A 144,179-nucleotide genomic window follows, 5' to 3' on the forward strand; every position below is an offset into this window, starting at 1 on the left:
CTAAAGCTTCTTGATGCTAACTGTATCTATCAGCTGTCAGTGACTCATATCTATGAGTAGTATTACAAATCCCGCTTCAATCACATTAGTATGCATACAAAGTGACAGGTCACACCTTCTAAGTCCCGCCCCCTAATTATGCTAATGAGCCCCTTTGATATGCTAATGAGCCCCTTTGTTCGAGGTGTTATCACATGTAGGTGTGATATTCCCCATTGTAGTAGATCCTTTGTTGTGTAATCTAATTAGCCTTTGATGTCTGATCCCTTTGTTGTCTATCCTTTGATGTGAGGGGTGAGGTGTTTGTGACATGTAGGTGTGATATTCCCTGTTGTAGTAGATCCTTTGTTGTATAATCTAATTAGCCTTTGATGTCTGCCCCCTTTGTTGTCTAATCTAATTACCCTTTGATGTCTATCCTTTGCTGTGAGGGGTGGGGTGTTTGTGACATGTAGGTGTGATATTCCCCCATTGCAGTAGATCCTTTGTTGTATAATCTAATTAGCCTTTGATGTCTGACCCCTTGTTGTCTAATCTAATTAGACCCTTTGATGTCTGTCCTTTGATGTAAGGTGGGAGGTGTTATAACATGTAGGTGTGTGTGTGCACCGGTGTGTTATAAGCCTTTGATGTCAATCGAATTAGCCCTTTGATGTATGTCCTTTGATCAGTGTTTGTAACTATTGTCAAGGTAGTCTCTTTGAAGTTGTGTGAGACTGTCTCGCACCCCATCCTCCTCTCACCTCTTCCCCCTCTCACCCCTTCCTGTCACCCCATCCCCCTCGCACCCCGTCCCCCTCTCACCCCGTCCCCCTCCCACGCCTTCCCCCCTTCCTTTTGCTGTGATGTCAGAAGATAGAGGTGGAGGGTGGAGTTAGATGAAAAAGAAATCCGTGCAAACTAGATAAAAAGCCAGTCATTTCCACTCACCAAGTCACCTAAACTTTCAAAAACGAAAATGGCAAAGAGACGCATCGATAGGGGTTTAATCAGCGAGACGCCTGTGACAACTTACCGCCATCCGTCGGGAGCTCCAGTCAAGAAACGGATGCAGTATCTGTGCCGGGTTCAGACCCTCCGTCGGAGGCTCTTCATGAAAAATGGAGTCTGGATGTGTGAGACTGTCTCCCCTCACACCCCCTCCCCTCCCCCCTGCCCGTCACCTCCTGATTTGGCTATCAGCCAGTAATTTTCACTCACCAAGTCACCTAAAACTTTTATTGTCCTCTCTAAATTAGATTAGTTTTAATATGATTTGTGTTAACTATGGATGTGCTCTTAAGTTGTAGGGCTTGTGAACTAATGTTTAATTATTTTACTAACTACAACAAAGTCTCTTTGAGAGGAAAATAATAATTTAAAGATCTTAATGACCCCTTGATCTTGTCTTTATTATTGTTTAATTACTTCACACAACTATTAATGAATCCCTATATGAAGTTACATGAGGCTACATTTACTGGTGTTGAGCCCTGGATGATGAAAATAATCTAAGTGTCATGTTAGGGGGGCATTACGGAACTCAGGAGTCCGCCCTTGGAGGCCTGGAGAGCGGATAAAGAGAGGTGTATTTACTGGTGTTGAGCCCTGGATGATGTAAATAGTCCAAGTGCCATGGTAGGGGGGCATTACGGAACTCAGGAGTCCGCCCTTTGAGGCGTTGTTAACATTAATGCTTTTGTTTTTGTTACTAAGATACTTTTTAGATACACTTTTGAAGTGAGCAACACTTTACAACTGGTAGAAAGTTAAGTACTTTGTATGGAATGGGGTTTTCTTTAGAGCTGTTTTCAGTGAGACAATGCAGTTTCTGATCATTTTAAGTTTTCAAGTTTCAAGGCTTTATGGCATATGCCCATTAGCTACAGTGTAGATATGTCAATGAAAAACATAGGTCACAGGCTCCTCCAACAGTGCACATAAAACAGATAAAATACTGCAATAGAATGTTTTGATATGACAGATTTGTGCATAATTCTCTCACAAAGGAACTGTAAGATACACGTTTATGTATGGAAAACTTCATAACTTGGTAAAATATTCATTCATTTGTAACGAATTGAGTTTTCTTCAAGAATCAAACTCTAATGGAGAGTTTATGATTTTTAACACTGTTTCGATGAAACAATGCAGTTTTTGATAACTTGACTTGACTAACATTACTTTTTTTAAATATATGTTTTTAGATGCTTTACTTTTGATTTCTTTCATGTTATTTTAACACATTACTTTTTTCATATTTTTCAACATACTGTGATATTTTTTTTCTCTCTCCTTTTTCCATTATATTTTTGAATATACAGACATTCAACGCAATAAGTCCCACCCCAATTAGCAAATCATCCAAAACTAAGGACCCCCACTAAAACGAACAGATTTTCTTTAAGACTGTGACTCTTAAAGGCACTTTGGGATTTTAGTAAAACAATCCAGTTTTCTGGAAATAACTTAAATGATTTTCGTTTTTTCTCCTACAAAGATACTTATAGTTACACTTTAATGGATGCAAAACTTTATAACTTGGTAAAATATTCATTAATTTGTAATGAATTGAGATTCTTAAAGAATCAAACTCTAAATGGAGAGTTTGTGATTTTAACACTGTTCCGATGAAACAATACCGTTTTGATAACTTGACTCGACTAACATTACTTTTTTAAATATATGTTTTGTTAGATGACTTTAATGATTTTTTCTTTTTTCTTCCTTGCTTTTGTTTGTGTTACTAGGATACTTTTAGATACACTTTGAAGTGTGCAACACTTTACAACTGATAGAATAGTACTTTGTAAGGAATTCGTTTTCTTGGTAGAATATAAAGTACTTTTGTAAGGAATTGGGTTTCTTAACAATCCTGCTCCACCATTAAATCACTTAATCTGCTACTTCCAGGCAAAAGCTTTTAAAACTTGCATCGTGTATTAAGTCATGTCTTGGCAAAAATGAGAGTCCTGGGTGCTTTAAAACATTTCTTAGAACATTTTGATATATTCAAACACATAATGAACTGCAATGACTCACTGCTGCATCAAATTTATTTTACACTGTTGGGAGGACAAAACTGTGAGACTCTCAGACCCTTTTGTTGTCAATCTAATTAGCCTGTCCTCATCTTAACTAAAGTAATTTAACCTAAGTGGAGCCAACCTAAGGAGTGGGCCCTACAGTCTGGGACTAGCTTACTTTTTAACATTCTACTCAAAGGGCCCGTAAATATTATCTCCGCCATTATGCTATATTAAAATATCATTTAAAAAATTAAATAAAACTAATTTCATGTTGAAATGATCAAGGAAAAGCCAGTCAATGTTATGTTAACACAAACAAAAGTTCTGTTTTATATGTTGAAGTATAATTTAAAAAACAATGACATAGTATTTTCAAGTCTTACTTTAGTATGGTAAAATTAAGAATAAGTCACATTAAAGTTTGTCATGATTTTCCGTAAAAAAGTCAAGTATAGTTTGTCAAAAGAATATGAAAAAATCATTTTGTAGAGTAGTATGTTGAAAATCTCAGTGTTTAACTGAACACACCTACATGTGATAACACCTCGAACAAAGGGGTAATTAGCATACAAAGGGGGGTCACTAGTATCAGGGGGGGGGGGGAAGGTGCTACGGAAATGAACTTTGAGGAGGGGGAACTTGTAAGAATTTCCAAGGCGAGAGGGTCTTTGATAAAAAAAAAAATATGAACAGAGTTATACCGACTAATTATTTACGGCGTCCGAACGCATACCTCGTCAACCATCTGTTTACAAACTCAAAGATTATGATGGAGAAGAGATCAAGGGGACTTTTTTATGAGAAAGAGTTAAAAAAGTGAAGGTAGTACTTTTTTCTGAACAGATTTTCTTTAAGACTGTGACTCTTAAAGGCATTTTCTAGTAAGACAATCCAGTTTTCTGGAAATAACTTGAATGATTTTTGTTTTTTCTCCTACAAAGATACTTATAGTTACACTTTAATGGATGCAAAACTTTATAACTTGGTAAAATATTCATTAATTTGTAATGAAATTAGTTTCTTAAAGAATCAAACTCTAAATGGAGAATTTGTGATTGTAACACTGTTTCGATGAAACAATGCGGTTTTGATAACTTGACTTGACTAACATAACTTTTTTTTTTTTTAAATATATGTTTTTAGATGCTTTACTTTGATTTCTTTCATGTTATTTTAACACAACATTACTTTTTTCATATTTTTCAACATACTGTGATATTTGTTTTTTTCTCTCCTTTTTTCCATTATATTTTTGAAAAAACTACACAGTGATTTTTATCAAAATACAACATGCAACTAATACATTATACAATATTACGACTTTTTGCGATATTTTCAACACAATATACTTGTACCTTTTTCTGTAGGGCTTCAGGATATTTGGCATGTCATGCATAAAACCGGTGTCATCTTTCCTGAAACTGACGTGCTGTCCGTTTTACAAACAAGTTATCTTTCTGCTTCTTCACCCTCTGAATTTTCCTCCCCCGTCCCTATTCCTTCAGCCATCACAACAACAATCAAGTCAGATCTGTGAAATTAAACACCTCTCCCCAAAGCGTGACTTCCCTATTGAGGGAGTGGGGCAGTAGGGCCTAACCCGATTGGCCTAATATACTAACATGCAGAACGTATGGTATGTTTGAAAAAAGACTAACCATCTATCCAGTTCAAGCTGTCTTTAAGATGCGACATCGGGCTCTGACTTTTTCCGTAAAATCGTGACAAACTATTACTTATTCTTACATTTGACCTCTTGCTGCTTGGTTGAAAATGATAGATGAAAAAGCTACAACGCTTAAAGAACTTTCTAAAAACTCTCAATTCTACAGATGAATCCCCACACTCAACGCAATAAGTCCGCCCCCCACTCAGCAAATCATCTAAAACGAAGGACCCCACTAAGACGACCGTTGAAAACTAGCCAGGGATCTGAGAAAAACCAAGTCTCACCCGCGAGTTGCAGCCAGGAACAAACTCCTGTCTCCTATCATCACCACCATTGTGGACACCCACATATTGCAGTACTACTGCTGCTGATGTTACTCCTGGGGCCAAGACGTCTCTGTTTATGAACATAGTGAAATCGGAGTTGGTTGATATTCTGGAGAGGGTGCTGCATCGGTACAGAGAAAAAATCTGCAATGGATGCCGAGTCAGTCACCCCCGGCCAGAGGCAACACGATTGGCTGAATGACATTCCAGAATATTTCTTCAGAAACAATTACAACGCCTTAATGAAAAGTCTTTGGCTCGCCGACTTCATTACAGTGAATGACCAGAGTCTTAATGATAAAAAAACAAAACATTTACACGGCTGAATGGAGGATCCAAGGCGCTTCGGAGGCTTTTCTGTACAATCTCAAAAACTGCAGACGCCTCAAGGAGAGACTTGAAAAGATCCATGCCGAGCTGGATGGATAGGAAGAAGACTAATAACCAGCGGTTGATTGAAGCCGGGGATTTTTTTTTTTTTTTTTTTTTCGATACTTTGACTTTTCTTTAAAGTAAAATAAAAATGGGTAACTACTATGGAAAACAATCTGTATATATCTATCAGAATGCAGTCAATACCTGTTTAATAAGTGTGTTGTTGATGACGATTGAAAACAGAATGAATAGTGATCCCCGTGTAAACAGAACGGCTGAAGTTTGTAAACTAGAAGACATTTTGGATATCGTTCATTCTGGCAGTACTATTCCGGGTCATTGGGAAACAATTGTAAACGAAACTTTTAAAGTGGTACTGGAATCTTCATTTTCCGAAACATTCTGTAACATTACCGAAGAAATGAAACAAACACCAAAAGTGTATCATGTGCTCGCATTGTATGCTCTGTTTGTAGATGTAATGCATCTTTGTGTCAAAAACAGCATACACATGAATACTTGGGCCGAAGTGCAAAAACTCCATTATAATATTTCCCTTCATCTAGGGGATTCTGTGCTGGAGAAGATCATGGGGATGTTGCAATCAGTATAAATGTATTACTGCTTCCTATGGGGTGAAAACAATAAATTGTAAATATGGAATTCTGCAAATAATAAAAAGTGTTTTTACATTTTTAAAAAACTGTTGTCTTCAAATCATAGTATAGTATTTCCTACATATCATTTTTTAAAAAGAGTCACAGTATAGAATGTCTGAACATTTATTTTTAAAAGTACTAGTATAGTATGTTAAAAGTATCGTGAAAAAAGTCCAAGTATAGTATGTAGTTAAGAATTATATTATATATTTTGTCTGCAATGTCAGTATAGGAACTCTAAAAAAAAAAAAAAATTAGAGAAAGTCATAGTATAGTTTGACAAAAAGATCTTGAAAAAGTCATGACATTGTGTGTTGAAATGGTTTTGAATAAACACATCAGTATTTTTAAAAAGTAAAATGGTATCAAGTGCATCAGACAACTCAAATTACTCAATTTGAACTATATTATAAATAAGTAAAGAATGGTCATAGTATATAACAGGGCTGTTTAATAGTTTTCGGCGTTTCAGTGTTTCAGTGTTTCAGTGTTTTGTATGTCAGTGTGTCAGTGTGTCAGTGTTGCAGTGTTTCAGTGTTTGTGTGTCAGTGTGTCAGTGTTTCAGTGGTTCAGTGTTTTGTGTTTTTGTGTTTCAGTGTTTTGTGCTTCTGTGTTTTTGTGTGTCAATGTTTTCAGTGTTTCAGTATTTCAGTGTTTCAGTGTTTCAGTGTGTCAGTGTTTTGTGTGTCAGTGTTTCAATGTTTCAGTGTTTCAGTGTTTTGTGCTTCTGTGTTTTTTGTGTGTCAGTGTTTTCAGTGTTTTCAGTATTTCAGTGTTGCAGTGTTTCAGTGTTTTGTGTGTCAGTGTGTCAGTGTGTCAGTGGTTCAGTGGTTCAGTGTTTCAGTATTTCAGTGTTTCAGTGTTTCAGTGTTTCAGTGTGTCAGTGTTTTGTGTGTCAGTGTTTCAATGTTTCAGTGTTTCAGTGTTTTGTGCTTCTGTGTTTTTTGTGTGTCAGTGTTTTCAGTGTTTTCAGTATTTCAGTGTTTCAGTGTTTCGTGTGTCAATGTGTCAGTGTGGCAGTGTTTCAGTTTTCAGTGTTTCAGTGTTTCAGTGTTTTGTGTGTCAGTGTTTCAGTGTTTCAGTGTTTTGTGTGTCAGTGTTTTCAGTGTTTCAGTATTTCAGTGTTTCAGTGTTTCAGTGTTTCAGTGTTTTGTGTGTCAATGTGTCAGTGTGTCAGTGTTCTGTGTTTTTGTGTGTCAGTGTTTTCAGTGTTTCAGTATTTCAGTGTTTTGTGTTTCAGTGTTTCAGTGTTTCAGTGTTTTGTGTGTCAGTGTTTCAGTGTTTCAGTGTTTTGTGTGTCAGTGTGTCAGTGTTTACAGCCTTGCTTTGCTCTGATCAATCCCCAGGGATCCTCCCATGGAAGGAATATAGCAGGACGAGAGAAAAACATTTAAAAAAAACGTATCTTAGAGGTGGCTATAGCATCTGATGCAATTCTAAAAGATAGTCAGATTCCTAAAAAGTTACAAACGGATGCTGGAAACATTTGTTTCTTCATCATCCGTTTGTAACTTTTTTGGAATCAGAGATTTTTTCTCTGTACCGATGCAGCACCCTCTCCAGAATATCAACCAACTCCGATTTCACTATGTTCATAAACAGAGACGTCTTGGCCCCAGGAGTAACATCAGCAGCAGTAGTACTGCAATATGTGGGTGTCCACAATGGTGGTGATGATAGGAGACAGGAGTTTGTTCCTGGCTGCAACTCGCGGGTGAGACTTGGTTTATCTCAGATCCCTGGCTAGTTTTCAACGGTCGTCTTAGTGGGGTCCTTCGTTTTAGATGATTTGCTGAGTGGGGGGCGGACTTATTGCGTTGAGTGTGGGGATTCATCTGTAGAATTGAGAGTTTTTAGAAAGTTCTTTAAGCGTTGTAGCTTTTTCATCTATCATTTTCAACCAAGCAGCAAGAGGTCAAATGTAAGAATAAGTAATAGTTTGTCACGATTTTACGGAAAAAGTCAGAGCCCGATGTCGCATCTTAAAGACAGCTTGAACTGGATAGATGGTTAGTCTTTTTTCAAACATACCATACGTTCTGCATGTTAGTATATTAGGCCAATCGGGTTAGGCCCTACTGCCCCACTCCTTCAATAGGGAAGTCACGCTTTGGGGAGAGGTGTTTAATTTCACAGATCTGACTTGATTGTTGTTGTGATGGCTGAAGGAATAGGGACGGGGGAGGAAAATTCAGAGGGTGAAGAAGCAGAAAGATAACTTGTTTGTAAAACGGACAGCACGTCAGTTTCAGGAAAGATGACACCGGTTTTATGCATGACATGCCAAATATCCTGAAGCCCTACAGAAAAAGGTACAAGTATATTGTGTTGAAAATATCGCAAAAAGTCGTAATATTGTATAATGTATTAGTTGCATGTTGTATTTTGATAAAAATCACTGTGTAGTTTTTTCAAAAATATAATGGAAAAAAGGAGAGAAAAAAACAAATATCACAGTATGTTGAAAAATATGAAAAAAGTAATGTTGTGTTAAAATAACATGAAAGAAATCAAAGTAAAGCATCTAAAAACATATATTTAAAAAAAGTAATGTTAGTCAAGTCAAGTTATCAAAACCACATTGTTTCATCGAAACAGTGTTAAAATCACAAATTCTCCATTTAGAGTTTGATTCTTTAAGAAACTAATTTCATTACAAATTAATGAATATTTTACCAAGTTATAAAGTTTTGCATCCATTAAAGTGTAACTATAAGTATCTTTGTAGGAGAAAAAACAAAAATCATTCAAGTTATTTCCAGAAAACTGGATTGTCTTACTAGAAAATGCCTTTAAGAGTCACAGTCTTAAAGAAAATCTGTTCAGAAAAAAGTACTACCTTCACTTTTTTAACTCTTTCTCATAAAAAAGTCCCCTTGATCTCTTCTCCATCATAATCTTTGAGTTTGTAAACAGATGGTTGACGAGGTATGCGTTCGGACGCCGTAAATAATTAGTCGGTATAACTCTGTTCATATTATTTTTTTTTATCAAAGACCCTCTCGCCTTGGAAATTCTTACAAGTTCCCCCTCCTCAAAGTTCATTTCTGTAGCACCTTTCCCCCCCCCCCCCCCTGATGCTAGTGACCCCCCTTTGTATGCTAATTACCCCTTTGTTCGAGGTGTTATCACATGTAGGTGTGTTCAGTTAAACACTGAGATTTTCAACATACTACTCTACAAAATGATTTTTTCATATTCTTTTGACAAACTATACTTGACTTTTTTACGGAAAATCATGACAAACTTTAATGTGACTTATTCTTAATTTTACCATACTAAAGTAAGACTTGAAAATACTATATCGTTGTTTTTTAAATTATACTTCAACATATAAAACAGAACTTTTGTTTGTGTTAACATAATATTGACTGGCTTTTCCTTGATCATTTCAACATGAAATGAGTTTTATTTAATTTTTTAAATGATATTTTAATATAGCATAATGGCGGAGATAATATTTATGGGCCCTTTGAGTAGAATGTTAAAAAGTAAGCTAGTCCCAGACTGTAGGGCCCACTCCTTAGGTTGGCTCCACTTAGGTTAAATTACTTTAGTTAAGATGAGGACAGGCTAATTAGATTGACAACAAAAGGGTCTGAGAGTCTCACAGTTTTGTCCTCCCAACAGTGTAAAATAAACGTGATGCAGCAGTGAGTCATTGCAGTTCATTATGTGTTTGAATATATCAAAATGTTCTAAGAAATGTTTTAAAGCACCCAGGACTCTCATTTTTGCCAAGACATGACTTAATACACGATGCAAGTTTTAAAAGCTTTTGCCTGGAAGTAGCAGATTAAGTGATTTAATGGTGGAGCAGGATTGTTAAGAAACCCAATTCCTTACAAAAGTACTTTATATTCTACCAAGAAAACGAATTCCTTACAAAGTACTATTCTATCAGTTGTAAAGTGTTGCACACTTCAAAGTGTATCTAAAAGTATCCTAGTAACACAAACAAAAGCAAGGAAGAAAAAAGAAAAAATCATTAAAGTCATCTAACAAAACATATATTTAAAAAAGTAATGTTAGTCAAGTCAAGTTATCAAAACGGTATTGTTTCATCGGAACAGTGTTAAAATCACAAACTCTCCATTTAGAGTTTGATTCTTTAAGAATCTCAATTCATTACAAATTAATGAATATTTTACCAAGTTATAAAGTTTTGCATCCATTAAAGTGTAACTATAAGTATCTTTGTAGGAGAAAAAACGAAAATCATTTAAATTATTTCCAGAAAACTGGATTGTTTTACTAAAATCCCAAAGTGCCTTTAAGAGTCACAGTCTTAAAGAAAATCTGTTCGTCTTAGTGGGGGTCCTTAGTTTTGGATGATTTGCTAATTGGGGTGGGACTTATTGCGTTGAATGTCTGTATATTCAAAAATATAATGGAAAAAGGAGAGAGAAAAAAAATATCACAGTATGTTGAAAAATATGAAAAAGGTAATGTGTTAAAATAACATGAAAGAAATCAAAAGTAAAGCATCTAAAAACATATATTTAAAAAAAGTAATGTTAGTCAAGTCAAGTTATCAAAAACTGCATTGTTTCATCGAAACAGTGTTAAAAATCATAAACTCTCCATTAGCGTTTGATTCTTGAAGAAAACTCAATTCGTTACAAATGAATGAATATTTTACCAAGTTATGAAGTTTTCCATACATAAACGTGTATCTTACAGTTCCTTTGTGAGAGAATTACGCACAAATCTGTCATATCAAAACATTCTATTGCAGTATTTTATCTGTTTTATGTGCACTGTTGGAGGAGCCTGTGACCTATGTTTTTCATTGACATATCTACACTGTAGCTAATGGGCATATGCCATAAAGCCTTGAAACTTGAAAACTTAAAATGATCAGAAACTGCATTGTCTCACTGAAAACAGCTCTAAAGAAAACCCCATTCCATACAAAGTACTTAACTTTCTACCAGTTGTAAAGTGTTGCTCACTTCAAAAGTGTATCTAAAAAGTATCTTAGTAACAAAAACAAAAGCATTAATGTTAACAACGCCTCAAAGGGCGGACTCCTGAGTTCCGTAATGCCCCCCTACCATGGCACTTGGACTATTTACATCATCCAGGGATCAACACCAGTAAATACACCTCTCTTTATCCGCTCTCCAGGCCTCCAAGGGCGGACTCCTGAGTTCCGTAATGCCCCCCTAACATGACACTTAGATTATTTTCATCATCCAGGGCTCAACACCAGTAAATGTAGCCTCATGTAACTTCATATAGGGATTCATTAATAGTTGTGTGAAGTAATTAAACAATAAAAAAGACAAGATCAAGGGGTCATTAAGATCTTTAAATTATTATTTTCCTCTCAAAGAGACTTTGTTGTAGTTAGTAAAATAATTAAACATTAGTTCACAAGCCCTACAACTTAAGAGCACATCCATAGTTAACACAAATCATATTAAAACTAATCTAATTTAGAGAGGATAATAAAAGTTTTAGGTGACTTGGTGAGTGAAAATTACTGGCTGATAGCCAAATCAGGAGGTGACGGGCAGGGGGGAGGGGAGGGGTGGGAGGGGGTGTGAGGGGAGACAGTCTCACACATCCAGACTCCATTTTTCATGAAGAGCCTCCGACGGAGGGTCTGAACCCGGCACAGATACTGCATCCGTTTCTTGACTGGAGCTCCCGACGGATGGCGGTAAATTGTCACAGGCGTCTCGCTGATTAACACCTACATGTTATAACACCTCCCACCTTACATCAAAGGACAGACATCAAAGGGTCTAATTAGATTAGACAACAAGGGGTCAGACATCAAAGGCTAATTAGATTATACAACAAAGGATCTACTACAACAGGGAATATCACACCTACATGTCACAAACACCTCACCCCTCACATCAAAGGATAGACAACAAAGGGATCAGACATCAAAGGCTAATTAGATTACACAACAAAGGATCTACTACAATGGGGAATATCACACCTACATGTGATAACACCTCGAACAAAGGGGCTCATTAGCACATCAAAGGGGCTCATTAGCATAAGTAGGGGGCGGGACTTAGAAGGTGTGACCTGTCACTTTTTATGCATACTAATGTGATTGAAGCGGGATTTGTAATACTACTTCTATGGAATTTATTGTATCTTTTTGGTATTGGTTTGAAGATTCTGTAAAGACATTATGATGACTGAATTGTCAGAGTTATTAGACCTATCCAATATGAATATTTTGATTTTTACAGAAGATGCATTCAAAAGTGTTGCTGCCTTTTGAGAGAAGACCCTGATCACCACATTTTACAAACAATGACAGCTCAAAAACATGCCTCAGGTGGTGTTAAGTTAAGAGAAAATGGGAAGAAATTAAATGAGCTGCTGCTGGGTCAATCACCAATAACATGTAAGGTGGAAAAGGGAATTAGACTTTTCAATGACCTGGAAAACTAGCGTTTAATCGTCTATTATGTGGCTGGGAAATCAGTAAAACTGATATAACAGCCACCTGACCTGCTGCTGATGTTTGATCAAAGGTCTTGTTGATGTCATCAAGAAGGATTTAAATAACACTAGTCCTGAGGCCTGTACTACGAAGCTGGTTCAACCTAACCTGGATATGTTTGAGTTAGCCGGTTGGCCCAATCCAAAACATACGCGCTCTGGCTAAACTGTACTACGACGCTGGTTATCAAGTGGATCGCTCAAGCCAGCCGTGTCCTATCTAGTTAGGTGCGCGTTCACATGAAAGGGGTGGTATTTGGAGCATTCGACCAATCTCAAACACGGACAAGCGTACTGACAGCGCAGCGTCATACTTCCTGAATGAAAAGTGAACTTTAATATTAGTAAAATATGAAGAAGTTAAACTTTAAACATCCATGACTTAAACACTTTATCCAGGATAAAAGCCACATAGCTGCACCTGCAAGGTGAATACAGCTGGTAAAAGAAAAAGCGTTTGAATGCGTACATTAACAGGTTTATGAAATCACTGCCCCGTCCAAGACACGAGTGGATCTGACTTTAATTAGGAGAATTTGACTCGAGTGTTTCATCAACTTAATGTGTTGCTTAAAATAATACTTCTGCATACAGTATGTGACACTGTGAGTGTTGCACGGCCAGATACGGCTCAAGAAGCTGACTCAAATAAGGAAATATATGATACATTATGATGTGATATGATATGAATGATAATGGGACACATCGACGTCTGCACTCACAGTGCCGCGGACTGTACTTAATGTTACTCTGATCCGGTTACTTATGTCGTGGCAGATATTTAAGTAAGCTTTCTTAACGCTAATATTATAATAGTCAGATTGCTCTGAAGATGGGAGGGGATATTCTATTAATTTTCACGTTCACACAGTCAGTTGATTTTGGCTGGTTCTTTCCTGCAACTGCAGTTTTTCTGTATTTCCTCTATCCTGTAATATGACTTGATCGCTTTAAACTCCGCACACGGAGCTCTGATTGGTCAGCAGGCGGTGCTTTCACTGAGTTGATCTCTTAGCCTGCCACCTAACCTGCTCCGGAGCAGGGGGGTATACTACGAATCTAGTTCAACATATCCTGGATATGTTTTGAGTTATCCGGCTGACTAAATCCAAAAAAAAAAAACGCTCTCGCTAAACTGTCCTACGACGCTGGCTATCACCTCGACCGCAAGCCAGCCGTGTCCTATCTAGTTAGGTGCGCGTTCACATGAAAGGGGTTGTATTTGGAGTGTTCGACCAATCACAAACATGGACAAGCCGTGTACTGACAGCGCAGCGCGCCATATATTTCCTGAATGAAAAGTCAACTAATATTAGACAAATATGAAGACGTTAAACTTTAAACATCCATGACTTAAACACTTTATCCAGGATAAAAGCCACATAGTTGCAGCTGCAAGGTGAATACTGCTGGTAAAAAAAAAAGTGTTTGAATACGTTCATTAACAGTTTTATGATATCACTGCTGCCCCGACACGAGTGGATCTGACTTTAATTACATTTGACTCGAGTGTTTCGTCAACTTAATGTGTTGCTTAAAATAATACTTCTGCGTATGTGACACTGTGAGTGTTGCATGCCAGATACGGCTCAAGAAGCTGACTCAGATAAGGAAATATATGATACATTATGATGTGATATGATATGAATGATAATGAGACACATCGACGTCTGCACTCACAGTGCCGCGGACTGTACTTAATGTTACTTTGATCCGGTTACTTATGTTGTGGCAGATATTTAAGTAAGCTTTCTTAACGCTAATGTTATAATAGTCAGATTGCTCTGAAGATGGGAGGGGATATTCTATTAATTTTCACGTTCACACAGTCGGTGATTTTGGCCGGTCGTCTTTCCTGCAACGGCAGTTTAAACTGTATTTCCTTTCTCCTCCTGTCATATGAATTGATCGCTTTAAACTCCGCACACTGAGCTCTGATTGGTCAGCAGGCAGTGCTTTTATCCTGGAACCTATCCTGCTCCGGAGGATAGCCGTTCAGAATAAGTTATCTAGCCCGCTAAAAAGTGAACCAGCTTCGTAGGACCGGAAACCCCTGAAGTTAGCTTGCTAAATGAAAATCTTGATTCGTAGTATAGCCCCCAGGTTTGCCGCTCAGCATAAGTTACCATGGAAATCTAGCCTGCTAAAAAGAGAACCAGCGTCGTAGGACCGGAAAGCCCGAGATTTCCCTGAAGTTAGCCGGCTAAGCGAAAATCCAGCTTCGTAGTACAGGCCTCTGGTATGAGGGGGCATGAGCCAAAAGCAATAACTAAAGTATCAAATCAGACAGAAAAGAAGAAGAAGGGTTAAGGAATATCCCTTCAGATCAAAGAAGGTATGATTGGATATTGATCCTGTGGGGAGTTACATCAAGAAATAGAAATGAAATAGGAACATAATTCCTCTCTTGAGAAGATACAAGGGTCAACAGAAAGATCAAAAGAAGAATAGACAAAGTAAAAGGGAGTGAACAGACCAAGCAGATTATTTCTCAGTAAATGTTTATACTATATCAATCTCTACAACTCCCTCCAGAGAACAAACTGATATTACAACAATTATGATATTGTAAATACTCCAGGGAAGATAACAACATATTTAAGCTAGTTTTTTGTCGAGCAAAATAAAAAAATATGTAATTTGAGTGTGACATTTTTCCAGCCTAAAATGTCAAGTTATCAGCAGTCTGAGCATTATTGAGTATGACTATAGAATATAGGCCAATACAAGTACAGAAATTAAAAAATAAATCACTCTATAATCTTATGGTATGGTTGATATGAAATGGGTGTCAATTATGTAAAGTACGTGTGAGTAGTTTTGGGATAAAACCATCGAACTGGACATAGTCACAGTAACATTGGTTTTTAGAATACTATTGAATGTCATTTTGGCTGTCACTATCTTTGTTTTGACCTTTGCCTTGCTGTTTTTATTTTGACCAGAAGGGCCACGAGAGGATGAAGTTAGTAAATACAACTAAATGCTGATTAAGTAATTTTTTGGCCCCCAAAAGGTTAAGTTTCCTAAAGAGAAAAACACCCTGTTAAAGTTTTAAGACAAACAGACAGGCAACACCCATATCAGATGGAAAACATAGCCCTTTTCTTGAGTATAGTTTGATTTTGTGTCTATCCTTCTCTAAAAGGGACCATCATTAACATAATTAACAGTATACATTATTAACGTAGACTTGAAACCAGCAGTGGATCACATTAACTCTTTAGAAAAAAAAACGTGATGTAATGAATGAATATGAGCTGGTTAGCAGAGAGTCAGAACCAAGTAGTTCAGACATAGAGCTGGAATGTGAGGCATGTCTTCAGGGTTAGCAGGGTCAGACTGTATTGCAAAAAAAAAAACAGGGTACCTGCATTCTTACCCAAAAGGGAATCTTAAAAATTGGACTATTCAAATAGGTAATTTTCAGTCTATCTGCAACCTGTGTTGGCAACACATCATTAACATTTGACATTTTACACTGTATGGTTTCCAATGGCAGTGTATTAAATAAAACTGAAGCAAATACCAAAATAATTAATAAACAACATTTAGAATACATTTGATTACGTTTTGATAGGAAAAATGTAGAATGTAATAAATATTACACATTACATCGTACAATATCTGCACTCCCACCCTCTCTGCCTTCAGGCAAACAATCACAATAAAGAAACACACCCAGGCTTTAACCTTTCCTACAAACACTCAGCATGTTACTCTCACTGGTGTCAGGCAGTGGGTGAGAGTGGGGTTAATGCTATACAAATGAAGGGAGGCTGTTGAATATGTATGGATGTAGGGTACTGTGTGAGCAATTGGGTGCGTCAGCAATAGAGCCTGTCAGGCAGTCTTCCTCATTAGCAGTGACTGAAACAGACGTGCTCGCTCTGTGCGGCATGCAGCCAGCCTCAGTCTGTCCACCTCCAGCCATGCATTCTGATAGAACCTTTTTGTTTCCTAAAATCTCAACTTCTGACTGGTGTTGACTCTTGTTAACTTTTATTCTCCTGTGGGAAAGTTTGTGCAGAAGTGAATTATGCGCCTGTATTCGACACAACAGAGACAGAAAAAAAACTTTGCAGTTGGGGCTCATGTGGGAGGATGCGCGGCAAGCTTTTAGTCATCCTCTGTCAGCAGTTTCTGCTTGAAACTAAGCAGTGTGCGTGGGTTCAATAAGATATCCACACACAGGAATATGGAATCTCAATGACACAAATATCAGAGCTTTCTACTGAAGGAACTGTGCATGCTGTGCAGAGGGAGGAAAGTTTTTAACTTTCTACAGTTTTCGTGCACTGGTAGTTTCGAAACACACACTGACAATTGTGTGATTTGGTTTGTGGATTTGTGACGAAGCAAACTAAACATAACACACTAGGAAAACAGATTTGTGGTGCTGAATTGTTGCACTGCATCTAATTTCTGAGAGTGCAGCATGACCCTTTGTATAATTTCCATCAGAAATGATCATGGTACAGATACAGTATGTTCTCAAGAAAGAAGAAAGAAGAAAATAAGGGTAATTTACTGTTGTTAGGAACAAGAAAATATAGATTTGATCTTATAATATGAATTATTGAATATGACAGTTATGAATATAAATGTATGGTAACACTTTATATTAAGGTACACAAATTAACCATCAACAAGTTGTCAATTAACATGCATATTAGCAGTAAATTGGCTCTTTATTAGTCATTATAAAACAATTATGAATGCCTTATACAACAGGACCATATTCTACAAGTAATAAGCCATTAGTAGAGAGTTTTTCCTCAATAACCCTCTAATTAGTGCTTATTTGTTGCAAGCAAGGAAGTTGTTGTACATGAGTTTTGGTCTTAATATGCGCTGCTCAATATGGGCCTAATAAGGCAGTAGTACCACAAGAATAGTAGTTCTCCCATAATAACACTTAACAAATATGATCTACTCTTATGTAACAAGACATGAAATTAGTGATAATTGTGTCTAAATAACTCAAAATTAGGTATTTATATCTAAGAACATGTTCCCTATTTTAAAGTGAAGTCTTGTTCATAACCAATAAGCTAGTAGTTTGACTCTAATTGGGTATTTCTATCTAAGAATATGTTCCCTATTTTAAAGTGAAGTCTTGTTCATAACCAATAAGCTAGTAGTTTGACTCGAATTGACCTGCACAGGTTCCCTATTCTAAAGTTGCCTCCTCTTCACACTTTGTAAATACATTAATTAATACACAAATGAACCTCAACAGTACATGAACAAAGTAGGCACACTTTGAAATATCTGTTTTATTAATGAACCACTAAAGAGAGGTTCAGACACATACCAAAACATGTCAAGTTTCTCCAAGGCTGAGAACACATATGCAGCCTGTACTTTTTAATAAAAACAGATTTTTAACAGATCTTATGTATTTGTGATCATACTGTGTGACCTGCTTGTATGTACTTACACAATAGGTGTACTGTTCTCTCTATGTGTTGTACTGTCTCAGTGTGACCATAGATTAAACAGCCAGCCAAACTCTTTTGAGAGCCAGGGAATGAGCAGCCATGCTCCTTTATTGACTTATTTGCAGTCCACTGATATTCAAACGGAGTGAAACAATACAAAAATGAATTACAAGGCACTTAATAATCTCATAAGCAAGTGCAACATACACAGATTAACACATAGGACCGCTATGTGTAAACAAGGTAAATATAGCTAATGCTAGCAGTGCAATAAGCATGTATACAGGCTAGTATGGCTAACGCTAGCATGTATGCTAACACTAGCGTGAATGCTAATGCATTTTCTCATTGTGTTTAAACATCTCCGAATGTCATCACATAAACACAATACATGTTACTAATCCTTACAATGTAAGTGTAAGGCTTACACTTACAGGCATTGCTTTCTGACGGACGTGACCCTTTTACTATTCAGGTTGCATAGGGAAAATTAGTACTGCCAGGCTATTCAGTTCACTTTCTCCTACTTCCTGTACCCAGTTTCCTGTCTAATATGCAAATATGAAACATACAGGTCAATATCATCTTGTTATTGGTAGCTGAACTGTCAATACCCCAAAACATATTCTTAGATATAAATACCTAATTTTGAGTTATTTAGACACAATTAACACTTATAGTTTCATGTCTTGTTACATAAGAATAGATCATATTTGTTAAGTGTTATTATGGGAGAATTACTATTCTTGTGGTACTACTGCCTTATTAGGCCCATATTGAGCAGAGCATATTAAGACCAAAACTCATGTACAACAACTTCCTTACTTGCAATAAATAAGCACTAATTAGAGGGTTATTGAGGAAAAACTCTCAACTAATGGCTTATTACTTGTAGAATATCGTCATGTAGAATAAGGCATTAATAAGTGTTTTATAATGGCTAATAAATAACCAATATACTGCTAATATGCATGTTAATTAACAACTAGTTGATGTACCTTAATATAAAGTGTTACCAAATGTATTAATTAAGAATTTAATATGTTGGTTATTCTGTTAGTACTGTCTTATTTGATTTAAGTAGGAGTTTTAATCATGACTCTTTTTTTTCTTTTTTCCTGACTGTTGTCTGAATGCAGGGGATTCAACATGGCACTGTACTGGGACATTTATTATTTATTTTAACATTTAAGGAAGAAATATGGTGGTCTTCTCGCCTCCACTCAAACTCTGGATTATCTTTAAATATAAGAGTTGTATTCTCCTCATCTGCTTGATGTGAAACTTTCTTAATGCTTGTCGACACCTTGCCCCAAAATAATGCCATCAACAATGCAAAACCCTTAAGATAACCGGGGAAACTTTTTCCCCGGTTATCTTTAGGGTTTTGCATTGTTGATAGCATTATTGCTGTATTTGTGTAAAAAAAAGGGGATGTTTGGAACACACAAAATTAAGAACCATCTTTCACATGCAGCACACTCTTGTCTGGCTGCAAAAACATTTGTCAGCTGCTCATGGTACAGCAATCTGGTAATTTGGTACTCGATCAAGATTTGAGGCGAGACTGGTGCAGTGGTGGCAAACGTCCTCCTTCATGCATGTATGCTGCATGAGTAATAGAGACAAATATTGTTGTGGTCTCAGTCCTGCTGTAATGCTTTCCGTACAAATATGAGCTGACACTAAATTGTGACAAGGAAACCAATGATATTTTGTACTAGGTGCGCGTTTTTTTTATTACTTATAATGTGAACCTACAGCAATGAGGCCATATTATTTATGGTAATTTACTTTAGCAGCGGGGGAGGAAAAGCGTACAGGTGTACTGAATCTAAATCAGATTGGCTTCTCTGTGATTTCTGACCTTTCGTCTGTCTGTATGTCTGATTGCTTGTCTCTCTGCCTGAGTCTCTATTTTTATTTTGGAAACATCTTTTAATATCCTGGCTTACTTTTCCACTCAATACCGCAACTGTTGTTCATATCCTCTCTCCTTTATGTCATGTAGGAAGTCACTGGAACTGGTTCCAGATAAAGTGGACATGAGTTTTCAGTGGCATCTTAAAACAACATATTGAGCCCTATCTTATCCCAGCACTCAATAACACACAGCGCAGACAAATTGTCATAACTATTTTCAGAGCGACACAGTTGTCATCTTCGGCCATAGCAACTCTGTTAGTGTACTCGTTTCTGTGTCCTTGTGTGTGTGCCCTAAAATGAGGTATAGTGAGTCATTAAAACAATCCCCTTGTGCCTTATATTTCACGTTGTTTAACTATAAATTTAGTTTTACACACCATGATTGCAGATGCAAGATACATGTACACTTTCATGCACTTTAGTTAATTAAAATAGAGACCATTTGAATTGTGACATAAGGAGATGCTGTTAAGGTTTTGGAAAAAGCTTAAAAGTACACCTGTGTAAAGATTCAAGAGTTCATATTCAAAATAGATTATGTGTGGTTTTTTCTGTCATGAATCTTTAATGCTACAATCATTGCTGTTAACAACAATTGAATCTCATGGGTGAATCACTAATAAACATTCTTTAAAAAGACAAAGAGCCACTCAAGTTTTCTGTCTGAACTTTTCTAGCATGGTCTAATTAGAAATTCAATTCAATTCAAGTCATTTGTCTTCATCTATTTGGTTCATTAACACATATATCTTCTTTACATCTTTTGAAAATATACTGACAAATATATACTTTTTGAGCCTTAAAGGGACAAAAAGGAAACTAAGAAATATGTGTGCAAGTGAAACACAAGGGTAATACTAATAGTAACTTGTAAAGAGTTTATAAGGAATCCTCAGTCAATCAGTAGAGTGTGCTTTTTTGTATTGACTTAATTGTTTTCTTATTTTCTTATAAGGTGTTTGGAGAGATTTGCAAATAAAAGTGGAAACATTGAAAGCTTAAATCAAAAATAATTTACGTAGCTGTCATTCCCTATCTCAGGGACTGCAGGTTAGCTGCAGGGTCTCACTTGGCTTGTTGTTGGGCACGTAGACTGCTGCCGTCCTCTGGCTGTCTTTTCTAATGAGTTGAATTTGAAATGATTCCTTAAGTGATGCTGACTGTTGAACCTCGCTCATATCTTATCCATGCAAACAGATGTTGTTAGCCACAAGCAGATTTATTTCCGACAAAATAACATGAGAAGGTGCAATATGAGGTGTGAGCTGGAAGTATCATACGGCCTTCAAAAGCCATGTGGAAACATGCCTACAATTGGACACAACATCCATAAGAAACCCTCTTTGGTTGAGGCCCCAAGTGCTTAACATCAGTGTCATTACACTGTATGCATTTCTAACATTGATCGAAACATTGGGCATGGACGCAACTCTCATACTAGACGAAAAGGCCTTTTGAATTTTTCCACACAGCCCCCTGATGTGTCACATGAAGCATGTAGGAACGAGACAGAGTAGGATATTTAGATTCCAGAGAATTTTGCAATGCCTTTTCTCTCTTAAGCACTGTGTAATGCAGAGATTTTCACATTTTTAGGCAGAGTGCGTCTCAGCGAACACGAGAACCGTCTGGCAATCCATGATGCATAATCCCTTTATCAACATTCACAGGTAAAATTAGAATGTTTGCTCTTGGCACATCCTCTGTGAATTTTCATAAAATTAACAATAAAACACAGTGTGTTTAAATTAGAAGCATCTAGAACCCTTCAAAAGAAGGGTATCATTCTACAAAGGGAAACTGGGAATATAAACAAATATGTTAACCCTGATTTGACCACAATGTCTGATTTTAAATGCTGGCATGTTTGATGAAAATCATGAGGGGCTTAGCGCTCTCAAGTATTTAAATTATAACAATTTTAATCTTAAATGATTTACTTCCATAAATGATCTTCAAATATCACAACCATAGGTTGACTGCATGTAATATCAGTGAGATTCTGTTAATGTAAATACACTGGATTCATGGTTCTGTTCAGGTATAGATATAAAACAAATTACCCAAGTCTGTCTTTTGTCTGTGACAGCAATTAAACAATGGACACCCTGCAAAGGAATCAAACTGCCAAATGGATTTTTGTGGCTGGACCCCCACAGAGAGGAAAACAAAGGATGAAGCTGCTCAGTTTTGTACCTCACTTACTCTTGTGTCTGTGTCGGGAGTTAACCAGATAATGTAGTATCTGTTTATTGATCAGTGATTCATGCTGCTAACAGCACCGTATGCTCCCAGGCCCTGAACAATCTGCAAAACACCTTGCCACATAAATCCAATTAAAATATTAGCAACACTAATACTTTCCACTTTGATTCAGGTTATAGATTTACATTACATCAAAACCATTTCTGATTCTATGTATAGCTGGTATTTTATTTGCTAAAGTCGCTGAATTAACACTCATTAGTTTTCTCTAAATATAGAAGACTGCATTGTGTCTGTAATGGGGCTGAAACTCAGGCTGGGACTTCGAGATTAGAGGTTGTTTATGTAAGAGGCCAAAGGCACAGTTTAAAAACATTTTGGCAGTAATTACCCACCAATAAAGTTTGTTGTGTGAGTGATAATGTTGAAGACCTCCAAGACACCTCAGGATGTCTTTTTTGACAACCGCCTTCTCAGTCTATCAAAGTATGTTATATCTGCACTGAATCAAAACAAGACCAACACATTGCTAAAATAGTTACAAATGCTCACAATACATACAGACTGAATGTATTTCATTACATGACAACCTATAACGATGTCAATTGGAAACAACTGAGCTAATCAGGTTTAAACAAAAATAAGGATCAGTCCAAATTGGGAGGGGACACAGAGAGTAGAGGTATTGGAATCAGTGTCAGGGGGATAAATCCCTTGACAACATTGGGTATCCCAACTTCATAATTTGGCCTTGAACCCCCATTTGCTCAGATAGAGATGGATGTTTCTGACCTGAAGGAGACTTTGGCCTAACTAAGCAAGTTCCATGTAAAGCAATTAAGCAGGCCGTTGCTGAAAAGAATCCTGGGTTGATAAAGGTTAAAAGAGCTGTGAGGCTACCACATGCCGGCCAATGAAATCTAACCATGTCCAATGTGTCCCGGGCTAATAGAACAAGCTTTCAGAAATCCCCAGACTGTGAAATTACCATCAGTGAATGTGGATTCTCCGTCATCTCCACTCATTCAAATATTATTTTCTTTTTTGCAACATTACCAGCTCTCTTTACCCCCCAGTTTGGAAGCTTGTGTTCCTTCATCTCAACCTTTTATGGAGTCAAAATATTTTCAATGCTTTGGTGTAGCGGAAGTTTCGGTGCATGTTGAAGTCACATGCTTGTCATACTTTATTGAATACATATTTATTGGACATAGAGGACAAATAAACACCAGCCTTGAGTTTCGCAAAAGGCGACAAAATCCCATCCAATCAGAGGTATTCACCAAAACACTGATCCAGCTGAAACAGATGGGGAAATTAGCATCTGTGTTTTTTCACTGATGGCATGAATGATGTCACGAGTGGGTTGGCAGGATGCAGGTTGTCATTTAATTTGATAAAGCATTTAGAAAATGTCATTAATTAGATTGTTGCTCTCTGGAAAAAGTTGTACTAATCAGTGAGAGCAATGGTTTGTCTTTGTAAAAGCTGCATATTTGAGATAGCACATTTCATTAAAGGTCCCATGTCATGGCCATTTCTACTGATTATATTTCCATTGTTGAGGTCTACTAGAATATATTTAAATTGTGCAATTTTCCAAAATCACATTGGTTTCTCATACAGCATCTCTGTATAGTATGTGTATTCCCAGGTATTCACTCTCTGTCCTAAACGGCTCCTGCCCCCCCCCCCCCCCCCCTCCCTGTGAGCCCAGTGTGCTCTGATTGGTCGGGACGTTGCGAGGCTCGTTGCTGCTCGCCGCTGCTGCGAGCTGCTGCGAGCTGCTGCGAGCTGCTGCGAGGAGCGGACAGGTTTCCGGGTCTGCGATACAGCGAGAACAAGCTAAACTCATCCTGAGCACACACAAACACTCACAGCCGAAGTAAAAACAATAAGTGTGGCTTGATATTGAGTAAGAAAAAGGTTTATAACGCTGTGAGAATGGGTCTGCGGAGAGCATTTCTCCGCGATCCCAACTCGTCTATTACCAGCATTCAGGGAGCTCTATGCAAGTCAATGGGGACTCCCTGTTAGTTAGCCAAGGTATCCTGGTGTGTGAGGTGCTCCGTGGATTGGTCCATTTGGGCCAATCCGGTCATTTGTTGTTGATTTGGGTATTCACACGTCACAGAACCCAGGAAGCAAACAATGGAAAATGAGAAATCTCCAACGAGGCGTTTTGGGGCAGCACAGACAGGTCTTTTCTGTGTTAGAGTTTTACTCGCTACAGGGTGTACTTTGAGGGTTTTTGACTCTGCAGACCGTTTACATGCATAAAAACCTTCATAACACACAAGGGGACAGGTAATAACCGGAAAAGCATGACATAGGCCCTTTAAGTTAGCCTTAGGTTAGTATTCAAATTGTGGATTCTACTTTAAATGCAAAATGTATTTACTGCAAATGACAGTGCACCTTCAGTTAAATCACGGCTCAGCAGCAGGTGAGATTCACTTTCTCCTCTTCTTTAATCACAGTTTAATAGAAAAGACACCGCAGGGTCCTGACCTGCAGGGAATCCCTTTAGTTATAATGAGGCATTTTTGTGAGCTAGCCAAAGGTGCCTGTGTGAGGCCTGACCTCTGGCTCCATGGGATGATACATCAGTTTGCCACGCTGCACTATGCCTGATATCTCTAGAACAACCCGGTATCACGGCAAGACGTGAATATGTGACGATCTACCATGCTGGGAGACGTGAATATGTCACGTTCGTCCCTTCAAACGTGACAGTTACACGGTATTGTTAACATGGCCTAACCAGTGGAGAAATACCCGGAAGTGCCAAGCAAATGGTCTACCGCGCCTATTGGTCGGTTTTTATTGTCAAAATGAGATGTTTTTAATTTATTTTTTAATCGTCACACTTGATTTCGCCGATTTTCTTGTTGCCCTAGCTGGTCGACACCTCTTTTAGCAGAAACAAAGGCTACATTAATGTATTAAATCGATGTTAATCCATGTGTGTGGATCATAGACTGGTGTGGATGTGGAATTAACGGATGTGACGTTGTGCGATTGCGTTGCCAGGCAACGCAATTTACAAACTCTTCAACTACAACCCTAATTATATTTAAAAACATTTTAGAAGGCCTCACGAAATACTTTAATGTAAATTAAAATGTAAATGTGAAGGGATGTGTGTAATGTGATGATTGACATTATTCACCCACGGATCTATGGGTTGGGGGTATTGTTCCGCACGGACATTTTAGTTAACCGGACTTACTGTTGATGTGAAATCCGAATTTTTTTTTTAAAATACAATAATACTTTATTCCGAGTTTGCTTGCTTTTCTCTTTGAAAGTTATCACATAACGGCATTGTAATACACGGTTCGGCTGCATTAAATATTACATATCTGCCGTAGTTCTGTATTTATAGAGCGCTGATGAGAAGACTTCTGGACAAACAGGAAGCACTGCTGCCAAAACTGAAAACGTGACGTGGATCATAAATATATCAGCAATTAAACAACATCTTACATTTCTTTTCACACAATACGTCTCCTTGCAGTATCAATACTAATTCGGCTGACTTTTATATTTGATCCAATTGGTAGATAGGCTGTATTTACACCATAACGGTGCACAGCTGATAGAAAGTCACATCTAGTGGTTAAAGCACGTTATTGAATTTGATTATTTTATTATTTTTCACAAAAATGAAACCATCAATAGCAGAAACAGAATTAACTGTCATTAGTAAACCACCCAAAAAAAAAGATCATAAGTGGTTTTGTTTTATATATATTTTAAGGATAATAATAGCAATGTAACACTGTCCATGACACTTACTGTATAACACTGATTTGAAAAACATACAGAAAAAACGAATTCACTGCCCTTAATAAAGTATTTAAATATACATTTCAGGTGTCACTGTTTTGTTTAGATCATTGACATCTGGAGCTCTTTTAATGTCCTTTTTGATTATTGTTACACCAGGTCTTTATTCCATATTCAATAACCATTACTAAACAAAACAGCAATTCTACTCCACTACAATTCAGAGGTTAACCTGGTATTTTTACTCCACTACATTTATTTTAGTTACTTTGCAGATTCTGATTAATGATGTGAAATATAAACAACCCTTAAATCAGGCTTTAGTTACACCTGAGTAAAATTCAGGGAAAGGTGATTGTCAAGTGCCAACAATCAGGAGAGATATTTGATAGTTGCTGCTTGAGAAGACTAAACATTTATCTGCAGATCCCTATAAAGTATATTCATTACTCGTTATTCTCTACTAATAGTTAATTAAAGACTGTATATAATGGCTATTTTGCATATCCCTTTCAAGATTTTCTAAGGTTCATTGACATATCATATACACAACTAATTCAATAACGTGCTTTAACCACTAGGCGGTGCACACAAGGTACACACAGCCATAATAACTTTGTATTATTAGTGTAGGACACTTGTGTATGTATAACATCTGAAGATGTGTAGTTTTATTCATGTTTTCACATAATTGTACAGGATATTGCTATATTATTTCACATGTTTTACTTATAATATCTGATTTGTAAAACATCACAGACAGAAAGGTATATCCGTCATTTAACAGTAAGCTATTGAAATTCTGAATCCATAGATGTGTCTCCCATCACCCAAATCCCCTGACTATTCTCTTAACTCAGTATTTACATTCTTATATTCAAAGAAAATCAGTAATATCTTTAAAAACGACAAGTCCTTTTATATCAGCTGTGCACGTATTTCTTTTCGGATTTCACATCAACAGTAAGTCCGGTTAACTAAAATGTCCATGCGGAACAATACCCCCAACCCATAGATCCGTGGGTGAATAATGTCAATCATCACATTACACACATCCCTTCACATTTACATTTAATTTACATTAAAGTATTTCGTGCGGCCTTCTAAAATGTTTTTAAATATAATTAGGGTTGTAGTTGAAGAGTTTGTAAATTGCGTTGCCTGGCAACGCAATCGCACAACGTCACGTCCGTTAATTCCACATCCACACCAGTCTATGATCCACACACATGGATTAACATCGATTTAATACATTAATGTAGCCTTTGTTTCTGCTAAAAGAGGTGTCGACCAGCTAGGGCAACAAGAAAATCGGCGAAATCAAGTTTGACGATTAAAAAATAAATTAAAAACATCTCATTTTGACAATAAAAACCGACCAATAGGCGCGGTAGACCATTTGCTTGGCACTTCCGGGTATTTCTCCACTGGTTGGGCCATGTTAACAATACCGTGTAACTGTCACGTTTGAAGGGACGAAACCGTGACATATTCACGTCTCCCAGCATGGTAGATCGTCACATGTTCACGTCTTGCCGTGATACCGGGTTGCTCTAGAATACATGTCTGTAGCTTCAAGCCTTGAATAAAATTAACTCAAACCAGAGACCTAGAGGAAGAGTGTCACCTCAACTCACCCACAGCCTGGAAAGAATTTAGAGAGATGTGTGCTGCAGCTTATTGTATTTATACAACACAGTCTCACGGCATTTCGTGTTATAGTCTCAAAATTAATCTATTGATTCATTTTCACCAACAAATTTGAGGGAAAAAGAGATAAAAAAAAATACAGATCTCAGTATTCTGACACAGAACGATTTTAGAGGCAATGTATTTCTATTGGTAGTATGTTTCGTGCCTGCACCAAATAATAACAAATTAGAAAAAAAAAAATAAAAAAAAATACAGATTTCAGTATTCTGAGGCTCTGAGCCACATTTATTTTCCTTGCGGACGGCAAAAAAGCTCCGACATTATACAATTTCAAATAAAACGTTTAGGGTTAGGCTTAGGGTAAGATATTGAGTCAGAAAATGTTTTTATGAATCACACAGCTTCTTCAAGACCCGACCGGACAAAAAGACGTGGTGCAGGTACGAAATATACTACCAATAGAGATACATCGCTGTATACCGTATACTGTATAAATGTACCCACTATTGATTTTCAGGTAGCCTACAATGTTCTTTTATTTATCATGTAGAACAGTGAGTTTTGATCGCACATGGATTAAACAATACCAATAGAATCTGTGGACTCTCAGCTTTTCATATGATATAGTTTGTGCAGATAGCATAAAATATCGCTAACACACTGCTGATTTAAACGCTTGGTGTTAGACTTGTGTTTTGTTTCGGAATAAATCTCTCTGCTCTCTCTCTATAACTATCTATCGATCTATCTATCTATCTCTCTCTCAATCTATATCTCTATCTATAGAGAGGCGAAGTCCCTCCCCTTCCGGTGGGACTCATGGGACCTTATTTCGGAAAAAGTTTGTATTGCAGTCAATGGAGAGAGAAAGATTATCTTTCGATCCCGTTTGAATTGTGCCACGAATTACACATATGATGTTTGTCAATCTTAAATAATAATTTCCATGTCAAAAAAGTCACAGTTTGTCGTAAAACTGTTGAAATAAGACTATGAAAAATACGCAACTAGAAAGACTACAAATCCCAGAATCCCGGTCCCGCATGCTGGCTCTTACGGAACCGACTAACTCCCCTTGTGTGTATGTACAGCTCTCAACATGCCCAGAGTAGTGATTTTCACCTCTTTTAATACTTTTCGCCTCATTCTGAAAGAAAAAAGTGAAATGTGCCAACGTGACGGCCGTCTTGGTGTGTGGTGCGAGACGGGAGATGTAGTTCATCGAGCGGTTTCACACAAAAAAAGTGTTACTTGTGTTTTACGACACATTTTTATTTTTTTGACTTGTAAAATTATCTTTTAAGTTGACAAACATCATATGTGTAATTCGTGGCACAATTCAAACAGGATCGAAAGATAATCTTTCTCTCCCCATTGACTTCAATGCATAACTTTTCCGAAATAAGGTCCCATGGAGCTCAACCGGAAGGGGAGGGACTTCGCCTCTCTCTATGGAACCGCAGTAGACAAAAGACGTTGCTATAGCAACACGTCATGTTTACGCTGCATTTTCTATGAGGTAAATATTACCCGCTGGCAGATATAAATGGCTTTTTTTTTGGCGATTTTTTCAATCTGACTTCATATTGACAATTATTAACAACAGAGGGTGCTATATAACACACTTTCAGGAAAAATCACGGACTGGGAAACTTGAATATCTTATTGAAAAAAAGTTACATACAATCAAAAAACAGCTGCGGGTAAAATTGACCCGTTGGCGGTTCTAGTGTTAAAATCGTTCTGTGTGACACGAAAAAAATGCAAAAATCGTGTTGGTGAACACAAATCAATAGATTAAATTAATTTCGTGACTATAACACCAAATGCCGTGAGACTGGGTTGATTTATGACTACCAAGAGCTGCCAGGCTGCAACTAATCATTGTTGACATTATCTGTTTTTCAGTCAATCTACTACTGGTATGATCCATATCTTGGAATATCAGAGAGCTTGTGACTGCTTGACAATGCTTTGTTATTGTTTGACTACTACAAAATCCACAATAAAAAAATGACATTGATTAGAAGCAACTAATCCTCACAGATCATGCTCTAATGCACTTTGATTTGATAACATATTAGCTGATTGAAGCCAAGGTTAAACTCAGGGGGCTATAGTGCTTACATTAAAGTATTTCTATTTTTGACTGACATCAAAATTGTCATCCAACAGCTTCTAGTCGAGGTAAGATCCATAGAAACAAGATACAAGTTTTTCCCCTGGAAAACATTTTCAGATTGCGGATTAAATGGCTCCCTAAAATAGATTCCCCAGTACTGTGCTGCATCAGAACAGAAACATTTTCACCTTTTTTCGAGTAAAATGTAAAATTCCAGTCAGAAAGAAACATCTGTTCACTTCTGTGCACGACTAGTGTTCCGCACACAGACGCACTAGGTCTTTCATTTCTTATTAGGTACTACGTAATAATCTCAAAGGATATGAGTGACACTGTGCTCAGAGTCGGATGTTACAACGGTTTTCTAGGGATTTCCTTTTTTTCTGAGGTATTGGAAAAGTACAAAGAAGCACACAATGCAGAAGGAATTTAATTTGATCAATCAGAGCCTGAAGCTGCAGCAATATGATGGAGTTCCCTACGGGGCAGCAGCCTTGTCCTATAACTGGAATATGAAATTATATTCCTCAACACATTGGGTTCCATTGGGTCCTAATATACATACACTGTGTATGTGTGAGATGTTGGAGATGAGCAGGTTCATCTGGAGTGAGCTCAGGTGGAGATCCTCCGGAGACGTTCACAAGGCCTTTGAAGATACTTCCGCTCATTCACTTTGCATTGCTTATGGGAATGTGTGTGCACTCAATATGCATGAATCAATAGACGAGAAAGCTAGCAATGAAGTGTAACGCTGATGTGCATGTTTTTACAGCCTGCTTTGAAACCAGGGTGTTGTGCTTGAGGATTGCACTTTAAAAGCACTGTAAAGTATCCTAAGATGTTTTTTAATGAAGCATGCTTACATTGCAGATGATCATTATAGGAGTTTGAACTAATTTTCACAAAAAAATGCACATGTGTATAAAAGCTGTATACACTACTGTATAACTTTACAGTAAGAGCAGTACTGTGATGAAGAGTCGTTGTTGCTGATCTTCCAAGTCTACCTGAAGTCACTGACAAACTTCCATCCCAGACCTTCTGCAGGAACAAATAATGTGTGGAGCTCAAAGGTTTCAGGTGTTTGGATCTGATTGTCGTATTGGTGTTGTTAATTGCCTGAAAATAGCTGTTGTTGACTGATAGCTGTGTTCAGTTGCCTAGCAACAACAAGATCAGTGCTTAAGCGTAAGATCATAGTGAGCCTACTTTTATATCCTGCATGACCGCCAGCAAAAGGGTTAAACTACTGCACATTTGTCCTGCATATAGTACTTTTAAAATGTAATTTTGTCATTGTTTTTTGTGTTAATTGTTTGTTCACCAGTTTTCACACATTATTAAATATTTGTTTGTGTTTTGGAAAATTGTCAACAAAGAGAAACATATATTTAAACTCATCCTCTTGCTCTCTCTGCTCTCCGCTTTAAGATAAAGAGCAGCAAAATACTGGTCTCTGAAGGTTTGAGATTCACTTGTTTCAGTGTAGTTAAAACGCAGTTAATAAGCGCCACAGGGTGCTTCTGGAGGGAGGAATCGATAATCTGATAGAGGGCTTTCAGGACAAAACAAGGCCCTCCAGCTGAGGTGCAGCTGAACCGATTGAATCCGACATGTTTTATTACAAGTCCTGGCATGCTAGTCTGTAGTTTACCACCAAATTAGGCCATGGCCCTCTTACCCTCTCACCTCTACGAGATGAAAACTATGTACAGTATCTGTAAACACTGATTAATGGTGTGACCTGCATCTGAAAGTAGGTGTTGGTCTATGCAGGCCTCAAAACGGCAGTGATCATCAGCTTGTTATCTTTCTTCCTCTGTTATTATATCAAACCTAATAGCAATCCACATTAACAGCATTTTGAAAGCATTTTAGGATTGTTTCACACATCAGCCATCAGTCATGCTTCTACTTTTAAAACAGTATCAATCCGTAATGCCTCTGAAAGACATAATTAATAAATAAATGGATCTGTTCTTATTCTGTTTCATCTGCTTATTTTCCAGGTTGGTAAACAAATGAACTGTCAATGTTTGGAACCCAATATAACTTTTACTGTAACATACGTATTTTCTTCTTCTGCTTTCTGAAGGGAGCTCAGAGCTGAAATGTCCCTTTATTGCCTGGAAAATAACAGCACTGATGGGGTCTCACAGTGCTGCACTCTGTATCTGTATCTCTCGCTGCCTCAAATTCCAGCTGTGATGCTCTCAGTCACCAAGAAATCCATCACAGAGTTTTGCAGCCAGCTGGGGAAGAAGAGCCCATTCAGAGAAAGTTTGCTGAGCATGCTGTTCTCTCTTTGTGCAGTCCTCGTCTTCAAATCGATCCATTCCCAGCATGCTGCAGTCCAGTGTCAGTAAAACTACATGCCACTGGCGTTTCCTGTGAACAAGGGAATTTTCCTTGGGCAAACCTATCTTTGTGTCAATATGCAATAATTTATTCTTTTATCTCCTTATTTGGATTGTCCTCTTGCTTCTACACATGGGCACCCTCCAAGGATCACAGATACAATGAAGTGTTATATTGCCGATGGCTTTTGTACAACGGTGAAGTAATGTATTTTTTCACACTAACGGCCCGTCCACACAGCGGCGTGCGTTGAAGCTTCAACGCTTCTGCCCATTCACTTTGAATGGAGTGACGTCACGCTTCGCCGAACTGCATTGTGGGAGCGAAGCGTAGCTTTGCTCGCGTTGCTCGCTGCAAAAGTTGAGCAATGTTCAACTTTTGAAGCTTCGGTGGAAGCGTCAGGCAATCGAATCATATGCCAGTACAAGCTCTAGCCAATCAAACCGCGTGCTTGTGTGTCCGGGGCGGGAGATTCATGTGATTGGTTGGTGGTCGAGTTTCAGCCCCCCCCGCCGGCAAGCTTCAACGCACGCCGCTGTGTGGACGGGCCGTAATAAAGTGTGTTTTGCTTGGAATTTCTGGTTTGGCCATATTGGAAAAATATTAAGTGGCTGGGTGGTGATTATTCTGCCTTTGGTATTTGTCAGGTCCTACATGTATTCAAAGACAGCAGAACTAAACAAAAACAATCTGTTCTCATCAATTATTATATCTTGTAAATCACATTTTTGAGTAATTCACAGATTATCTTATAGTAGGTTTCTTAAGATCCTTCCATAGTCGTCTTTATAGAAAATGTACTGTATTAAATAGCGCTTGATCCAGGCTTCATGAACCTTAGTCATCATTAACCCATTCATACAGAGCAATGTGCCATTTTGATCAAGAAAGCTAACATTCATACAACACATATACACACCTTTGGCCACGTCATTGGGAGCACCTCGGGTTAAGTATCTTGCCAGAGGATAGCTCGATCATGTTAACTCTACAGAGCGCGGATAGAACCCACAACCTTCCGATTGAAAGACGACCGCACCCACAGCTACAGTCCCCCGTGCAATGTTTATTGAGGGCCAAATTCAACAATAAAGCAGCTTTACAGTTAACAAAGTGAACTTGTTCAATGGTTGTGGCTAGGTTAGATTTAGAAGACAGCTGAATTGGCAGCAAATGCAAAAAATGTGCAGTGCCAGAAACATTCCTGGCAGGCCTCTGTTGCTATATGAGCCACATTCTTTGCCATGTGGTCTATAGATTATTACAGCTAATTTCATACCAATAATTCCCCCACTTCTAAATGATAGTGGACAGATGGACTCACAGATGTATAGACTCAGAGCCAGACAGTGATTTTGTGTGTGTATATGAATGTTTGTGTGTGTGTTTGAGTGAAAGACACTGAGTAATGTGGATGACAAACTGGTACTGAAGCATTTATTGACAGACGACAATCTTCCTGACAGTTCCATCCACGTGACACTAAACAAATCCAAGAGCAAAACTGTGTGTTGGCTGTCTGTCCATCTGCTTGTATCCTTGCAACTCACACCAATCTGCAAACTCCATCACAGTTTTTCAATATAATACTTTTTAAGAGACAGAGAAGACAGAGAAAGCTTCGTACACTTAATTCACAAATCAAAATATGGTGTCCTCACAAAGGGATGATTACTTTGTCTAATCAGTTGTGTGGAGATTAGTTTGAATGCAGCTCTGCAGACTCTAAAGCTCTCCATGGGCCTTTCTTAATAGGTGCGTTCACACCGGAGTACTTTGGTGTACTTTTCCCACAATAGTTCATCAGAACTACGATATATTTGCGTTCACACCAAAAAGCCCCAGGAACTAAAGTAGCTCCAATTAGTTCGTCAGACCCGCTTTTCAGTCCCTGCTAGAGAGCAGGGACTGTTGTGGGAGAAAGTAGTTCGTACGTCTGATTGGCTGTGCAGAATGCAAACCACGCCCCGTACAACTCCCGAAAAGTTTTAAAAAGCAGCCATTTTACTTGCACGCATTAAAATATCAGCGTAGCAACTCCATAGCTTGTCTGACTGAGGTCGGAAGGTAAACAGAAGCATACAGCGGAAGCGGAAGTTTTTTTTCTTCTTCTCTCGGTTTTTTGGCGGATTGCAACTTTAAGGTGCATACCGCCACCTACTGTACTCGCCGTGAAGTTGTTTGCGGCCTGCCAGTAAAACCAAAGCAGAAGAAGAAGAAGTGACGTCAGCGGCTCATTTGCCTAATCCACCCCCAGGAACTCATTTTGGTGTGAACGCGATCTGCTTTAGTTCATCAGAACTAAAAGAACTCTCATGAACTAAAGTTCTCATGAACTACTGTGGGAAAAGTACTTGGTGTGAACGCGCCTAATGAGATCATTGGAAACAAAACTAAAGTGCTTGGATCAGTTTGTTAAGTTTATGCAGTTTATACCAAACTAAGTAAAACTGTCAGGGATTATAATGTCCGAAAGAAAATGTGTTATTTATTCTGTATACACATATAGGATTGGAGTGAAATAATTAGTGTGTTTAAATGGACATGATTTAAATGTTGGCTTTTCTTGGTAAATGCCAAATAACATGGAGTGACTATAGTAACTGACTAAGTGTCAGAAAACAAAACCCTCTCTCTTTTCCTCCGTACCCACATCTCTAAAAACGGGGCTACAACGGAGCTGATCCAGATTTGCGTCCGATATGACGTAATATCGGAAATGTGGGCTGCCTTTACACCCACGGCCCTATCAGAAACGTTGCTATCAGAAACAATGCGCAACATGTTTTGGAAGTAATATGGTCTTTGTTTACATTAGCAAGCATCGCTAACACTCAGAGCTAATGCTGTACTGGAAAGAGTATGTGTAAAAAAGCCGGATATAAAAAGGTACTCAGAAATAATCCTTGATGTGGCTTTTGGCGTTTAATCACGGCAGCATTCAGCTGAGTATTTGCCGGTAGAATTCTCATCTCATAAGCTCCCCTTCCTTTTTTTTTTTTTTAAACCTACGGACCCAGAATCAGTAGTTCTCTACAGGTCTGAAATAGAGAGGTATGAGGCATGGCTAGAATGGGTGATCTGTTTTGTATTTTAAGCAAAACACTTCATAGACATGTTTTTTATATATCTGAGACCTATAATATATGCCTAAAAATAGTATCACAGCAGACCTTTAACAAAGGGATACAGAGATATACATAATCAGTTTTCTGTGTTTAATGGAAACGTCATAATCTATAAACAATCAGAACCGGGATCAGCCTAATAACGCATACACTTGTCCAGGTAAAAAACAACACTAAATTAGTATTTGTTCTTTTTAGCTTAATTGGGAAAGGTTTCAATTCCCCATTCATTTGTTGGACAAATTACTTCAAAATGTAAATGGTATTTATTGGCTTATGTTTGAAGATGCAATGATTGGAATATGACACGTCATTGCCGATTAGGATATATAATCGAAAAACGTATGAATATTTCCAACCAGAACCGTAATATTTACAGATTCCCCAAGGGGAAGCTACAGTTTGGGAAGGGGCAGCTTTACTAATCAACAAAGGGGCACCTCTTTAATTATAAGTAATTATTTTTTGTGTGCTCTGTTGAACTGGTCAGTTGGAATGTCAGGTTCACAAATGTCACACTCCTTGCCCAGATTCATGCTGATAGGGAGGCTGAATGAGGAGGATTTGTGTGGAGGTATGAAAGGGGTGGAGGGCTTCATACATCTCATTTGGGTTCTGCTACTTGATTAATGTGGCCAATATTCAGAAAGTGAGAACTCACCAAGAATTCTGATGAGACAATCATATTTCCACTGTAACATTATTCCTACAGCACAATGAATGAATGCACTTTTCATAGGGCCCATTGTTTTAATGATGGATTGCACGCTGAATCTTGAGAAAATTGAATACATTAGAGAGAGAATTTTAAATCATCCAAGTTTTGCAAGCTCTATTGTTTTACAATATGATGAAGGTTGAAGACATAAACCTAATTTTCTTATATTTTTTAGGTTATTAAAAGTTGAGTAATATGTAAGGTAACACAGGAAACAGTGCCGATGTAATGTCAAAATGGTCACTTGTTGTGCCAACACAGTCTCACTCCCTGATAGTCCAATAGCGACGCTTGGTCAGGGTCCTTTGGCGTGCAGTTGTGACGCACCGAGTCTCCTTCAGCTTCATAAACGGACGCAAAGAGCTTTCAACTGATTGCAATGTATTCCCATCGGCGGTGGTATTTGCGTCTGTAAACTTGACAGTAAACTTGACAGTAAACTTGACAGCTTTTTAACCCGAACCACCTACTGGTTAAAGCACGTTATTACATGTTTAGAGTTATTGCAATACAGGTAGATTGTGTTGCTTTTTAATGACTGTCTTTAAAATGCCTTTTTCTTAATGTCTTTCATTTTTTTAAAGCACTTTGAATTGCCTTGTGTTGAAAGGTGCTATATAAATAAACCTTGCCTTGCTGCATGTTTTGTTGAATGTGTTATATTTGATGAAAACATTTAAATATTAAGAGTACATACAAATTAGGGGGAAAGTAGAAGGTCAATGATAGAAATATAGAATAGAAAATATCAAGAATGTATTTAAAAGAAGACCTTAACCTAAAGTATTATTTAATGTTTTAATAAAGCCTAATTAGTGTGTCTGTTTTGCACATCCTCCTATTAATATCTTTGTACATCCGGCACTAAATTGTTTTATTGTAGATATCATTTACAGTATCTTCTTGATATTTTCTATTCTATATTTCTATCATTGACCTTCTACTTTCCCCCTAATTTGTATGTACTCTTAATATTTAAATGTTTTCATCAAATATAACACATTCAACAAAACATGCAGCAGACCTTAGGCAAGGCAAGGCAAGGAAAGGAAAGTTTATTTATATAGCACCTTTCAACACAAGGCAATTCAAAGTGCTTTAAAAAAATGAAAGACATTAAGAAAAAGGCATTTAAAAACAGTAATTCAAAAGCAAAACAATCTACCTGCATTGCAATTACTCTAAACATGTAATAACGTGCTTTAACCAGTAGGTGATTCGGGTTAAAAAGCTGTCAAGTTTACAGTGTTAACACAATAAAATATACTGCTGTTTCCGGTTTAGTTTACTACGGATATATTTTGTTATCCACAGACGACCACACATATATTGTTTTGATATTTGTAACACAAAAGCGATGGGAAAAACCCACAGCAACACAGAAAAGATGGTCTTAACATGACCCAGCTGTCTAGTTAATAAAAAATAATAATATCAAACTAAATATTACTATTAACTTTATTGTGAAATTAAAACAGAACGGTAAAAGAATAGTTTCCGGTCTATTCTGAGGCCCAATCTCTGTAGATAAATAAAGAACTAAGCGAGATGTGTAATATTTAATGCAACCGAACCATTTATTACAATGCATTCATGTGATGACTTTCAAAGAGTAAAGCAAGCACTGCTGAATAAAGTATGATTTTATCTTTTACGGAACGTTTTTTTTCATATGGAATACAGTCGGAGGTCAACCAATCACAGAGCTTGAGGACTAATCACCCGGTTTGTCGAGCAAAGCGCATGGTGTAGTCTCAAACGATAGCTGAGGATTATGGGTAGTGTAGTGTCTTCGGCCATCCTAAACTCTGATACAACTATTTGTTTCTCAGAGTCGAAGGGGAAAAACACAAAACCATTGTACACAATTTAAACCAATCAATGTTGTGTAATCAAGGATAATCTGATGTTTTTGAGTTGATGAGTAGTGCAGATATCACTGTAAAATCAATCGACAGTAAGGAGAATACTTATTTCCGGATGTAAAATTCTCCGTTATCCAATTGGAATGGACGCTCACATTGCCTTTAACTGCCGCCGACATGGACCGATGCGGTGCTTCCCTGAGCGTCAAATACCGCCGCCGATGGGAATACATTGCAATCAGTTGAAAGCTCTATGCGTCCGTTAATGAAGCTGAAGGAGACTCGGTGCGTCACGCCTGCACGCCAAAGGACCCTGACCAAGCGTCGCTATTGGACTATCAGGGAGTGAGACTGTGTTGGTTGTGCTGAACCCAGTAAGAATTACCAGCTTTCTTTGACTATTGGCAGGGAGAGTAAAGTTTACTTGTCTGGAATCTCTGTATGTAGAGTCAGAAGCTTGTCAAATATTTAGTTAACAAATACAATACATTGCAACAGATTCTGGACGAATGCAGTAGTATGGTTTGCTAGGGACATGACAAGTCTACCATTCTGTAAACTCTGGTATTTAACAAATAACATATCTTTACCTATACTGAGTTGATTTTTTACATCAAGACATCTTTTGCCTTCATCATTATGCACAATAACTGCTGCATGCAGGACAGTAACACACATTCTCTTTTAGTTTGATAGTGACTCCAAATAACATCCCATGAATGTTAAGGAAAGGTTTATCATCAAGCACAATTATTGCAGTATTTGTGTTTGTTAAGACAAACAAAAAATAATAATGTCCTAGTACTATGGAATGACAACTAATAGCATCAAATGCAACACATTTGTTTGATTATGATGCAGTCATTTACAAGAGAAAATGAAATCCTTAACCCTAACCCTAACCCTTGATAACACACACCTTGAATCAGAGTGAGGGCTGATTAGTAAAATCCCCTTTGCGGAAATTGGTTTAAATGCTAACTCCAAGATCTCCATTGGCTTTAAAACAAGAGATCTCTTTGACAGAATACAAGTAGCTTGAGAATATACTTTGTTCACATTAAAGTTTAAAGCAAACTGAGTCACATTTACAAACGCATGATCCACAATGTTCAGGCATTTAGTAACTGTACCATAAAAGCGTTTGGTTTTATTTTGAACTCACTCCTTGGATTTTAATTGAAACACTGACTGTGTTTGAATATAAATGTTTTTTATTGCATTACTGTACATTTCCGTTGTAAACATCACAGGTGCCAAATAGCATGCATCAATCAATACATTGGAAACCAGCATTAATCATATATACAGGGATATGAAAAACCAGATTTTCCCTCGTCTCCTCTTAAATTATAACATCAAATCCATAAAATGATCAAAGCCGGTTTTAGTCATATGACTGGAATACTCATGTTACACAAGCACACTCAATGACTAGGAGGGAGGATTAAAGAGCATGGATTTGTGCTGTTCACTTCAAGGTTTTTACCCACTTTGAGCTTGTAGATCCATATACCTAATAAGACTTAATGGAATGAAAGCTGTTTATTCGCAGACATCACACCTATGCTTAAGTATCTTGTTCTTGAGTTGAACCTTGCAACGTTCTCAGCTGCAGCTAAACCACTTAAACTTTTTTGCTTTGATGCATAACATTCACATTTAGCTGGGATATCAAAAGGATGTACTGTCATTTCTTCAAGTCAGGAATTGGCTAATATAGTATTGCCAACATGATCGTTTGCCCACAACTACTTTGCATTTTCTTTACTTTCCCTTCATCTATAACTGTCATGTTAAACTTTGGTGCCAGAAAATGGCTTTATTAAACATGCCTCATTGTGAGGCGTTAGCTCTGTGTTACTTTTGTGAACCTGTAAACCCCAGCAGCTTTAGAAGAGAGTGACTATAGTTAATCAATCAGCAGAAGAGCTTCCGACTTAATGTTGAGTTGACAATTTGATTAATTATAAGCTCATTTCACTTACTTTATGAAAGTGTACTTTTCAGCCACTGCTGACTACAACTTTTGATGCATGGATAGCCAACTTTTGTGTGTGTGTTGCGTTAACAACATCAGTATTAATTTAGGTACTGTGTGTGTGTTAATAGATTCTCTCCCGATTTCATTCCCCATACATAATTTGTTTTTTTCCTTTATGACGCAAATTAATTGATCAGAGTTTAATAAAAATTCCCTGTGCACCTGGCTGTACATGTCTTCTAGTTTCAGGATCAGAGCAATAGATGTTGAGAGTGGGGACTAGTTTCAATTTCCCATGCACTCAATCAAAGCTTATGAATAAGACAGGCTTATGGAAAAGTGAAATGCTATGACAGGCTGCCTCCTGCTCTACAAAGGAATATCTCATAATGCTCACAAACATTCTCCCTTACATATCTGTTATTTGTAGCAGGCATAATACATTCACGGATGGTTTGTACTGAAGTAAGAAATGTTTTTAGTTTGAATTAAACAAAACCACATTTTATTGCCATTGTTTGTAATTTATATGTATACCCTGGAAATCTATTTACTGTGCTGCTCTCTATTGCTACAGCAATGACTAAAATGTGCAACTTCTAAAGCATAGGAAGGCCTACTCGTCAAACTATGCTCCACCTACCATGCAGTAAACATGTGGTTAACTTTGTGAATTCATCAATTCGTGTTTGGCATCCATCTGTCAGACAGCCTGTGAGCTGTGATGATGTGTGGGTGGAGCGCTGGGTTGATGTAATGAGCCAGAACAGCAGAGACAGCCATGTGGAGGATTCAAGCATCCATCTCAATCTACTACAGGTCTCCGGACCTGACGTTTAAAAAAAATAAACTTGTACATTTATTTTATAAAACACTTTCTTAGAAAAACCTGGAATTAATTCATGACTACACATTTTCCTCTAAACTGGTTTGTCAGGGTGCAGTCTTAAATAAATTCAGTGTTTTCAAGTGTGCTTCCAGCCTACAGTAACAGAACAAAGATCCTAGTAGTGCAAGAGTAAGTGATACCCTGATCAGCTCTGACCTATCATACACCACCCTAAGGACAAGAGACACTGATATCAGTACAAGAAACAAAGCTCTAATGGTTTAATATAAACTGAAGAAAGTTATTTTTAATAAATATAAATGTTTTCTTAATGAGCCAACCTGTTCTAGATTACCTTTGACTCCAGGATAGGTTGGATCAGGAAATCCCAAATTGTGCTACAGCAACACTAACAAATTGTATCTACACATGTGAATAGAGAATTCAATCTAATATGTAAAAGTAACATTAACAAATATTTTCACTATAACTAATGACCATAGAGTACTTGGTAATGCAATCCAATTATATTTGTATAGAAGAATTTTAACTGGTTCAGAAACTTACCCAACATTGGTTATCATATAGGATGGCACCAAATACTTGATAAGTCATTGACTTAAGGGTGTCTGTAAAAGTATCATAGTGTTCAAATGTTGTTGTATTATTAATGTATAATAGACAAACAAAACACAGCGGTAGCCTTAGTCACACCCACAATCACATATGACAGGAGGCAGGCGCACACAACCAACCAACTTCACACACACACACACACACACACACACACACACACACACACACACACACACACACACACACACACACACACACACACACACACACACACACACACACACACACCCTATAGTCGCTTATACAGAGCACAATGATATAGGACTACATAATCATCCCTCAAGGCTTTTTCTGCTGCAATCTTTGGGGTTCATAATGTGCTGCTGTTACATTTCTTTACTGCTATTTAAAAGAAACAGAGTAACTACGTATTCATCTCCTTTACTCAAGAAAGCAAAGCACCAACCTTTGGGTCTCAAACTAATTAGAAATAATTGCATTTTATATTTCATCATACCACTTCTGTTGTCGCTGTGGCTATTGTTGAACTAACAGCATTCAGGCAGACAGACGATCAATGGTCTTTAGTGCAGGAGTGCATCAAAGCGTTTTTCGACATTGTATTGCTTTCTTTATGAATAAATGTTAATTGCTGAATATCCAAGCTACGAACAGAGCCACCTTTTCTTTTTTTCTTAGTCAATGTATTGAACATGTCAGAAACAAAACATACAACAATAATATATATATATATATATTTTTTTTTACTTAGAATAATAATTATAACAAAGTACAAAAAAATAAAAAAATAAATTCTCAAATAGTCTCTGTCATGTTCAACCTTCAGACAGGAAGTGAGTGATTGACATTCAGCATTGGGTTCTGGGTGGAGTCAATATTCCTTATTTAATCAAGGGAGTGTGAGCTTCACTGACAGGAGTGTCAGACTATAGTGCTCGGCCATCTTGTGTGCTCAACTTGTCTAGTTGCGCACAGTAAAGAGAATAGGTCAGTTTGTTGCACATTTCTTCACGATAGCACAAACAATAATGCTTCAACATGTAATATTCCCTCAATAATTTAACCTGCGTGATACAGAACATCAAGCCTGCATCAAGCCCTATTATCATAATTCCGGATCCAGAGACACTGGAATGTGTGGCATCCACATAAATCAACTGAAAAACAAGAAGTCTTCCCTCATTCATTATTTAGTCACTCTCTCCATGTTCGCAGTTTCTTTTCAAGTTTAGCAAAACTGGCAGGCAGTGTTTACGTTAAGCTCCAGTCTATTATTTATGCAAGATAATCGTCAGAGAATATGAGTGAGTGTGTGGGTGGGTACTGTTGACACAATACAAAATGCATGTACTGTGCGTGTGTGTGTGTGTATGTGTGTGTGTGCGCGTGTGAGATTACATTTTATTGGTTAACAGACAAGAACGACTGAACATTTGTGATGGCTGTCCAATGATACAATAAAACTGGAACTGAGAGTTTGCATAAAGGAGAATGCATTGTCGCACAACAGGGTAAACACGCATAATATAGTGCATGTGGGGTCGGATATTTATTAAGGCAGTCAACAGCCAGCAATACGTTATGTGTAATTAAACAACATAAACCTGATGTGAAAAACTAAGCCATGTATGACGTTTTTTCTTTACATTACATCTGTTACGGCCACAGCATTAAAACATTTGTGGCTCACGTTGTGACCTGAAACATAGATTTCAAACGCCGAGCCGATAGAGATGGTTTATCTAACATTTAAATTCAAACTAACTTAAACGATAGAAGTCTGGAGGACTGGCCAAAAAGAACAAAAGGATGGAGGAAGCCTGGGCCAGCCACACGATGGGCCGTCGGACCCAGAACTCCCCCATAAACTAAAAGGCAAATTAACAAGTTAAACTAATAAATAAAGCGGCGAAAATTGGACTACCAGAGGCCTGTACTACGAGGCCGGATTTTCGCTTAGCGAGCTAATTTCAGGGAAAACTCTGGGTTTCCGGTCCTACGACGCTGGTTCACTTCTTAGTGGGGTAGATCTCCATGGTAACTTATGCTGAACCTGCTCCTGGTCCGGAGCAGGTTTGGTTCCAGGATAAGAGATCAGTTTATAAAAGCTCCGCCTATCGACCAATGAAATCTCTGTGAAAATGACATCGCCATTTGTCGATGACATTGTGGAGCTCGAAGCGAGAATTTTGAGAGGCGCTCTCAGGCGGGTGAGGATCTTTAGGGACAGACTAAACCCTTTGGCTTTCTCTGAAGAGTATTTGTATGAAAGATACAGGTTCTCGTCAGAAGGGCTGACTTATCTGTGTCAGCACCTCGAGCCATATTGCTAATGCCATACATCGGAGTTGTGCACTTACAGTTGCAAAGTAGCGCAAAGCAATACATACAGCACTGCTGTATGTATTGCTTTGCAACCGGTAGTTTTCTCTATGCTGTGGGTGATGCAGAGAACCTCAGCAAGAATACAGTCTGCAGTGCTATTCATAAGGTAGCACATGCTCTGACAGGGCTCGCAGAGTCCTTTGTTGTGTTTCCTGGAACATGTCCCACGCAGACGATCAAAGAGGGATTTTACAACATGGCAGGTATTGATATGTGATTATATCTTTACAGTGAATGTTGTTCCTATGACGTACACTGTTGTATAATAAATGCAGCCTACTATTTCATAGGGTTTCCCAGGGTGCTTGGCTGTATCGACTGTACATACCGATCTCTGCGTGTCTGGGAGAAAATGAAGGCGACTATGTAAATCGCAAATTATTCCACAGCCTCAACATTCAGGTAAATCTTGCACATTCACTTATAGAACACACATTGAAGTCTGGGTGATTAAAAGAAATCACACATTTAAATATTCACACAGTACATGTTTCACACTTGGACTATCTTTCTCTATAACATGGACTCATTTCAAATGAACTTTGATGCTACACTGACTATGATGCTCTTATTGTGGAAGTAGGCTTGTTAACCCCAAATGCTTTAGCAGTGTGACCACAGGTGTCTAATCACGAGCCTTGAGGCAAAGTGGCCTGGGTCAGTCTATGACTCAAGGATCTTTTCTGAGTCTTCACTGTGTCAAAACTCGAGCAGGGTATGGAAACTGTACATTCTTATTGTTTTGTGCTTCTTAAGCTGCCTTTTGTGGTACTTATGGAAATGTTCCTTTATCTTCAGGGCTCTTCAGTGGAGTGCTGCTCGGGGACAGGGGTTATGCCTGCCAGCCTTTTCTGATGACCCCGTATCCTGGCCCATGCCAAAACCAGGGTCAGGATTGAAATGACCTTTGGGATACTGAAGGCCCCTGAAAGAGCTTGCCGCATCATAACGGCCTGTGTTGTGCTGGATAACATTGCCACAATGAGGAAGGAGAGGGCCCTTCCTGCAAACCCCAAACCTCCTGATATGGTAGACCCCATCACCCTGGACTACCCTACTGGCAGGGCTGCCAGAGAAGCTATCGTGTTATTATTTGCTTAATAAAAAAATAACACAGAGAGAGAGGCCTTGGATGATTTTTGTTGGAGTCTTTATTTATTCAGCCATTCCTGAAGGAAAAAGAGAAAAAAAAACTTTTTGGTTGACTTTCTGTAAAGAAAAAAGGGATTTGTCTTTTAGGTATCCTAAAAGATTTAAAGGTCACCTTATGCATCTTTCATTTGACTTGAAAATAAATTACTGAATGTTACAAAATTACCTGTCTTTCTCTTTCCAATTTTTCCAACTCCAGCTTGGTTTTTTTTAAATCAAAAGCTTTCGGTGCTCCATAGGCCCTTTAATTGGATGTCCTGTACTAGGGTCCTTTTGTAAAGGGCCCTCGCAGTGTCTGCTTCAGCCTGAAACGCATATATGTTGCTTTAACATTCAAGCATGGCTCGCAGCAAGAAAGCTGACAATTTTAAACCTGACTATACCTTTGAATGTAGTTTAATTAATGACTTGTCGTGATGAGGGCCTAGACGTCGAGGGCCCAGGCTGCGGGGGAGGAAGAGTTCCTTCTTCCTGCAAATTGAGCAAAGCAAATATCTTTTCAATAGAGAGTAGTTATTTGTCCCATGTGCAGACCACCACCATTTGCAAGTAATACATTAAAACAACGTGTCCACACCCTCTCTATCTGTGTTAGAGGCAAATTGAAAACTTCATATCATTGGTAACAAAATACTAAAGTGTACCGCCAGAGCGCTCTCTGAGCAGACAGACATCGTCTCATCATCTAGGCCCTCCTGAAAAAAGAAATGTAAATGGTCCATTTTCTCCATATTCAGCGACCATATAGGTGACATACCAAAGGTTACGTTACCTCTGTATGAGGTAGTTGGTGATTTGGGGGGGGGGGGGGGGGGGCAGCAACACCAGGTTATCCCCATCATCTGCAGAACAATAAAATACATGTTACTTACTCCCACAAAAATAGATATATTATATAATTGTGTTTTATAGCATCCCAGCTGTTTAAAGCTCCCTGACTCATGCCCTGTATAAAAATGTGGTGGGAGCGGCTGCCACCAGGGTCAGTAGAGACCCCCCCTTCCACCCCTACCATCAAGGGCCGACCCAGCTCCTCGGCAGGGGTGAAATCTGCTGGAGGAGGGCCCCCTCCTGTCTTCCTCTCGTCTTTTGTTTTCCTATTGGCTGCAAGAATTGGGAACAAATGTGACCGCTTTCCTATACAGTTATGAAACACAGACTAATTGAAGCAATACAAAACGTGTAGCTGTAATTTTAAGATCTCAAAAGAGGGAAACTTACCAGATTAAATGATGTTCTTATATTTGATTTTTTTGTTTGTTCCCAGGTCCGTTAGACCCGCCGGGGTTACATCTGAAAAACGAAACAAAAAATGTACAGCTTGAATAAAAAAAAAATAAATGCTATAAATTAAAAGGATTACAAAAATATTAGGCTTAAAGTCCACTTGTGACCCTCGGGCGATGATATTATAAAGAAAAAAAGGCTGCCACTCAATGATCAATTTGGTATTTTAATGACTATTTATCCGATAAATTAGAAAATTAATCTGGAAGCGCCGGATTTATTTTTGTACATGACTGCCGTGCGTCCAATACACTTTTTAAAGATGTGCAGCTGTGCACGCTGTTACATAGGACGTATATATATTTTTTTATACTTTTGGCAGCCGCAAGCGTATTGCTTTTGGCCTTAATTATATATATATATATATATCCTTGTATCGGCTCATTATTACCGTCTGTTCCTCCGCCGTGAAATAAGTTGCTCTAGGCTTCTCCATTATTCGGATTGGTCGAATACTCCAAATACCACCCCATTTATGTGAATGTGTACATAACTAGATAGGGCAAAGCTGGCTTGAGTTAACGAGTTGATAACCAGCGTCGTAGGACCGCTTAGCGAGAGCGCGTTTGTTTTGGATTAGGTAAACCGGGTAACTCAAACATATCCAGGTTATGTTGAACCGGCTTCGTAGTACAGGCCTCAGGTCCTCCAGAGAAAGAATAAACAAAAAGACATCAACAAAAGACAAAATAGAGAGCAAAATAGAGAAATCCTAACAACAGATAACTGACTGCTGCAGTGTCAGGTGTCAGAGTGAGAGAGAGACTCCTTCTCCTCCAGCCTTCCTTTTATACGGTGATTAGCTGAGATCAGGGACACCTGGGCAGAGGCGGAGCCAGGAGCCGATCAGGTGCACCTTTGCAGTAAGGAGTGAGAAAACAAAAGGGGGGAGCGCGTAACACATAAACAAATGAATTGTGGGTGGAGCCAGGCTATTTAGACATTAAGAAAATTAAGTGTTTCTGGTTCAAACACACACATTCATCCTGGATGCTATGTATGTGCCAAGCACCATCATGCAAGTGATGAAGGATGATGAGAGTTAATGATGCATCTTAGCAGGCATTCATTACACACAATGGCATGCCTAAAAGTCATGGCTCCGTAACACAATTTCATATCAGTTATCTTATTAGTTTAGCAAACCTATTTACATACTGTATATTTTAACCCGTGTGAAAGGGCTCACACAAGTCTGTATTTTACTTATCTTGTTACTAAGCTTGACCTTTCAACTGTTAATACAGGCTTCAACTACTGAGGACACACGTTGTTCAGACATCATTAATTTTATTTTATGACCGTCATAAAACCGTGATGTAATCCTTTCATAAACAGACCCTCTCCTCACTAAGAGGGCATGTTGGACATGTCATACTCTTGAGATCAGCATACTTTAAGGGCTTTGACTTTCGAATTTTTAAGATGTATGCGAGTGATTCTAAGATGCTTGGCCAATCCCCATCACAGAAATTAGGTTATATGACAATATATTTATTTTAAGAAACACTACACTTTTATTTGCATAGTGACAATATCATTCGTTAAAGTACACTTGAACAGGACACACATGGGCTGCTTAGTCCCCTTCCTCATTTAACATGCTGACAGCCTTTAGAAAAGCAACACTGATGTGAGAGCCTATCTTAAATTCATGAGGACTAGTGCTAATATTTAATATTTCAGAGTGTAAAGACAGAAGACAGCTTGTGCTCCGAGCTGTTTCTATATTTGTAAACACTGCAGTTTATGGAAAGAAAAGCCTGGATGACAGATTTTCAAAAAAAACTGTCAGGCAGTCATGAGATACATCCACTTGCACCTATTCGGCATCTATTTTTCATCCCAGCAGATCACCAAACACACCATAATGCACTGTTTTCTCTACTTGTGCTTTGGATGCATCCCCATACAAGTTCATGTGTTGTTGTGGTTTCTCCTGGGAAATCTTACTTTCATCAGTCACAGTTTCTCTCTTTCCTGAAATAGATTTTAAGCCATTACTGGATCAGCTGGAACAGAGGAAATTGCACCAAGTTTTTGCTGAAACACTGTGTTACTATAGTTATTGTATTTCACAGGTCCCTATGAGTATTATCAAATGGAGCAACCTCTTCGTCCTTCAGAAAACTCATTCAGACAAATTAGACTGCTGTCAATGTGTGGAAATGAATAGTCATATTCCAATCCTCGCTTGGATTATGTCATGTCAATGAACAGAACCAATTCTCACCAAATTAAAATTCATTTGCATGAGGCTTAAGTGCATCTTGCGGATACATTTCCATAAGCCAGACAGGGCTTAGGGGTAGTTCTTGAGGCGTTACTGTGCTTGTAATAACTGAATTACATTTTTATTAGACGCTGCTAATTTCAAGTGAGGAAAATTGCTCTGACAAGTCGCAGGGTTTTGGGGACACTGAATGGAGGCGAGGCAGCCACATTAGAGAGGCTCTTCATGCTTCTTTAAGTGACAGATTCATGCTTCCGAACTTGGATCAAGTTTTTGAAGGCTGCTCTATGTGTGTAAGTGTTTGATTTAATGTCTGCAATGAAAATTGCTCCATGAAAGATTGATGAATATTTTTGGCTGGATGAAACTTAACTAAGTAGGTCATGTTTACAGTATAATAGATATTGTAGGTCTGTAGAGAAACTCATAGCCAATATTTCCATTACAGGCTGCACGTTCAAATCAATGAAATAATGAATTCAGCATTCATCATTATTTCCAATATGGTTTTAATGTATGAAACACATACAGTTAACAAACCCACAATAAACAAAGTTTTAGTATACAGACACTAGCTCTTCCAAAGAAATGTCCCTTGGATACGATCCCAGAAGATGAGTTTCAGAAAATCCTCTACTTAGCCCCTGCTGTGATTGGTTTTCCGAATAAAGCAACTTAGTGAATGTGTGGTTTTTCCTGCAACTGTGGTTAACTTAAAACAATATAACAAAGCTGTTATGACAGATGAAACTGTCAGTTAATTATTTGCAAACCCACGTTGGTATGATTGTTTCTCTACCCAATGTATTATTCTTCTGCAGTAACTTGTGCTATGAGGTGTTCATATATATAATTAACTATTCATTCTGCACAATAATAACTTTTTGTGTGAACCTGGCTGTTTTATTTCATCAGAAGTTATCTTAGCTATTTTAGTTAAAGGTAGGGTAGGTAAGTTTGAGAAACCGGCTCGAGATACACTTTTTGTTATATTCCATGGAATGCTCTTAACATCCCGATAGCAATGAATATCTTAAGTGCTTTGACAAAAAATCCATAAAAAAATGTCATCTGTGGAAGCCGTAGTACTGTAAAAAGCACGACCAATCATTTTAGCCGGCCCGGCTAAAATAACTGGATGGCCTACCTGCCTGTCAGCCTTCCATCTGTGCACAAACTTATCTCGTGCCCTCATTGGTCATGCGCGCGTTCGTGTGTGTTGGAGGAGGAAGGAAGTGGCAGATTTTCTCCGGTTGTGTATTTTCAAATTCTAGCGATCTCGAGCCGGTTTCTCCAAAATTACCTACCCCACCTTTAAATCATCATTTGTACATTTTAAGGTCACCAGAAAATTACTCAAAATATTTGTGGAAACCCCCTACACTGTCATCGAGTGCCAATGTTGAACAACATTTCCCTTTGACTCAAACGTTGGTCTATGCAGAGGTTACTACACATATAATGGATGCATTTGCATTACATATGCCATTACAATTCATAACCCCCTGGCGCTAGCTGGCGCAGGACCGTCTGCTCAAGCTCCAATCTATCATCCAATCATGATACTCGCTGTCCATTGTGAGATTGGACCTAAACCAATCACGACGCGAGTTCACAATGGACGGAGCCAAACACGTCACGGCATCACAATGGACAGAGCCACTCACGGCACGGCTTCTCCCCGAACCCGCCCCCCTCACGCTTTTGGTTGACAGTGGACAAGTCGCGAGGCGCATCAGAGGTATTCAGAGTAAGTAACAACACTACATGTTTCTATTTTCCCGTTTACAGTCATAAAACCTATTTTTATAACCGTCGTTTTGGCGTCAACTTTTACATTACGGTATACAGTCGGCAACTTCAGTCTGCATAAAGTTAGCAAGCCAGCATTGCTAATGCTATCGTGTCTAGGTTAAATACACGTTATTATATTAATCAATGTCAACAGCCATGTGTTATACATCCGATTGACAACAGTAATTTAAATAAGTTGTTAAACGACTCTTGTATGAATGGGCATGTTGTAATTAGTAACTACACTTCTGTGAGCAGTGGTACATTAGTCATACAGCATACTGTATACACAGAGGTGGGAAGTAACTAAGAACATTTACTCAAGTACTGTACTTAAGTAGAATTTTGAGATACTTGTACTTCACTTGAGTGTTTCCATATTTTTCTACTGTGTACTTCTACTCCACTACAATTCAGAGGTAAATGGTGTACTTTTACTCCACTATGTGTTTAATAGCTTACCTTTAGTTACTTTACAGATTTGGTTAAGATGCCTATTGGTTACTGGTGGCGTTTTATGAGTTTATGTTTATCAGTTTATTTGTTCATATAGACACCTAAAGTATATCATATATTATATGACATAAATATCTTTATGTGAGATAAGGGATCGTTGCTCAGTATGATATGATACAGTGTGTTATATGCTCCAGGAAGGATACAGTATATTGTTGAATATATATTAAAGATAGCTATATACTGTATATAACATTACATTAATTGTAATTCAATATACATACATCAATCATTTATGGATAAAAGGATAACTTCACCGTTTATGAACATGATGTGTTTATACATGATTATATGTGTAGATAACCTGTATAAATAATGGTTAACATGGTATCAGTGTTGTTCGCTTTGCAGTGTAGTTCTCTCTAACACTTGCATTGTTATCTTACTTAAAGTTTAGATGATCACTAAACCTATAAGCCATAAAGAAATGGGAGATGCAGAATGGACAGGCTTTGGCCTTCAGGAGGGATAAACCCGCTCCAAGGAAACGGAAGTGACGTGACCTCTGTCAGAAGGTAAAGTATAGAAACATATGTACCTATTACTTATTATTCACAAATGATAAGTATATTACTGAACATTTACAATTTACTGGTGCAAACATTATCAATCAAATGATTTACACTGAGTGACTCACTCCAGACTAAAACATAATGATGATAGTTTCAGATTAAGAAATGCCTCATGCATACATTTTATATCACACCCCCAGTAGTTACCCCCAGAGCCCAGCCTCCTCCCTGTGGTCTGCCAGGAGCCCCCAGAGCCCATCCTCCTCCCAAGCAGTCTCTGGGTGCTGTCCATGTACGGCAGGGATATCCTCTCCCACATGGACCATATCAAGGCCAGCACCGCCTCCATATTTGGTTCCATCTTAAAGATTGACTCAACCAAAAAGGTCAAATATAACGTGACTGTGTATTTGATTTCCATGTTTGTTAAACTCTCTTATAAACAATAACATTAAAAACTAGTTTTTATTATAAATGTGTTCGGTTATAAATCTGGAAACATTAACTGCTATAGATCATTTCTAATAAATGCCTCAACTTCGCTGTTGTCACATTCCAGATCACAAAGCATCAAAGCAAGGTGATGCAGCTCTTCCCTGCTCCACCCTCTGGCCCTCAGATGGAGATGTAGCTGTTCCCTGCTCCACCCTCTGGCCCTCAGGTGGTGATGTAGCTGTTCCCTGCTCCACCCTCTGGCCCTCAGGTGGTGATGTAGCTGTTCCCTGCTCCACCCTCTGGCCCTCAGGTGGTGATGTAGCTGTTCCCTGCTCCACCCTCTGGCCCTCAGGTGGTGATGTAGCTCTTCCCTGCTCCACCCTCTGGCCCTCAGGTGGAGATGTAGCTCTTCCCTGCTCCACCCTCTGGCCCTCAGGTGGAGATGTAGCTGTTCCCTGCTCCACCCTCTGGCCCTCAGGTGGAGATGTAGCTCTTCCCTGCTCCACCCTCTGGCCCTCAGGTGGTGATGTAGCTGTTCCCTGCTCCACCCTCTGGCCCTCAGGTGGAGATGTAGCTCTTCCCTGCTCCACCCTCTGGCCCTCAGGTGGAGATGTAGCTCTTCCCTGCTCCACCCTCTGGCCCTCAGGTGGTGATGTAGCTCTTCCCTGCTCCACCCTCTGGCCCTCAGGTGGAGATGTAGCTCTTCCCTGCTCCACCCTCTGGCCCTCAGGTGGTGATGTAGCTGTTCCCTGCTCCACCCTCTGGCCCTCAGGTGGAGATGTAGCTCTTCCCTGCTCCACCCTCTGGCCCTCAGGTGGTGATGTAGCTGTTCCCTCCTCCACCCTCTGGCCCTCAGGTGGAGATGTAGCTGTTCCCTGCTCCACCCTCTGGCCCTCAGGTGGTGATGTAGCTGTTCCCTGCTCCACCCTCTGGCCCTCAGATGGAGATGTAGCTCTTCCCTGCTCCACCCTCAAGTCCACAGGTGGTGTTGCAGCTCTTCCCTGCTCCACCTTTGGGCTCCATGATATTTACACCAGTGAGCTCACAGGTTCCTGTCCTGGTCGCTGCTCCACAGGCTCTGAATGCCAGCCTCTCTCTGCTGTTCCTGCTCCTAGTCCTGCTCCTGCTCCATACAGCCACAAACTGACCCGCAAAGTACTGCCCAACACGTGTGAAGGTGTGGGAGGTTTGGGACAGCGGACACTGGACACAGCCAGTACAGGGAGTAGTGAACTACATTGTACCAAAGGAGCAGTGGTTGGAGGACATAACAAAATGTATATCCCCCCCACCAGAGGCATGGACACTGGACACTTATTTATGTATATAGTTCGGTGTATAGTTTGATATTTATTTATATATATGATATGTATATATTTTATTAAGTTTATGATAATGTTTATTTGATGTTAAAACTCATTTAGAGTGTTATTTTGTTATACTGCACCTTACATACTTTTAAGGGTTGTTTTACATTTTATTAAGTTGAACTACTTTAAAATAAAGGTTTGGTTCTATCAAGTACGTGACTGTCCAATAATTGTGTGGAGTGCTATGTTTAGAATTTCTATAGGTTTTCTCTTTGTTTGTTAAAAGACATACATTATAACACCAATACCTTCTTAGTTCATATTACATGTAATGGTTACATTTCATTATTTATCCACAGCACACAAACCATGAGCTTCAATACAGGTCCATATTGGTTACTTCAAAACTATCCCTGATAAAGAAAATAATAATAATTGTATGTAATAAACTTGAAAGAAGTAGATACGTTTTACTTAATATTTATTAGAAATATATAATATTTAATAGAAATGTGTTAATAGTTAACTGCATAACACAAGTGTATTAGTCAACAAACGCATACTTTGTTGGTCTTTATTAAAGTACTTCTGTATATAAATACTTTTACATGCTACAGAAGGGAAACAGGGAGCAAGAGAATCGGTTTTTTCTCCTCTCTTTCTCTTTTTCCCTCTTTTTTCCTCCTTTTTCTTCTTCCCCCTTCTTCCCCCTTCTTCCCCCTTCTTCTCCTTTCTCCCCCCCCTTGCAAGACTATTGTTCCCCAGCTTTGGCGCAGTGGATAGAGCCTTGGTATGGGGTTCAGATGGTCACAGGTTCAAACCCCACTGCAGTCAGCATGTTGTTGTGTCCCTGGGCAAGACACTTCACCCCAAATTGCTCCTGTGGGGATTGCCCATAGTATTGAGTATGTAAGTTGCTTTGGATAAAAGCGTCTAACAATTGACATGTAATACAGAAAATACAACCCTCTCTCTTTTCCTCCGTACCCACATCTCTAAAAACGTGGGTACAACAGAGCTGATTCAGATTTGCTGCGGTCATGACGACATTACTAAAATGTGGGCTGGCCTTACGTTGAACTCCTGGCAATGTTCCGCCCACGGCCCGACCTATCGACCCCTATCAGAAACGTCGCTGTATCAGAAACAATGCGCAACGTGTTTTGGAAGTAATATGGTCTTTGTTTACATTAGCAAGCATCGCTAACACTCAGAGCTAACGCTTTACTGGAGAGAATATGTGTAAAGAAGCCGGATATAAAAGGTACTGTCCTTGTGGTAAACCCGCGATAGAGAAAGCGTTTGAGCTCCATATTGTTTCAATGCTTGATGTGGTTTGGAACATAATATGGCGTTTTCACGGCAGCGTTTAGCTGAGTTTCTGCTGGTAGACAGCCTTCTCTTCACAGAGGAGAGCTCATGCTAGACGCTCCAAAGGGGCGTGGCCAGCAGCAGCTCGGTTACATTAAAAGGGCCAGACGCAGAATCAGCACTTTTGTAACAGGGCTGAAATAGAGGGGTATGAGGCATGGCTACAATGGGTGATCTGTTTGGTATTTTGAGAAAAACACTTCAGAGACATGTTTTGTATAGATATGTTCAAATGACCATGTGTTCACCATGTGTTCAAATGTAGCATAACAGGTGAGCTTTAATTTGTGTACACTAAGAAAAAAACTTGCAGAGACTTCAAACTTACTTGAGATCAGTAATACATCAAAGGGGACATCATGTCAGGTTTTATTTTTGTGGTTATGCAGTGCAGCCAATCTGCACTTTACGACTGCATCAGCATGATACCAAATGTTTTATTTAAAAAAGAAAAAGGACATTGTCCTGGCAACATCTGCTCATACTAACTTCTGTGTTTTGTATGCAGCAAATGTTTAGCTGTTTAAAGGTGTCCTATCATGCAAAATGCACTTTTTGATGTAATACAAATATGTGTCCCCGGTGTGCCAGGGAACTTACAAAGTGTTGGAAAACAAAACCCTCTCTCTTTTCCTCCGTACCCACATCGCTAAAAACGGGGGTAAAAGGGAGCTGATCCAGATTTGCGTCCGATATGACGTAGGCCTAATATCGGAAATGTGGGCTGGCTTTACACTGACGGCCCTATAAGTAACGACGCTATCAGAAACAATGCCGACGTGTTTTGGACGTAATGGTCTTTGTTTACATTATCAAGCATCGCTAACACTCAGAGGAGCTAACCTGTACTGGAGAGAGTATGTGTAAAAAAGCAGGAAATAAAAAAAGGAACTCACCTTGTAGTAAACCCGAAAGAAAATAAGCATTTCAGCTCCATATTGTTTCAGAAATAATCCTTGAAGTGGTTTGGAACATGATATGGTGTTTAATCACTGCATAATTTAGCTGCATCTGAGCAGACAGCCTGCTCGTCACAGAACTCACAGTGTGCCTGCGCTCAAAAGGGGGCGGGGCCAGCAGAGGATCAGCCATTCTCTAACATGGCTGAAATAGAGGGGTATGAGGGATGTCTAAAATGCATGATCTGTTTGGTATTTTGAGCAAAACACATCATAGATATGTTTTTTATATATTTCTATATATCTGGTACCCATAATATATGCCTAAAAATAGCATGATAGAGATCTTTAACATCAGACACAGAACCAGACAAAAAACTACAATTTTAATTTGACAGTAAAGGTGATCACAGAGAGCAGATGGGGACAGAAAAATGTCCAAATCGGTTGAGACTCAACAAAGTAACAGGCTTTTGTATGCTTCACTCCTTCTGTTTGCTCTGGTACACACTTGTAGTGTCTCAAAACAGAGAAGGAAAAATAAGATTAGAACTACGTTCTTAAGGAAAAAATCACAGATACAAAAAAGTGGCTGCACTTAAAGTCCACACCTTAACTGTTTAAGATGTAGCTGAGTTGTGTGGACATATTTAAAAGCCTGCATGGCCTATATAGTATATGGGATTTTCTTGACGAAACTGCTCCTTGGCTCAGGCTATGGTTGTTGTTTATTTAGACATGATGTTCATTGTAATGGAATTCTAAACTCAAGCAAGTTTAGTGTTTTTGTGAGTTTATTATTACAATGTAATGAAATGAGTTTGATAGTTAAGAATGGCTGCCTGGAGTATGTAAATTAAAACAACTAAACCCCAGTATGGAACTTGCAAAATTATTTGAACTCTAAACTTTTATTTCATGTTGTTTTTATCTCATCTAAAGAGTCAGTAAAGAGCAGTTAAGCTCCCGTATTTGAGCTGCTTTCTGAAATGTGCCCTGGTGGAGGTTACTAGAACAGAATATATAGCACACTGTATAAATCTGCACAAAGACAGAGGTGACAACAGCATGTGTGTGTCGCCAAGTCAGTGTTTAGCCAAGCCAGCGAGTCAGTGACTGCACTACAATGAGTTGCCGTCTCGTTGCTGTCAAAACGCAGTTTTTGTTCTGCAGCCCCAGTCTGTGAATTACTCACCCAGGTTGAATGGGTTTATGCAAATATAACATCAGGTATTTAACTATGTCAGTGAGCTTCAGACATGCTGGGGAGAGGAAAAGAAAATGGGGAGAGGAAAAGAAAATGGGGAGAGGAAAAGAAAATGTTCACTTCCCAGCCAAAAAATATATATAAAGTGAAGTCAAGCAGTGATGTTAAAGCAAAATTTGAATATGATTTTGACAACCGTGACACATCAAATATCAGGAGGGCACGATGAATCAGAAATCAGTACAAGTACCTCTTTGTTCATGCATAGAAATTGTTGAAACATAAGAAAATAGCTTTTAATTAGACGTATATGAGTCTGAGACTCTCCCCTGAGTGTGAAAATTACTACAATAATAGCTGAGGTCCTTGAATATGTAGGTACTAGTTTATTTTTTATATTTGACTGTTAAAAAATTATTCTAATGAGAAACAAATTATTGTCCATGCTAATAATGTTATTTTGTAAATGAATAGAAGAGGAAAAATTGGTTTTGCGAGAGAAATATCACTCCTTTGGCCTCAAGCCTATAATGTGGGCTGGTTGGTATTTTTGTGTTTGATAGCTTAACATGCAGGGGCACAGAGATTGAATGGAAAGCAATTAGGATGGTAAATATAGCTTAGGTGAGGACCCAGATTGTTTTGAAAGCGGTTGTGAAAATGAATTAATATCACATCTGCATACACATTTTTGCTGTTTTTCTCATAAGAGAGAAGGTTAGAAATCCAATGTGAGCTGCTGCGTGTTGTGCTGTGTCTCAGCCTGCTGTTTTTCTGTAAGTGTCACCTCTTTTTTTTTTTAAATAAATCATTTGATGTGCATATTCGTTTTTTTGGCAATGTAGAGACGAAATACAATGACTTTAAATACAAAAAAGTATTACCCTAATAAAAATACCCTCGTAGACACAGCTCCAATCTGCCTTTTTAAACACTGAGGCCTCTTAAAGGACTTGACCCGAATATGTCCTCCCAGGTCCCCGGTGACTCCAGCCTGCCACTTCCACACTGCCATGACCGTGATTTACCATTAGTGTTTGACAGCGGGCCGTTTATAGCATTGAAGCCCTGTGGAGAGGGAGGTTAGCTGTAATTATTCAACTGATGTTATGAGCAGAGCAGGCCTGTCACCATTCTCCAGACTGAGCTAATCCAAAACCAGGACGAGCGTTTGGTTATAGTCAGACTAGCACCAATTCCTTTCCCAAAGAGAGAAACTGCACTTTCACTCGTAGTCATTTCATATTTAATTTAAGGACTCTTTCAGTCCTATCTACTGTACTGCATATGACTAATACTTCCTGGTTACACCTGCTTAATATTTGCTTTTCATCTTGACCTATTTCTGCAAAGGTACTTTCCTTTTATGAAAGATAAAAGTTTCATCAGAAGGAGTGGGTGCATTTGTAGGGTCATCATATCATCGAGGCGAATGGGGTGCTGGATGTGTTAGTAATTGTATTTTCGTGACAGTGGGTGTCTCCCTCTTTGTAAAATTGACTCGACACAGTGCATTACACACACAGCTCCAGAGCCAGTTATTGTGGAAATTACCATACATTCCCTTCTGATTGTCTCTGCATTTGTTTAGAGCTTGAGATGTCAATGTTTCAGTCACAGATTTGTTCAATAGCACTCACAGTGATGAGCAAAAAAGTGAATGGCAATATTATATTCAATCAAAACTTCTCTTCCAAATCATTTTATTTTAGTTGTTTGTATTGTCTGCCTTTCCTTTCTTGTTTTATTTTGTTGTGTTGAATATATAAGACCACTGTCGTGTTTTCATCTTTAGTGATTTTTAACATGTGCAATTTCATTCATCCAATATAATCAATCATTAAAGGTAGGGTAGGTAAGTTTGAGAAACCGGCTCGAGATCGCTAGAATTTGAAAATACACAACCGGAGAAAATCTGCCACTTCCTTATAGAGCCCCTCCTCCAACACACACGAACGCACACATGACCAATGAGGGCACGAGATACGTTTATGCACAGATGGAAGGCTGACAGGCAGGTGGCCATCCAGTTATTTTAGCCGGGCCGGCTAAAATAATTGGTCGTGCTTTTTACAGTACTACGCCTTCCACAGATGACATTTTTTTATGGATTTTTTGTCAAAGCACTTAAGATATTCATTGCTATCGGGATGTTAAGAGCATTCCATGGAATATAACAAAAAGTGTATCTCGAGCCGGTTTCTCAAACTTACCTACCCCACCTTTAAGTCTGACATCAAATATTTAACCTTGACATCTTTCTGTAGAAAAAACAACTGTAGTAGATTTCAGTGATCTTGGATTATACTGCAAGATTTGTATAAAGATACATTTTGATATTGTTTTTGGTAAACCTGGCCCTTTACTTTAATTAATTAAGAGTTTTCTCCATTTTTGGTTTGGCGAGAAGATATGCAAGAAAAAGGTTTCCTTTAAGAATAAATGGCATCATGCCATGATTCATTGATGTACTGATGGCCTTTTTTACCCTAACCCTAACAAATGATGTGACTGTCAAGATAATTAGTGTAGGGTTACAGTTAGTCCTCTGCAATGAACAGCCCTTCCCTTTACCTCAACATTTCTAATCAAATGTTGAATTTAAGTCTGCTGTATGTTGTAGCTAAAATGACTCAGTACATGTATAAAGGGTATGAAGTGGATTTTCAATATGCTTAATTCTGGGATGTCATTATGTGCCACTGTGATCGATGTTTACAATGTTGTTCTCTTAAAGGTAGGGTAGGTAAGTTTGAGAAACCGGCTCGAGATACACTTTTTGTTATATTCCCTGGAATGCTCTTAACATCCCGATAGCAATGAATATCTTAAGTGCTTTGACAAAAAATCCATAAAAAAATGTCATCTGTGGAAGCCGTAGTACTGTAAAAAGGACGACCAATCATTTTAGCCGGCCCCGCTAAAATAACTGGATGGCCTACCTGCCTGTCAGCCTTCCATCTGTGCACAAACCTATCTCGTGCCCTCATTGGTCATGTGCGCGTTTGTGTGTGTTGGAGGAGGGGCTCTATAAGGAAGTGGCAGATTTTCTCCGGTTGTGAATTTTCAAATTCTCGCGATCTCGAGCCGGTTTCTCAAACTTACCTACCCTACCTTTAATATAATCACAGTTGTTAGCATGTTTTTCTATGTGTGAAACTCTGAAGATGCACATGTATATTCATAAATTAAGGCCAGTGGACTAAAATATAATATCTGGTAATTAGAGAGCGTGCAAAACGATCATGGTTCGAGCCATTTCTGCAGTGGCTGCAGTGTTTGTTTGGTAGACTTTGAAGGCATTAGACGCCAATAAGATCCACAGACTTGAATACCACACAGGGTGATGACTCACTCTGTCAATAAAATGTTGAAAGTGGCAAATAATCTTTGGGCCTCTGCAGCTGCTGTCCTTTGAAGGGAAATATTAGCTTGCAGTACAGGTTTCCTCTGCAGACTGAGCAGAGATGATGAGTTTGTGTGACCTCCGTTTTATCAGATTTCCAATAAGATATCCTTGTTCATAAGTGTATATTTGAAGGACCTGAATTGTCAACTGCGTGTATGTTAAAAAAGTAAATTAGTAATCCTTATTTGATCATTCTGTAAACGTTTTTTATTTGGACTAACCCTAACCCTTCAGCTCTGATGACCTAGGTTTTCAGTTAATGTCTGAAATGTCGGAACTATGACTCTAGTTATTGTATTAAACATAATACCCGCAAGAGGATATTCGGTGTGCTGATAGAAAGTACAACAACTGGAGCTGAATACATCTCTCTTAGGAATCTGAACAGGTTAACTATAAAATACCAGACAGAACAAAATAAAACTAGTATAATCATCTTGAGATACAGTAAATAGGGACATACCTGTTTCATTTTGTTGCTTTATTGTTCAGTAAAAAAATGCACTTTAAAGACGAGTCTGTACAAGATTGTGTTCATTTTATAAAAGCAATTAATCTTCACACTGTGCAGGAATACTTGCATTAAAGACGTTTGGCAGTTTTTTCCAGGTTCCATAGAGTTTTGGCTTGCACAAAGAATGTCGCCATATGTCTTTTACGAACCTTGGATGAAAGAGTAGGAGCAGGTATTTCCCATTGTTGGAATAGTTAAGGCAACAATTGAAGATCACAAGGTGAAAAAAAGGCCAAAGAAAAAGGCAATCCATTAAATCCAGCACAGTTTGAGTTTTTCACTCTTGGAAATGCTTAAGGTCCAACCTTCAGTCTGTAAGAGCTCTGTGTTTTCTGTGTTTCCAGAGGCAATCAGGCTTCACCATGGTTATCCCAGCCTAGGGGGGAACAAAATACACACAATCAATGAAATATTTTTCAGTGTTTTTTTCAGTGTTTTTAAATTAGTGATTGGCTGACTCTGTGGTGGCATTGGTGCTCAGGTAAGTGTGTCTTTCTTTTACCTTCGCCCTCATCAAAATCTCATGCTGAATGATTGTTTTCTGAGTGTTGCTGTGTGTGGTCCGACCAGCTCTACTGCTTCTTGGCCGGCACACTGGATTTCTGCTGGACCACAGAGAATACTACTGAAGCAGCACAGTATTCACTTGTAGCTCCCATTCTTATCTGAAAAAACAAACAAACAGTGAACCAGGTTGAATTTAAAGGCAGCAAAGAGAAACGTAGACAATGTCTTTAAAATGATTGACAGCACCATTTGGTTCCCGAGAAAGCCGGGTCAAATACATGTATTATTTACCTGATCAAGGTGATCATCATGTTGTGTATTTTTTCTTTGGAAGACATTTCATCTCAACGTCCATCGGCCTCAGTTGGCACCCCGGTTGAAGTGCTCCAGCACGGTGGCGTTGGTTTTCTCAAACAGCCACTGCTGGCTGAGAGAGGACGGGTCGCACGTGTTCATGAAGACCCGTCGCTCACTCGGGCTGCTGTCCATACAGCTGTTACTGACGGGGTGGTACAGACTTTTATCCTGGAGGAAGGAGAGTAAAGAAAGAACAGCCCTATTCATACAGAGGATGTACATTGTTGTTCTTGATGTAACTTGAAGCATTATCTTCTCACAAATGTTAACAATTTGTTCCACTGTGATTATTAAACCATTTAATCCCACTCAACCCATACTTCTTTCAAAAACATTATCCATTTTTTTCCATAATAGTGGTTGTTGTTTTATTTTATAATTTATTTTCTGTTCCTGGACCATGGTCTTATATTTGATATTTGTTTTGATTTGTTATTAAACCAAAACAAAGAAAAAGGCGATCAAATGGTGAAGAAACAAACTAAAAAAGATTACTTTACAGAACTTTAGGTAATATTTTCAGTTTGACAAGAATACCTCTGGAGCTAATGAAAGGACATGAGGTCAGGATTTAGCTCAAATGTTTAATTCTGTGCGAAAAAAAAAACTATAAAAAGAACAACTGGCATTCCTCATACCTTAAGTCTGGTTTGATCTACACCAACTTCTAAGGAAAATATTTCCCTCTCGCTGCTGAATGTACAGAAATATATTCCCCACAATTGTTCCGTTATACACAACAACAAAAGCAGCCAAAAGGATAAGCTGAACGATGGTAGAATCACATCACATACTGGCTTTAAAGAAACAGGAACAGGGGTAGGGTAACGTCTGCTGTTTATGCATCCTGGAATTTGTTTGCACATTCATTCATTACAGTAAATGTTTACCAGATGGCCAACATTATGATGAAATTAGTAATTGACTGACTCAAATTATGCTTAGGTGACCACAGAAATCACAACAGCAGCACCGTTAGAAGGCAGACAAGAAGAGGCAACCTGTAAATAAAACAAATATTTTTCACTTTCCTCTTCATACCTCTCTGTAGCGCCACAGCTGGTTGCCCTTCATGCCGTGACAGTCGTACAGGGTGACAAGGCTGTTGTGAGAGACGGCATCGAAGCAGACCTTCCTTGTGTGCATGGGGTCACCCACCCGAATATCCTCCCTCCAACCAAATGTTAACACCTGCAGGGAACACATCTCAACTGTAAAAAAAACATCACACTGTTTCCTTCCTCTGTTGCTCTTTCCACATTTTCCATTTGCCCTATCACAGTGTTTCTATGTGGAATGTTCCTTATTTGAATTGAGGATATGAGGCTAGTGTGGGACATGTGGTACAGATTGTAAAGCATGCTGAATGAAATCAAAGTGATTAGGGTCAAGCAATCTGCCAATCACCTGTCCATGGCTCCAGGCCACCTCGCCCCGCCCTTTCACACAGCTCTCCAGGCGGATGGGGCTTCCTGACACAAAGTGCTTGATCTCCATGCACATCCCACTGGCCATATTCCGTATCTACAAAACACATACACAAAATCACGTGGAGCCTCAAAAAAACACAGTATAGGTCCCATTAAATATGTTAATCATTCCAGCCACTACTTCGGCATTTACTTTAATCTGTCCCAACCTGACGCATGGATCAAAGTAACCAAGCAAACTCAATTAATTTGTAATTTGTCTGTCCAATGACCTTGCTCCCTTTCATGTCATGTGATACCTTGCGTGACGAGCGAACCGTTTAATCAACCTGTACTGTACTGTAGATAGCTGCAGCAAGTTCGGCAGCATTATAAAAAATGTAATAGCTTCCATTTATAATGTACAGCAAACCAAAGAGCGGCGCTCAAAAGAGAAAGGACAAGAGAGAACAAGGCGATGTAACAGCTAAACAGACAAAATTAGACTGTTTTTTTTGTCATACATCGTCCTCGAAATCGAGCGCTAACGTTAGCAATGTTGACGTGCAGCGGCAGCCGGAGCCGGAGGCTAACGATAGCTCACCTGCCTCACCACCATCATTGCCATCTAGCTCCACAAGTGAAGCTGTATCCGTGGCTGTGCAACCTTCTTCTCCAGCCAGCCAGAAGGAGAGGCTGGATTTGGCTGTGCCCGGCGGTGGTCCAACAGTTCCCCCAAGGGCCCCAACCGATAGGGGACTCTATGGCGCTATTGAGACCCCCGACGCCAAGATCAAAAGCTATATTATAGCAACCGGTCCATGTAGGCCTACCGGCCCATTCCCCAGAGACAAACATCAAGGAAACAGGTGTAATCCTCTTCTTAGTTCGCTGTGCCGTTGTCAGGCTGTGGTGGTTTGAGGCCAGGGCAGGCTGTTGTTGATAGCTTACATGTATGTGGCGCTTCTGAGTGGTTGTGTATGTCCGCGCGTGTGTGAGCTTATCAGTGTGCGCTTATGTTTGGGGCGATGGGGGGGGGGGGGCCCCAAAACAATATTTGCACCGGGGCCAATCACAACCTTGTTACGCCACTGGTTCACAGTATGGTCATGGTGAGTATATTCACTTTAAACTGTTTGGTCTTCCGAGAAACAGAGTTGGGGAAGTAGCCTTTAGGCCTTTAAAAATGTTTTCCATATTATTTAAGGGGCGGTAGAAACTGCTGACATTTTCCAACAGAGGATAAAAATACAGTTTAAACTTTTCTCTAAGCTAATGAGCAGTTAACATTAATTTCCTCCTTTTTCAGACATTATTTTGTATTTCTCAACTATTGCAAAGTTGAACTAACTTTTAAAAACCCTGTTAGTGCTGAGAGTGGATGGGAGTACTGTACATTGCCTTATTATAAGATGACTTCATTCTCCCAGGCACCTGTCAGTCAGGTGTGCATTAGATCACTAACATGTGCTCTGCTGATAAAGTTTAATTTACTGTTGTGTTCAGAAACTAGAGATGTGGTACTTTCTAATATCTTATCCATCCTAGTTTCGTAAACTAATCCTTACCTCTCCCCATGCAGCTGCTGGAGGCTCCACCATTGGGTAGTGTTTGGGCAGATCCCAGGCCACATTGCTCATAAACCATTTGAAGCTCTTGCAGTTGAGGCGGTTCCTCAGCTCCTTCTGGGCCGTCATGTCTCCTGCTGACAGGTGACGGTATTCAGGCCGACGCTGGAAGACATATTCGGCGTATTCATCCATCCACACCTCTGCCACACGTTTCAGGTTCTGAAATAAAAGAGTCATCCAGACATATTCTTTCACTACAGCAGAGTTTTCTTAGCAGGCATTTACATTCTGCCAGACTCTCTATGAGCCTACCACACATAAGCACACAATCCCACAGTCCCTGGCAACAAAGAAAATGTTTTGGAACATCTTTGGACTGTTTTGTGCACATAAATGTTTAGATGGTCTGCTGTTAGCAGTGTAGATGTTCCTCGGAGAGCCTGAGCTTACAATGGCATCCATTTTCTGACCCTGCTTTGAAATAACCCTACATATCAGTATTTATTTTATGACTTTGCTGCAACTGTAAAAAGTGTTTTCCATTGAAATCCATTTTGAGCCAACTGAATTAGAGCCGACCTTGTTGATACTAAACATGCACTTCTAAGTGGAGTGCTTTAGCACTTTGATAAAAAAGAAAACATTTGTAGAATGATAACAAATAAAAACATCTAACTCTTTAACAGCAGTTTCAAATATATGCAGGGAGCAAGACTTCCTTCATTGGTAGTATATTTATATAAATGTTCTCTTTCATCCCTTATAATCAGGTTGATTTAGGACCATTAGCATTCTACTGAGGTCAAGGTATTCAGAATAAAAAGTCAAAACAAATTCCGGCTTCCTTCAGTTGAATACTGAGGTGAGTACCAGGTATACAGAGGCATACAGAATGAATGTTAGGATACACCCTAGAGGATTTAGCACTTATAGACCATTTCCTATTCCGTGTAGCTACTTTGAAGCATACAGGGAACAAAGAAACTTAAGCTCATTCTTCACAGTAACACCTGCAACGCATATACTGTACGTTGTAAATAGTGAACACACTGCATACTGCTGCCTTTATCGTCTGGTGGTCTTTTGTTTGTAGAGTTGACTTGACTGTAAAGTGTTCTTCAGACTGGAGGAGAGTACTTAGAAAAACTACACCATTTTATTATACTGCCCCACTGTAAGACTAGCTCACAGTAGAACAACGTGTGTACCTGTGTGTGAGTGTATAATATATGTGATGGCGAGTGTACATTCCTTATGTATGTTTATCTACCCTTTCATTTGTGTACTTTAGCTTAATGAGATCATTCACTTCGTCTCATTATTTAATGTATTCAGTTTATTTCGGTTCAGTTTCATTGCAGTGCTGTTCAAGGACACAACAGTTGTTTTTATATTGTGCTCTGTGCTCTGTGTGTGTGTGTGTGTGTGTGTGTGTGTGTGTGTGTGTGTGTGTGTGTGTGTGTGTGTGTGTGTGTGTGTGTGTGTGTGTGTGTGTGTGTGTGTGTGTGTGTGTGTGTGTGTGTGTGTGTGTGTGTGTGCTTGCATAGAAATGACTTTTCCAAATCCCTGTACTCCAATATCTAAAAATGTCCTGAGCTGAAGTATATTTGGTTTCACACAAAGCCAACAATGCTATATTTATTCTGGTTCGTAGACTAAATAAAACCCTAATTTAAATGCTGAACAGCCCTGTGTGTGAATACTGCAGGAAACTAATACTGTATACATCTATTTGGCTGATAAGATGGTATTTTTAATTTTGCAAGAGCATAATTGGATTTTGCTTCATGTATTTTCCAATCAAGAAACCTTACCGATAATAACTTTTTCAAAAGACACAAATAGGAACTGTTAATAAAATAGGACTATTGTGTTGTTGCTGTTAATGAGCCAGGGAGTCTCTGCCATACATACACTTCATAATACCTGATAAAGAACTTGTAATATGCAGACCAGATAGATGGAAAATATAATAATGAAGCAGTCCTCCAGTAAGAAATAGCAGTAATATTATCACTTCCTTTGCCAATCAGCATGTGCAACTGTGATGTTGTATGTGGTTCTATAGGAGCATTTTAAAGTCTCACAAAACAACCCCTGAAGATGTTATCAGGGTTAAGCCTTGGATTGGGTATGACATTTTTTAATTGTATTAACAGACCGGATTATAGACTTGGAACATTGCAATTTAACAATGTGGATTTTATACGGTTGGCCCTGTCCAATAAAAAAGACTATATTGAGCTGCATCATAGGTAGCCTAAGATCACATTTTTTGTGAAGCTTGGTCAATAAAATGCACTGAATGTCAGGATATCTCTGCAGCATTCAATTTTTACCAATATTATATTATATTATATATTTTTGAGATCACTTTAAGCCCTAAAACTGTATTAATGTGTAACAAAAATTAGACGGGTTACTCAAGTGTCAGACTGCAAGTGTGCCATGCTATATGATTATCAAACATATAGGCCCTGAATGTATCAGCAAATATGGATCCATTATGCTTTGATTTGAGCTGCTAACATTATAATAGATGTGTCCTACTTACAATATAATGTAATCCAATGTTGTGTGGTGAATAATATATAATAGACAGCATTACTGACACTGCACCCCTGTTGTAGACTGTTAAAGTACACATACAATCTGTGACTGATCTGCTGTATTGTATTGTGTCATGATCCGTGAAGGCATACAGTACAGTGTGAAGAATTACCTTCGCCAAGCTGATCCCACCAGGGACTTTGTATGGGACGTACTTCCTATAGATGTGTCCTACCCTCGAGCAAGGAATGTCCTCCATCCGACCACCACACATCCAAACCTACAGGGACATGCAGAAAGAGAGGAAGATCTTTTTAATCAGACTGATTTATATGCATATAGAATCTTTTTCCATCTAAACATTCAAAGTTGTGGAAAGGTAGAAGAAAGGTGAGGTTAGGAGACGATCAAGGAGACGAGCAGGAGATTGATGGCTAAGAAGAAAGAGGCATGAAGTACAGTGGTTCTAACAGGCTTATAAATCCTGGGAGACTTAAAGGAGAGAAGAGTGTATGTTGAAGGGAGAGGCAATCAAGATAAAATGAAAGGATAATGGAAGTAGAAAAGAAGACACCACAAACATATTAAGATATGATGGTGACCTCACTTCACCTGAGCAGCAGAGTCAGATTACCCTCCTGTTGTCTTCGAGTCAAATCTGACCGATTTACTACTTTCATAAATCATAACTTTTTTGTTTTACATTCAATTGCATTAAGGCTTTATGATATCCTTCACAGTAGACAATTGAACATATAAAATTGCTGACCACCACTTTCATTGCATTGTGGATGATTTAGTCAACTTTGTAACACCCATGGTGGTCCCATAAAGAAAAGGAATTAGTAACCATCCGGATCAGATAAAACACACACACACACACACACACACACACACACACACACACACACACACACACACACACACTCACACACACACAGAACAATTTGATACATATGCCGCTCTTATGTGCCCATCCCCCCACATGGATCTATCTGGCACACGCAATACATGTTCGGTGTCTATTCTTTGTATATTTACTGCAGTTGTTCATGTATACCAGTAGTCTGATACAATATATACAGTTTGAAAGGGTGTTAAATGAAATTTGGTGATGAAGAATGTTTTTTGTGTTAATGTAATAGCAGTTAAAACAGGACCGGTCAAATTTGACCGCAAACACCAAAGTAAGGGGGGGAAACAAAGACAATAGGAGGGTTAAAGAAAGCACAAGTCACTTCTTTGGCTAGCGCTCAAACACATTGGACGTGATAGGCTAAGGGGCGGGACATCTCTAAGCGGTTGACTAATCATAACAGAGCCGGCCAGCTAACCAATCAGAGCAGACTGGGCTCTGGTTTCAGACAGAGGGTGAAAAGAGGTGGTGCAGCACAGGCAGTATGAGAAAAATAGAGCACTTTTTAACATTAAAATGTAAACATGTCACAGTAGAGGCACAAACATCTGAAAATGAGCATAATAGGGCCCCTTTTAGTCCTTTATGACATTGTATACATGTTGCTGATATTTGAAAAAATGGCAACTGCAACACACATTTTACTGGAAAACAAGGCATGGTGTCTTGTTGAAATATTTAAATTACATTAGGATATATGTTTTAAGCACAGTAATGTGCTTGTATTTAGTTTTTAAAAATCCTATTTAACAGTAATTGTATTTTGTTTATTTCCCTTTACCTTTTCAATTTTGCATAAAGGAGACATCTAGCACTGGCTTATCTTTTTAAACCTCCAATAATGACAAAAGTGGTAATTCTCTTTCTTGGCTTTCTTGGTTGAAAATAAACCTTTGGAAAGAAAGGGTGGCAATGAAGGGGAAGACAATGAGAGGAAGACTTAGAGACAGCAGGCAAGATGGAAAAAAGGTTTTGTTTTAAAGACAATAGCAAAATAAAAAATGGAGGGAAATGAAAAGGTGGATTTAAACATGAAAACAAACAAGCTTAGTAACGGAAGAAAGAGGTGTCGGGTTGTTCTCTATGCACAGTAAAGCCCTTATAATGTAAATACGATTTAAGCCATTTGAAGGTTAGAGGCATGCTGAAGATAGTGCAAGTTCATGAACATGGGGGGAGTCTATTTAAACATAAAATATACATATTTTACATATGATTTCGAGGAGAGTTCAAAGGGGCTGCAAAGAAAGTGATCAACCTCATGTCCACTTGCCATGACCTGACTTAAGTTTGAGTTCAACTCATTTACATGTGTGAACAGATGGCGCTACACACTATTTTTAATAAACATAACACTATGTAACCTTATCAAGAGAGGTTACAGTATGTAGCATTATGTCTGACCTAACAGGAAGGCCGCCTTGGAACTTTATAGAAAAGGTGATTGTACTGGCTGGGTAGGGTGTTTTGAATGAAGGACGATCGCATCCCAAAATGATTCACTATACAGGCCAAAGCAAAGGCTCAATCCGTTGCAACAACAAAGTCAGACAAATACAGGACTTTCACAAAGTAAGTCTCCGTAGGCAGGCGTCACATTCTATGGCAGACTCTGCTTCCGTAAGTGTGTGGAAATATGGGAATTACATGTATGTTTAAAAGTGCTTTGAGGGGTCGGGAAGACTGGTAATGTGCTAATGTTAATGCGGTCCAATTTAAACGATGACCGCAATTCATGTAATTCTTAACAAGTCAATCTTAACATATTTTACACATTGTTTAACCAAATGCAAAAGTCGTATTAGCCAAAACATTTGTTGCTCATGTAAACATTAAAATCAAGAAAATAAATGCATGGAAACAGCAGTAACTGTTGTTCTTGTTAACTATTGCGTTTATCTTTAAAAAAAATCATGTTTCAAACATAAAGTAACATCCGTTCGTGTTACTTGATGAACTGAGGGTAGGATTCAAAGCCACTATTATTTGAAGTGTTCGGCCTCTAACAAAGCCATCGGTATTTGACGAGTTGTGAGGGAGATTCCGTCAGTTGCCATGGTTAAGGAATCAAAGAGGAAATATGAGGTCTATTATCTGGGGATGTAGGGGATTAAACAAGTATTGTAATTAAGTAGTATTGTCCCGAGAGGATGTTCCCAAAGGTTTAAGTGACCTTCTAACCTTTCTCACGACAAACTTATTTATTCCTTAGCTAAAAACTAGAGTCCAGCAGGAATAGGCTATTGTGGCCTTTTTATGAAGCCTTGTTTAAAAACTCCTTGCTTCCATATCATTTGAAATGTTTCTAACTTTTGGCACCACAACCAGAACTTACTCAGATCACTCAAGTGGAGCTACTCAGCTCACCCAATAGAGAGAAACTACAGAACAACAGAATTCACTTCGACTGCATGAATAAAACATATTGCTGCAACACAAAATCCATCATTGACTTAAAATGCAACTTGAGCTATGTCTATTGATGTTTTTTGAATAAATAAAACACAAGCACATACAGTGTAATGTTTTCAGTGGCTCTGGTAATATGGTTGCTTCAGCTACTTGAATAATAATGACCTAACCAAAGTCAGGAAGAAACAGGAGTGTAATGTAGGTTTAATTGTTGGCTTGGTTTCATTCTAACTTGATAATAACAGAATGTAAAATAGTCCACTTGTAATTAACCATTAACTTCATTTTTATCCCATTTGGACTGTTTGAAAGTGTATTAATAGAAACAAGGATTGGAAAACCAGTGCATTTTCATGGTAGCAACAATCTATTTTCAAGCATATCACTGGCTAATACTGTAAGGTTGATCTAAGTAGCCTACTATCTATCCAAACCTTTGAATGCTACAGAAATGAATACCAACATAAAATGTGTTCTTGTATGCTGTAAGAAAAGTTTTCTTCTTCCAACAGTAGCTTACTTTTACTCTTTTTTAGCTCCATCCATAGAGGTTTAATTATTTCTGCCCCCAGAGCAGCTCTGTGTCTGATGATGGACAGAACTGAAACTCCTATCTGCCATGACGATATAGAAAATCCACCATCAGTTGTATGCCTCGCTCTGCATGTGAGGTCATATTGCCACTGGGCTCTGTATGCCTGAATTTCTGACATGAATTCACTGTGTGAGCTGGAAAGGCTTGATGTTCCCATACCAGTGTGACCAGGATGGAGCTTTAGATTAGCTGTACCAATGAGGCGATTGTGTTTCATATGCCAGCAGAGGTAGGCTGTCCGTGGGAGCAGGAGTTTGGTTGTAAGGATTAGTATGAAAGCCTGTTAATCTCTTCACCTCAGGAGACTGGGTGTCTGTGATGTATCATCTAATGGGGATCTTAATAAAAAAGGACACCAAATTGAATATCTGTGGGCAGTAAGTAGGGTTAAGAGGCACAGCTAGACATGTGCTGATAGCAAAATTGTATAACGTAAAAATCATGGCCAAAAGTAATAACCTTGGTATGGAATATTATCTCAGTAATTACTTTTTACAAGATAAAAAGCTTCAATACATATATTAATTATATGATCCACCACAGCTATGACTACGTTTTGGTTAGGCTTAGGCACACAAACGAATTGGTAAAGGTCAGGGAAAGATTGTGGTCATGGTTAATAAAACCAATAGGAAACAGCCAACCCATTAGAAATTCATTATTTTGTTAAAAAGAATACAAGTATAAAATAAGAGTGTGTTTTTGGTGTACATTTGGAAACATTCTTCTGTAATGAGACCCCAAAAAGTAATTGTAAGACCTCAGCTATGCAACAATGCATGCTCTTAATATAATGAATGCGTCTACAAAAAACTTTGATTTTATTTTATCAGGGACAAATAAGGGACCTTCAGTGTATTTGAATCAGTCATCATATTTTAGTCTTCTTTGAGCTGTGTCATTGATTTTGGGTCATGTTTTATGAGCTACTTAAAATGTCAAAGAAAAAGTGACCAGAGGGATGAGCAAATACATTTATAGTAGAACATCAGAAATAGACCCTCAAAAACAAAACAAAGAGTGTCCTTGTTTTGCAAGTACAACAAACGGCCCGAGCGAAGAGAAACATGAAGCTTTCATTACCTCTGCCAAGGTGATGTTTTTGTTCCGGTTTGATAGTTTATTCGTCAACAAAGAACCCATTAAATGGTGGAGTGGATCTCAAACACTCGGCGGATATACACACAATATTTTACACTCAAGGAGACGGCCTTCGTAATGGTCTGCACACTATGAGTATCGTTGTAGTTATAGATGTGACAGAAACCAAAAGAAAGGAGCATGATGTTATTGGTTCGAGAAACTTTCTAAGGAGACATATTTTATTATAATTAAGTGTATGATCCTGATGAAATGACAGAGAGCTAAAAAAACAGGTACAAAGATGTTGTATTTGTAGAAAACATTCATTTGTAAATCAAAACATTTGATAACGTGTTTACCTTGAAGGAGATCTCGTACTGTTCTCCTCCCCAGATCTCCAGACCAGTGTCGTATCCTCCCAGCTCCCAGAACCACTTCCTGTCCACAGAAAACAGTCCACCTGCCATCACTGGTGACCTGCAGGAAAATCACAACAGATTTGTAAAACTGATCTGCAGAGCGGCAACATTACCTTCCACTTTTGACTTGCCATATACATTTATAAATGTAAGATTTCCTCACAATCTACTGCAAGACTACTTTGAAGCTCAGCACTTTATCAGAGTCATAGGAACAGAGATGGATCAAACAAAGCAAGAAGACAATCCAAAATCAACCTTAAAAACGTCCTTTGTGTTATCACAACTGAAAAAGCTGTGAAAATAAAAATACGACGATAGGTGCTCAATGTCTCAATGATTGTATAGTCTAATGTTACCTATTGTGATTTTCTTTCACTGAAAAGAATGGTCTTGACAATAAGTGAAAGCAAAAAGTCAAGAAAATGATTTCAGTTTCAAAATATTACTGTTCATATTGATAAACCTAAAAGCTCCAGACAAACCAAATGATTGTGTCCGTTAGTGTTGCTCTAAATAGTTCCTCCTGAATATCATTTTCTCAGATTTCCATTGCAATATGTTCCCAATTTTGCTTACATGGTTTTATATGCTTCACAATGAATGAATCTTAGGTGGAATATTGTATTGTGCTTCATGAGTGTTTGTTATGCATGTATGTATTCTCTTTGCTGTGACTATGTTAGAATCCATTGTAGCTGTTGTAAAGCCAAGTCTCCTGCAGAATACAACACAGACACGAGACGTTGAAAGCAAGTCAGAGTTCATGTATTTATGGTGGCCCAATTTCTAACCAGATAATGAAGATGCACTGAACAAAGCAGAACCAATTAACCCACTATGGAGCGCTGTGGCTTCTGTCTGACAAGCTCTGTGCCGCTGAGTGCACGGCTTGTTAGCTGTTGTATCGCTGCTGTACTTCATTGCACCTGCTGCTCCATTTATTCTGCCTCAGGTGTGCTGTAGCTGCACACACACAGATGTACTCTTATTTCTTGTAAGGAAACCACCTATACTTCCAGTTATAGTTCCACGAGAAACAATCATAAATCTGCAAGTTGTGGTTTTAGTTGGTTCCAAACCTCTGAATTTTCTATAAATCTACAATGAAAGACAATGTCAGTTATACATTATGAAAAGGTTTCTATCAAGTACATGTATGTTTTTTGTTGTAGAAACATTACTGTCAGGCAATTGTAATCATTATTTTCCATGCATACAGTATATCGTATGGTTGCAAATCCGAAATGATTTTTAAGTCATTTTGGTGTCATGATATTCATAGCTTGTTAATTTCCCTTATTTTGATTATTTAAGAGAACTAAGTTAAGTTTACTGCGAGAACAACATGCCTTACTTTGACTCAATGAATGCAACACTGATCTTAGCAACCAATAAACAAAAGAAATTCCCACGAAAATGCATTCCTCTACAGTCCAGAAATATCACACTAGGTTATTTTCTTTTATCCGTTTATAGTACATTTCCCAGTCAAACGCCCCTCGCATAGCATCCCCTGCCTGTGTGTCATAGCCGAAGTTGTCGTGGTCGATCACATCGATCATCGGACACACGATGATCTTCCTGTTCTGGGCGATTCGGTCTAAAAAAACACAGTTTCTTCAGCTAATGTGCAGGGCTTAGAGTTGAGTTTGTAGTCTGGTTAGAAAAACATTGTTTGTAAATAGAAATTCCCCACGAAAATGCACAGTCCAGAAATATCATAATAGGTTATTTTCTTGTAGGTACACAAGGTTGGCATAGTAACGGGCCTTTCATCAGGCAGAAGTCAGAGGCAGGCGGTCAGCAGGAAGTCTGCTGCCGCCAAAGTCATCCCCGAGGAGGATGAATTAAAGGCAAGCAGGGCAGCTTCTGTACTGTCAGGAGTGAGAAACGAATCCGGGGTCTTCCCATGCCTCATGAGCACTGAGCACAGACACTGTTCCCGTGGTGATAATAGCCAGGTATATGCAGTTTTCCTTCTCCAAGGGTGAAGATGATTAAATGAATCCAACAGGGATTACAAACACCTCTTCCCTCTGGCATTTGTTCAGTTTTATTTCTACAACATATCCGTGTCACACGCACAATAATGTTGTATATTCAATATCAGCATATTTACAGATAGGGTTTACAGGGTTTGGTCTTAGTTAGAAACAGCAGCTACAATTTTCCAATATGTTATGCCGGTCAAAAACCGTGAAGCCGATAAAAAGGGTTTGAGTGAGTAAAACATTAATATGATAAAAATAAACATTTGATTTGATCATGTCTGTTTTAGAGTGCTGGATTCTCACTGGCTGAAATACAGTTCTGCGTGGCAGCTGCAGTCAAATAGCACAGAGGTTATTGACTTTGCCTGAAATAACAACTCATTGCATTCCAAATTGGTCTAAATCCAAATTGGAATACATTTAAGCACAAAGGATCAGTTTGAAACATTGCAGGGGAATGGACTTAACTACCGCTGAGACATCGTGAAGCAGAGTAAATTAAGCTAACAGCTTTAGAAACGTTTTGGGTTGTGTTAATTAGAAAAGCTCACATTGCATTTACAAAAGCAACACACTGTGTAGCCCTAATTACCCTCAGAATGATTTTATTGTCGAATATCCCTGAAGTAAATCAAATTTCACTCTTTAAATGTAGGTATATTGTTTTCCATAGTAAGCATAGGACACAAACAATGCATTTCTTCAATCCTCCCTTCCCCCACTGCAACACTACACAAGGGGCAACAAGGGGGAACAAGGGGGTGAAGGCCATGTTGGGACATTTCATTATCTGTTAGTAAATCAAAGTGATTTGCTGTTACCAATAACCAAGTACACACGATGCAAATGTTACATATTAATAAAGGAACAAAAAAAGAATCACAAATGGGCATTTGCCACCTGTTTGTAGTTGCTCCACATGGAACATGTTATGGCTGTAAGTAGGACCATCACTAAGCTAAATGTTTAATTCATGTGTTGACACAGTGTCTACAGTAAGAAGAGCACTGCAGTGCAGCAGTGAAGTGGTTGCTCAGGGGGTGTTTGACTTCCACTGAACTGAGTGTTGGTTAGAGCATAATGGATTACCCCCCCTGCTGGGTTCTCAGATAAAAGGTCAAAAGTAATCAAACAATGGCTTTCAAACTGTCCGCACCAACTACACACATCTGTGACATCAAGGTAAGGGAGGTAGGGGTGCATTAGTTGACAACTTCTTCTGTACAGCACATCTATTAAGTGCTACAGATGTCACATACATTAAATGACTCAACGATATATGACAAAGAGTACAGTGTGTTAACTCAAGAAAAAGTTATCCTGGCATGATAAAGATAACAACAGCAGAAACAAGAAAAAGAAGGGATCCTCAAGTATAACCTTTAGGTGGACAATAAAATAAATTATCCTATAACTGATAGACAAAACACACTCTTGTTACTCACTCGAACGGTTCACTGGGGTCGTCCCCTTGCAGCTCCGGAGGGATGGGTATCCGTTTGTAGTACATTTCCCAGTCAAACGCCCCTCGCATGGCATCCCCTGCCTGTGTGTCATAGCCAAAGTTGTCGTGGTCGATCACATCGATCATCGGACACACGATGATCTTCCTGTTCTGGGCGATTCGGTCTAAAAAAAAACACAGTTTGTTCAGCTAATGTGCAGGGCTTGGAGTTGAGTTTGTAGTCTGGTTAAAAAATTATTGTTTGTTATTTTTTAATAAAAGGAAATTCCTGAAGAAAAGCAGCCAGGGACTTTATGAAAATATCATGGTCAAGGGATTTGGCCACATAGTAGTCATTATCTATGACTACACAAAATATGGCCTTTTCTTGACCTTGTGTCCAGCATAAGGCCTTGAGTGATATTTTTTTTTTCAACTTTACTGTGAATATAGAGATTGAAGGAAAACTATGAGAGGCCGTCTAGCTCACAACTCATACTTGGTCTTACAAACAATATCAGAATCTCACATGTACACCACCAGACTCTTTCACACACAGTATCATACCGTCTTTAACATACTGTCATTTCCTCCTTGGAAGTGAGTTTCATTGAAAAGGCTCTACGTTTTTAGCTTGACGGACACCGCCCACAATGGCAGTAGACTGCTACTATTTTCCCCTATGCAACCTGAAGAGTAAAAGGGTCAAGTCCGTCAGAAAGCAATGACTGTAAGTAAGTTTGATTTATGGCCCAGACAAAAGTGTGTGAAAGAGAGTATGATTGTGCGTGTAAAAGTGTTTAGCAATATGTATAAAATAGTTTAATGGTGTATTTGTGAGATTCTGATATTGTTTGTAAGACCAAGTATGAGTTGTGAGCTAGACGGCCTCTCATAGAAAACTACCAAGGATGTAGATCAGCTGGAAAAGCCTCACATTGTTAACTATTGTAAAAGCAAATTGAATTCACTTTGTATGACTGATGTGGTTTTGTATTTCTCACCCAGCAGTGGAGGAAGCCAGTTGGCGTTGGCCTCACAGTGAGAGTCCAGGAAGGTGATGACTTCTCCTTTAGCAGCACCGGCTCCCAGCAGGCGAGTCCTGATCAGCCCCTCCCTCTTCTTGGTCCTCATGATGCGAACTTTGGGCATACGCATCATGTATTCCTCCAACGGCAACTTCAGGTGCTCTGTATAGAGGTTAAGGGAGTAAGGGGGGGAAACAGGAAGAAGCTCATCAGTCCCATGTTCAGTGCTGAAAACAATTGTTTTGTTAAGTCGTATTGTTGCGTTGGTGTGCCATTTCACTTCTTCTCAGCTTAACACATCAACTTCAATAACGTTCTTGGTTTCACAGAATACTGTTGGATAACCAACAGAAACAGGTGTTTCAATAAACCACATGGACACAGACAAAGCTAGCAAACAAACCTTGATTTCGAAGCCAACATATCTGTTTGCTTCAATGTTTTCAGACTGTTATTGAAGTGTGCTGCTACATGATGGACTTTGGTTGTATGATTGTTTACTGCAGCACAAAGTGGTGGATGTACAGTAGTCCTTATTTATCTTAAACTAAATCTTGAAAATTGTAGTATTGTTCCCAAACAGTAGCCCATACCACAATCCATTACATTTGAATACACCATACATAATGGGAAAAACATCATCTAGAATGTAATAGTCATAACTGATTACCTGCATTAGTAGAACTTTGGATTCACTTTTCTTTAATAAAGTGTGTCCTTTAAGTTGAACTTAAAACATAGATGTTGCATTGCAGTGTTTCCTGCAGCAGCCTGTGATATACTGGCAACCTTTCTATGCTACACATTGCCTTTTGTCGACTGCATGCTGGCATTTGGGATAGGCTCCAGCCCTCTGTGACCCTGCACAGGATAAGTGCTTTAGAGATATGGATGGATGCCTACTGCAGTAGCACTGAAGGACTAGGCAGGATGGGGAAATCTTTAAAAAACAAACGCAGCTGACACATTTTGCAGGTCCCCTAATGTCTTTACATTACTTGCATTTGGGATGTTTACATTGTCAGAACATTAAACTGCACAGGCAATGACTCAGACTGACAAGCTGCAGAACATTGTTGCTTCATTGATGCAGTACAAATGTCTTTAAATAACAGATACATGATTTATAGTAATATTGCTTCAGCTAATGCTGTAAACAGCCAACATGTATTTGTTGCTGAGATTGACATGTATTGATTAATGACCAATCACATGTTGCTTAAAGGAGGAAAGACACACTAATCAAAGGGAATCAAACAAACTTGAAATGCTTGCAGAGACATGCTGCAAGCCGTCTTCTAGACAAACTGTAACAGTTATCCAATACAAGTAAAAAGGTTTGTCCAAATTATACCTTTGTAGTGTAAGCAAGGGCCCTATGCCTGCATGTGTAATCAAATCCTTTCCATCACTGTAATCAAGTCAATATCTATTTGAAAAGTTCAGCTCTTATTTGTCATAGGAGCAGGTTGACTTAATGGTCCCCTCAAGAGAAGTGGGAGACATTAAGATGACATTAAGGACTTTTCTCTTCATGTTTTATTGCGCTTGAGATAAGGATTTAAAGACTATATAAAATATTAAAAGGGTATTCATCTCCATCTTTCGGCTTGATGGTCATAACATATTTGAGCTATGTTTTTGGAAGGGAGCTTGTTTTAAATCAGGTTCTCCGTTTACAGATGCAAAGCTTTATTCAAGAATTTAAAAAGTCTTGTTTCCACACTGCAATGTGTTTGCTTTACCAGCCCACGCATATTTGACAGTAGTTTGAGTGTCTGAACTTGATCCTCTTGTTAAATACCACGTATCTTCATGTTTTCCCTCTTGTTTTATGTTATTAGGGGTGAAAATGAGTTTGTTTTTGTACACTAACATTTTATTTTTGAAGATAACAGGGTGAGCCCTGAGTGCTCTCAGTGGTTTGAATAGAAATCATTCCTCAAGCAGTCAAAACATGAAATGTAACTTTGACAGGTTCTTTTGAAAAAGCCCCAGTACTGCCTGTCAACAAGAGCAGAGAGAGAAACTCTGAGTTTGAAAAGTTGACCTTCTAACTTTTATTAACTACATCAGACTGCGCTTACATTTGACAGTAACATAAACACAAAGTGCCCTGAGAGGAACATATTCTGAATATCAATTCAGACAAACTTCAGCAGGAGGGAAATAACTGTTCATTTGTTATCCTTTTGTAAAGGAGGGAGAGGAGAACATTTCCCTCCATCTCGGTATTTTCACTCCCCTCAGTTTTCTCTGTTTCTTCTTTTTTACATTGAAACATTTAAAATACAACAGTTTGTTATGGTCAAAGTAAAACATAAAGCATCGACAGGGATGCGGAACAATACGTCAAGGTCAACAGGGAGGATGTGACAGGAATCATTCGTTCTGACCTCAATACTTATCTTTGTTCTCCAGAAGTGCTTAAATAGAAGGCTGTGATTTCGATACCTTATTGTTCTCTCAGTTGTTCATTAGAGTCCTGTAATGTCTACTTATTTTTATTTGTACATATTGGCTAAAATCATGCTATACTAGCTTCTAAGTAAAAGTCAAAACAGATTAATGGATGTTTATTCTTGACTTATTTTTTCAAACACACTTATCTCTACAAAATGTGCGTATCCCTGATTGCAGCATTATTTGAATGACACTTTAAGTTTATAAAGCATAATGAATCAGTTAATTGCTACAAGCTCAAATGTTATTGTTCTTTTTAGGAATGCACAACACGTTGATGCAGGTTTAGTGTTGTTTAACAGACTGAATGAAAGTAGCCTTCATTATAACACTCAATTCTGCAAAAAACTAACTCAATAACCTTCAAGCTGATTGTTTGCGATGCTGTTTAATTTGATTATTCTTTTTTTTATCTGTTACAACATTTCTCTATATATCACTGCATCCAAACAAATTCCAGCTCTAATCCATCCCTCCATCCCCAATTTCAGATGTATTTAAAGTATTTTTCTCTGGTTTATAGATTTTCTCTGACTTCAGTGAAGGTCAGTGGTGTATATTTTCTGTTGCCGTGTTTATTGTGTTGCACAGCAGATGACCTACAAGCTGTAAAGTGTGACATTGCAACAAGGGCGGAAGGTCTCCGTGAGGTCGGCGCCAAACTGCGTGGAAAAGGCGAGCTGTCCTCCCCGAATGTTCCTGCAATAAATCAAGCTATTAAAAACTGACCATTACGAGCCTGACTCTGTCTCTTTGTAAACGAGCACCCTACACAAAGTGACGCTTACACCATCCTGTTAATGACAGGAAGCAAGGCAAAATTAATCAAGGAACATTCACCCCGAGTGTGTGGAGATCTTGTATGGGGATAGGTGAGGGAGAAAGATCACAGCATTTAATTATGATTGGTTAAGTTTTGCTGAATAAATTGGAATACTGCTCTCAATGTTTACCAACAGCAAGGAGGCAATTAATCACGCTAATGAGAGTGAGCTGATGTCGGCAAACACATTAGTCTTTATTAAAATGTGAAGCGGAGGAGATTGGAGGGCTGAGGCATCCTGGATGTCAGGGTCATTTCACAGCGTGGAGTAGTGGGATGCATCGCATGAATCGCTCCCCAGGTCGGTGATCAAATCCAGGCAATTTATTCAGAGCAGACTCCACCGGAACTCCCAGCCTACCATTCATCTCTTTAAGTTGTTCTACCTCCCTGCAGGCCGTCACTCACGCATTTCTCCTGTGGACGTTGCCTGAGCTGCCCGGCCTTCTTTCATCTACTCAAATGGGGCCGTACTCAAACATGAATTACTGGTTAGTATATGAAAGGCATGACAGTTGGCCCCAGGCTCCTGTCAAAGTGTCTGTGTGCATTTAAAATGTCATTGATAAAATGTGTTTTTAGCTTCTGCATGTCCCGTGAACTGAAATCACACCGTCTGTCTGGACTGTTTAAAGGAGTAGTAAGTCAATTCAGGTCTTTGACTACATCACAAGCACCTTAACTGCAAAATGTCCTTCTAAGCATGTGTCGACTTATTACATAGCCGTCTTAATCCTCTCCTTAGAATAACAAGTCCTTATAGCTAAAATGACTGATTAAGCATTTTCTGAAAAGACAGCCCAATAGTTTGAGGCAACTACATATACCTTTTTAAGGTATGAGAAGGATCACCTTTACTTTACAAGAACCCAATGCTGACTTCTACTTCTTTAGTTCTTGTCCCACTTTTTTCTGCAACAGGAATAAATATGCATTTTATAGGTTTTATTTTTCTAAATGATAATGTTTACATATACTTTAAATGTGTCCTTTAAATGGGCCTTACAATATGTTAAATCCTTATGTTGAAATCTGTTGAGAGATTTCCATTTCCACCACACACCACCTGCACAATCCTCCCTAATGCATTACAAAATAATTAAATTAGCGTTAAGACACAGTGGATCCAACATGGCACACTGAGCACTGTTCAGGCAGTGGTGGATTAATCCCAAGATACTCTGGCATGCAACCAAGGACTGGAGCTGCTCGTTTATTCCCTCAGCAAAATATTATAATGCCCTTGTGAACTCAATCACAATACGTCAATTTTATTCCTGAGGCAGCATGAATTTTTGCTTCTATCGTTAAAAAAAAAGTTGTCGAGGGAGGAAATGTGCTTTCCGTAGGTCATTGTACCCTGCATTGTGAGGGATGGCAAGTACATTGGGTTAGGGAGGTACATGACGAACCAACAATGTCTAGCTTTGGCATATTGCATATAAACCTCAGTTTTGTTATGTTCATTACTTCACTACGACAGTTCAGTAACATTGCATTAGTATAAATGTTGAATTGATCAATATAACACTCACTTTTCCAAGAAGGAGTGGACCAACTGAGTATTGGCAGGACTATATTGCAATTAAAGGCAATCATTTGACCTGAGGGCACTGCCAAAAACTCCTTATGTCAAGTATAAATCTAGCTTTGGCTGCAAAACGCCTCAGTGTCTGCTGGAGGTTACAGGTCGATGAAGCATATAGAATCACATCATCCACAAAACCAGAGATGCAATACTCTGGAAACAGGGACTGAGACCTTCATGTCTAACTTGCTAGTAGGGTCCATCTATAATAAACACAAAAGACATGGAGGACAACGACTAACCTTGACAGGGATCAGTGTGCTCTCATAAAATGAATTTTCATTAAGGTGAAATGGCAGTGAGCTAAGAAGGACCATCTCTCTAAATGACATCACTGTTACACCATGATCAGGCCACAACCAGATTAAATCAATACAAAACCAGAACAATCTTAATAGAGTTTGTTTGCACAAACAGATAACGTGTGCATTTAACTTTTACAGTGAGCTAACATTTTCCTGAAACTCAGAGATGTTAAAGTCATTGAGACCAGCTGCCAGCAGAATCACAGGGGAACTTGAAAAGCAGCCTATTTTATAAAATGTTTTAAGAGTTCTTCTCTTCAAGAAAATACCTCTGATATATTATGATTTTGGATGATTCTGCTTCTGAACAGACTAAGGCAGGATACACAGGAAAATAACAAGATTGTACTATGTCTTGATGCAAGTCTTAACATACAAGGTCTAAAGAAGGAAGTAAGTAGATACGGTGAAAATAGAAAACACTATAAATGAAAATCTGATCTTTGTGAGTGGGTGATTTATACATGAATTGTTTGGGTAGTTTCAGCTCAGTTTGAAATAATTTCTGCAGCCCCATCCTACAGATTCTACATCACACTTTATACAAAGGGAGGTTTAAGTTATTCCTGCATGTATTATGCTCTGTAAAGCTCAATGCCCTGATGGCCTGTGGGGGCAGAGTCAGATTGTGCTCTAAACCAAAAAAAGTTTATACTAAGCTCTTCAGATGTGTTACCTACCTTAGCGTGTGAAACCACATTTACAACCATGCTGCCCCTGATAATCTCAGAATTGTAGCAATTGTATTCACGATTACAAAGTTTCACTGATTTTAGATATGAATGTTTGAGAGCACATCATACTGCAAAGTTCAAACCCATTTGAAATCCCTCTTGTTATCCTGATGTTCTAGGCCCTTTCTAAAACTACACATAAAACAAAATATGCTCGAGGAAAAGATTTACAAAGGGCAAAACAACAAACTGTAGAGGCAGAAATCCTTTTTTTAGTTTGTGAGGGAGTGAAAATGCAACCTGATTGTTTTTGTTCCACTAAGATTTAATCACCAACTTCATCTAATTAGCCAACTGTGTATGTGGTTAAATACACTGAAGTCTAGATTGGAGACACGTGAATTTGCTCATTAGCTTTTAAATGAAGCTTGCGACTATTTGATAGGTCATAGCAGAGACCAACGAATACAAGCTACAGAAGACATTGTTATTTTTGTCCTCACACGTTATTCATCTGGTCCTCTCCTCCTCAGGAAGTTGTTGAATCGATCACTTCCGACTGATGGCTCAACATCTCTAAATGGCGACTCTTAATTAGCTCCTTTTGTCCTCCGTCTCCCTCTCAACCTTCCTCTTCATATTACTCTCTCCCCCGTCTCCCCGTCACACTTCACTGAGCACCATTATCTAATTATTTCCCTACACCCTCAGTCACATACACAAACAGATTTACGCATACACACACACACGCTGGCATGAAGGAATAAAAATGCAGAAATGTTTTTCAGTCTTTCTGCGATGATGAATCTGCCTTCGTTTCTCGCTTTTATTGAAGACGTTCCACAAATCGTCTCCCATCTCCTCGATCCAACTGTCCATCATGCAGATGGTTCTGCTGCTGGTGTTGATAAGACGGTTCAAAGTATACTCTAAATCGCTGACAGCAGCTTTCTCACGCAACCGGAGCAACTTAATCATAGATAAAACTGTGTCGAAATTAAATCAGTTCATTAAGTACCAATTAGAAAGTGTTTGCAAACATGTTTATTTAAACCAAATCCCTTAACATATTTTGCCTACTAATGGTCATTGCAAAAGGATAGTAATGTCAGTTGTTTAAAACAGTCATTTTATTCCCTGATGAATCCTAGTACAAATGTGTTTTTATTAACGTATCGATATGTATATGTTGGGACAATGTTGAAAATTGCAAATTTCAATATAGTTACTTTGACAATAGTCCTCTCCACGCTAAAGATGAGAATTCTGAAAATTAGGCCAACAGGATATAGGGAACAATCCAGTAATGTTGTCTGAGTCGGGACTTGTTTGTGTTTCGATGCAGTGATCACCCCGCACTATCATATATTAATAAATAAATACAATGGAGTGAACTAGTACCTCAAAGAATGTAATTGCGAAGGAGACATTTTTGATTAATACAGACACTTGGTAAACTGTTTAAGGCAGAAGAGAGATCTGACAAACACATTGATGCTCTCAGACTCCATTAGTTGCATTCCTCTCATATTTAGCCATTAGGATTCATGGCATTTGTTCACAATAAAAGTGCTCCTAAAGAATCTGAGGTTGGCAGCACTGAGTACCAGCACTTTCTGAGATAACTATCATTCTGCTTCTGAACACAATGAAATCTGTTTGCTTCTTAAAATGTGAGACATATGTCTGCACTATTAGCAGTGGACCATGTGGTCAGCTCTGTGCTGGCTCCAGGTTGGAGGCTGTGCTAATTCCTGCTGGGAGCCATGCTTTCTGACCACCAAACCTCCTCTTCAGCTGACTGGAAACGCATCATAAGTCACTCTGCATACGAGCAGCATACTGGCCACTCCTTAGTTGAAATGAAGTATTGCAGCCATTTGCTCAACTGATCCCATCGGGGAGCAGAATATAGGAAATGAATTGGGCGATCAATTTGCCAATGGCAGGCTTCCATCACATGATTGCTGATAGCACAGTTTGCCACCATGAACCCAATGAGTAATTACAGGCTCAGTTTCAGGCTGTGATTTTATGACACAAGTCTCTTTCATTCTGAATAACAATCAATATTATTGTCAAATACAACAAAATAATGGAAAAATGTGTCCAGTTGACATCAAATGCAAAATTCACTTCACCTTTCAATTTATTGACTCAGTTTGTTCCAAATACGAATGTTTATACCAATTATGGCTATACTGTACACAGCTTGTTGCAAGCGGCATAAATTGCTTGGCAAGTGTACTTGTGTTTACTTCTAATGGTTGCAAACAAAAAATAGAAAAATATAACTATAAATATGCAGCTAAATACAATCTGTGCAAAAGGTAATATATTTTGCAATTAATTGAGCCTTTGCAATTTACTAATCGAACACAGTAAGACGTTTCTTTTGATGTATTGGTATTATATTCCCTTGGAATTTGGCCCTTATTGGCATCCATCACAACTGGGAATCCAAGATGGAGGAACAATTCCAAAGCCCCAATTTAAGCATTAAAGGATGATTATTTGCTACTTTTTACTGATGGAATGTTTTTATTTTATCAACTATTCCAAGTCCATAGCATAAGGGATTGGTGACAATATGAATAGTGCAGTTACTGAACTCATTCTGTTGGATCTATGAGTCAGATTTAGGAGATTTGTAGATCCTATCCAAAGAAAAGCTGAAGGCACATATGGGACTCCAGCATGAAGGCATGCTGTCAAGCACAAACTTTTATCTTACATAAAAGTTCCCTCTTTACGCCTCCTAACATCTTCTCTTCTCTGATGTGGAGAGGAAGGAGGCAGCTTTCTATTATTTTCTATTTCTGTGTGACAAGTTACAGCTACTTTCCCTGCCCCGTCTGGTCATAAATCCGTGAAATGACTTGGGTTCCATCAGCAGAATTCATTGCTCAGCCTCCAACACTAAGCTGGCAGACACACACGCCACAACAATTTAACCAGTGTGACCATCTTAACAGAGCAGCAGGCAAGCTGAGGGTACCACTGAATTATTATAATCACGTTAGAAGAGTTAGGCAATAATGACAATCATTTGACAATAAGCTTGACTCAATGTTTTGTTCACCAAGATTTTTTTTAATTAGGGCATTAGTCTTCTCTAAACCCAGATCTTAGATATAATCTTGGAAAATCCAAGGTGATTATCTTTTTTGCTGCTTTTTTAATATTGATAGGGTCGGGTTAGGGTTAGCCCTAAGTGTGACAGATAGAGGACAGGTAAATATTTGACATAGTGTATGGTGGGTTTCAATTTAGATATTTCACAATTTCTAAGGGTTGATGCTGTATATGTAGAGAGAAGTAGAAACAAGGCTATATGCAGTACTGTACTGTTGTCTTAAGCTCTGATAGCAGCACTTACTCATTCTCTGAATCCCAGCGTTCATGCTCGAGCTTCAGAGCGAGAGAGAGCTAATAAGAGAGACTGGGGGGCATTCTACACTGACATGGTGAACTGGCCTCAACAGAAACCTGTAATTAAAGGAAATATGAAGAAAGTGTGAAAACCAGGAGGAAAGGTGACAGTGTAGTGAAAGACTGAGTGGGTTTTATTATTTGATCTATAACACAACTGACAGGTCACAGCATGTAGGAGGGAGCGGGCAAGCGCTTCATTGCAAAGTTGTAATGTACCAAAGGGTGGAAATTAAGAGAAGAAAAGGAAAAGGAAAATTCTGCCAACAAATGTCCACTGTTATTTGAAAGCAGGGGTGCTTTTTATTGGAAAACAGGCAAGTTGTGTAAATTAAAAAAATCGAGAAAAACACCATAATAGTGCTATAAACACTACTAATAGTAATGTATTTCTTTACAGGGTCAGAACTGGTATGTGTGTGAAAGGGAAATAGCTCATTAAAATCCATCTGGACCGACTAAAGAAGGATGTGAACACCAGATTTGCATTTTTCCAGAGGGACCAATCTCTGGTGAGGATTAAAGGGGTTTATGGCAGTGCTGCTTTTATTCGACTCTGTTTTAAAATGTTATTTTATATTTGTGAGCTGGTTCTTTTATTTGGAACAGTAAATAAAACATGGAATCTAGTTGTAACGTCCCTAACAAAAATTGAACACCAACAAGCGGAGTAAGGAGCCCTGCTGTTTACATGACCTCATTGGTTTCAAAACATCTCACCAAATGACTGCAGTTGAATATTTGCCAACTGGCTAACACAACAATTCTGATCAATATGCTTTGCTTCAAATGAAACTGAAAACGAAATGCATGCACACAAAACAACATATCAACCTTTGAGTAAAATGAGCAGCACATTCTTTTTTAACCGCTGTCTAGAAATTATATTGAGAATAAACTGATTAAGGATAGGAGATACGTACAAGTCTCATGCAGTCTAGTGGATGATTGAGTGATTTATCACATCATACAGTCATTGCAGCATCACTCATCAACCCCCCCCCCCCCCCCAAACAATTGCCTGGGGACACTGAAACTTAGCTATGTCCTTGGTGGCTAAACAAAAAAAAAAGCCACATGTGTGACTAGATAGATAGATGGTTTGAAGAATGATAGGACAAAGGTTACTCCCGAGATAGTTTTTCCACCATACCTCTGGGGCTCCTGTTGCTATGATACCTATCTAAAAATCACTGCCACCTGACAAATAGCATTTGTCATCTGCGGCTTCTGTGAAACAGACGGCAGCTAAACATAGAGTTAGTACATGTCTCCTGAGAGCAGCTTGGACCTTTGGATTTATTGTTTGGAAATCTGTTGAAAAATCTGTTGACGGATTATACCACCACTGTTTGTGCTTTAAAGCATCTGATGCTGAAGTTTTATTTAGAAATGTGGACTTGAAGGCATTAGCTTGAGCATAAAAGTGGGAAGGGGGGACATTTGTTCAGATGTAATGTGAGGATCAATGTAAGAGAATGATTTATTTCCAACGTGATTGACACTTCTCAGATGTGAGAGAGTTGTGATCCTCAAAATATAACAGAAACCTTGTGCTAGAACTCACTGAGCCATGGAAGAAGGGTAGCCAAGCCTTAAATATTTGGTCTGCAGCAATACATTTCAGTATAATCTTTATAGTGTGTATGATGGGCTCTCTAGTGATATATGTCGATTTTACTGTGAATTTTTATATATTTGCAGTTAATGTATTTTAATTTGTATTATATTTGTATCTTATGTCTTTTAAATATTATTTAACTCAAGTGTCATGCTTCATGGCTAAATAATTTCCAAATTTGGAATGAATACTGTATCTATCTATCCATCTATATATCTATCTATCTATCTATCTATCTATCTATCTATCTATCTATCTACTGTATGTATGTATGTATGTATGTATGTATGTATGTATGTATGTATGTATGTATGTATGTATGTATGTATGTATGTATGTATGTATGTACGTATGTATGTATGTATGTATGTATGTATGTATCTATCTATCTACCTATCTATCTATCTACCTATCTATCTATCTATCTATCAAAAGGTGATTGCTGAAAAATGTTCTGAAAAGCAACTATAAACTCTGTAAGCAACTACCACTGTTTGCTAGACGTTTCACAGATCTAGGTTGATGGTGGGGAGGACAATAACTTTAGACTTTCTGATATTTGTTTATACTGGAGGCGGTTATCATGGTGATTAAACAGCGAGAACAAAAGAGGAGAATGGGTTGAATTGTACTTTGATGACAAGTGATATAAATGAGACCGAAGAGAACAGCTGTTTCATATTAGTTGTATAAAGAAGAGCGAGAGATGTGGGGGGTGATATGGAAAATGATGCTAACGTTCAGCAACACTGGAGGGATCCTTTAAAGACCACATTTATAAAACTGCAGGTCATTTTTATAATTACAACATCTGTAGCCTAATCTTAATCACCTTACAGGCAAACCACACAGTGTTAAAAAAAAGGCCTCATCATGAGTTAATTTGCTTCAGGATAACTGTTACAAGCAGTGGTGGTGCATAATGAAGTTATAAATATAACAGCGCATTAGTATGACTGTAGGGTCTGTAAGCTGCTAAGCAGAGCGAGGTTACTCAGCGTCAGCAGAACTGAGATAGGGTTTCTTCCTGTTTGTGCGTGTGCGTGTGCGTGTGCGTGTGCGTGTGTGTGTGTGTGTGTGTCTGTGTGTGTGTGTGTGTGTGTGTGTGTGTGTGTGTGTTATGAAAGGACAAGTACCTTTGGGTGGGCTGGGATGTTAATTACTCAAACAGATTGACTTTCTTTTGTGAATGTGAATTAGATCAGGAACTGCTGAGGAATATTTATCTTTTATTTCATCTCTCAGTAAAAAGAAAGTCTATGTAAAGCCCCATACAACAGAAACAAACGATTGTGTTAAGATAGCTAGTTCAAAATTAAAAAGCCTATTATCCAGATTTCTAGATATGTAACATTTTGACACATTATTTTGTTTTATTTTACACAATTTCGAACATGACTGTTGGGCAAAAGCAGCTTGACATATTTGAACTGTATCTATTCTTCTACTTAGATGTTCCAACACTTGTGTTACAGAAGTTGTCATGTGGGAATTAGCTTATTATCCCTCACTACCACTCTATAAATTACCAAATCGTAAATACTCAATATCTAATTTAAGGATCTGTGCTCACCTCAATGATGTGAACAGAAACAACATTTAACTACACACACTTGCTTCTCGTTTAGAACACGTCAACCATGCCTTTTTATTTAAGCGAAGGATAAATCAGAAAGTTTTCCAGGTAGATTGCATTATCCCAGCTAGTGACTTCATGAGGATTTAGAGCCTCATTTAGCTAGCTATGAAGCTATTAATGACCTGAGATAAACAGTTTGCAGGTTGTTTGGAAATCAAAGAAGCAATACAAGTGCTTAAGAATCAGACATGAGATAAGCCACAACAATTAAAAGCTCCCTACAATTGTATTGTTTCAACGTTTTTGATCTACCAAAGATTGTCGGATGAAATAAAAACAGTTTTACGGTAACACTTTATATTAAGGTACACCAATTAACCATCAACTATAGTTGTTAATTAACATGCATATTAGCAGTATATTGGCTCTTTATTAGTCATTATAAAACACTTATTAATGCCTTATTCTGCATGACCATATTCTACAAGTAATAAGCCATTAGTTGAGAGTTTTTCCTCAATAACCCTCTAATTAGTGCTTATTTATTGCAAGTAAGGAAGTTGTTGTACATGAGTTTTGGTCTTAATATGCGCTGCTCAATATGGGCCTAATAAGGCAGTAGTACCACAAGAATAGTAATTCTCCCATAATAACATTTAACAAATATGATCTATTCTTATGTAACAAGACATTAAACTATAAGTGTTAATTGTGTCTAAATAATTCAAAATTAGGTATTTCTATCTAAGAATATGTTTTGGGGTATTGACAGTTCAGCTACCAATAGCAAGGTGATATTGACCTGTATGTTTCATATTTGCACATTTATATATTTGTACAATTTGTACTGAAGGTTAGACAGGAAACCGGGTACAGGAAGTAGGAGAAAGTGAACTGAATAGCATGGCAGTAGACATCCATGAGTAGACTGCTACTAATATTCCGTAAAAGTAAAAGGGTCAAGTCCGTCAGAAAGCAATGACTGTAAATGTAAGTGTAAGCCTTACAGGCTAGTATGGCGTTAGCCATACTAGCCTGTACACATGCTTATTGCACAGCTAGCATTAGCTATATTTACCTTGTTTACACTTAGCGGTCCTATGTGTTAATCTGTGTGTGTTACTCTTGCATGCATGAGATAATTAAGTGCCTTGTAACTTCTTTTTTTATAGTTTCACTCCGTTTGAATGTCAGTGGACTGCAAATAAGTCAATAAAGGAGCATGGCTGCTCATTCCCTGGCTCTCAAAAGAGTTTGGCTGGCTGTTTAATCTATGTTCACACTGAGACAGTACAACACATAGAGAGAACATTACACCTATTGTGTAAGTACATACAAGCAGGTCACACAGTATGATCACAAAAACATAAAATCAGTTACAAATATGTTTTTATTCAAAAGTGCAGGCTGTGTTCTCAGCCTTGGAGAAACTTGACATGTTTTGGTATGTGTCTGAACCTCTCTTTAGTGGTTCATTAATAAAACATATATTTCAACGTGTGCCTACTTTGTTCATGTACTGTTGAGGTTAATTTCAGTAGTTGTGAGCTATAATGTATTTTGCAAAGTGTGAAGAGGAGGCAACTTTAGAATAGGGAACTTGTTCAGGTCAATTAGAGTCAAACTACTAGCTTATTGGTTATGAACAAGACTTCACTTTAAAATAGGGAACATGTTCTTAGATAGAAATACCTACTTTTGAGTTATTTAGACACAATTAACACTTATAGTTTCATGTCTTGTTACATAAGAATAGATCATATTTGTTAAGTGTTATTATGGGAGAATTACTATTCTTGTGGTACTACTGCCTTATTAGGCCCATATTGAGCAGAGCATATTAAGACCAAAACTCATGTACAACAACTTCCTTACTTGCAATAAATAAGCACTAATTAGAGGGTTATTGAGGAAAAACTCTCAACTAATGGCCTATTACTTGTAGAATATGATCATGTAGAATAAGGCATTAATAAGTGTTTTATAATGACTAATAAAGAGCCAATATACTGCTAATATGCATGTTAATATATATATAACCTTAATATAACGTTTTACCGAAAATAATTTCTCATCTTGGTAAATGAATGTATAAACCAGAAATTAAACTGAAACTCTGAACCACACTTCACATTCTAATAGATCACTTTTTCTCTACGGCTTTGTAATGCACTTAATATATTATGCAAGGTTTCAAAGCTGAGTATTGATTTGTGGTTTTCTGCAAAGAATCCGCCGGGATTCTGCTCTGCAACATTGTAATACCAGCAGGTCAGCAAGAGGCGATTAAAGTTTACTTTGTCCTTGTTTCTCTGAAGCCTTAATTACAGCCTGACTTGTATCTTATCAAAGAGCAGTGGCAGAGAGAGGGAGTGTTAGAACAGATGGCCTGCAGAGGTTAAATCTCTCTCCTGCAGCTGTGTAATGTGCTCCCATCCATCGTAACAACACAGGGCCCAGATGCATCCCATGTTTCAGGCTATTTTCACACAATTGAGTTACTCTTTACTCCCCACCCAGGGGGACGTGTGAGGGTAGACGGGAAGTGATGATGTTGGATTTTTTTTTCCTAGTCTCTTACGTATTTGAGAGTGAAACATTATAGGGTTTGTTTCATTGTTTTAAAGCTCTAAACGAGAGCATATAAAATAGAGCTAATATTTTATATGGGTGGTATCTTTTGTGACCTATTGATAGGAAGACGTCTTCTTTACCCAAGGATATATCTACAGATGTGAATCTGATAATATAAATATGTTTCACTGGTCATTTTTCTTTACATTCATCCTTATTTTTTTCCTTTGGCCAATGAAAACCTAGATAAAGCTAGTTGTGATTTCAGTGTGCAGGTACTCCTTAAATGGGGATTTCACATTGATAGTAAGTCATTTGAGATATAGTATCTATATATATGTTTAGTGTCTGTATCACTGGTTTAAAACATGTATTGAAATGATACTATGCTATTGTAAATCTATTTTAGGCCTTTTTTATTTCCACACCACTGAGCAGCGTTTGGTCTCCGAGCTCTGATGGGTGTTAACCTCTAAATGAGTCTGAGGCAGCGGAACATCTCATTACCGTGGAGACGAGAGGTAAACACATCCTTCAACGAGGGACCGTGACAGAGAGCACTAATTAACAAGGAATTAAACACTTTCTTCAGAGGGCTGGTGAAGGGAGAGTGAAAAAGGAGACAAATCTAGGCACACAAAAACACAGAGCTATGCAACAATGGAGAATAGATGTTTACTGCAAAGAGCCACAGACAAACAAAAGTAAAGCCACACATGCTCACAAGGGTGGACCAGAGCGGAACACAAAGCAGTAGACATCTTCTTTTTTTTTTAAGATATGAATTCATTTTTATCATTCCATTGATAACTGGGGAGCCATCATTAAATTACCACTTCCTGTCCTCAGCAACTAAAAGGGATCCAAACAATCATGTACTCTTCTAGGTAAAAACATGTATCTATTTTCTGAATGACTAAATTTAATGTGCATTTTTTATTCAACAATTCAGCCTTTTCTGCAGCTTGTGATTGGCCAAGTTCCCTTAAGATGTTGAGCAACAAATGTTAATGTAACTTAACCTGTTAAGCCCTGAGCCTGTTTTTCAGGTCTCAGGCTCGAAAATTACATTCCCAGAACAAATGACCATATCTTCCCTTCTAAAAGGGTTACATTAATAATCTTTTTTCTCAAAGTAATGATAAACCTGTGAGTTGGATGTAGAAAAGTCAGAATCAATATAGATGTTTTTTATTTTAAAGAAAATTCAGATTTTACATAGTAAAAAACTGTAAATTATAGTGTCCGTCCAAAAATTCTTTTTTACTTATAGTGAAAACCACCCTTGGATGATGGGTTAGTAGACTAAAAGCTTTAGGAATCCAAAGTACAACATATAAGTACCCTGTATCAAGATTGATGCAAAACAAGTGACATTTGACCTTTTTAGAGAGATTTATCAAAAATAAACCACTTCTGGGGTCATTTGGATGGATTTTCCATATCTCTGGCCCCCATTGCTCGATTTTGATGGTTGACACCTCTTTCTGACCGTTAGAGCCAATAGAATCGAAGGGGGAGTTCCCCACACACACACGTTGTGAAGAGACAAGGTGGGGGCTTCGCGCATGTAATTTTCAATCAGAGTGAACCTATCTCTAGCTTTGACATCTGGAAACGGAAAAGCAGTTTTAATGCTTATGGATTATCAGAAATCATTTCAAAGGGACACAGACACATTAGATTAACCTATGGATTAACTTCAGCAGCGTTTTTATCGTTTTAATGCCATTGAAGACCACTTTGGAGAGACTACAGAACCAAGGTAAAAATGTTAGCATTTTTAGCTACCTAGCGTCACCTGTTTTGATGTCCGTTTTTGCTTATAACGTCGCAAATACGTATAATTCAGTGGTAATGTCGGTGTCAATCGATTATGTGTCACCTCACGATGTGAAACGATGTGTTGGATGTGGTGAAAAGATAAATAATAAGGTTTTGTGAGTGATTTTCGGTGCAGTAAGGCAGTGGTTCCCAAACTTTTTGTGCCCAAGGCACACCAAAGGACAAGTAAAAATCTCAAGGCACACCTATGGTGCAAAATAGCCCTTATAACACGTGTTATCACTCATATCATGTAAAATATCTGTAAATGTGCATAATTATTTACTAATGCCAAATAAAATGTGACAAAGACAACTATATTACTCATTAAATATTTATTAACGAAATATTTCAGAAATTATAAATGTAACATTTCAGCAATCAGCATTGAAACATGTGCTATTGTAAATATTTTTGCTGACTTACAAATTAGTGAGATACATGTGCCTATCGGGGCGCACAGATTTTTTTAATCCTTGGTGGCCCTTTTAAATAGTTATTAGTTAACCTGAATATTTCTTCTCCCGTAGTATGGCTTTCCATTTCTTTGCAGAAGAAAAACGTCTCTTTGATAGAGTCAGCATCAACATATCTGACGTTTGCCAGAAGTTGGGCAGCCCCACTTATGTCAGTAGATTTGTCTATTTGTAGGGAAAATCTGCCGCTCGCCTGCAGTTTCTCTGTCAAATGTTGCTCAATGTCTTCTGACATGTCGTCGATTCTTCTTTTGATTGTATTATCAGACGACGGCACTTTGGATAGCTCATTTGCAGCATCTGGACCCAGCATGATACCTACAATTTTTTTGCAAGCGGGGAGGATGAGTGTCTCCGCTATTGTGTGAGGTTTCTTCTGCTTTGCAATGAGCTCCGCTAGCATGTAACTAGCCTCCATTGCCTTTTCAGACACTTTCACACAATCCAACAAACGGTCTTGCTGCCTCTGGTTCAGATCCCGCGCTCTTTTGAAGTAGGCCAAGTTTCTCTGAACATGGAAGGGATGTTTGGTTTCCAAGTGCCTCTTCAGCTTGCTTGGAACCATGTTCGCATTAGCTAACTTCTCCCGACAGACGACGCACTCGGGCTGAGGATTGTTGACATCCCCGGTCCAACTGAAGCCATAAGACAGGTAACTGTCATGATACTGTCTGCTGACAGTTTCTTTCCTCTTTTCTTTCGGTGGTGGGTTGTCGGCAGTCTGCACTGGTGGTTGGTGGTTTGCTCCGCACAAGAAAGCGCTCCATTTTCCCTCTTGCGTGTTTCTCTGTTTTAATGTTGTCCTTCAGCCTTCGATGTGTCACGGTCGTATAATTCCCACCTGCAACTGCGTTACCTGCGAAATATGGGGTTCCGTGAGGATTTTTTTTTAAATAATTGTTTTTAGGTATAGAGTTTGCCTCTGTATTATGAAATGAGTGCATACAAAGTACTGATATAGTAAATTAAAAAATAATTATTTTTGTGTAGTTGTATATTGCAATAATAACGTATGGTTGTCACAAAATCCCACGGCACACCCGGACTTGCCTCACGGCACACCAGTGTGCCGCGGCACACAGTTTGGGAACCACTGCAGTAAGGTGTTAGCATTTTTCGCTCGTTGCTAATTCAGAGGCTCAGTGTTAGCATTGTGGGTTTTCTTTTGGAAAAAAAAAAAAAATTATCAGTTAGATGAGTTTCTTCCCGTTACATGGATATAAAACATTCATAGTTTTATTAAATGAACATGCCCTCAGACACTGTTTCCTGCAAGATGTTGCGGCAGTGCCCCGGTACCGGGGTCTCTCGGGCTTAACAGGTTAAAGAACTTGGAATTTGGGAAATTAGTGTTCTATATTCACTGTCCTAACCAAAGTTCTAACTGCTTGGATTGACTCCTAACATCGTGAGATTCAGGCTTTAGTCTTCACACCATGCAGATAGAAACACACACACACCCTCGCAAAAGAAACTACTACTAAATGACTTTAAATGCTTTTAATAATTGTCTGTAACATTGTCCTATTAATTTACCTTCTTAATGCAATACAATACAGACTACAACCTGTTAAGCCCGAGAGACCCCGGTACCGGGGCACTCCCGCAACATCTAGCAGGAAACAGTGTCTGAGGGCATGTTCATTTAATAAACTATGAATGTGTTATATCCATGTAACGGGAAGAAACTCATCTAACTGATCATTTTTATTTATTTTTCAAAATAAAACCCAAAATGCTAATGCTGAGCCTCTGAATTAGCAACGAGCGAAAAATGCTAACAGATTACTGCACCTAAATTCACTCACAAAACCTTATTATTTATCTTTTCTGCACATCCAACACATCGTTTCACATCGTGAGGTGACACAGAATCGATGGGTACATACATTATCACTCAATGATACGAACTTGCGACTTTATAAACAAAAACAGACATCAAAACATGTGGCGCTAGGTAGCTAAAAATGCTAACATGGTTTACCTGTGTCGTAGTCTGGTCAAAAGTGGTCTTCAATGGCATTAAAACGATAAAAACGCTGCTGAAGTTAATCCATAGGTTAATCCAATGTGTCTGTGTTCCTTTGAAATGATTTCTGATAATCCATGAGCAATAAACCTGCTTTTCTGTTTCCAGATGTCAGAGCTAGAGTATAGGTTCGCTCTGATGCAAAACTGCATGCGCGAAGCCCCCACCTTTTTTTTGTACCATGTTAGTGAGTGGGGAGATTCCCCTTCGATTCTATTGGCTCTAAGGGTCAGAAAGAGATGTCAATCACCAAAATCGACCAATGGGTTCCAGAGAAACGGTAAAACCCCATTTCCACCCAAATCACCTCAGAGGTGGAGTTGTTTTTGCTAAACCTCTCTAAAAAGGTAAAATGTCACTTGTTTTGCATCAATCTTGATACAGGGTCCTTATTATATGTTGTACTTTGGATTCCTAAAGCTTTTACTCTACCTTACCATCATCCAAGGGTAGTTTTCACTATAAGTAAAAAAGAAATTTTGGACGGACACTATAATTTACAGTTTTTTACTATGTTCAATCTGAATTTTGTTTAAAATAAAAAACATCTATATTGTTCTGACTTTTCTACATTCAACTCACAGGTTTATCATTACTTTGAGAAAAAAGATTATTAATGTAACCCTTTTAGAAGGGAAGATATGGTCATTTGTTCTGGGGATGTCATTTTCGAGCCTGAGACCTGAAAAACAGGCTCAGGGCTAAACAGGTTAAAAGGCTTGGTAGGGTACTTGTAACTGAGCCTCTACAAACCCCTCACACTTGTTAGTGTACTTGAGTACATCTAAAATAGAGTACTCTTGAATCATATCTGAATAATGAGACTATCTTCTTTTCTTTTTTAAATCTAGTTCAAGGAAACTGATTAATGGAAAGTGTGTGTAATATAGGGATTGTGGATTGAATACCATATCAGGCAAGTGGTGAAGCATTATATAGTATAGCCTAAAGCAGGTACAATGTATATGAGCCGCCAAGTCTCTTCTTTCTTCGCTTGGGTGAGAGAAAGATTTAAAGGCCGCTTAAATGTACTTTAGGTCGAAGCTAGGGTATTGTGTGGCCTGTCAGAGAGCTCAATAAAATAGATTCACTGCAGGGCAGAAAGATATGTCCAAGCATTATTTAACATTTAACATTGGGCTTCTATAGAAATGACCACAGAAACTTTGGAAACAGATTTTTGATACATGTGTTGCTTGAGGCTGTTGGAGTATATACTATCAGGCAAAATACTGTACTGATACTACTTTGTTTAGCTGCAAAAATGTCTCACTTAGTCCTCAGATAAAGTGTGCAGTTTCTAAACCGAGCGAGCCCTAATAGTTGGTAAAGCTGACTTTGCATTTAATTAAAACATGCCTCATTTAAAGTAAGCTGCTCAGTAGATAATCTTACATAACTCTTCTCTACACCTGATTGGATAATTGCACCACTCACTGGATTAGTCTTGGGTAACGGAGCGTCCACACAGCAGGGTTAAAAAAAATCTTGGAGGTGGGCGTATCTGAAGCTTGGGGATTTTTTGCGAGCAACGCGACCAACAACCAATCACATGAATCTCCCGCCCCCGACATACGAGGCAAAAAAGCCCGAAGTAAACTGGATATAAACTCCCCAAACAGGCGAAAACCTACCACTGTCTCTGCCACCTCCCTCCATGCCTGGCTCCTCCGGTTTGTATCCTGGTAGGTAAATAGGGACTGGTCATAAAGCACCGGGTGATTCCCTACCGCTATAATTAATTTCTCCTCCATTTTTTGGAATATGAGGAAATGACCTGCGGTATGTCTCTCCCAGCATACACGCGGTTTGATTGGCTAGCGCTTGAACTGTCAGATTTGCATAAACGGGATTTGATTGGCTGACGCTCCCACCTCAGCTTCAAAAGTTGAACATTGCTCAACTTTTGAATCCTGAAAATCTCCGCTCTGCTGCCCACAATGCAGTTTGGCGAAAAGTGAGGCAAAGTGACATCACCCGATTCAAAGTGAATGGGCAGAAGCGTTGGAAGATTTGTTTAACGCTGCTGTGTGAACGGGCCGTAAGAGTGCTGCTACCATGAAATCTTTTCTCTAAATTAAGCTCAGAAGGATATTTTTGGGTATCAGACATAAATACACATTGAGGTTGCAGATCGAGTGTAGATGTTATATATAATATTATAAATATTAAGCTTAAGTAGTTATTTGCAAGCTACGGGTTGCATAAAGAGAGTATCAGCATGTCAAATTAAGCTTAGACGTTTCCAATTGTCCACTGATCAATGTAGTTTACAACTCAGGGGTTTAGTCTGTTTCATTATGGATGGTTTTTGTTTCTAGAGACAAATCTTGAACAAATTAGGATGGCTTTGTAAGGCTGAGAGTAAGGAGGTCAGACAGACTGAGAATGTTCTAAAAGCCTATTGGTTGAAGAGATAGTGTTTCAGAAGTGCATGAGGAGTCAGAGGATGTTTGAAGGCCATCATCTGAGCCCTTTGCCAAGTGGTTATTGAGTCTTTGCTGCTGATCGATAACTTTTCTTTTATTATTCGGCTTGGAAACTCTCTCAGCCCCCTGATAGATGGAGAGCTATCTAACCTGTCAGCACTGTCAGGAATACATATGAGATCCTCTGACTAGAAACTGGAAAATGAGCCAATGCTACACACAGAGGCTTTTGGATGCCTCAGATCGCTCAATTGACAGTAAGATACCACTGTTCTTCTGCCAGTGTATTGCCTTTAGTGTTCTAAGGTTAACACATCTCACTTATCGCATTCATATAATTGAACATAATGAAAAAAGTCCCTGATGGAAACCCAGTGATACCCTCTACATTGTTTCACTGAATCATCTTTAATCTTTAGTCACACCAAGATCCACTATCTTCAGTCTCACAAAGAAATACATTTTCATATCTAAATCCAGCACCACAAATATGTCTGCACACAATAACCCATAATAACATGCTCAGGTCATGGGCCTCATGAAACCCTGTGTAGTGTAACACTTTCAACCATAAGTGTGGAATCAAAAATCGATGTCATAGCTGTTCAAATATCCATTACACACAGAAAGAAGTGACATAAATCAACTTGTTTTTCTAGTCTGAGGAGATGTTATCTGTGATGTGTGTGTCTTCTGTACCTTTGTCGCTGAAGTCGTCGACCAGGATGATCTCTGCGATGAGCTGTGGAGGAGAGCGGTTGAGCACGCTGTGAACGGTCCTCAGCAGCGACGACCAGCCTTCGTTATGGAATGGGATGATGATGCTGGTGTTGGGCAGCTTCTCTGCATACAGCTTTGGTTTACAGCTGCAAACAGGCAAAGTGAAAAATATAAAATATTAAGAAATACCCCAATGTAATACTTGTAGGGTGGCCATTTTACTACTATTTAATTTATTTTCATTTTTATTTATTCGGTTCATGGTATGCACAACTTAATGTATAACAATTATTTACAAAACATGTCTCTATAAACACACCATACCCGAAAAGGAGCAGGGAGAAGAAAATAATCTTATATTACCTGCCGCTTTCTAAGAAAATAAAAATAAATAGAAATAGTTGGTCTGTCCTTCATATTTTCTTATTCACAGCCAATCATAACGGTATCGTAGGAAAATAAGAGAAACACAAAAACGTAACAACAAAAAAATACTTAGTTCCCACTTGTCAGTTAACGGAACAAACAATAAAACAACACCAACATCTCCATGTTTTATTAATCCACCTTATTAAGGGAAGGAAGCAACTTCATTCACACCCTCATCCTGCAATCGACTGCTCAGCAGATCCCGGGTCAGTGAGGTGACATATGGATTCAGTGCTCAGATGAATGTGTTTGAGAAGGCTGATAAACAGCAGCTCTACTCAGCTTCCTAAAATCCACAAGCAATCTTCTCTGAAACCGTTATTCAATCTATTTTTTCTATCATTTGCTATTACAGTGAAAATTGTATTCGCTCGCCTCTCGAAGAGATGATAACAAAATAAATAATGAAAGAGCCCATTTGGTTTTATAAATTAAACACATTTTGGTTTTGGTACCAAATTGTATCCTGTTGTGTTGCACACAATAATGTAGATGATACATTAATAATAAAACAGATGATCAAAATCTTGAAAACAGCAGCAAAGGAAAAGATTGCTCTACATGGATAGGCCTCCTGTTATAATGATGATTTGAAGATATTGTGATCATGGCATTGTCTCCTGCCAGAACATATAAAAGGTAATGCAAACAACAAATCCCCTTTTAAAACATGATGCCTGAGTAATTGTTGATCTGACATGGATATGCATGATATTTGGTTAGGTCTGGACAAACATAATGACTGGGATAGGGATCACAGTGTTGTTGAAATAACAAATTCATCCTTTGTTATCATAATTAAAAGAAACCAATATTGACTGTTGAGAGAGATATTAAGTGGGTTTTAGTCTGGCTCTTTGTTCTTCATATCTGGACTTTGAGGCACTATAACAACATATCATTACTTCTACCTTTGCTAAGGGCCAATGGTGCATTCACATGCTCCTCAGATGGATGCATTTCCTGAATTGCAACGTTGTTTTCCCAATTCATAAGCCTTAAATAGTCACGTGGAAACATCATAGATGACAAAAAATAGATGTGTGGTATTGGTCAATGTGTTTAAAAAAAACTAAAAATGAAACTATAATTTGAGTGTCCGCCCTGTGTTTCAGATATGCTCCAAATTGTAATGTGTTCTTCCTTAGTCCATGCTACACCCATCGACAAAGTTTCATGAAAATAGGGCCTGTCTTTTTCCTTCAATCCTGCTGAAAGACAATGCAACAGCGAGAAATAACCAAGCTATAACTATAACCTCCTTCCTTGGGCCAGGTTAATATTATAAAATACTAATAGTAAAACAGGAATTAAATAGGTCATTAGGTGGAAGCAACAACTTTAATAATAAGTCAGCACAATTGAGCTCAGTGCAGCCTGTGCATTGAGGCCATCAGAAGCAGCTTTTATTGTATTATTTGCAGCACATACAGCGGGTATCAGTTGCCGTAGTTGTTAACATGTGCTCGGATGACAGGTTACAGCGATCACCTTGTACGCGATGATTGTAGCGAGCGGCGGGACGCCTGCAAAGGAGCTAATCATGGAGAGAGAGTTATGGCCCCTCGCTGACGGAGAGAGAGAGAGAGCGTGTGTAGTGAACTGTGTCAGTCGATCAATGTCCGTGTTGAACATCGGCCTGCGTGTTATTCATTCAAATATGAACGCTGGGAGAAAGGCAGAGGGAGTGATAGGCAGGCAGCAGGCTGGTGACTCTTAACAAACCCTGTCCAATTCCACAGGGGACAGAGAGTGTGTGTGTGTTTGACTGTGTGTGTGTGCTTCAATTAAATCTTGTCAGAGTGCAGAAATCGAATGTGTCACTCGCAGGTCTGGGACTTGCTGCCTCTGAGGCACCGACAACATGCCAATCAACAAGAGGCAGACGCCTGCAGGGCACACAGGGTGAAGGAATTTGTGGCGGGGGGGGGGGGGGGGGGGGGGGGTTGGGTAGAGCAGGTGTGTCCATGTGATTGGTCACAGGAGAGAGAGAAGTGTCTGCCAACCACATGGACTACATCAGTCCTTAACACCATTTACATGCAACATATTCAATTACAGGCTGTGGCAGGACTATGATTATAGCAGTTCAGTCAGACAACTCACGTGTTCCTTTAACATGTTTATTAGAAGCAGCATATCGTTGAGTTTGGCGTCTAGGCTCGGGCCTCATCACTCCACAGATATACATAGCACGATGAGTGATGATTAAATGACTAACCCCCCCCGAGCCTACAGGTGGAAGCTGGGGTGGTGGTGGGGCAGGCAAGCAGCAGCGACGTGGAAGTAGCTGCAGCAATAGCAGCAGCAAGCAATGCATAGAGAGAGATCTGGCAGGTTAAATAGAGCGGCATATTAAGGAGACTCTGTTTGGTTGGTTGCAGAGTGGCAAGGGGCGTTATGTATGAATGCAGCATAAGTGCTCGAGTTGACTGCCTGAACTAGCTCGCAGGCTTCGCCCCATTTGTCACATAAACACTTGCACAGATAATGACTGTGGAGAAGGACCTGACTTAGTTGAGTCAACTGAAGACTTGGTTTGACTTGAGATATAACAGCAACATTATTGAAGACTAAGCCTCCTTACATTTTAGAAATGTGTTTAGAATGACCTTGTGTTGTAAAGAAAAATTGATTTGTAAGCAACAGGCTTGATCGTGGTTAAATATAAATAACTCTAATAATAGCTTTGAACATTTTAGGAAATGCTGTGTCATTGTAACGACCAGCATTAAGAGACCTGAGGGACTTGGATCTGAACTTGCAATCTGCTAAAAAAAATGTAAGACTTGACTTACACTTGCCCCAAAATATGTGCATGTATGAGTTTTCAAAATGAGTGAATTAAATAAGACACTTAACCACCATAAAACCAGGATTAACATTATCTCATGCATATATATCAGTCAGCTTTGGAATTAAATTACAAGCCGGATAAACAAAACACGCACTTGAAATGATTTGTTATATAAATCTGAATACCTACCATCACAGAAAGTTACAGCAAGAGTCTAGGAAAACCTGATTTCTAAACACTGAAGTTAAATGAAATAATGGGAATGGTCAAAAGCCAGATGATAGTCCTTGTCAGGCAAAATAAAAAACTGTGATTAAAGGCCTTCCTCAATGCCATTGTGGGATTGAATGTGAGCACATGATTCACAGGTGTCTGATTATATTCTGGCTTCAAAATCCCAAACTTGAAAAATACTTTCTGCCCCAGCAGTAATCCTTTACAAATACTGCACCAAACATTCTCTCCACCACCTGCTGTTCCCATGAAGATAAATACACAGGCGAATCTAAAGAACTCACAACAACTTCCCTATTTCTCTGAATAAAGTGCAATGTTTATATAAAACAAAACAACACATCGATATCACACCATCAGGTAATCAAAGCCATACTTTTGATTATGACAGTATTCATTTCAGAGCCTTTTGACATTTCACCATCAGGCCAATACACTTACATTCATTGTCGACTGTACATTGTAAGCTCCTCGATGTGTTTTAAGAGTGTTTTGATACATTTACGGGAATGCACACAGACTCAACACACTCATACAGGACTCACTTTGGATGGCGGATGTCAGGGACGGATCGATTGAGGGAGATCCGGTCGCTGATGTAAATGTTGAATCCGTTCTCCCTGTAGGCCTGGTCGACCCGGTCAGTTTCTGTCAGAGGAAACGGCTTCCCCTGTTCACCGTTACCTGCATCAAAAACATACATATGGTCAGTAAAAAGAAGACTCTTTATAAAGCATCCTAGACACATTTATATAGAGTCAAAGACAACTTCAAATGAATGAATACATACTAGGTACGAATGTTAAATTGAGATATATGGATACAATAACTACAATTTCGGCTGCATTTAAATATTTACCAAACATTGTGTCTGTTTTACACAATCCTTAAAGCATGCTGAACCTTCAAAATTCTATGTCTATTGAGACAAAATCTTTATTTAAAAAAAGAAACTAGCTATATTTATAAAATACATCTAAATTATTGCAGTATTCAAGCACAGCCATTTTTATATTTTTCTTGGTGAATCAATGTGTGGAGTCTGGTCTACGAAATGTCAGAAAATAGTAAAAATAGAAGGTTCCCAATTACAAAATGGACAGTTTAATATCATTAATGACTAAGAACATCAGCAAAATCTTCTGATTTGGAGGCAAAATGACAAATCAATAAAATATATAGGAATACGATTTCAGTCCATTGAGTAATTAATTAAAGGTAGGGTAGGTCAGAATGGAGAAACCAGCTTGAGTGCGCTAGAATTTGAAATTACACAGCTTGACACTCGTGAACTGTCAACAGGAGGGTGGGGGAAGCCTCGCTGCGGGGAAGCAGTGTGTGGACCTGTCAGCACAACTTACATAATTCCGAATTTAACAAACACATTTAAATAATTGGTTTAAACGGCATAATAATAAGGACGATCGTCCGTTCTGTGATTCTCCAGAACAGAACACAGTGAGATGAGATCGCTGTCCCTTTAAAGGACACCTACAGTATCATGCTATATTTAAATTATATATTGTAGGGCCATACCTATATAAGGTATATTTATACGTTTCTGTTTTCAAAATACCAAACAGATCATGCATTTTAGCCATGCCTCATTTCGCTCTATTTGCTGTTCTCCAGCCCTGTTTTTGCAGGGGGCTGATTCTGTGAGCTGCAGCTGACCACGCCCCCCTGCAGGAGAGGGGAGCGTGCTCTGATCAAGTCAGAAGAGGGGGAGAAAAATAGATCTCCGTCCTCCGTGTTTTATTATATTATTATATAGAGTCGTTATTCATTTGTTTTAAAGCTCAATAAATAACAAAGAAGACCTTTGACCGGCACTTTTCTAATTTTGTCCGGAAGATTTAAACTTTAACGGACATCTTGACCGGCGAAAGAAAACCTAACTGAAACTCTGCCGCACGGTCCCCTCATTCCTTGGAAGAGGCGGAGAGGTGGGTGTTTGTCATCTGCTGGTGGACTAACCGGAGAGAATTACAGTGCTTGCCTCGACGGGGAGGGATTGTATTGAATTACAGCAGCAGGAGGAGCAAACGCTTGCCTCGGGGAGGGAGAAAAAAAGCCACAGCGGAGAATGAACATAAGGGGAACCATGGCAACCATGCGCGGAAAGTCTTCTTCGCTGCTTTTGTGGCAGACTACAGCGCCACTTACAGGCCTGGCATATGTACTACAGCGTCTCCAGCGCTTTCGAGCGGCAATGGCCGGCCGTGGCCCAACCCCACATTCCCCTGATAGGTGGAGAGTTGGCCCAATAGCCGTAGCGCCACCGTCCTGACGTCAGGACAGTGTTCAAATCTGGATCAGTTTTTATCAGATCCGTTGCAGCCCCTTTTTTAGAGATTTGGGTATGGAGGAAAATAGAGAGGGTTGTGTTTTCTGACACTTGGTGAGTTCCCTGGAACACCGGGGACACATATTCATGTATAAAAGACGTACAAAAGTGCATTTTGCATGATAGGTCCCCTTTAAGAGAGAGAGAGAGGGGTGTGGCATGTGTGTGTGTGTGTGTGTGTGTGTGTGTGTGTGTGTGTGTGTGTGTGTGTGTGTGTGTGTGTGTGTGTGTGTGTGTGTGGATGGTAGAGCGAGAGTGAGCGAGCGTGTGTATGGGTGTTTCTCAATGTCGAGTACGCTTGCTTGGTAGCACATGTCTTCCGAGCGTCTTGTTTCAGAAGCGAGCCAAGAATACTTCCTGGCATTCGGAAAACAAAGAGTGGAACAGGCAGGTGTGCGTCATATGAGAGGCCCCGCCTTACATTTTCCACCACAGATTTGGGGAAACTGGTCCGTGCGCAAAGCATTGTGGGGATTTTAAGACCGCAGAGTCTACACATGTGCAGCCTCGAAATTTCTCCAAACGAAGTACGCCGGGCTCGGTAGATTTCAAGTATGCTGGAGATTGGAACAGTACTTCGGCAGCACTCGATGACGTAGTATGCTTGAAATAGTGGCTCTGGAGCAGCTTTACTCGAGATTAAGAAACACCCTATGTTTCTGGAAGTGAAACGACGCAGCAGAAAAACAGAGGTCTGTGATGTATTTTGTGAAACAGAAGAACAACTAAATAAATGCAACGGCCTCCCAAGAAGAGCTCGCCTCTCTCCAGTCATTTAAGCTAAAGTGGGTTATTGAACCTGAAGCTTGCTGCTTCTGCCCTGGGAGACGACAGAGAGTCACCCCCCCTGTTTCCTCGACTACGGTCTGGGAGCCGACAGGAAAGTTCAACACACAGATGGCCAGTCCGTCCCTGTGTAGCATATTATTTCGATGAGAGATGAGCAGATCGCCACTGGGCTTTCAACTACAGACACAGCCACTCAAAAACTGCGGCATTTTTACAGCTCCTTATGGGTACTGCAATTTGTGAAGTGCTTTCCTCCGTGGTGAAACGATCAGCACTGCACCACGGAGGAAAGCGGCAGAAAGTCGCCTGGAGTTAAACAGAGCGGGGCTGCGTTGCGTGCATGGCTTCCTTCTGCAGGTAACGGGGAGACGCGCCCTGGCGGCGGTCTCGTTCAGGATCCGAAAATACAATTTTAATATTTTGCACACTTATTCCACTTATTCCTAGTGTGCCAATGGTGGCACGCGTGCCAGGGGTTGCCGACCCCTGATTTAGACCAAGACAGTCAATACAAATCCATGATGTATACAATCTTAATATACACAGTATATAACACTTAGTTAGACATGTACACACAGCATGTCATTTATCACTCCCCAACAACCCTTCTCCACACAAACATTTAGAAATCTGTGATCACTTCAGGAGTGCATCAAATTATGCCGTGCTGCATGTTTCATTAGCCACTCGTCAATGCACTCCACACAAACACACAGAGACGCATGCATAGAGGCTAATCTATAGTCAGGGGAAAGCATCAAATTAAAGTGAGCTGCCTTGTTCCATTAGGCATAAATGATCGCTCTGCATTCCTGAAGGTAATAACTGTGGGAAATAACTCCTCACTTTAATGGCTCATTTCGGAGATAAACACTTCTACTTAACATTGTGCTTTTCCCTGCATTATAAACTTGTTACATCGATCACTTAAATTGTGTTTTCTATTGCTCCTTATGCAAATATATACCCTGAGAAAAATGTTGATAATTATGTTCTTCCAGAGTTGTTTTAGGGCAATGCACACTAGAAACTTTAAGACTTGGCTCGCGGCATTTATAGGTTGAATATTGAGACACTTGCTTTCTCTTTTCGTATGTCTGCCTCTCCTTGCAGCTAAAATATTCAAACTCAGGTTCGTCATGTGCCTTTCTCTGTTAAATGTTCAAGCTAAATATGATCCTCACATTCCTACTTCATACTCCTCAAAAGGTTCAGAGAATGTCTACTGAAGTAAAATAACAAAACTACTCTTAAAAAGTCAATAATGATTAGTGATTCACTTCTCAAGTGATTTCAATGAAACAGAGGCTCTAAGACAATATAATAAGGATATATTGAATCTCGAGAAACACATTTAGGTGTTTCTTTGTTAAGTTCAATTGGATATGACACATGGTAGTGAATTAAAATCCTCCTTATTGCAGCGTAGAACCTGCACACTACAGGGAAAGGGAAATCTCCAAAAAGCATTAAATGGCCCCTTTAATCTTTTCTACTGATCCTCCGGGAGACCATGTCCATACAAGCAGTTAAAGTACTTAAACTGCAAGTTATTAATCGCGTTTCCTTTCATATGTCAAGTGTTTTTTTAAGTTTCTTTACAACTCTGTTGTCTCTTGATGTGCCTTTCACCGCCCAAATAAAGATCTTATTGTCTTAGACAACTTGGCAATCTCTCAGAAATCCAGTGACTTTGCTTCTTAAGTACCAGCTAATACCATATAAAGGGAAGTTAAATCTGTTGCATTTGTAACAAAGAGGCAAAGGTATGTTTCCCACTCAAGGCCTAAGACTGGATCAATGCTTATTTTAGAAGATTAACTGTGTTTCATTATGAACTAAGAACTGTAATCTCAGCCTTGATTCCCACGGACTCACAGAGACGAATAAAAGAACGGGAAAAGAAAAGACTGCTGAAAAAACAGTGCTGCATTGTGTGCGTGTGCGTGTGTGTGTGTGTGTGTGTGTGTGTGTGTGTGTGTGTGTGTGTGTGTGTGTGTGTGTGTGTGTGTGTGTGTGTGTGTGTGTGTGTGTGTGTGTGTGTGTGTGTGTGTGTGGGGGCTTGTTCTGAAACACAGCAGATGTTCTCAACAAAGCATGCCCAAACTAAACAGCAGCGTCAGCACACAGAGTTCGGACCTACCTGAGCGAGCAGCATCCCTCATCATCGCTTCGTAGTCGTGCCAGTCTGTCCGCCGCACACCATCAATTCCCACCTGAGCAACCTTTCTCATCTGGTTCAACCCCTGTGAGGCAAGAGAGAAAGAAATACAAACCAATAAAACTTCCATCAACTCTTCTTTTAGCTGCAGTGTCTGAAAATATAATCAACCACAACACGTTGATGGATCACACAAAAGCTCTTCATCTCATTACCTGGAAATTAAGAGTTTCTCCCAAAAGAGATTGAGCACCGTTAAGGAGAACTTGATTAATTGAAGTAGAAGTCAAGATGTTCTGCTTTTCTATTGAAGGTTTCTTAAGACACACACACACACACACAAACCTTAAAAATGATGTCATATATTACCAGGGTTCAATAAAAAAAAATGTTCCTATAATGCTAGCAAATTAAATATAATCATGTCAGCTGTGCATCTCCTTCCCTTCACTCCACTGCTGTCACAACATGGACAATGCACTGCAATCCCATCCAGAGAGACCCAGACACATCTGGTGAAAATATACTAAGTGCACTTTCCTACTTCATATATATATATGTATATATATATAATTGCATATGTACAAATTCAAGAATAGGTAATGCAAATGTAATTACATGCTGGAAACATGAAATTGCTCTTAGCAACAGCTGAGTTTGAGAGGCAGTGATGACTGACAGACAGGCCGAATTTAATGAGCCGGTGAAGGCATTTCAAATAAAGCGCTTCAACACCACAGCCATTTAAGTTTAATTCAATTTGTGGGCAGTATCTCGGTTTTTTTGTGCCACCTCTTAATTAGCTCAGAATAACTAATTGCAAATTATTCATCATGATTGATGGTGTAAGCGATGTGGGGAATTCTGATTGATTTGTAGGAGGAGGTCAGTGGACTGGAACCGCCAACACTGCCTTTCTGTGGAAAGGATCATCATAGAGGCTTATTTAACATGGATGTGTGTCTGCAATATTTGGGTTCAAATGTAAATCTGAGGTTGTCATAAGTTCCTGTTTCTGCTTACAGTAGTTTTGTTCTTTAACAAGTAAAATATCTGTATACTTCTCCCACAATTACATCACTTTTTCCTCTTTTTGCTTCATATTTCATGCATCTGTGCATTTCTTAGAGGGAAATGATTGTGCCACAACATGTAGAGGACTTTGCAAAGAACAAACCACCAGGGAATCTCACTCCCAGGAAAAACACAGTTTGAATCACTCAATAGTAATACATAGGAAATGAAACTGGACACAACATTAACCCAGCATTCTAGTGGAACACCCATTTCCTTCCCAACATACAGGCACATTTGTTTGAATTAAAATGATTGTATTACAATGGAATTACGTTAGTTTTGAATTGCAGTAGTGCAAGGTAAAATACATTGCTGAAGAAACGAAGCTTGAACTGTGCACATACAGGCCAACGGACAACACAAATCTTAAAAGCAACTGTTTTCAGTAAGCTCCTAGAAACACACTGTAATTCACCTGCCCATCACCAAACAGCAGACAGACAAAGTGAACTGAAGATAGTGAACATCTAAAAGCTAAACAGCTAGATATGTGTATTCCTCTTGCAACCCTGATTGGAGGCGTGACGTTTCAAGATTGTCCAATTTGAAAAAATTGTCCAATTTGACTGAAAGATGACCTGAGTAGAATATGATGTTACGGTAGAATATCAAAGATCACTGTGACCTCACAAAACCCTTTTCTTTGAAAATTAAAAATGTATACAGTGTGCTCAATATGGCAATAACAGTCATGTATGATATCATTAAATGATAAAGTGATGATTCTGTGTACATATATGGAGGCAAACGGCAACTATATTGATAGGGGAGGCATACAGTGGAGCTTGAATTGATAGTGGAGGTTGCTCTGGAGTTGGTGGAGACCAAATCCGAGCTTAAAGGACAGCGAATATTTGATTCATTAACTGGGCACAAACATGACTCCGGTCATTTTGCTGCTGCCAATATTTAATCATAATACTAATTACACATTGATATGTAGTTTACTTTGTATCCAATTTCTCGTTCAGGGGTTTTCAGTTATTGCTGCTTTTTTTTTTTTTTAATTGAATTGAATTGATTTATTTAAAACAAGGGACAGTGTACATTAATCAACATATTAAAAACATGTAAAAGTACTCGAATTGGCCAAAAGGCTAGTTTTCCCCGATATACCCTTTGCCAGAGGGTGATAGACATCCTAAAAGCAATAATGAAAAAACCACGACATTGTTATACCATTGTACATATTTACAATAGATGACATAACTGAATACAGATAAGAGCAAGTCATGTTTTATGTTTGTCAATTGTCTAAAAGATACAAGCAAACCCACCGGCAAGTCTAGCCAGTATTTCTCTTTTGTGTCACAGTCGCTCACCTGCTGCCACCTCACTAAACAAAACCCCCAGGGTTGCCTGACCCTTCCTCATCCACTCCAACACCTGAAAAAGATCCAATTCAACCGGCAAGGCAGGTGGGGTAGATTTCAAATAAAGGGAATCTACACCGCTGGGGGTCTGTGTTGTGCAGTAATAACCACAAAACCGATACCTTCCTCATGAAAGCTGGTGTGAGTGGCACTGGTATTGTACACAAAGAAAAACAGGACAGTAAATACAATCATCTTTCTTCTTCTCTTTGTGTTGCTTCATTTGCCTTCCTGCTGTGTGCTCTGCCACTACCTTCCTAATGGCCATTATTACAGAGACGTGGCTTCATGCTGCCACAAACAATTTATTATACACTTCTTTTTTCTCTGCTCTGGGCACTTTTCTACTCCATCAATATTCAAGGTGCAGCATAAATGTGCTAATAGGGCATGACAGGAGCTACACCAGAAACCATGCAGCCCATGTTTTATCCATCAACCATTCAATCATCAATTACAAAGCCTGGTGTCATATAAAAGACAGGCGGAAATGGAAATGACTTTGTCAAGCAAAACATTCAGCTTACAGGAAAAAAAGAGAGAGCAGAAGAGAATGAAGAGGACATAGGTTGATTTCAGCTGCATGAGTGATCACTAATTAACTTCTGTGTAGCCATTTATGGGTCTATTCATCTATTCATCTAATGTTTGCTGCTCACACAATATCTGTCCCTGGGTGAAGGCAAACGCTATGAGTTCCACTTTGAAGGCGTTGTGATGTGTGTGTGTGTGTGTGTGTGTGTGTGTGTGTGTGTGTGTGTGTGTGTGTGTGTGTGTGTGTGTGTGTGTGTGTGTGTGTGTGTGTGTGTGTGTGTGTGTGTGTGTGTGTGTGTGTGTGTGTGTGTGTGTGTGTGTGTGTGTGTGTGTGTGTGTGTGTGTGGTAAATAGTTAAAAGTGAGTCTTTTTGTTCAATGCAGTTGGACATTTGCTAATGCATCCCCGAGACAACAACATTGCAGCCATAGCTTTTTATTATTTGTATGTTTACTCTATAGCGCTATGCAGCAAGCTTAACACACTGGCGTTTCTTCTGGTGAGACCAAAAGGTATTGTAAAAATGAGTTATTACAGTAACAAAGTTGCAAAGGTATTGAAATAGCTGTAAAATAATTCACCCAAACTGTAATGCAGTATGTATTCATCAGTTGCATTTGCAGCAGATAACCTCCAGCCTGCTTAGTTTTACTTTTAGTGCAAAACACAAAGCCTATTGTGTCGAAACTTTAAATAAAATCTGCCATAGATATCACTATGCAGATGTACTACATTGTACGCTTTGATTCTATTTTTACCAAATATTGTTCTACTTCATTTCTTACCTGCTTATTTGGTGCCACCCCCCACTGCTCTCTGAAAATATCGCACATGTTGCACCTGACTAGACTTGAAAAGGTCTTCAGCACATGGAAAACAATGAGACTGCACCACAATGAAGGAAAATGCCATGGTATTAACCCCTGAGGTATCACCTTTTCTGCAAAGAGTTGCCTCGTCATGCTTTCTAGCAGTGGCTTATTTTTCACTGGATGTACTAAGGCACAAGGGAAAACCTTTTCTCCATATAAGTGAGTGACAGCAAAAGAACAAAAGGCCAGTAACCTCTGAGGTCTCGGTTGTACCTGTTGAGCTTTCTATAAGAACAAGAAAAAGAAAAACCAAGGAGGTTAAAATGTCAGATTGTGGTTGCTATCCAGTCTCCACTTTGTGTTGTCTCCGTTTGAAAACACCCTGCTAGACTTTTTTCTCAATCTTTGCATTGTTTGTATTGATGTAACATATTAGCTATGCTGTTCAGGCTGTTTTGATGCCTCCAGGGGAAAACATGATTACATTGCCAAGTCAATTATTTACAGTAAATGTATAAACTAGTTGGTTGTATTATTGGTATTAGCATTACAACTACATCATAATTTGTAACAGAGCAGATGCACAGTAGCCCTTTGTGTTTACAGTATAATCTAGAGCTGGTTCTATCTTCAAAGAGTTGTCTAGAAAATGCAGGCCTTGCCCTTCTTTCAGCTTCCTGTATGAGTCAGGCATGGTGCAAATATAGGTGAGATGTGTCGATAGGCTAGTAGGAAACATGTACAATTCATATATGTATTTACCATTCACAGTAGTGGCAATTTCAAAAAAGTGTACATATATTTATATTCATTTGGCTTTGACATTATATATAACCCCATATATGAGTTGTCGAGAGACATTGTACAGTCACGTAATGTAGCACCATCCTCTGGACAAAGTAGTTGCTGCTGTGGTAAGGATTTAAGAACATCAGTTAGCTAATGTAGTTATGGTCATGTGTTTGTCATCCTCTGCCCTCATTGCTGCTTGTCCTAAAGCACTGATTCAAATGATGTTAAGGTTAACTCTTGCACCACAATTTGGTAGAAGCTGTTGGCTAAAAATCATTGGCGACAACGCGTGTTGCACTATTGCAAGGCATTGTTACTTTGCACCCATTTTGAACAGACAACGCATTGCTGGTTTTCATCTGCTTTCAGGTCTGTGGTGCTGAACAAAGACAAGGAGTGAACAAGGAGAGATAGAGGACTCCTATTGGACTTCCTTTGTTTGGTGTGGGGGAGAAGCTGGTATTACCAGCAGAGCAGAAAGTCTGATAAGAACAGAGCTGCCCATTTGTTCTCTGAGGAGGACGAATCAGACCACCTTGGGTCAATACTTCTCTTCTCTGTTTCCTCTCTTCCTGCTGAGAGCCAACAGAAGCTCAGATTGGGAATGGAAGCTTTTCAATTCTTTTTTTCTCCCCTTTCCTGTTCTGTCAGATCACAGGCAGATCAGCCTCAACCCCCAGAGACACAATTACCTGTCTTTCCTATTTCACCTCACCCTCTGCCCCTCCTCCTCCACCTTCAGCCACGACACAGGCAAGTCAATCTGTGCTAGAGGCTCACAAATCCCCCGTTAGCTTTTTCTTAGAACATCAAACTTCCGCGTGCACTATCTGACCTACTCCCGCTTTAGTTCAGTGAGAGGTCCGGCAACAGGGAGTCACACAAGTAACAAGTCATATCAGTGGCTCAAAATAGACACAGAGCAACATTATCATCCCACTTGAGTCCTGAGAGATACTGCTGTCTGAGTCAGACATGAGCTTGAGACAGAGGACCTCCAGGCAGACGCGCCTGCAGTGAGACACTCCACACCCCCTCAAAGAGAAGCTCAGAGAGGCCACTGCTGGGTCTCTTGTATCCCAAAAGGAGTCATTACCCAGAATCCCGCTGAGAGGGAAGAGAGCAGAGTGAGGACCACATAGAGGCCAGGACTCACAGAGCCCTCAGACTTCCTGCTTGGATATTGATGGATTCTGGTGGATTCTGATGTGAACACTGGTCTTACAAAATAACTGCTGTTACCAATGGTGAAATACGGATGCAGGCTCTCGCTTCTTTATCAAATGTTGAAACCAGCCTTTCATTTATCAGTCACGAGGTTTTTTGTTTTTGTTACAAGAAATCCAAATCCTTTTTCTATTAGAACATTGCATTCTGCTTGATATTAATGTATCTTATTAAAATGTTTTACTCGGAGAGACAAACTGCGGACTGGTTTTCAGGTGGAATTGTTGGAGGGATAAACAGAGGACTTACACATAAGGGAACATTGGGAATGGGAGCAAATCTAGCAGTCAGGTTTCAACATTACGAGTGATATGTTATGATGGACATCCAGTAAGCAGTGGCTCTGTTTTCAGCCTGCAGGCTTTGTGTCGGTTCGTATCTGTGTAAACATGCACATATATTAAATAAACCGCAAAAAGAAAAGCAGGTCCAGGTAAACTCAGAGGTACACAGTATGTGAATAGATATACAGTCAGCTGTGTATGTGCACATACTGTATACTGTACTTTATAAAGAAAGAACATCACTAATGCGTTGGGAGGTCAACTTCACAAAAAAGTACACAAAAGCCTCCAGCAAAAAGCAGTCCTGCCATCACCAGCTTATGGCAGAGATTCTTTGAAACAGCTTTAGATGGATGTTCATAAAAAAACACTGGTGGATACAGCAGATATCTGAATTTGAACGCAATCTTTTAACTAATAAAACACTGCTGCTAAGTTCATAAAATATTGCTAAACTCGCTCATCAAATTCAATGCTGCAGGAGATTGTTTTTGGTTTCAAGGTGCTTTTGGGTGTACTTCAAGGTATTTCAGGTAAATATGTTGTTTTTCAGGAAGGGTCAAGAGGGGCTCCACTTGTGTAATGCAAGTGTTAGACGGCGAGTCATATACGCTTGAGTAGCTAAATGCTTGCAACCAAATGATTTCATTTGTTTGCTGCCCTGCTTGTTGCCACAATGTATATGTCTATGTGAACAGTTTATATCAATAAACATTCAAATGCTTAAAGTGAAACTAGGAGGTTGTTTTTGAAAAATATATACATTTCAAGTGTTTGGAAGTTATGTTACAATATTGGATGGCCACAAACTAAATGTAATGTTCCTTTTTTTTACATATTTTTAAAACCTTGGCACATAGAACCGAAATATGTGTGTGGCCAGAATCTACTCAGCAAGTTACAAAATGTGTTTTTCAATAAACAGACCCTGAGGGAGGGAAAAAAAACATTTTAAGAATCCTTTCACGTGATTTTGACTTGCCAACAAAAAGAAGTTTTAAAAAAACACATCATGGTGTTTTAAGCATGGTGTGATGGACATGCTGGGGGGATCACTGGTAATTTACTGCTGTGTTGGTTCTGCTGGGATCACCGCCTCCACTGGCTCCAGTCCAAACCCATCTGAGCCGTTCAAATAAGCTCCTTATTATCGTGTCTGATGGAGGGGAAGGCTCGGGAATTAAAAGCAGAGGAAACGACTGAACCATGCCATTAAAGGACCAGTGATTAGGAATTAGGGGAACGATTGGCCACATTAGAATCATATGTATTATAATGTTTGATTTGTATCTAATGAACTGATATTAAGAACTGTGAATGAGCCATAGGTACATGAAATCCAACAGTTCCTCATGGCAAGGCAGCAGTTGAAGGAACGGTAGGCAAAACTGAAATGAAGCGGCTACCGATGTTTTCACTTTATAAGAGAAGGTTTGCTCACATTTGTCGGTTGAATTGAAAGTATATTAGAGTGGTGTTTTCATATGCGGCTATGATGAAGGCCACCACAAAATGCATCTTTTTATCAGCGTCTTGTAAGAGCACCCATTGAAGCTCTCAGTCACAACATAGACAGAGGCAGTATCGTCCCATTCTCCGTATGAATGTGTCTCTGTCGGCAGAATTCAGACAACACATGAGTGTACTGTCTCTGCGTGTTGACACGGAGCAGGACTTCGGTCAACATTGGGCTACTAAAGAGCAGATGTGGCGGGTATTGTCTACCCTGCAGCATACTTTGGATCTTACAATTTTAAATGTTTCCATCTAAAGCAGACTTATTCTGCTCTGCTGGGACTTAGTCGCGTTGTGTGTTGTGCTTAGCTCAACACTGTCAGTGTGCTGCCTAAAGGCTTTTAGCCACACTGGTGTGTCGAATGTAGGGCTAATTTCCCCAAGGCCAATTTGTTTATAAACAACAGTAGCCATCTTTTAAGCTTCTTACCCTTTTGACCTCATTTCTCACAGTAAAATATGAAAAACTGAAGCGTTAACAATCCAATATTGAAATTGGAAACAAACACAGAACACATAAAGGGCTGCTGCTCGGCTCGGTTTGGGTTGAAATAACATCCATTTGATGCTTCTGGCCACAACTTAATCACGGACAGTTTGTGTTCAACATGCTCTACAATGAGTGCTTTTCATTCAGCTAATTATTCTTCCTTGTATCCTCGCTCCTAAGGGGAAGAAACTGGATAAACAGCCTAGAAAAGCCTATATGGTAGTGGCCAAATCATTAAAAAGCCAACATGTTTCGACCGCTGTCGGTCTTCGTCAGGGCTAAAAACGATTGATATTGATAAATGTGGGCTAAAAAAGTGTCTTTCTATCTCTGGATAATCCACATGACAAATCTCTGTAGCCAGTAGCTCCAATGAAAACTGTTCAAAGTCATTTGCCACTGTAATGTGCTCCTGTTCAAAAGGGCAGCTTTGTGTCAGACAATGAAGAACCCTCTTTTCCACTGAAGGTTTTAACGGTTGCGGTTTTAAGTCAGCAGCCGTTATCAAATAATTCTCCTCACTACATTTCTAAATACGTTTTGTTCGAGCTTCAAATGAAAATGATGGAGAAACTGAACACACTGAGCATATGGGTCAAAATAATCTTAGCTGCAGTAGTGGTTTGAGAAGATTCAATGGATGTTTGGATACTACTGCACTTGTTTGACATGACTGGTTGTCAACGTGGAGATCCACTGTAAGAAATTACACACTACAATTTATGTTAACTAAAATTATTCAGACAAACAGCAAAACAAGGGTAAATAAAGTATTGTATGCCACTAAAAAATGTTGTCTTCTTCTCCTTCTTTCAAAGTGAAAAACAATATATTATATTTGATCTAATACAGCAGGGATCATGTATGCAGCCCGACCCGTTCTGTTTATATTTAATAGGCTCTGATCTTAATCTGATGGTTTAAGCACTGCCGTCTACAGGTGAAGCAGACAGGAACTAACAAGGGGAGGAAATATCGGCTACCGCTGTCTCCAACAAGACTTATGTGGAAAATACTGAATGGGATAAGGGTATTGATTTGTATCTACCTCAGTGAAACCATAACAGCCCACAGGGAGCACTCGAGCACAGGAAACAAACAACACATATTGTTGCTCACTTTTAATCATTTGTCCTTTGTTCAATTGCTTTTAAAAGATTGCAAGAATAAAAAGCAGAACAGAAGAAAAATGCTTGCAGCTAGTTTCCAGCAGTGTAAAAAAAGGTTTATATTAGCAACTTAAAAACAAATGTGAGTTCTTCCTGATGTGAGTCAGCCTGTGTATTTCCCTGCTTTTCACCCGAGGCAAACATCAACCCAATCGCATTAGGGGTAATCACTATTACTCACCAGCTTTCTGTACATATTTTGTACTGAGGTAGAGTCATAACACAAAGTCGTCAAAGTCATCCCGAGGCAATGCAATCCTGAGTGACGAGACTTTTAAAAGACTCCTGTGTAAACCAATTATTATAAGTTTCCAAATTAAATGTCAACATTTTTCCTTCAGTTACCCTCCAGAACATTGCATCATTTTAAGATCTGATACACGTCATGGAAGACAAAAACATTTATAAACGCCTTTAAAAAGCATCTGCTATAACAGAGTCAACACAAAAGCTTCCGTACAGAGTATGTAAGAATGTGTCTTATATTCACACACACTCACACACCTGTAGTTGCGCGAGGTGCTGAGTATCAGGGTTCAGTGTCTGGCTCCAAGGACACGTTGACATGCGGAGAAGAGAAGAGGAGCCAGGGATCAGCCAACCATGCAATTATTGGACGACCTGCAGCACCTTCTTCTGACTAACTGACTTCTTGGGTTGACTTCCTCCATCTGCAGCTTTCTTACTATATAGCAACATCACATGCCCTACAACCTTCCCTGACAGGATTGACACCCTACAAGGACTATGCTGCGACTTCCATTATATGTTTAAAAACCATGAAAACTCATGATCAACTCATCAAGTCAACACTAATATCACGTTCCCTTTTTTTTTTTACTTGTTTCGGAGTGCAGAATTTTGAACATATTGAGAGTCTATAGGACAATCATTTCAACAGAACAAATACAAAAATGATCTCACTCCCTCAGAGTAGTTACAGCAAAAGACTACTTCAATGCAACACAGATGTTAAGATATATAAATAAATAGCCGTACTGTTGTTGAAATCATTTGGGATATCAAAGGCAATATGTGCAAAATGTTCTAAAATAAATGTGATCCACATCAAAGTGCAACAAGGAGTAATTTAACAACATTACATCTAACACTTTGCCACAAAGTAAGGGTAAATGACTGAGGGCTCTCGCAGTAGAACGTTTAGTAAAAGGGTAAACTGATTATCCCAGTAAAACTGAGACTATTTCCAGGAGCCCTTGTCAAAAGAGGGAGAACAGCCAACGTGTTAACATCGTAGACGTGAATCGTAATTCGTATGTATGTAATATTTCATGTTCGAATTACTAGAGCAAAAACCCTTTATCAGTTATGTTCAACTAACCTTTCTGGCCAAGGTCTAAAACCAGCACACAATCCCTATTAGTGGCTAAATCCTTATCACATATATCCGTAAAGATGAACCAGTGGCATGCTTGCTTGTCTGTAGCTTGTTTGAACAGCTACAGACTATTTGTTGGAAGAAAGTGACATCAATTCAAATAAGATCACTAAATAAAATCTAAAGCAAAGAAAACTGACAACACAAAATATGTTAACCTCTTGTCATTCTATGCCTCTAGCTTTGTCTGTTAAGCGCCTGCTAGAAAACTATTTTAAATCAGTACAGCATACAACCTTAAGCAGACCAATCACATTTTAAATAGTGTTGATTTATCTCGGCATTCCCATGCTTTATCACTGCAGTTCTAAAAAAACAAGTATTGGCGCTCTCCATGGATCTGATCCTGAACATCGCTTGAATGCAAAGACGCTCTCCATGGTGCTGAATCGGCACCGTATATATATATATAAACTCCACCTCGTAAACAATCTGAATTGGTCTAAAATGATTTCTGTAGACTAGTGTTGCTTCTAAAGTCGCATACATATACGTGTTCATATTTTAGATTCCGAAAATTGAGTTGAAAACGAGAAGACGTCACAAAACAAATGTGGGGCACAAGTGTCTATCAGGATCCAAGTTTGGGATGCAATACATGAGGAGTATTATCACCGATATTTGCTAACCTGTATCTGGAGAATGCCGCGTGGACCGTCCACTGTGCTGGGCGAGTTGTCGAACACTCGGTCCCGGTACAAAGACCACAGCCCAACGTTGGAGAGGAAAAGTAGAGCCGCTATGAGCAGTCCAGCGAACTGCAGCAGCCTCTTCTCCTTCCGCCTCATCTCTCCGGGAGAAAGCGTGTGAAGCACCGGCGGTGGAAACTAGCAAGCCCCGACTGCCTGCTTCTCGAGTGGAGACAACTTTCCCACGGAGTCTGACTGACTGGAGTACGCACTGCTTTCAAGCTACTCTAAATACCCTCAAGGACGCAACTTCCTGTCAGAACTTTCACAATAAAACCCCCTAAGACTCATCAATTGGCGAATTCAAATACAATAGTCAAAGTAGTAGTCTTTGTGTTCCCTGTAAAAACAATGCTTTTGGAAAATGGTAAAATACCAGGATAACCAGTGACACTTTGGTGGTTGCAAATCCAGTTTCACAATTAAAGAGAGGTTTCAAATCTCACAACATGCTCGTTAAATGCATTCATAAATGCATAGAAATTGAGTCAACCAAATACAATCAACCAAAGTTCACCAGGGTTATGATAATCAGTCAAGGTAGTTCTAATATAATATCAAACAATAGGTTTAAAAGATAGACAAATAACAAAAATGGCCCAGGTAAGAATTAAAAAAGTAAAACAGTGCAGCTAAGGACAGCTGTCACTGTTAAGAGCTTTTTTAATAAGTATTTTAATAAAGAGTTCTAGTCTGTAGCATAATGCAGGTGCCAGAACAATCCGACTGAAATATCTTTTTAAACACATTTCTATTTTTGTTTATTTCATGATATCCTATCCTAAATGTTATATATATATATATATTTCTATACATTCGACTCTCCTTTATTTAGAAGTATGTTGGTGTAAGTTGTCCTGCAGAGCGACTTCCCGATTCCCCTCTGCTGGGAATGACATCACTCATTCTTTTATTTTGAAGGCACAGCACTTAACATCCTGTGGTTTTCAGATTCTCTTCATCAAGCTTGATTCCGATGTATTATTTTAGAAGAACACTGACGGTTACTCACTGGATCACATGTTGAACAAGCTTTGTTGAACTTTGTTGAAAAATCTGACACATTTATCCAGCTGTGATAGCAAAAATATAAACACATTGCGATACTAATTAGGTAAAGATGAAAAACAAATCAGGTAGATAAATATTCAGGCTCCTCACTACCTGATTATATGTCTATAATAATATCTAATGTTATATGATAATATGTTCATTTTGAAAGAAAATAACGAGTCATTGTGAATGCAGCAGGTGTTACACAAGAGTGAAAAAAAGATAAAATGAGGAACAGTATTGGTCTCCAGGTTTCTGGCCTCAGGCGGTTCTTCCTGCTTCTTCTTCTATCTATCTCAGAGGAGCACACGTGTCATGGCAAACAATCTCATTCTGGCCCAGTAATACCTTCAGGATTATTACTGCTGACCTTTTGTCATTGGTGTCATTATATACCATCCAGGTAGCCAATGATTTCCATTCATTTCTGAAGAGACATTAAACCGTTATGAGTCAGGGGATCCACCTTAGTGAACATCATGCTTTAGGGGTTGAAGCATTGCAAAAAAATGTGCACCAGTCTCTCATATTAATATCTGCCTTTCTATATTACACTCCAGCAAAAGACACCTTTCTAAAGAAAATGTGTAATCCATTGAATTAAATAACTCTAAATGAATGTGTTGATATGATTGCTTATTATGTAATGTATTTGCACCATTGTACATTTCCCCTTTGTGAGACAAATAAAGGAATTCTGATTCCTATCACAATTAGCGTTGCATTCTCTCATTTAAACTCTCGTTCACACACAAACGTAATGTATCTTTATCAAATGTGTTTTGCTGTTATTTTTCTTATCTGTTTTGCAGGTGTTCCTCTGAAGAGTCTTAAGGAAATCGCTCTGTTTATTTGACCTGTAGGATCACACAGCTCAGCTCATTGGAACAGAATGATGCTTCAGTAATTGCTTATCGGGGAAGTCACGGCACGGCCCTTTATGAATGAGCTCTGCTAATGGCTTTCAGCACAGAAGAGTCAATCAGTGATATGCCATCAAAGGATATTAATACCGGCATTTCCTCTGCTTTGATGCTCTCCGAATTACCTGGACTTTTTTTCCCCCCGCAACGTCTATCAAATCCACACTGAGCCTGTGACACGGGCATGAGGCGTAAATCCCCCGCCACATGCAGGGGTTGCAGGGTTCATCCATAATTCATTTGGGAAGACGCTGAACAGATTGAATTGTCACAACTCAGGCTGGTACAGATGGAGGGAGCAGGAGAGGAATGAGCTCTCTCTCTCTCTCTCCCTCCAGAGCAGGAATAGAACGAGCAGGATTAGCAGGGAGTGAGACTCTAACACATCCTGGGTTCAAGTCCACTCTGTAAAACAATGTGGCTAATCTTCAGTTAACCCACACTTATTCTTTCTACACGTGACTGTCAAATACAAGGGTTAGTGGAGATTAGGTAGATGCTTGACTGGTTTAGAAATGGGGATTTGTTCATTGTGTGTGTCAGAGGTTACAGGGGAAGAGGCAAATCGAATGCCACATGAAACAATAACGAATCAATGGGTAGTTTGATTTCAAGAAGACGAGCCGTGCTATCAGTGACAGTCAGACTATGCAGCAAAGTGAGTGAAAATCACTGTTGCAAAGTTTTATATAAGTCAATTGAGAAGCTAAAATCAAGGAAACTTTGGGCACGATGATGCAGCAGTTTGGGGCTGGAGGACAATCACATGGAAACACAAAACTTAAAGTGGACCTATCATGCTATATTTGAATAATATAGTGTAGGACCATACCTATATAAGGCATATTTATACTTTTTTTTTTCAAAATACCAAACGGATCATGCATTTTAGCCATGCCTCATTTTGCTCAATTTGACAATTTCTAGCTCTGTTTTTGCAAGGGCTGATTCAGTGAGAACAGCACCATCTACTGGCCTGGCATATGTACTACAGCGTCTCCAGCGCTTTCGAACGGCAATGGCCGTGGCTGTCTCCTCCTGATTGGTGGAGTTGGCCCAATAGCCGTAGCGCCACTGTCCTGACGTCAGGACAGTGTTCAAATCTGGATCAGTTTTTATCAAATCCATTGCAGCTCCTTTTTTAGAGATTTGGGTATGGAGGGAAAGAGAGAGGGTTGTGTTTTCTGACACTTGGTGAGTTCCCTGGAACACCGGGGACACATATTCATGTATAAAAGACGTACAAAAGTGCATTTTGCATGATAGGTCCCCTTTAACATGCAGAGTGTGAAAAAACATTGACATTGCAGTAATTATCCTGATGGCTGATCATCTGTTTATCTCTGACACAAGTGCTGATGGTGTTTTAACACATATGGCAAATAGTCTGTTGTCTCTCATGAGCCCAAAGCTTCCTTGCATGTTTGTGATGAGTATTTAATTTACATTTTACAATCAAAATGTATTGCAAATGTGAACCTGATTTTGAGAAAATCAGAAAGAGAAAATGCAATTCAATGCTTGTTTCTATACATTACCATCTTAAAGATATGCAGTATGTGGAGCACATTTTCCATTTGAAAAAAACAAGATGACATATTTTAAAGTCAACCTACCAAGCTAAAACTTTTCAACATGAACCTGGAAATATATTTCTTGACGTCAAAGTTGTCTCATAATTTATACACAAAATCAATTGTATTGTAATTTGTCACATAGTGCTTGTATCCATACACCAAACATTTCCACTACAGCCAAGTGTTACAACTTTTTGAATCACTTTTATGTTCTGCACTTTCTATGCAAAAATGCAGATTAAAACAGGTGAAAAGAAACACAAGATATGGGTTTGATAACAAAATAAGTTATGGATAAAATGTTTGATACAACAGAAACATTTCCTTTACTTTGTTTACAGTGCAATGCAATTATCTCTTGAAAAAAAACATGTTTCTGGTGTTTTTGTCATGCTCACTCTCTCCATTATGTTACACAAGTAGCTCATACAGACCCTTTGGATAACAATACCCATGTTAAATTAAGGGCATACAATTGGGGCTAATCATTAAAATATGTTAATATAATGTACAACTATTTTTCTCATTCTGTTTTCCCTGTATGATAGAGGGTCTGTGTCAGGAAGCTGGCAAGTTATTATAGAGTGTAGAATCACAATTTTGTACGAGCATGACTATAAACATTCAGACGTGTTTACCGGCTATAGAAGCAGCACAAATATTTAACACAAAAACACATTTACATACGGTTTGCATAATTAGAAGAAGCCCATAAAACATGTTTATGTAATGGCTTTGTGTGTCATATCATTGTAAAACCTCATTAACGAAATATTGCCGTTAACCTGTGCCATGAACATGCTATTTTCCGTTCCTACGTCAGTGTTTTTAATTGAGCTAAACGGCGATTAACTGAACATTACTGCTGGCACTGTTTTCCTGGACACAAAACAGATAAATGTGGGCAATTATTTCTGCCCCAGCAGCTTTTCCCAATCTATCTCACCTTTCTGTTAGTGTGAAACTGAAATTATCCCTGTGGATTTTTGTTTGGCTTGCAGCGTGCAATGACTGTAATATGCACTATCTGTGGGGATTTGATAAGAGTGGTGATCAATACTATCATACATCTTTAGAAACTGCTCAAGGTGAAGCTTCCCAGCCTCACTACTCAGCCTGCAAGTCTTTTCCCATCTCCAGCCATTACATACATACAGCCCTATGAGACTCAAAAAATGAAAACAGAAGCCACACAATCTCCTTTCTAAAGTAAAGAGCTTGAAAGTTAACATACTACACGTACACAGACAAATAAAAGGACCTTTTACTCAGACGCAGGATGAAGATCCACTTCCTGGATGGAAAATAATTCAGCAACTATTATGATAATTGAATAATTAAATAATTTTCCAGCAAATGTGATTAACATTTGAAGCCTTTTCTTTGTGAATATTTTTTAGCATGCACATGTTTTTTTTTATAGTTACCTGACTTTCTTTGAATTTGGACTGATGGCTGAAAAAACAAGTCATTAATTTGGGCTTTAAGAAATTGTCAAAGCCTGTCCGTCATTAAGTGAAAATCACAGCTGAGGCCTGCTTTTAGTCATTAGCCATGTTTGTGGGATGTCTGCAGGTACAACAAACAACAAGTTAGGTAAATGCGGGATGTTCTTTGGTGCGTAAATAATAATATTTGATTGAAGTACAATTAACTTTTTCATTTCTGGCCAATCAAACACTTTTTTAATAATGTGTAAAATTGAAAATGTGTGAAATTATAATCCTGATCAGTACCAAAAAAAAGGAAATACCATGCACTGTAAAAATACATAATTTTGTTTTTTCTTTCATCATTTTGCCAAAGACTATCATCACACTTGTAACGTCATGGCTAGCTATCTGCTCTCAGAAGTATAGTTATCTATCTTATGGAACTGTTGCCCATTGACGCTAAAATCTTCTGCCTACTGTACACCAGCTTTATTAAGCAACAACATGTGCAGGATGTGCACAGGTTATTATTTCCTTCCACCCTGGGACTTGTGTACGTCTTCCAGCACACACCGTTATGTTTTAATGAATGTAATACTGCAGCTGGTAAGCACATTTCAAATGTGTATTTCATCACTTATATAGCTGGACAAACAACATCCCATAATGAAACTCCTGGGCTGCCTTTGCTTTCTTGGTTCTGAAGATGCTAAAGGAACACTGCCTACACAATTTCTGTGTGAAAGTGCCCTTTCTTAACGCCAGGAAAGGTCAAGAAGGGGTAATTCACCAGAGAAATTACAGTAGCACATGCAAAGAGCGAGAGAAATAATATCAGGCATGACTGCTGAGTGGAACAGTGGAACTGAAGCAGAATTGTTTTATGGTCGCACTTTACTACCTCATCGGATGCTTTCTATATAATTGCTCAGCTTTTCCAGCTAAATCTATAACAGAGCAATCTGTCATGTCGCACAGGAGAGTTTAGGAAGGAGATTAATCCCAAGGAGGAAGCTATAAAAGCTCTACATGCTGTAAACAGACTACTTAGTGCGAGACTGGCTGTCTCTTCCTACCTATTTCAAACTTGCTAAAGTTGAAAGTCAGCCAGAAATGGCGCTTTCAGGAGCAGCCTCCGGTATGTTGCAGCCTTTATCTATAATCAACTAAGGGAATAACACATACAGGCTGTTAAATGAACATTTGTGCAGACACTAGAAAAGACATGCCCTAAAAGTAATAGGTAATACTTTATCCCCTCTATTTAGCATTTAATGCCACTAAATTATAACGTTCAAGTGGTCAAAAGACACTAGTGTAGCTGCAAACATATGGATGCTTTTAAGTGTTTAACAATGCATTTGTTAAGTTAAGTGATAGAAAGGTCAATCCTCAGCAGGTTTTGTGGGAAGTAACGGACATAATAAGACAAGGCACATTGAGGGAAAACAAAACCATGTCACTTACAACATTGTATCATTTAATAATGACCTGGAATGCTCTGAATATCAGTGATTACTATTCAGTGTGTCGTTGGAACACATTCATGAATTTATTTTAAGAACTGAAAAGTCTTCCAGCTTGACTTTACTATAAAAACACTGTCAGCCTGTTTTGTGTATTGGGCAGCCAAATCAAACATTGTCCATGCAAAGATGCATCTGTGTTGACACTAATAGAGTCTGCTCTATTTGTGCATGAATTAATTATGTGACATCAGCATTCCCTTAGACTCTGACTCATGGTGTAACTGGAAGAGAAAGTAAGATTAAGCCGTAAAATGTCTGCACTATTTTCTACGTCCTTTACATTAGATTAACTCTATTTGTGTATCCAACCTGACATCTTTGGGTGTAGTTTTGCTACCTTCCTCAGAAATATCACAAGCACTACCAGGTGGTCTCCCCTGAAGTCATTTCTGTTCTTGCCTAGGACAAAATCCCAGTTGTGGGACAACATATTGGTCCCATCATCCCAGTTTACTGTCTGCAGTGCCCATTTGTCAGACTTCTGTTTGCCTCTCCGATGTGTCAATTCTGGCCCCCAAGCAGATCTTTATGTGCCTCTCTCTCCCTAATGCAAAGACGTGAAATTGCAGACCCCGGGTTTTTCTGAAGACTTGTTGTTTGCTTGCTTGAATGTGTTTTCAAGAAGTCACCTTTGGCTCTCTTGTATTCTGTTTTCTGTGCACCAAAAGCTCAGCATGTCTCTCAGATGCATGTTCTATTCCACAGAAAACACAAACAACCCATACATTATGGATTTTTATCCTCAGGATATACAAGTTCTGTGTTTTATTTCATTTGTGTTGTGGTCTGTGTACTTTTTGTTGACTTCTTTAACCAGGAAAATAAAGCAAGAGGTTCCTGCCTGCATACAGACTAAAAGTACTTGTTTTTTGTACACAAGGAGTTAACCACAACTCAAAGCTAATCAGGCCAAATGAAAATGTCTCCCATAGATACGTACACTCTGTCAGTCTTGGACATTTAAAAATGAATAGAAAACAGTGTGCTAAATTGATTCATTGCATCATAAATGTGGACTGACTTCTATATGGAGAAGCAATTAAAGAATGCAGTAAAAGCATTGGAAAGTTATTGCCTACAAAATGGTGGCCATAAATACTGTGCAAATGCAGTTTGATATAATGTTTATTTAGGGTATTATGACTAAGCTAAACTAAATTATAGAACAGTGTTGTGAATTTCCCCCACAGCCCAAAGCCATTTCGCTTCCTAGGAAGATGCAGTAGTTGCTTTTTATTGATTGCTGTAGTGTTGTCATTGAAAGTTTTTGATGATCAATGAAGGTACCCAGATAGTTGTTGCCCTAAACTTTTTTTTATCGAGCGGTCCTTTAACGGTGAACTTCTAAATTGAAACACTACCATCACGTCTCTGAATAAAACCATCCACTGGACCATGACCAAAATCCCTCCCATGAAATAGGCTCAAAATGACAGAACCATCTGCAAACATTACAATTTGTCCTTCAGGTAGGACCTTCGTCACCAATGTACAGTATGAGTAGGGGCTACCTGGTGGAATAATAGTTCAAATCATGAACAAAACTGTTAACACTTACAGGCTTAAATCTATCGAAAAGGAAATCTCAAATCCATCCAACAATGCCTGGGTTATTGATAGAATTACACAGTATTTTCTCAACTAAAATGTGGACTGTGCCAAAAGCAGAGAACTCTGAAAACAACAGATGAGCATGTACGCTGTCCTTAAAAGTATTTAAGAATGAGTTGAGTAAGGGTAAGATCAGCATAATCAACTTCTATTTGTTCCTGTATGTACATTATTATGGATCTTACACATTGGCATCACCCCAATCGGGTCTTTCTAAAGGCATGAGTGTGTTGCTTTATCAAGTGCTATACCTCAGAGTGATATATGAGAAGGAAGATAAGAGCATGAATGCACCAATGCTGCTCTTATATTAAAGTTTGGAAGCTTTTCACTGAAACAGCATCGCATGTTCTCAGCAACCCATGTGCTATATATGTATTGTTCCCATTAGGAGGGTTGAGTGAGTCCTTCAACAAATAGAAAACCTTGAGTTTCACCTGCGTCCATTAGGAACACAAAGGAGAGTATCCACATCTAACAACAAGGTTCTTCAGGGTTCTTTTTTTCAGCTGCTTCTATCTAGTGTCCGGTGGTCTGTATGCCTGATCCATCACCATTTTCAAAATCATAACCATACAAAAGAAACATCTCTCCTGCAACCCTAAAACATTGATATTTCTCTGCGTCAGTCTCCCTTTCTATGTATGTCTCCTCTGTTAGAGTTTTCCTGATTCTTCATCAACCACTTTCAGCTGGAATCATACCCAGCCAAAATATTCATTTCCCTGTAATCGAAACACCTTCATCAACATAGCCAGCCCATCCAATTTCCCTCTCATTTTCAAACTTGTTTTTCTCCCCCTTGATGCCTTCATCAGCCTGAAACAAACAGTGGCTTTAATGAGCAGGGCAGATGGTGCTGCGGCGGTATCTACTTGAGCACAGTGGTTTTTTCCCAGAAATGGAGAGGGATGAAAGTGCTTCTAGCAAACTGACCTTCAAATATGATGACTGCTGCATTTAAGGACCAAGCAGGTATTCTTTTGTCCACTTTTTGTCCAATTAACTAGAGAAGGTGCCAACCATTTTATATTTGTAACCTTTTCCAAAGTATACATTTGTACAATTGTCCATGTGCTAGACCCGGACCCCCTCAACTTCTTGTTTCTACCCAATGACAATCAATTGTACCTAAATCCTAACCAGATTTAAATCAGCTACAGCTAACTAATTTAGCTATGGATTGCTTTTTAATCTTTTGAGGTGACTAAGAAACCTGTGAAAAGGCCAAATATCAAAATGATGCTACAAACACATACAAACTAAGGGTAAAGCTGCATGTCCCAGGCTAAATATTGACATCCACATCTGTTGGTAATCTTTGGCAGACAGTATAACGGCGTAGAATCACTTAGTCCTAGTGTATGATAAGGATATGTATTTCTTACAACACTTGTTTGACTACTTTGCTTGCATACTTAGACACATAAGACATACCCTACATTTCATTTGTAGGAGCATCTTCAGGATCAGGACTACCTGATGTGTTTGTATGCTTAGAGCCGAAGTGAGAAAACATGAGTGAGCTGAGTTATAAAGTCTGAATGCAAGAGACAGAGCAAGCAGAGGGAATAGAAAATATGAGGAAGAAGATCATACGCTTCAGTGCCTTCTTGCTCCAAGTGCCTTGTCTTTGTAATTGTACAGACATTCAAGATATTTCAAGTCAAAGAAAATGGAGTGTTATCAGCTAGAGCTTCTATCTATTATTCATTAAAGTCAAATAATGCAGGACCTCATCACACTCAGGGTTCCCATGGGGCCAAATGCTGGGGCGGCAGCTTTGTTTTAATTCAACTCTTGAGTGAGTTCTAAGCCTACTTTAAAAAAGTTTCAAAACATAACCCCAGAAACTTAACGTGGATGTTAGGGAAAGATGAATTCACTCGGGCTCTCCATAATACGTAACCTTACTCTGATACTTGTTTAAGTTATGACTGCAAAACCTCACTACAGTAAGTCAGCATCTTGTGGAACGTTCAAACTAAAGTTAGACCTTTGCAATCTTTGCAATTCCAAGGGGAATATGTTTAAATAGCTGCTGCTCTTAGCATATTTGTTTGGTTGTACCCTAAACACTCTGTCTAGTCTGATACATTACCAGATTTTAAATAAACCCCCACCCCCAGAGACACTGAATATGTTATCACAGGCAGAACCACTTCTCAAGAGTAATAGTAAAGGTTTCCCTTTGACCGTAGGCGGTTCGACAAATATACATTTTTAAACTCACAACATTTTAATGCCTATGAATGACACCTTGTTACAAAGCTTTACAGTATGTTCATTTAGTTTAGTTACAGATCATGAAGCTTTTGTTGAATGGCAGGACATCATTAAACCTTTAATAATTACCTCCTGTAGCTGCAGGGGAGGAGGACAAGCAGGGGAACCAACTGTGAATAGAAAAGGTCAAATAGACTATTTCTCCCGCGGTGAGTCTGATGTCTAATGCATTATATATAATATATGGGTGAGCCTACTGCTGCTCAGGAAGTTTGTCCTCATTGTCACACTGTCAACTTTCCCAACTTCATTTCAAATCCCAAAGGGGTTTGGATCTGCATTGCAGGTGTTTGGTGTGAGGCTACGTTTGCAGCTGTCAACAGTTATGACAAAACAACTGGGACATTGGGCAACAGAGCTTTTAAATGACAGCCGGTTGTGCACATGATGTGAACCCTCGGTGGGCGGATGGAACTGACAGACATGAGCTCGCAGGATCCGAGAGAAAAAGATAAGATGACATTTTTAGAAAGTTAAAAAAATAGATTCAGCTGTGATTCCTGCGGCTACAGCCAAGCTGTTTCACTGGATGCTGCCACTTCAGATATTATAAGTGGGGCATTTAAATCAAACAAATTCACTATACAAATGACATTTCTAAATAATGTCAGTGGTATACATTAATAGTAAAGGCAGGACTACATGAAAGCGATTTAAGCTGGTCTGCCATTAAAGGTCCCATGTCATGCTTTTCCGGTTATTACCCGTCCCCTTGTGTGTTATGAATGTTTTTATGCATGTAAACGGTCTGCAGAGTGAAAAACCCTGTAGCGAGTAAAACTCTAACACAGAAAATACCTCCCCAAAACGCCTCGTTGGAGATACTTCATTGTCCATTTGATTCTTCCGGGACGGGGTGACGTAACCAACGAAATGGACCAATCCGTGGAGCCGTTACGTTACGTCCGCGGAGCCGTTACGTTAAGCCCCCGCTGATTGGTCCAAATTGACCAATCCACGGACTTCCTCACACACAGGCAGCTCTGCTGATTTCTCCTCCCTGGCTGCAGGCTGATAACAGACAGTTGGGATCGCGGCGAAATTCTCTCTGCAGACCCATTCTCACAGCGTTTATCAACCTTTTTCTTACTCAATATCAAGCCACACTTATTGTTTTTACTTCGGCTGTGACTTTGTGTGTGCTCAGGATGAGTTTGGCTGTGTTTCGCTGTGTATGCTAAACAAGGAAACAACACCTCCACGGAGCTCAGCGCGATTCACAACGTCCCGACCAATCAGAGCACACTGTGCTCACAGGGAGGGTGGGGGCTGGAGCTTTGGGAGCTACAACGAGCCGTTAAAGGCAGAGAGTGAAATTCAGTGAATACACGTAGTTTACAGAGATGCTGTATGAGAAACCAATGTGAGTTTGGAAAAATGCACAGTATAAATCTATTTTAGTATACCTCAACAATGGAATTATGATCAGTGGAAATGGCCATGACATGGGCCCTTTAAATCCCTTAGACATGTATTAGCTCACTCTACATTTCACACCATTTCTTCAGGTTTCTTTTTTCCTATAAATGCCAACTCTACAGATTTTCCGTAAATCCACTTTCTCCTCCCGATTGAGACTGTAAATGACCTCACGGTATCTTACTTTTATGCAGCTTTATTTGAATTTAACAGCTTCAGATCTTACTCTGCATAAAACCACATCAACTAGAAATATGGACAGCTCAGGGAGATATGGTCAAAATGAATACATAAATGAGGGATTTTTACCCATTCCATCTTTTCATATTTGCCTTTTCCCTTGTGATATTTCTACATGAAGCTGAGCAAAGCGATCATTTCCATATTGATTGGCAGAGGAAGATATACAGTTTGCTGCTTATCCAGGGACTTTCATGTTTGTGTGGAGTACAGGCCAAAATGATGGTTTATGCATTTCAGTCTGCAGTCTTAAGAATCCTTACAGCTTTATAAAAGATATCATCAGTGAAGGCATCTTCACAATGCCTACTGTTTATACAATTCTGTATGTGTAAATGTGAATGCATATGTGTGTGTAATGGTAAGTTTGTGTCTCCTTGTACATATCGATGCGATATACATTTCTGCATGCATATTGATGTGAGCTTCAGTGCTGCTGAGTGTGCAGTAAGATTTGAGGGAAGAGGCACTACGAAAGATATTAGCCTACTACATTCAGTTTTTAAGTCCTAGTTTCACGTTGCTATATTAAAAAAATTACAGAATCTTTCAAATGTTGTCATTTTATAGTAGGGTAATCAATCTAAATGTGATTTTTTTTTTAAGTATTTGGAATGTATTTGTTTGAGAAGGGAAAATGCACATTAATCAACATGAGCACTTGACTCCATCAAGTAAATGTATCAGATTTAGCCATAGAGGCACATTTTCATCTGCTGTCCCTGGCAGGTTAATGGAATGAAAAGAAAACATACAAGAGCATATAACCACAGAAAAACTCTTTGGTTTTTCACCTGATGAGCCCAGAGTAAAACTAAAAGTGAACCCCACCAGTGTGAATTGTGTGACAGTGTGACTATCCTGGACAAAGTTATAGGGGGGGTGCCAAATCTGGCAGCAGCAACACCTGCTCTGCTGAACATGAGCTGTAGAGAGCAGTGCGGATCTTCTGAGCCAAAGGAGCAATTCAAGTGAGTAAAGCCAATTTGAACAAATTAGTTTTATAAAGTATCAGACACTGAACAGAGAAGGTTTTATGAAATAGGACTATACTGACAAATGACATCTTATCATTTCCTTATCTATTCTGTAGGAAGGAGGAATAATAACAGAGTAGGCCTACACTTAAAAACTGTAGTTTTTAAGCGAACACGGCTTCCATCTACGGCACAACACCGGAACTGACTGCGCAGGGCACGCACTGCACACACATGGCACACACACACACACACACTCAACACAATTGTTACAAACCCTCTATTATCCCTCTTTCCTTCACCGTGTCAGTAGCTCAACTATGGTTGCACACATGGCGGTTCTACTTTAAAGATGTGTTTACTAGAAGCATTATGTTCACTTACATGTTGGTGTGTGTGTGTGTGTGTGGGGCAGATTCACCGCCTTCTCCACAGCCGGGGGTCTGGTTGGCAAGACGGGAGCGCATCAATTTCCTCGGTTAAAAGTGCGTTCTCGTGAGATTTGAGTATCACGTGAGATACATATAGTTTTTGTTGCTGTGATTGGTTTTGTTACAGAGCAGGTCAGACCTATTCGACTTCTTTGTATCTTGATTGTATCTTCTTTTTTCTAGGGTCCCAAAGAGAGTGTTGGGGATCTATTTTTCTTATCATTCGGAAAAAGTTACATCTTTTAAACTTTTTTGTTGCTTTCATTGTTCACCTGTTTGTAAGTATTATTGCATTTGCACTTTGGGAGGCCGATAAATAAATGGCAGGATTCTGACTAGTTTTAAATAGAACCCCAAGACATTGCATGTACATGAAATTCATTTATATAGCATTTTCACAGTCTTTCGACTCATGGGAGCACTTTTAAATTCACTTGTACTACACTCACTGTACTTTACAGCATTCACACAGGCAGAGGCAAGCAAGGTGCCACTTGCTCAGGGAGACAAACTTTCACACACACTCGTCTCTCGCACTCCATTGGCCAAGGACATATCGATAAGTTGACTGCAGGGGCTGGGGATCGAACCACGGTCCCTCAGATTGGTGGACGAGCCACAGCCGCCCCTAGGGTTACATTTGTGGCAGCAACACGGCTCCAAATGTCTGCTCATGTTTTTAGATGTTTGCTAATACATTCACTCTATCAACTTAATATATTTTGTAGTGTTTACAACTTGTTTCATTGTCCCCAACTAGCCAAAGAATATATATAACATTGCAGCTTTAATTGAGCTTCACCTGAGCTGCACCGGGAAATGGTGTAAAGGTCATGGCATAGATCCAGATTACTGTAACAGAAAAGTATCTTGTGGACTACTCATGCTTGTTCTTTGCTCCCACACAAAGACTCTCCCTCTTTCACATTAGATAAGAAACTCTCTGCTGTACCCAGAGATTTGGCTCAGGCCAGCCAGCAATCAACTTATTGATAAAGCAGTAGATTATTTCAGCTGATTAATGAGCTGCCCTTACACACTGTGTCTTCAGTCCTAACTCACCACATACATTACATGGATTTGTGATGCCAGTTTGGCCTCTAGCTGAGCTCTATTGACAGTCTGGACAGTGGAGCTTTCACTGTCCACCCACACTGTGTCAATGCATCTGACCGAGAGCGGGCAGAAATCAAGTAATTGATAATACATTGGACTGCTAGATGATTCAGCTTTTGTTCTATTTATTACACAGAGCAGCCAGTGTGACAAAGACTGGACAAGGTTAGTTTCCAGAGTCACTTGAATATAAATGCATGCCAACGCTTTGGAGGAAGTATTTGCAAGGTGGATGTTAGGGCAGTTTTAATATTCTACCTGCTGTCATGAAGTTTAGTTTAGGTGTGTCAAAATGTGTGGTAGATTGCTTAAGGCAGGGGTGTCCAAACCACGGCCCGGGGGCCAACTGTGGCCCTTGGTCCCTTTTTTAATGGTCCCGCAGCTAATTGTAAAAGTATAATGGAATATGACCCACACATCAAACTTGTGCTTGACTTATGTTGTACTTCTTAAATATGTAGAAATATGTTACACAATATTAATGCATTTGGACACCCCTGGTTTAAGGTGATTCAAAAATGTTAAATATACATTATCCCCAAGAATCCAACCCTATCAATACAAATAATAAATACCAGATTCAGTTTCCAATATGCAAGTGGTTTGAAGCTTCAAAGTTGCTTAAACATCCCATAAATTATCCTATATTTTTTTTTAAATCTGTACATGTAAATGCAGACTATCATCAAAAGTGGAGAAACAAGGTTTGCACTGGATATAAATTAAATGCTCTATTTTTGATGAATAAATAAAGATCTCTAACCTTCATGTGTGCCAGAGAGCATTCAATATTATTGTTATCTTTTTATAATCCCTCAATAAATGTTTTAACAGTGAATACAATGATTTCCCTCTTTTGTGTCTGCCAAAGAGAATTTGGGATTTTCCATAAATTTCTAAACACTATTTTGTTTTCAACTTCCTGGTGCCTCCATCGGTTGCCTGGCAACTGTTCCTTGACAAGAATTTGAATAATTAGACTGGTACAGAACTCCGCTTAAAACGTTGAATTTGAGCTTTTTACACTTCAGGTTTTTCAAACATTGATGATACGATAGATGATTTGTAAATGTGTACAATATTTTTATTTTAAGGCATATTTAGTTTAAAGAGTGTTTTAAGATTATTAAACGACAGCGGTTGTGTTTTTCTGGTTAAAACTCAAGTCTCAAAGTAATACAACAAACTGTGCAGGACTGTATAAAAGGACGTGACTTCTAACTGAGACAACAAAAGCAGTGAATCACTTTGAATGAACAATGTGGAGCTGTTCAAAATGACAAAGGGGGCACCAGCACAAGGATGTCTGCTTCCAACAGCTGAACCCTCTTCAATAAAATGCAAAAAATAAACCTTTGACGGAGGGGGAGTGTGACAGAGTAGCAGAAAAATGGAAAGGCAGATTTTGAACAGTGCATGAAATCATGATTATGTGGTCAACATGTACCCCTGCCCTCTCATGCTGGCTTCCATCTTGATTACTGTTGGATTTATTTCAAGCTCCCTTCACCAGTGTCCAATAATGAATACATTTACCAGAACATGTCACCAAACTGTGTTTATGCCCTTGTCTAATATGGTTATACAATTCCTTTGTGTCAGTGTTGTGTACATTGGTCTACCTTCTCCCTTGCGGTTTGTGCCAGTTTCTGAAAATGTTTGTGCACACTAACGCTTGTGTTTGTACAACCTGTGTTTTTGTGCCACTGCATGTTAGTCTCATTCTACATTTTAAACCGCATGTGTGTGTTTGTCACACAGTGTGTTATCTGGCTAGGGCCTGCAGGTGTGGGTGCAGTCGGCAATGTCTCCTGTGTGCATGTGTGTGCTTTCCTGGTGTGTAACCTGGCCGGGTTCTGTGCCGTGATAAAGGGCCAGCTGCCACCCCAGTTCTCTGCCATATGGAGCCAGACCAAGGCTGCTGCTGGACGGAGAGATTAGAGAATAAATGACTGATAACTGGGAGCCAGAGAGGCTCTGAGAGCAAAAAGATGAACCACAACCTACAGCTACAAAAGACAGGAAGCTAAATTGTGTAGGTAATTGACATGCTGCGATTGGGTCTGTGTTGCATCAGCAAAACATCATTGTGAGTATATAAATATGCATTGATGTGGAGGCTGTACATAACAGGCTTCTCTCCAGTGTCCTGGATTCATGCAAATGTTTATTTGATAAATCTAAACCTTCAACATATCAAACAACAATTTTCTAATTAATACTGATGGCATAATACACTGGCTTTATTATATAATTAAAAAAACTACACCAGATCAACAAGAAAATGTGTTTATTCTGTGTTTATAGATCTTTGAATGTAGACTTTGCCTATTGAGAAATTCAGATTGTCTAAATAAACAGCTTGAAGCTGATGTAAATACTGTGTGAAGGCAGTTGCAACCAGCTACTGCAATCATCCACACTGAAGCAAAATAAACCTTTGATGTCAGAAAGACTCACTGATGCAATAGTTAATATGCACTGGCTTAGCTAACATGTTCATGTAAAATTAACTCATACTACATCCATGCACAGCTTGAAACTTTTCTAGTAGTTTGTGAGGATGTTAAGGTTTTTGATGCAATGGAAATCCAATAAAAAAACACTTAACACAAGGTGAGAATCACAATTACCTGGACTCAGAACAAACTTAATCAATTGGCAATTATTCCTGCAAGCAGCTAAATAGAAGTACAAGCCAATGTAATGGATGTAGCACAAACTGTCTAGAATCAACAGAGAGCATGTCAACAGCATGAGAAAGAAAAGCCTTGATTTAAATCTGAACAAACCTTTCCACTGTCTTCTTTTCTGAGCGACTAGATTCAAAGCTCCTATATTAGTACTGTTGCAATAGTGACAGCCTGCTAAAAATAGATCAACAATTAGAAATCCTGTGTTTTTACATCAGCTTTACATGTCAAAAAGACACAATTTTATAACATTAATAATAATATTTAGTTAATTGCCTCATATAGGTGATTTCATATCTATTAACATTTCCCCATAGCCAGTTGTATTGATGCCTAAGTGAAGGCTACATGATGAAAAGATCCCAATGTTTTGATTATCACATTCTTAAAGTGTCAGCTTTGCATATCTGTGTCCTTCAGTTTAACTAGAGATTCATTTAGATGATTTGGTTGTGCTTTTCAATCAATCAATCAACAACTGTATTAATCCTGCAAGGGGCAATTGGTTATTTTCTAACATATATTCTCTGCCACTGCCGCAGCCCTTACTCCTTCATGCTTTCACCTTGCGACAGATATAAACGGCTTCAGATAGATCCATAGTCCCCTGTTAATTGGAACATATTGAGGCTTGTTGCTATGGATACTGTTCACTGCCATAACCACATTATTATTAGCCCCATTAAGGTCTCGGGGGTACATTTATCTTTACATTGTAAAGTGCATTGAACTGTGCCTATAATGAGCAGACAGCCACACAGTTAATGGTGAATAGGGCTATGGATGACGAACAAGAAAATAGATTTTCTGATTGATAAGGAAGGACACAGTGAACTGCAATTTCTGTTCTGCTCATTTTTATTTTTTATATTTACCTTGTATTAGTAGTACCATTAGTGCGTAATGGGTCTTGCAGTCTGCAATTATACAAAGAGGTCCTGGACATAATGACGCAAAAGGAACCTGTATGATGTTGAAATAAATGAATAAAGGACATCCTTCCTTTTATTTTATTTGGTCACATGAAACGCATCCAAAAGTAAAATAACCATGTTTTACTTCTTTCTTTTTTTTTTAAACAAATGTATATACAGTACAATTAAACAAGTCTACTGTGAGATATCAAATATTTCCCAGCTCAGGAGTGACCACATCAACGTAACTGTATGTCATCTTAATGAAGGCCATCATCAGTTTCACAATAGCTTCTGAGGCAAAAGTGTATCTGCAGATCTGCAGGCTTGCAGTAGAAATCTGGGACTTTGGCAGGGCAAAAAGCTGCATCTGTCTAAGAATGTATTATTCATTAAAACATTGTTTTGGAGCCAATACTGGCCTGTAAATGTAACAAGCCGCCGGGTTTTGTTCTTGAGTTTTATGTACGTTGGCCTTCAAGCTAAAGAAGCATCTAACAAGTATCTGAGCTGAGCCACAGAGCCAGGCAAAATGTGTGTTTGTTTCATTTTGCAATATTGAAGGGGCAGCACAAAATGCTTGAAAGCATTACTAAAATTGAATCATCATAGATGTATATATGTTGGTCTTCGCTATAATGGAATGGACACATATTTTCAGTCAACAGACTGCTGGTTATTTTAAAAAGGCTCATGATGGACAACAGCAATACACTGCTGACAATTCAGTTTTATTATTTTCTCCTGTAATTAGCGGATCCACAATAGTGTTTTTTTGTTGTTTGTTTTTTATCTGAAATCTACTTTTGAGGGATTGTACTGTCTATTTGTCATTGTGAAATCAGTTCTGTTAATGTGATAATGTGGCCTATCGAAGGGCAAATTGCACTGGGTCTAGTTATTTTCCAAAGGCTTGTACATGTTTTATACATGTAGTTGTCTAACAATAAAATGCATATGTCTTTGTTAATGCTGAATAACCATAAGAGACACGCATCATGCTTCAACCTTGGTTACCAGCAACAGATTGTAAGCATTGGTGCACTGGATATCAACATACATATTTACCTTCATTTGACTGGAGACATAAATACAATTACAATTGCTACTTTAGAAGTAATTGTCTAAGTAAGTTGTACATGTGTTTAATTTAAACCCTTTTGTTTAGTTTATTACCTGTGTGTAGGATGTTACGGTATTTTTCAAATTAGGTTTTTTTTATAGAAAAATAATTGAACATTCCTAGCACAAAGTGGCCACCTATCCAGACTAACACAATGACACAGCTCTGTATGACACAGTGTATTTCTCTTTTGGCTACTACCATTGGTGGGGCAAAAGTTCAAATTGTACACAAAGCTTTACGGCAGGTTTAAAATTGTGCAATTACTGATGATTGCACACGCATAATGGAACCTTTATGCTTGACAGAAAAATGGACTGACCAAAAGCACAAGTTCATTTCTTTCCGTTTTAATACGGCACTAAATCATAATACAAAACCACCTTTTGTCTGAAACTGCTGAATCGTCACATTATCTTCGGCTGACATTTAAAAATGCCTTTTTGCACAGGACTTCTGTACCTTATTTCTTACGGCGGATTGCACTGAGACAGAAATCTCTTTATGACCAGAAAGAAGGAGGTGAGTGATTACAGTGACCAATAACTTTTCCATTGTACATATATAGCATCCAAGCATTTTTTAAGGATATATTTGGAAACATCTGGACTTATCCTGTAATATACTTTAGCCAAAGCAATTGACCTATGAGAAACAAAAAAAAATGAATAATAGTTTTTTTTTGTGGAACACTATGTATCTAATGTTTCCAGCCCTTTCTGATTCTCTCATCTGTAATTAGTGATCTTTACCCTAAGTAATCCGGAGAACATAAAACAATATTTAATGGAGCAAATAAATTCCTTGCTGCAGTTTGTACTTCTGCTATCACCGTTAACTATTTTGCACAGGCTCTGTTGTTCTCAATCCTGGCCTTAGTGGCGCCCAAGACAATTGTGATTTGTTTGAAGAACAACAAACAAGCCAGAGTGTTTTTTTTCTTTATAGAATAATAACGTGTGGATTCAGACCTTGCTTTAGCGCTGCTGACAGTGCTGTGGAGATAAGTCATAAATCTGATGGTTGAAGAGATTATTAATAAGATAGAAAAAAAATACTTATGTTCTATGAATTAGGACTTTTCTAAAGTTTCTCCCCTTACTCACCGTAACACCTTGGATATATTGACCTTAAAATAAACCTGAGATAGGGACATTGCTCTTTGGTTTAATTGTTTGCAATATATAGATCTGTAACCTTTGACAAGGGTCCATCAGAAGTCCTTACTTCTTATTAAATAGTCACAAGTCAAATGTTAGGGAACCAAGGGCGCGCATTACATTTGCAAGCTGATGACATTGTTTTAATCTTGTTCATTTAAAAGCATTTAAATACAAAGCTAAGGCAATTATTACAACCAATGTATTCACATTCAAAGCCACGTAAGACATGAATATCTATCAATTTGACAATTATTTGAAAATGTGACACCACCTTTTGCAGTCTTGGTGTAAAAAGTGTTGCAATTAGTTTTGTTTTTTAATCATATTTATTTACAGTTTTGAATGCAAAAACACAGCTAAAAACTATTTCCTTTCATGTCTAAGTGTTTTTTCCTTTTAGCTGTTGACATTAGCATAAAAATATGTTTGGACTGATTCTAATATTATCTGTTCCAAACAAACAATGGATTAAATTCAACCCCCGAGGCGGTGGAGGTCCTTGGGAGAAGTACTCAATTCATTTCAGCATTACAGCACATTATTATGGACCCACAGGGTGACCTTAATTCCACAGTCATTTCCATTTGCAATTCAGAGATAAAGCTCCATGCCTTTTCACAGAGAAGATACTGAACGACCTTCATTACTCAGCAAAACCTAGTTAGAGAAACCACGAAATAACCCTTCCTCTTCTCGGCTGATAGAACTCTGTTCTTTAAAAACAGCGCAAGGCTCAGTTTGGGACTTTCAAAAATACCTTCACTTTATATTCAAATTCTGAGAGAGATCAACTACTGATCTACTACAAAAAAAATACATCAGACCAATCAAAACTAGACAGAATGAAAGCCATTCAGTCGTGGGGTGTAACCTCTCTCCAAAATGTCGTGCATGCATCTTTCATGCCGTGTTACACACAACAGTATGTGGCAGAGATTAGGTCCACTGCTTCCACTCAGACTGCAGGTGGTGAATATGTATGAGTGAATGCCAGAGTGAGCATGTATATGTGTGCGTCTATGTGTGTCTGTCAGTGTCATGTATTAGGTTTCGACAGGACTTTTTGCCCTCTTGTACTGACTTATTTATACATTGAATGGGACTTTTTATTGAAGATTTTAAGAAAAGCATGAACATTTATTCAAATGCTTAATCTATTCTTAGTAGGCATTATAAACTCTTTTACATTTTTGTCAAATGTATAATAGCCTTTTCAGACATTTTGTATTTAACTTATTTAAAATGTGCTTAATTTTTAAGTGTTTTAGATTTAAACAATTTTAATAACTAAATAAACACACTTTTTGAAAATTGCCTATGAAGATCTTAAGTAAAGGATGACCATCCTACCTTGCTGTCAAAATTGTAAACCGGCCAGAAAATGTTAAAAATATCCCAGTTACGAAAACTAATTTAATTAAAGTAAAAACTAGAGAACAGGATATTTACTTTTTTCCAAGGAGATATTATTATCTAAATTCCAGTGGGAAGGTGAAGAAGGGGCCATTTTTGTAGGCCAGGTCTATTTTGGTTTATGGAAAGTGGTGAGAACAATGTTTAGACAATTTTTCATCTGAATAACAGATGGAGAGGTGGGAAAGGGGGGGGGGGGGGGGGGAACGAGGGAAGAGGAAAAGGGAGGATTGGGTTTGGAAAGCATGGAAATAGAGGGCATTCGAGCTCATCCAACATGTATCATACTCAACAGCAAAGGGTCGGTTACAGAGGGGGAGGGGGGTTCACCGATGTGAGTGTCTCTGCTGAAACGCAGCGTGGCTACAGGTCCACTGACGGGAAAATATAATCGACACAGTTGACAGGTGAGAGTTATAGAGCATCCTCAACATCTTCCTCTCCATATGGTTCCTACAGTCGAATCAGGTATGGATTCGAGGAAAGATATCTTATCCTGAAAGTTATCTTGAAAATACAGTGTGAACTTCAATGTCACCTTCATATAAATATTTTAGATGTACGGATGAAAAGCTTGGTGGAGAGTCTTTACGTGAAAAAACTCAGACGGATCGATTTGCAGATACATGTTTCTCAAAGACAATTGTTTTTTGGAATTGTCAGAAGGTAGTGACAGTATTCCTTTTAAATGTAGACATCTGGTGTGGCCGTTTGTTCTACAAGTTAAAAACAATATGAATGGAAAAACAATCAAATCAATTTATTCAGTGATGAACAAATGGAGAATGGTCCAAGTTTCAGACTGTTTTAATTCATGTTTTTTATTTATTTAGTACATTTACTATGCGGTTCATTGTCCCTTTTCTACTTCAAGTACTAAAAAGTAACTCAATCTTAATTGGATAATATAGCAAAAACTAAAAAAGTGATAGGCATGTAGTTGTAAGTGTATATTAGGCGGCCCTTCCATACTTTTCCTGAAAAGGTCAAAAAGGTGATACAGAAGAAAATAAATGGCAACAGGAGAAGACATGCAGCCAAAAAAAAATAAAACGACTAAATTCACAGTCTTTTCCAATTCATAAATATTTCAAAGCAATGATTTATTATATGCGATGGTGTTTTGTCTGCAAGAGATAGCTTGTGCTCTCCTTATTTTTGGTTGATTTGAGTGCACTAGATACATGTTTTTGAGCATTTAAATTCAAATGTATAATTTCTGGGAACACATTAATCACACATTAATGCAGAAATATTGATGTATTTTAACTTAGTATTGCATATGCAGATAGAAAAGATAGGATTGGAAAGTAAAAACTGAGACAGCGCCTGTGAGAAATATCTGCTCAGCTGCAGCACATGACTTTCATTTTGATCTTTACAATCGTCTCTACTTTGTTGGGAAGGTTACATCTTGTCTTACAATGTGCATGCAAGTGTGTCAATCATGTTCCATTTTTAGCTCTGATGCTGTTTTTGATTAATTCCATCCTTGTCTTTTCACAGAGAGAGAGAAAATCAGAGGATAATGAAATGCTCCGGGACTGTGTTAGCAGGCAGTGTGGGGTTATTTTGCTGATGGATGTCAGATGTTGTTACAGATACAATCTGTCAATTATTTGTGTGCAGTTAAGCGTCAGCGACTTCAACAGGTTTCATAGCAATTCCACCTACAGTTGTTGTTATTTCTCTGCCTGCTGAGATCATTATTTCTTCCACTGCCTGCAATCAATCTAAACTTCAGTTCTGATGAAGCCTTTGATCTGGCCTGCTGATGCAGGTTTCTGCTGGTGTGTACGTAGTTGTTTTTAAATGCATATTAAATCTTTAGCAACCCTGGACTATATCACATCTTGTCCACTTGTTAGATGCCTAACAAACAACAAGTTGTAATGCACAAATGTTCTTCTTCTGTTTGGTTCATATATAACTAAAAAGATAAGATAAGATAAAAAGGTAATTGTTCACACATAATTGTGTATTGCAATAGCTGCTCAAAACAATCAACAGAATATAAAAAAAAAAAATTGGATTACCCTCCAGCTATCATCAAAAAGACTTAATACTATTCAGCAACATCTGAGAAAAGAACACATGTGAACACACACACACACACACACACACACACACACACACATATTGTCAAATGACTACACCTTTCATTTGCTTTGTTTTCACAGCAAGTTGCCTTCATTTAAAGCTGACTTGCCCACATGAGACTTTTTCAGTCTCGCTTCTCAGAACCCAGTAAAAGAAAAATGTTGGATTCTTTTTCAATCAGTGGGGTTCTGATAAACAACCCTGTAATATTTTCTACAATTCTATCTGAACAGCAGCTGAAGCTCAGGTGGTTTAGCTGCCTTGCTTTGTATACTTTCTTATGAAAATATTATCATCATGAGAGAGCAATTAACTGGAAATATTAAGACTTTTAATTATAACAGTGTACAGTATATCTTTATTACAGTCTAACTGTTTTTGAATGAATCACAGATCAGTCAAGGATTTATTGAAAAAAATGACATTTGATTTTTCACAGTATAATGACCCATGTAGGGAAAATTGGTTGAAACTAAAAGCACTCATGTTGTTTGAAATTTTGATTGAACTTTTATTTAAAAGCTCTGATTGTTGCAATATTCCAACACATTTCAAACTGCTCTGGCACTTGGCGTTGATTGACAGGTAGCACATTTCCCCTCCTGAAAAAGTAAGAAATTACAGCTTTTTTGTATTTTTCTTCTCTTTGAGGAAGTTTTGAGTTGTCTTGAATTGAGCTAAATCAAGTTCCATGAAAATAACAAGATCTTCTGCATAATGAAAACCCTGAAACGACCCGGGACTCTCTGGGGTTTAAGTCTGGCACGCAGATGCTAATTGGTCTCCGTCTATCTCTTTCTCTTTCTCCACATTAGTGTGTGTGGGATGATGAAGTGCACCATCACAACAGATTTGGGAGAAGCCAGCGCTCGTGATGAAATTGGAGACAGACAGGAGGACAGATAGTTCATGAGGGGGAGGAAAGTGAAAAGAGCAGATGTGAACATTGGCAGCGATATGAGCTGTGATTGTAGTGGAGTGTGACTCTGACTGTATAACTGCAGGTGCTAGAAACGGGACTTCAGAAGTCACATTTCTAGGTAAGATGAGGTTTTTACGAAGCGGCAGAGACATGCTGT

At 38.8% G+C, this 144,179-nt stretch overlaps 1 protein-coding gene across 1 annotated transcript; it reads right to left on the bottom strand.

Annotated features, from left to right (window-relative positions):
• Window positions 1-60,438: 60,438 nt before the first annotated feature.
• LOC117490490 (polypeptide N-acetylgalactosaminyltransferase 10-like) lies at window positions 60,439-119,244 on the bottom strand. The gene is made up of 14 exons (XM_034140249.1): window positions 119,040-119,244; window positions 107,721-107,823; window positions 102,987-103,125; window positions 98,961-99,127; window positions 76,421-76,606; window positions 75,418-75,601; window positions 71,919-72,036; window positions 66,726-66,833; window positions 64,001-64,222; window positions 62,431-62,547; window positions 62,065-62,214; window positions 60,958-61,191; window positions 60,662-60,824; window positions 60,439-60,535 (listed from the first exon to the last, which is right to left on the bottom strand). The coding sequence occupies exons 1-12, from the start codon at window positions 119,196-119,198 to the stop codon at window positions 61,027-61,029; spliced, it is 1,818 nt and encodes a 605-aa protein (XP_033996140.1). The 5' UTR covers window positions 119,199-119,244; the 3' UTR covers window positions 60,439-60,535; window positions 60,662-60,824; window positions 60,958-61,026.
• Between the last annotated feature and the right edge of the window lie 24,935 nt (window positions 119,245-144,179).

This window comes from Trematomus bernacchii, unplaced genomic scaffold (genome assembly GCF_902827165.1).
Source record: "Trematomus bernacchii unplaced genomic scaffold, fTreBer1.1, whole genome shotgun sequence".
Classification (NCBI taxonomy): domain Eukaryota; kingdom Metazoa; phylum Chordata; class Actinopteri; order Perciformes; family Nototheniidae; genus Trematomus; species Trematomus bernacchii.

What these genes read in the sequence shown, in the direction of transcription:
- LOC117490490 (XM_034140249.1), bottom strand. Translation starts at nt 119,198, where the DNA reads ATGAGGCGGAAGGAGAAGAGGCTGCTGCAGTTCGCTGGACTGCTCATA. An exon ending in GAGGGATGCTGCTCGCTCAG is followed by an intron (nt 103,126 to 107,720) that starts GTAGGTCCGAAC and finishes TTTTTGATGCAG; the next exon opens with GTAACGGTGAACAGGGGAAG. An exon ending in AGCTGTGGCGCTACAGAGAG is followed by an intron (nt 61,192 to 62,064) that starts GTATGAAGAGGA and finishes TCCTTCCTCCAG; the next exon opens with GATAAAAGTCTGTACCACCC.